Raw genomic sequence first — 144,179 nt, forward strand, 5'->3', positions numbered from 1 at the left:
GTCGCTCTTAAACAAACAGCTTTATGAAACACCCAACAAGGGGGGGGGGTCTTAAAGCTGTTCGTAAGTTAAGAGTAACTTTAAGAACGACTGGTGATCCTTTCTTGTGGTAATTATCGGTGATTATTTAGCACGCAAGAAATGTTTCACCAGTCGCTCATAACTGACGAACAGCTTTATGAAACACCAACCAATACGGTATATTAAAACTCCTCCTTAACCATTGCAAATGGCAACGTATAGATTTTAAAGAATCCATTACTCTGTTATTTTTCATTGATTGATTTTCACCTCCATGGATAAACATAATTATGCTTCATTATGCTTTCATCCAAATCAACATAACAGCAGGGTGGAGGAACTAGACATAGTAAAAATAAATACCTGCATGCCAATATACAATTTTATCTTGTTACGAACAGATAGAATAATTAATTATATATGTAATTAATAATTTCAGAATTATAATCATACAATGAAAGATGAGGGGCCTTCTATTTAAGCTTTTGATTAACTATTAAACTTTACGTAAATAAACAATAATAAATTGTCATAATTATAATATGGTCGGTCAACAACTTATTTAAACCTTGCATGAGCATCTGGAAACAGGATTTCTTTCTTGTATCTTGATAATATTTCACATTGAATGATGTATGATGTCGATATCAACAACTTGAATACTGCCCTCTTTTGATCACAAAACAACAGGCGATAAATTCGACAAGTTTGGCCTTTTTCAAGCCAAAGAGAATTGAGCACCAAAGTGATAAACGTCACATAACAAAGCATGAAAATAGAAATGAAATAACAATAATAATAATTACATTAATAATTACAATAATGATGATAATAATAATCATAACAGTTACTATTATAATTATTCTCCTCCTCCTCCTTCTTCTTTTTCTTCTTCTTCTTCTCCTTCCTGGCTTCCTCTTCTCCTTCTTCTCCTTCTTCTTCTTCCTCTCCTCCTTCTTCTTCTTCTTATTATTATTGTCGTGTTTGCATTTCCACTTTTTTTGTGTAGAGGCATTTCATCGTGCTTGACCGAAATATACATGTAGCCATGAAAATAAAAATAAAAAAACTTATGTGATGAAGGAGACCGCTGGTAGAGCACTTTCTTAACTGAAGTGGTTATCTGGGTAAATAAAGCGGTATCACTAACAAAATGTTGAAATAACAATAAAAAAAGAATTTTGATGATTGTATCGTGACTGGGAGAGAGAGAGGGGGAGAGCGAGAGAGAGAGAGAGAGAGAGGGAGAAAGAGGGGGGGGGGGGGGGAGGGGAGGGAGTGAGGAAGAAATCCATTTTCATTTCTGATCAGATGAAATAATAAAATGATAGTCGAGTATTTTCGCTTTTGAACAGGAGATTGTACTTTAGAACACACACATAGGGAAAATCCGTAAAAGAATTACGAATTTGAAAATATAATTTCTGTCCTTTTCTGTATTCACGCTGACTGGTTAATGGAGTCTCTGTCAAAAACCTAAAGAGTGCCCTCTGTTGGTTACAAGAAGCAGACAGTGTAAAACACTGTAAAAATTCTTTGTTGCTGCAACTGCTTATATACCCTATATGAATAAAAGAAAGTAGAGATCAAAGGCCAATATACGCGCGCTCGTGTGTGTGTGTGAGACGGGGTGTGTGACAAAGTGTTTTGGAAAAAAGGTATGTGTGTGTGAGAAGGGGGGGGGGGTAGAGATGGATAGGGATCTAACTTCTTTAAATAAAATATAGCCTCTCCCATGGTAAGCCTACGATTTATTTACATTGTTTTTTATTTAAAAAAAATGATATCACAGTGTAGGCATAAACCACTTGTGTACCTATAGGAGAGGGGGGGGGGGGGGGACACGATATGACGAGGCTTCGGGCAAGGGCCCTGGATTTTTCTTGTGTTGGGGGGGGGGGTGCAAAAGCACGAACTGTGAAACCAATTTGTATTTGATTGGAGTCTGCTCAAACTCATATTAGATCGCTTCCGCAAACGGCATTTATGTTTTGAAATGGCACAACTTCCCTGTTTTACGTCCCCTTTGATGACTTCAGTGGCATGTTTCATGGCCCATTGGCCGGAGAACCAGGGGTGCTAGGGGCGCTGATACACCCCCGAGATTTTTCAGGGGTTGCTACGCATTATATTTACCATACGGAGCAACCCTGCATGGAAACCAAGTTGACAAGCAAAAAAAAATGCTTCCCAAAAATGACGGGGAGTTTGTAGCAATCACTTTTTTTTGGTAGTTAATATTTTTCTTTACGAAAATTACATTTATGGAATATAATCAATTTTATTGCTTGTTATTCTTTTTCTGAACGAAATAATTGGCACTCCCTATTAAAGAAAAATCGTTCCCAGGGCCCCATTAGTCCAATCATGGACTGAGCTTTTAGACTTTATTTTAAGTGGAAATGTGCATTTTCTCTTCTGAACATGCTAAGGACAACACTATGATTACATTTCTAGTATTTTTTAAAGGCTTCTTATTTTCAAGTGTAATTTTTATTGTTGCCCTCCTTTTCCTGTAATGATATTCCTATACGATTGTGCAATCTGATGATGTTTTGTTTATTATCAAGAATAAATTTAATTTGAATTTAATCAGTATGAAAGATATGATTAAGTGAGGAGTGTCATTAAGATGGTTTCACAACCGTGCGCATATTTTTTTTTCAAGGAGGGAAAAATATTCAAGACAAATTTTAGTGAAGGGTGTGTAACTAAACACCTACTTTGATGAGAACTGAATAATAATCAGATCAAAACAACATCATAGCTCAACAGCAAACATAACATCTAAACTAAACGAGGAGTCTGGATCAGATCCATCTGTATCGTGTCTGTGTCTTTATTGAAGTATCTCTTTATTTATACCTGTGGTCTTCTCGGCCTGCATCAAGATTTGATTCTACAGGAACATAACATTATTTTAATTAACTCAAAGCTAACCAATGAAATTGAATAAAATGAACCCAACTGTAATGTAGTAATCCAATTTATAATATAAACCGATGAGGAATTAGGAGATGAAGATGATAAAGATGTCTTGGTGATTATGTAATAATGGCAATAGAAACGATTTAGGAGTCGGCTGGCGAATGGAAAGAGTGGAACACCTGAATAGAATAGGTATGAAGATGACAAAAGAGAATCAGAGGGAAGGAATTCACAGTGGAAAGAATGAATTGCAACTGAATATCATTAAACTCAAATAACCTAAGTGCACACTGCAAGGGCAGTGCTGAAAAGAAATGTAAATGAACTCAAGTCTAGACGGAACAGAAATGTTTAACAGCTGGCAAAGAAAGCATAATACAAGAAATAAACAAATAAGAAAATGACAAAATAACTATCCGACATTAGCGTCAGAGCGAAGCAATCGAGCTTGTTATGTGGAGGGGGGGGGGCATCCCTGCGCACTTACATTTTCAATATAATAAAGCACATTTTGTCAATCTTTTGTTGGGTGGGTTGGTAGAGAAACGTGATGCGGTTAGTATTGATGACAGTAAAATAGGTCAAACATTTAAGCCGGGGGGGGGGGGCTGCCTATGCTCTTTCCCCGGCCTCTCCTGGGCCGCAACAAGCCACGAACGGCCATGATACAATCCAAGTGTAGCCATGAATAAGAGTGACCAAGTTCCTAACTATTTCATAAGCCCTACGAAATATATAGGCCCTTAAGCTCCTCATTTTTTTGAAAGGTGGAATAGACATTCTAAAGGTTTCTTGAATAGAATTGATTGTCATCCTTATTGGTTGAGCGATCTTGTAGAGCACGTGAAGAGCAAATATTCCCTTTGTCCCATGTATATGTCCTTCGTCAGTTGTTCTCAAGATAAGAACGAGTTAGGTGCACTTTCAGTCATCATCCTTGGGACATGTCGGAGGCGCTCGGATTAAAATCTATACGGGAGGAAGAAGCTGTGGACTATTATCAAATGTCACCGTACGCCGAGCCTTTAAGAAGAAACCACAAGTTTGTTACCAAAGTTTGGTAACAAATAAACTTCAAAAATCCCATGCTCACTCCTATACTATAAAAGCTATACCACACAAGTCCATGATCTACCACTGTGGATGGAAATAACACTTGTTTGGAGGAAATACATGGAATAGCAACATTATCATTGGTGAAATTCAATAGAGGTATGTATAATTAATTCTTTTAACGCGTTTCTCTATGTATAGCTTGGATTACAGGCGCACGCCAATAACATCATAAAATCATTCATGCGATATAAGTATGATTAGAGCGAGCAATATATATATATATATATATATATATATATATATATACATTAAGCTTAATATACATATATATATTCTCCCATACGTGTACTGTATCGAAGCAATAGCTTTGATCCAGCTGAGGCATGGCGGCTTGTCATTGTTCTAAACCCACCTTCACCCGACAAAGGAAATTATAATTGGTATAGTGTCGAAAATCTGTCTATCTGACGGTCAATCGGATTGGGTTCGCCCTAGTCACTATCCCGTCTCTGTGGTCTAGTGGTTAAGGCACCGGCGTTCAAAGCTGGGGCCCGGGTTCGATTCCCGGCGGAGACATTTTTTCGGCATCACCAATTTTTCCTAAGGGTAGATAGCTCTGGGGAACCTTGATTTAAGCTACGCCTACCATTGTTCTCTTCATTCATATATATAAATATATATATATATATATATATATATATATATATATATATATATATATATATATATATATATATATATATACATATAGGCCTATACAGTGGGAGAGAAGGAGAGAGAGGGGGGGGGGGTTAATAATAATAATAATAATAATAATAAGAATATGTGTGTGTATATATATATAAATATGCCTATAGAGTGGGAAAGGAGGGGGCGGGGTTAAAAATAACGCGTTTTCGAATATTGATTTATTTTACACCCATGTTGCCAGGGACAACGGTTATATAATTTAATTTTACCCTCATTCCCGTTCACAACGGTGTGAGATTCGTCTCTCCCTTGCCTCTTTTATCACCAACCCGAGCGTGTTTTGCCTTCATCCCTTCTCAATTAGCCTTAAAACCCAACTACTTGGGACCCACTCTGCTCTAAAGGTCACCTACATCTCTGCCGAGATTCATTTTGCAAATTGAAATGAAATGGAAAAGTCGAAATTCGGGTAAAAGGATGATGTCAAAGTAAGCAATAACCCAGACCACCACCACACGCTTCGCATCTCGTTGAAAGAGTATATCTGTGGAGAAAAGCAGATCATTAATAGAGACCCGCAATCTGTCAGATCCTTTGGATTACTTTTTTAATCGGATATGCATGGAAATTGGAAATTTATTTGGGGATCAAAAGTCGAACTAAGTGGCCGCACACGAGCATAACGTGGAGGATGTAATTCCCTCATTAAAACTTAGTGCAACGGAGCCTTGTAAAAGTCTTCCGCCGTTCCTAGATATCGTAAAACGGTTCGGGGGGGGGGGTGGTTGGAATGGATGAGTGCTCCTCTCCATAATTTTCATGATTTATTTTTTTATTAAGTTGTCAGAAATTTTATTATCAACACGACAAACTGCACATGGGCTGAATTGTTATTATTAAGATGTAAGTTGTATTACTGTTGTAAGATTTACAACCTTATATTCGAATCATTTACTTTGAGATGGTAGCGTCTTTGACTCATATCATGTTAAGCGATTCGTTGCGATCCGTTTTTCAAAGAAATTTTAATAACATTTGATAGAACATTCTAGCCAATAAATCTTAGCGATCAGAGTTCAGAATAGTGGTATAGGACTACTGAATCCGAAATTCGGTCTAGTTCGTGTAGGAATCAAAGCAAATTCAAATCCAATTCGTGATGACGTCATCATCGGCTGCAACCTCAATCCGATTTCCTCCGACCACAGGGCTCGCCGCAAAGCAACATTATGGTTTTATTATTCCTAACATTATGCCGAACTTAGAAATGAAATAATCTTACTTATTGGAAATCCGATATTAAATGCAACGTAGTTTGCTGGGCATCAAAAATGATCATGTACGGTATCTATGGTATTCTGCTAGGGGCGCCAGGATATTGCAATTGGGGTGAGGCGGGGCGGGGAGGGGTTCTATGACAATGCTACATATTATGACGTCATAAATTTTTTTCTATTTTATTGTAAGGGTATATTAAGAGTTACACGGCTAGAGCTCTATAATTATATTATTCTTTATTTCCTTTTTCCCCTAATCTGTTTTGATTGTTTTCATTACTTGACAAACAAACAAAAATCAAGGGGGGCGGGGCAGTTGCCCCTCTGCCTCCTCTGGCACCACCCCTGTCTTCTGCGAGGATTTTAAAGTTCAACAATTCCATTGAATCAGTCATCATAATTGGTTAGTTCATGTAATGATACAATAGATCATACTCAGAAGTCGAGGTAGTCATATTACCCCTACGGCGACCGTACGGCGAGTCGAAAACAGCCGGTTTTTTTGGTACCAGCGACATTATAGGTGATTACGGCTGTTTTCGACTCGCCGTACGGCAAGTCTGCAGGCACAGACCCTGATTGCAACTTTGATCATCAAGACTGTGTCTCCACGTTAAGACTAGCACAAATTGCTGTGAGAGGGCCTTCAGTACACAAGGCACAAGTAGGCTGCAATTCAGACCCTTAACTCGAGTGAAGGGTTTGCACAGCAGACTACCGTACGGCCGCCGAGCCGCGCCGTTGGGGAGATGGGACCGAGGTGTTCGGGATACTTGGTGAAAAAAATATTCTATTTTTATTTTCTGAAGATCAAGCAACCTTCCTTTTTAGTTTCTCGGGCGATGGCACAGGGATAAAGTGGGATATCCTATATGTTTTTATTGATGAAAGAAAATAGGAGAGAAAGATTAATAGTGGGAGATTTGGTAGACAGATAGATAGATATATAGATGGATGGATGGATAAAGATCTGGGGATAGATAGATAGATGGATGGATGGATGGATGGAAGGAAGGAAGGAAGGATGCATGGATGGATGGATAAAGATCTGGGATAGATAGATGGATGGATGGATGGATGGATATAGATCCGGGATAGATAGATAAAGAGAGAGATCGATAGATTGTTTATTTATATAAAACAGGAAAAACATGGAAAAGAGATAACAAAAAGATACTGGGAGATACATGTAGATAGCGACAGAGTGATAGAGACAACATGACAACCACTTGCAATCGGGGAGGGAGGGGGGGGGGGTAGTATAGGAGATTTAGGTCCCGATACATTTTTCTAAACCTTTTATTTTCGAAGATCAACGTCCTGAATGGTTTAGTCCCTCATTAATCACCGTGATTGCGAAATAATATAGAGCAATCCCGCTTCCGATTCGTCGACCATTATTACCAACGCCTTGCTCCTAAATTGATTGATGCCATTCTTCTTAGGATGCAAGTTCATTGCTCCCCATCTACCGTCGGCTGTCCGGTTTCAGGAATCGAACAATAACTCGTGACCAGATCACATGTCTTCTTCAGTAAATCAAACCAGCCCAATTTGATTTGTAATTTGTTCCATCATCAAGACCGTTGATAATAGGGAGTGATTCACTTACAGCTGAAATTAGAATTTGAGAGCTGAAGAGTATTCATGCTAGTGAATTATAGGGGTGATGGTGGCGGTGATGGGGGAGTAGGGGGGTGGGGGGGTTGGGTGTCACGCAGGGGCGGATCAAAAAGAGAACACCCTTTTCACCCCTCCCCCAAAAAAAAATACATTAAAAAATGTATCACCGCTCAAAGGGACCATTTTCTCCATGAAAGATGTTGACAAGCCCCAAAACAACAAGAACACCCCCCAAAAAAAGAAATAACAAAACAGTAGGCCGATATACTGAATTATCGCATCTCATTCAATTAAGTATTAAACTAAACATGTCAATCTATGAAAGAATGAAATGTTTATTTCGCTTCGCTTCGCGAATTTCGATCCTTGAGTCGACACAAAACTCGGTTCCTCCAAGATAGGTACCCCATTATACGATACTGTGTGATCGAACCACTTTCTGGAAAAGAGCTATTCTCATGGAATTTATCACTGGTTTTAATTTGAATTGGTTCTGTGGTCTACAGCCCCACTGGCGTTACTAGAAACAATAGTCAAATTCAGGTCATTGGAAATAATCATCATATAATACCCAACATACCATATTAATGTAAAAAAACACACACACAAAGCAAAAAATACCGGCTAATGCCTGGGGACTATCAAAAGAAATCAAATTTCTTTTAAAGACTCTCCTCATTAGTTGGTGCTAAAAAACACTAACATTAAAATACAGTTCAACAAATAATAAATAAAAATGACATTTGAAGGCACAATTCGCATTGAAGACATAATTCAACTAACATCCGGTATCTATGTTGGTGGAAGGGGGGGGGGGCGATTGCAGAGCTTGTCCCCGACGTGCATGACGTCACTTATTTGAAGGAATTTCAAGCTACTCCTCTGAATGAGGGGCAAATATTATGTGGAATGGATTTCTTTGATGTCTTTATCAATAAGAATGAGCACCAAGCTTACGTTAATTACAATTCAAAATCGGCTCGTATCAAGTACAAAAGTCTGTAAACAGCAAAAATGTGGTGTTAGCTGTTTATACCGTGAAGACCATACCAGTCATGTTACCCGGTGTTCATTTACAGTGTTAATTCAACACTTTAATACTTTAGCACTCTTTGGTGTTATGTTCAACTCTAGGGTGTAATTTTAACTCCCCAGGGTGTGGTTTTCTAGGCGGGACACCAACTGGGGAGCGTTTCATGAAAGGACTTGTCGGTGTGTCGGACGGTCCATCCGACAAGTCCCATTTTTTTCCCGACCGTTACAATAGTAACAGTGACTCTCAGTCATTCAGAATCAAGGAAAGATGTCAGATCTGACAACTTGTCAGACAAAAATATTGATGAAACGGTCCCCAGGGGAGTGTTTCACTTATCATAAATAAGTCACTGGAAACAGGCATTTTTCCCGATTCGTTCAAGGAAGCTGTTGTTCGTCCTATTCTGAAGAAGCCAAGACTGGACCCGGAAAACCTGAAGAACTACCGACCTGTGTCCAATCTCAAGTTTATTTCAAAAGTCTTGGAAAGAGTTGTAGCCCAGCGTCTTCAAGATTATATGGAACAGAATGATCTTTGTGAACCGCTCCAGTCAGCTTATAAGAAGCATCATAGCACTGAATCTGCCCTTGTCAAAGTTCACAATGATATCATTCAAGCACTTGACCAGAAGCAGGCTGTCTTCTTGGTCCTTCTCGACATGTCGGCAGCCTTCGACACTATCGACAAAGATATTCTAATCAGAAGGTTCTGTTCGATAGGCTTGACTGGATCTGCACTCGCATGGATTTCTTCGTATCTAAGCAACCGCTCGCAGATTGTTAGCATCGGCGATTGTGCGTCATCTGAAGCTGAACTTCCGTACGGAGTGCCGCAAGGATCCGTCCTGGGCCCATCATTCTTCAGTATTTATGCAAGCCCTCTTGCCAAGATTGCAAGATTACACGGCATCAGCATACATCTTTACGCAGATGACACCCAGCTCTACACACCGTTCGATCCATCGGATCCTTTAAGTGAGGCCTCTTCTAGACGTAAACTTGAAGCTTGTATTGATGATATGAGGGCATGGATGACAAAGAATAAACTGAAACTGAATGATGATAAGAGTGAATTTATGATTTTTGCCTCTAAAAGCCTGTGTGCTAAGGTCCGTAGTAAGTCAATACGCATTGGGTGTGTTGAAGTACAATCTGTGTCCAGTTGTAGGAATCTCGGTGTTCATTTTGACTCTGAGCTGTCAATGTCATCACACATCACAGCTACTTGCCGATCAGTATACTTACAATTACGTAATATTCATAGCATAAGGAAATCTCTGTCATCTAAAGTTGCAGCATCTGTGATTCACTCATATGTAATATCTCGTATTGATTATGGAAATGCTTTATTGTTTAAGATCACATCGTATCAACTTGCCAAGCTGCAACGTGCTCAAAATTCTGCTGCTCGGGTCCTCAGTGGAACATCTCGTTTCACCCATATCACTCCAATTCTCAAAAATCTTCACTGGTTACCGGTATCTAAAAGAATAGAATTCAAAATCCTACTCCACACGTGGAAAACATTGCATGGTCAGTCTCCTTTATACCTTCAAAATCTAATCTCTGAATACATTCCCGTAAGAAATCTCCGATCCTCTACTAATAAACAGCTAAATGTACAAAGAACGAATTTAACTCTGGGAGAAAAGGCATTCGCCTCATCAGCTCCATCTCTCTGGAATGCTCTTCCACTGACGATCCGATCAGCAGAATCACTTGAAGCATTTAAAAAATACCTAAAATCTTATCTGTTTTCTTCTTATTTTTGTTAAATATTGTTAGCTAATTTCATTTATTCATGCACCCATACATATGCAAATTATTTTATCTGTAATTCCCAATCCCTCTGCGCCTCGGAATAGTTCACTAGATAGATGGCGCATAATAAATGCTGTGTTTATTATTATTATTATTTCATGAAAGGAAATGTCAGATGTTTTATCCGACAAGCCCTTATCCGACCGTTACCAAACTAACAGTGCCTCTCGGCCAATCAGAATCAAGGAAAGATGACAATTTATCAGACAAAAAATATTGATGAAGCGGTCCAGGTGTCGATTTTTAACACCCCATACTTTTTTACAGTGTAGGTTCTAACATGATTGCCCTCTCTTATCTGCAAATTTAATAATGATCCGAATAAGATATGGTTTAACACGTCACAGAACGTGAATAGATTGGAAAGGTGAGGCCCACGGATCCAATAAAGTTCAATTTAGGTGAGTTTAGGTCGGGTAAATCAAATGCGATTGATGTTCAAGGATTATTATATTCAACGAGGGAACCGTTTTTCACTCGACCCATCAATTGGGGTATATAAGCATACCATTCACAATACTGTCCAGCTCTTCCACAGGCACTGCCCATAGCCCCGTATACATGATTGTGCACTTCCATTTTATAACGATGTTTATATTTAGAACAAATGAAATGATTCTTTGTTCATTAATGATACGAGAACATTTCCGAGGCTTCAAAATTATCTAGAACTTTAAAGCCCAAAGAGATTGGTTGTACAGCTCTCAAAATCACAGTCTGAGAAAAAAGAGGACTGATGATTTGACTCTTACTCAAAAGAACAGCATCAACAACCTTGTATAGCCATTAAAAATGACTTAGATTTTCTTTCATTTCTTACAACAAAGCAATGTAAACGCCATTTTAGATACTTATGACCCCCAGGGCGTCAAATTATTTTTTCTTCCTCAGGAGCAAGTTTTGAAGCTCAAAGTTTCCTCAATCAGCTGGTAAAAAACAACCACTTGTGGTTGATTTTTCATAATCAACATTATTCTGAAATGTCTACATTTTTGCGCATTGTGAAGAAAGATACAACATGAGTTACATATTCACATGGCTGTACTGTTACAAAGTCACCCCAATAATACTTGATAACTTATGTATAGACTTTCATTACTCACTTTGGCTTTGTACTGTTACAGGTAGTGCATATAATTGAGCATCTAAATGGATGAAAGATCCATTCCCAATCAGAAACTATTAGTTTAATGATGGAGTTGGGTCGTTTAGACCTAGAGGTACAATACACCTTTCCAGCCTGGACGTTAGGACTTCTTACTGATACAAACTTACAGTATTTATTCTGTACTGCTTTATGCTTAAATAGACCTTGCAATTTTGTACAGTTGTAATCGTATATATTGTGTACTGCTTGCTAATGCTTATCTCTAACATCATACAACTTCTGTGTTGTTACAACTTACAGACTAAGAATACTTATTTTGCACTGGTAGAGTTTACATGGTCCTTAGGAACTTACAGTGCGTGTTATATCATGTAGGCGGTAACTAGCACATCAAAATGAACTATATCACGACAAACGTTTATCGTAGTAAAACTATTCTTATTCTCCTTGTGTACACTCTCAATACAACAATCTTAAGTAAGGGATATAATATCGGATATATATATCAGAATCTCAAGTATCAATTAATAGATAAATAACATTGTTTTGCGCCTATACTCAATTTCCTCACTCAGACCTGTCCTCACCTCACTGGCACTGTGCAAGTGCAAGGTAAAATATGTATAAAAAAATCCAGAATAAGTGTGCTCAGTATTACTGAATTACTCTGCTACGTTTTGCAAGCTAGTCTAGACGTAACTAAATGAATGAAAATATGGCACTTTTTCTAAGTCTCACTGGCACTGTGCAAGTGCAAGGTAAAATATGTATAAAAACATCCAGATTAAGTGTGCTCAGTATTACTGAATTACTCTGCTACGTTTTGCAAGCTAGTCTAGATGTAACTAAATGAATGAAAATTTTTTTTTTCTAAGTTTTCTCTTTTCTTCTTTTTTCATCCTCCTCCTCTTTCCCTTTCTTGCCTTCCTCTTTTCTTTCTTTTCTTCTTCCTCTCCTTTTTCCTCTTCTTGTTTTCTTCTCCTTTTTCCCACTTTTATTTTTTCTCATGAAGGCTCAATTTCTTCTGTTGCTTCCTGGGAGCGGTGCTCCCTGCTCCCGCACAATTTGACATCCTGATGACCCCCCCAAAAAAAGACTTTCGTTATTTATTCATTCCAGCCATTCAAGTTGAATAACGAATTCAAGTTTAGTATTCAACCCCGAGATTTAGAAACGATTTAAAGAAAATTTCATTAAAAGAAATAAAAAGGAATCAATGAATCAACGCAAACTTGACATGCATTTGAAGATTTACAAAATGGGGGAAAAACAAGACATATTTCCCATTTTCGAACTTCAAAATAATATATTTCTGGCGTCAAAAATGCTCATGATGAAGCAGTAAATCAATATTTGAACGAGGTACTAAAATAGATTAAAAGAGAGATTTCATAAGGTCCCCTTGCTCGAAAGATGCACTCCAAATTCCTCTGATGCGAGGCCTGCCATGTCTTACCAAGCGCAACATCTTGTTGCCATGGCAACAAGAACGATAATGTTTTTACCTCCTTGTTTCATATCTCAGAAATGTAGTTAAATGACGTCTTCTTTCACTTTTTAAAGCGGATTATATCTCTGTCTTTCATTTTGCCGGGTCTTAACCGGATATCCAATAACAGCAAGGATAACATGTTTATTTTTTTGTGAGGGATTACGATAATGCAGCGTGTAAATGATTTTTTAAAATCATATTGCTGATTGTATTTTTAAAAATGATGTACTGCAATCCGATTTGCATCGAAGTGAGATAGGTATAATGAATATTTAAACAGGTTATTATTTCATTACAAAAGGCATTCAAACAAAGATGATTCGACATGCGATTCTTGTTATAACTTTACCAAGGTCATTTAAAGGAAAATGAAAACTTTGGAACAAGATAGCTTGTGTGAAAATAGAGAAATCAAAGAAGCAGATCAACAAAAGTTTGAGAAGATTGGGACAAATAATGAGAAAGTTATGATGAGCATTTGAATTTTGCGATCACTAATGCTATGGAGATCCTCAAATTGGCGATGCGACAGAGATGTGTGATGTCACTTGTGAACAACTCTCCCCATTAATTTAGTATATATTTCACTTAAATTGCCTCTTTTATCACATCTATCAGTAGATCATGTGTTCTTTCTACAGGAGGGCATGTAATACAGATTTTTGAAGAATACATCAAGGATAAAGAGTTTGTATCACCATAAGAAAAAGCAAAAAGAGACATTTTGATGGTATTTCAATATCCATCAAAGGGAAAGTTGTTCACATGTGACATCACACATCCTTGTCGCATTGCCAATTGGAGGATCTCCATAGCATTAGTGATTGCAATATTCAAATGCTCATAACTTTCTCATTATTTGTCCGATTTTTCTCAAACTTTCTTTGTTCTTATTCTTTGATTTTTCTGTTCCGGCACAAGCATATTTGTTCCAAAGGTTTCATTCCCCTTTAAACTACTGCTCAGATTTACTTCATATTTCGACAGAGTTTGGAATATTTTGAGTTTTAACCGAGAAGCAATATACATTCATCAATTACCATACGATTGAAATGGCTTCTTTATTTTTGTTGGTTTATTTACCTATTAAATATCCATCATTCCACTGAACTGAAGTACACACACGTTGCAAGATCTAGGAAAAAAGATCCTTTTCGGTGATATCAGGGTTGGATCCAGGATTTTCCAGAGGGGGGGGCAATGTTTAAGAGCTTGGCTGTAAGCAGTATTGGAAGGGAGAGGGGGGGGGGGGGGACTCTTTCCCACATACATTTTCGAAACCTTTTACCTATACCTTTTTAGAATCTCACTATGAGAACACACATACACCCACCCACACAGAACAAAAAAAAAATCCTCGTAAAAGGCTCGGTCAGCTCCCTCGCTTGCGTATGTTATTGAAAATGTACGTGCATGTAACGACCCCTGCCTCCACGAGGTAGCATTTTATTTACGTATAGTGATAAGTGTTGGGGATGGGTTGGTAAAAATGGATTCCGATCAAAGTGAAATATCTTGTATTCAGTGGCGTAATGAGCAAAAAAAAAAAAAAATTGAGGGTGTGAGATATGACGTATCGGGCCAAAATTTATAAAAAGTTGTGAGTGAGCGAGCCAAAATTTTTGACATTTTCATTACGAAAACCCTCAATTTTGTGATACATTTTTACATAGAATTCAGAAAATAATATATTTCAACCTTGTCTCTTTCCTTTTTTTTATTCTTTGTGTTTTTTTTTTTTTGGGGGGGGGGGCAAGCGCCCCAAGCCCCCATCCTCTGTACGCCCCTGCTTTGTATTCATATCGCTCACCTGCAAAGTCCCACTTCGGCTGGTTATTTTAATATCCAAACTGATAATTTAAGCGATCAATTGCCAACGTACCATTGTCATGATCCCTGTATATCCCCTCCAGCCAACCTGAATCCCGCAAACATAATTTAACCGTACTCTCTTCTGTAATGAGTTAATCGTTTTTGTGCATCCACTTCCACCATAGCTTAGCGAATTTTATACGAATCGATCAGTTTTTGATCGCTGGTATAACCCATTAGGTTGGATCAGAAGGATTAATATTAACGAAATAACACAAATCACCTAAATGTATGAAGTAATTCCGGATGTATAGGGTTCGCCGATTTGTCAGGGGGTATTACAATCGTTGATGTGTATATGGTTAATCATTTTAATTGATAAACGTTTATTCATTTGTTTTCAATTTACTGTCGCGCCCCCTACGAAAAAAAACACGAGAACGAAGTAGGGCCTTTATACATGACTTAAGACTTAAAATGCTCTATTGCAAGTATATCATTATATTATTGTTTGAATTGATGGCATATATCAGTTTTCACAAGCAATAATTTGTATGTTACATGTAGGAAGAAAACCAGAAACCTCAATTCGTTCTTAATTGCGATTTGCGATCCCCCCCCAAAAAAATGCGGTGGGGGGGGGGGGTCAAGACAACATAAGCTTGATATTTTCTTTTCAATTAAATAATAAAGGGGTATCATCGACATGGACGACTCAAAACTTTTAAACTCTCAAGGCATGGTCACACCGGCCGAGCGTTGTTGGAGCGGTAGTGGAGCGGAGAGAAAAAAAACCATCACCGCTCGCTACCGTTTACCATTTTCGATTTCTATTGTTTTTTTTTTGTTTTCGATTTTTTCCCCCAATTTTGAGAGCGAAATTCGACCCTCTTTCCCTACCGCTCCACGACCGCTCCAACAACGCTCGGGCAGTGTGACCAGGCCTTAACTCCTTATTTCTTTCTTTCTCTCGCTCTCTTTTTTTACTTCTTGAAAACAAATTTATATATGGAGGAGAAGTCACCTCATACCCTTCCTCTGGAGCCGCTCCTTGATGCAACCTATGATAATTTGATTTATTTACACAGCAAAAACTTAGGTGTTAACCGGTGTACATAGAGGACCACACCAGTTATTTTACACCGGTGTTAAATTGGTGGTGTTAGTCTTACACCTATAAGTGTTATTACAACACCTTTTGTTATTACATTTGCACTCTTTGGTGTTAAGTTTAATCTCTAGGGTGTAATTTTAACACCTCAGGGTGTGGTCCTCTATTAACACCAATTGGTGTCAGTTTTATACACCACAGTTTTTACAGTGTATTTCCACATTCCCATAACAAAATCGAGTCAAGTGCAATTCTTTTTTTTCTCGGCATAACAATAAGCAAATGACATAATAATAACATATAATATATACATTCATTCTAACATTCTAATTGAAATGTAATTATACCTGATAGATTTCTGATTCTTATTATTGAAATATATAGCAGAAAAAATATATATACTATATATTATATCGACATAATACATTTTGAAATGTGGGAGACCTCCGTCTTAAGCTTAGAGCTTGAAATTGATGGATGAGCCTGAAAGAAAAGGGGAAAGAAAACCAGACAAACAGTGCAATGATCATTTCAATCTTAAATTTATTTACAATCAACTGAAAATCAAGTGCTCAGCTTCCCATATAGGAGCAGATTTCCTTCCCGTGTTCAATGCAAGAAAAGAGGGTCGTAAAGTTGATACGAAATCGATATTAGAAGTTTTGTTTGGGGGAAATTACTATTACGTCCGAGACAAGACAATATAAAATAAAATCCAGAGACAATATCCTCTTACCTTTCTAATAAAATTGCCGAAATAAAAAAGCAGACATGCTACTCTTTTGATTCATGATATTGAATTTTCATTACTTTTACACGGCCATCAAACATAGGAAGATCGTTACAAAGTGTTGATTTTTTTTGTAGGATAGAATATCATCAGATTTGTCCGTAAGATAAGAATAAGGCAAGTAATGTGCTTGGTCATGCAACAGGGAGACAGGGGGGGGGGGCAGTTGCTCCCAGACATTTTGAAAGTATATTTTTTATTGAAAATTGTCACAAAAATTCATCAAACTTACGCACAAAATCTTTCAATATCGGTTATTAAAATTCAAAAGCACTCGAATGACAAGCTCGGTTGCTCCCTTGTATTCTTATATATCTTTATGCGTCATGCCCCCACAGAAAAAAATCTGCTTACTTCCCTGAGAAAGTGATATGATCATTTAAGAAATGCTTTGGTATAAGATATTATATTGATCATAAAATACACTATAGCGAACTTTCTTGTTAAACATGACGCGTGAAAAGTTGGAACCAGAGATAAAACATTGAAGATTAATGAGATTTTTTTTGTGTGTTAATCGATGTCGAATTTACAATGCTCTGAATCACTTTGATTGCCTTCTCCTTTGACGTGATTTTGGGGGGTTAAATTTTAGCATCTGACATGTATTATAACGATCTACTTAAACTTAAAGTGAATGTCGAAAGTTACACAATTGCAGTGACTATTCCTCGGTGATTGTAATGAGTTAGCCTCGATAAGTGATAAAAATCCGACCTTTCGAAAACCTATGTAACACTGTAATAATCCTCATTGTTATGTTTCAAATGCGACTCAACGAACTAAAGGTGTTTTTTTTTTTTATTGTGATGAGTCAGAAGTTCAGAATGTTGCAGGATTTCGCTGAGGTGACACGACTTTTGCTCATGCGACAAACGCTCCGGGCTGAAGCGTTATGGTGATGTGGTTCTGACTCTCGCCTTGTAATCAGAGGGCTGTGTGTTCGAATCCCGCCGCAGCATATAGCGTTCTTTGGCAAAGCGTTATTCCACACTTTACCACTCTCGACCCAGGTGTTAATTGGGTACCTGGTATAGGATGCGAACGTCAATGGGATTAGATTGGCACGTGTGCACCGATAAACGGTTGCCTGGCCAGGATATTCCTCAGGGAGTGGCTATGGTGCACTTTATGTGTGGAACAGGGATGGATCCTATGACCGGGGTAATAATAATTACAATGTAAAGCACTTAGAAACCAACGTATGAAGCGCTACAATGTAATAATAATATGTTCATTTTATATAGCGCTCTTACAATATATAATCGTTTCACAGCGCTTTACACAGTTAAGGAATAAAAAAATTATCATAACTAATACATGTATTAACACAAATATTATTGATTAGGATATAATCAATCAATAATATAATGTAATTATTATCATTATCATTATTATTAATATCAATTTCATCTAAGAATGTAGGGTTAGGGTTGCAATGGGATTTTATGTTAGGTATTAATACTAATGAATATGATAATAACAATAATAAAACTAATAATGTAGTTTTTCTATTGCGCATTTCAGGGTTGTAAGGATTCTCAATGCGTTTTCCAGAAATGAAATTATACAAATATAAATTAATACGGTGGAAATTACTTTATAAGCAACATAAAAAAATAACCGATTACATATGGCTTAAGTATAATGAATAAGCTAATTTGATGCTTCATTCAAATATACGTCTTAAGTTCTGAATTGAAAAGTCCAGGATTATTTTGTGATCGGAGAGTACTGAGTGAGGGAATTCCAAAGGATCGGGCACTGATGTGAAGGGCCTTTTGCCATGCGTTTAGGGAAAGGTTTAGGTTAGGGTAGGGTATAGTGTTAAACCCAGGGTTGAAGTTGGCAATTCGAGTGTGAAATCAACAGCGGAGAAATTGTCGCCGCAGCAAATGTCATGGAACCTCCGTTGCAGTGGAGGAGCCGTGGTGTAGTGGTTTTGACTCTCTCCTTGTAAACAGAGGGTCGTGTGTTCGAATCCCACCGCGGTCTGGCGTTAATACACACTTTGCCGCTCTCGACCCAGGTGCTAAATGGGTACCGGTAGGATGTGAAAGTCAGTGTAGCTTGTCCAGGACTGTGTGCGCCTCACCGGCGACTGACTGGAATCATCCCCAGGGAGTGGAGGATGTGCACACATTGTGTGCGGGAATGACTGATTGAATACGTCGTTCCGATGTATTACGCGCTATATAAAAAGGGATTATTATTATTAGTAGTAGTAGTATCTGATAAAACGTTATAGAGAATTTTTTTTCGCACATCGCGTTCTAAAAATTCAAGAATAGACAAAACATACACAGCAAAACCTGTGGTGTTAACCGGTGTACATAGTGGACCACACCAGTTATTTTACACCGGTGTTAAATTGGTGGTGTTAGTTTTACACCTATAGGTGTTATTACAACACCTATGGTTGTTACATTTACACTCTTTGGTGTTATATTCAATCTCTAGGGTGTTATTTTAACACCTCAGGGTGTGGTCCTCTAACACCAATTGGTGTCAGTTTTAACACCACAGTTTTTACAGTGTATTGTCAAATGCCCTTCATGGCAAAGAACAACCAAGAAGTCTTTGTCGAAAAGTGATGAATCAAAACAGCAGTTTAACCCTTGACTCTGGACGAACCACAAAATAATTTATTTACACTTTTTCGTTAACACCGAAACTTAGGACGAAACTCCTGTCCCGGTTCAAAAGTATTCGACAAAGACCTCCAAGCTGCTAGTCATTATTTTGGCGGGCATTTGTTCTTGATTCCTCATTATATGTTGTGGTGCAAAAAAGCTCCCTATATTATTTTACCTAAGCTTTCGATGAATCACTCAACTTCTATTTTTTTTAGGAGGGGGGGGTCGAAAAATTACTAGTGCTCTCTAATATTTTTTTGTATTGTGATTTGCCGATTTTTTTGATATTCATTATATTTACTGTTTAATTACTCTACATCGCTCTTCATACTCCAAATCATGATCAGTAAGATAGAATGATCTATTTCTTAATTGTTGATTTATTTTACTCATTGACTCTTCACTCTTCGCTCGCTTGTATTTTTTTCCAAAGAGCAAACACAAAAACTTAGTCTTGATAATAGTATTTATTATTTATTTATTACCTAACTTCCATCGATTGCAGCCACCCTAGCATCAATGCTCAACAGTAAATTTCTGCCTATAATAAAGTGCGAAAAATATATTAAAACTGGTACTTATTTTGACATACTGAAAAATTAATAATTTTCGCCAAATAACATTTACTAGCTGTAAACCTGATTCGTTCATTAAACATTCCACCCGACTGTGGGGGGGGGGGATTCGATGGAAAAATAAAACGTAAAAAGGGTATCATTTTACTTCGGCAGCGCTGTTTCCAAGCATCCCTCAGCAACCCCAGACAATTTATATCCAATTTCCATTCTATGGCTTTACCTCTTCGTCTGATTTTGTCTTTTATCAGAAACACGCGAACATGTTATTATAATCTTGTTTAATTGAAAAAAGAATCCCAGTTGAGTCAAAACTGATTTATGATGCTCTATTACAAAATAGAACTGCGATGCACAATAAAAGGGCAATTACGATTAACAAGGAAATTGCCCCTTATAATTGCTGCATGCACGCGTTTATACCAAGGTCTGGTGAATATCAATTTATGTCGATAAGGTGAATCATTAAAGGGATGGTCCTGGCTGAAAGTATTTATAGCTTTATAAATAGAGTAGAATTCACTGAGCAAAAGGCCTTAAATTTCATCAAAATCAGATAACAAATAATAAAGTTATTGAATTATAAAGTTAAGCAGTATTTTGTGAAAATAGTCATCATGAATATTCATTAGGTGGGCTGATGATGTCACATCTCCACTTGTTCTTTTGTGTTTTATTATATGAGATTTGGTTTAATCAAATTTTTTCCTCCAAGAACAAGAAAAATTGGATTGACAACTGATTTAGCGCATTAGATATTCATTGCTGCAACTTATATCATTATAAGGATACATATTATTCACACAAGTATGAAATATGAAAGTGGAGATGTGACATCATCAGCCCACCTAATGAATATTCATGACGACTGTTTTCACAAATTATTGCTAAACTTCAAACTTCAATAACTTGAAATTGATGAAATTTTTGGCATTTTGCTCAGAGAATTCTACTCTATATGTATTAAACTATAAATATTTTCAGCCCGGACCATCCCTTTAATAACAGTATCGCACACGAATGATTGGTGTAGAGTTTGGAAAGAAAGTGAATCTGTGGGTAAACCTTGTCTTTTGTCATGTTTAATGAGGTTAACATTTCTATCGTCATGAAAGCAATTTTCCTTTTTTCGATTTTATTCTGAATAATTAGTGGTTGGCCATCAAGGAAGTATCAGTCATAATGTACTTTTATTAAAACAAAAAGAAATCACTAACAATGTTTTTTTGTTAATGCATTTTATACAAGTCGTTGCCGAAAGATGAAGGGAGTGAGAAGAAGTCGAGAGAGAGAGGGAGAGAGAGAGAGGAGGGGGGGGGGTACTTCACCCCCCTTGGAAATGACGTCAATGATCACTAAAAATGGAGTGAATTCAGAGTGAACAACATTACAAAAACGAAATTTTTAAACAATTTCACTCGTTAATCGTGTGAAATTTAACTCAAAACAAGTCTCATTCACTCTGCGAGGAATGGAATATTCACTCGACTTTTATTCAGAGACTCGCATACATTTGTAATTCCGAAGCTTCGTTATTCCGAAGGTTCGGATATTCCGAAGGTTCGTTATTTCGAAGGTTCGTATTTCCGAAGGTTCGTAATTCCGAAGGTTCGTAAGTCCGAAAACGAAATGAGGTTCGTAATTCCGAAGGTTCGTTAGTCCGAAAACAAAGTGAGGTTCGTAATTCCGAAGCTTCGTTATTCCGAAGGTTCGGATATTCCGAAGGTTCCTTATTCCGAAGGTTCGTATTTCCGAAGGTTCGTAATTCCGAAGGTTCGTAAGTCCGAAAACGAAATGAGGTTCGTAATTCCGCAGGTTCGTTGATCCAAAAACGAAATGAGGTTCGTAATTCCGAAGGTTCGTTAGTCCGAAAACGTAATGAAAAACGAACCTTCGGAAGAACGAACCTTATTTCGTTTTCGGACTAACGAACCTTCGGAACATCGAACCTTATTTCGTTTTCGGATTATCGAACCTTCGGAATAACGCCACAAATGTTCGGATTAACGAACCCTTTTACGTTTTCGGATTAACGAACATCGAGGTATAGGCAATTAACGTGTTTCGGAATTACGAGCCTTCGGAATAAAGAACCTTCGGAATTACGAAGTGTAACCCAGAGACTTATAGGGGAGAAAAATTCCTACTGGTGATTTACCAACCCTGTCCCTCAATCAATCTCTATAGGAAACCAATGGTGTTGTCTTAATTGGATAATTAAAGTTCTCACATTTATTTTCGGATTCGTGAAACAACCCCGCCCGAATTCACAAAGGTGGTTTTTAAAACCCACGGTTGATCGAGTCCATGGTTTATGCAGATGTCCTGTATAAATTACGTTTAATTTAGCACGTATCGGGCGCATGTATGAAAAATGTCCAATCCTGATGCGCGCTTTTGTCACAGTGCGCCAAATTGAGGCCTGTTACCATGGTTAGGTACACTATTTTATTCATGAGTCCACTGTCTGAAGAGTGGACTCATGAATAAAGTAGTGTTGATAACCACGGCAACAGGCGTCAATTTGGCGCGCTGTGACAGAATCGCGCATCAGGATTGGACATTTTTCATACATGCGCCCGATACGCGCTAAATTAAGCGTAATTTTTACAGGAAATCTGCATAAACCATGGACTCAACCGTTTGTTTTCAAAATCACCTTTGTGAATTTCGGCCCCCATGTTTCAATTAATTCGAGAAGATTGATGGAATACATGTTTTGGCATTAATGGTAATCCATTTTTTTTATTTTTTAGGGGATAATTCATCAACTAAAACCGATGTTAGATAGATGAAATGCCCCTAATTTACTCCTAGAAATCGGGGCTAAGTATACCATTACCATGATAATATTGACAATATTACGGTTAGCCGATCCGCTTGTGTGTCTGTTAGTATAAGTAGCTCTTCACGTAAAAATGCAAAATTTATGTAAATATTGGTTCAGATTCAACACATAATTATACATGTTTTCCGTATCGCTGTTTACTTACATCTTGTTAGCATTTTAATCTGAAGGTCAGTTGAGGTGAGCTCTAGAAAACCACATATTCTTGATCGGCATTCCATCAGATCTGTCCAGCTTTAGAGTATACTCGTTTAAAACATGGATAATATAATAATTATTGTCAGTTCTTGTATAGCGCAAAACACATTATGAATAACGTCTCTATGCGCTTCCAAAGGACTTGGATATTATTACCCCGGCTGCAGCTCAAGCAGCCTTTCTAGCGCTTGGCATTTCAAGGAATAAATTCCTACCAGGTACCCATTCACCTCACCTGGGTTAAGTGCAGCACAATGTGGATAAATTACTTGCTTAAAGAAACTACGTCATGGCTGGGATTTGAACCCACGACTCTCTGTTCAAATTACGGAGACTTATCCACTGGGCCACGACGCTCCACAACGCTCCATTATGTGCAAGCTGAATGTATAAAAGATTGACGCTTCTTGTTATTGGGATTGAGACAGAGGCGGATCCAGGGAGGGGCAGATCCGGCCTTTTTTAAAAACAATAAAATATACTGGAAAACGACGTGCATAGTTAGTGGGGACCCCTTTCCCCTTCTTCTTTGGTTTGTCAGATTTTTCCGACATAAACCACCATTAATAATTGGGTGTGAGCGAGTTACTTTTTTTCTGTACAAAAATGCCCCTTGGAAAATCCTGGGTCCGCCCCTGGATTGAGATGATTATTTCGAAAAAAAACCCAACAACATACAATGTATAGTTAAAAAATAATCCCACTGTAAAGGGACATTTCAGAGTGAAGTCGTATTTTCTTTGAATAAACATGGCAAAAAAAAAGCAAAGTAGTGATGAGGGAAAGCGAGTGGGACGGGGGGGGGGGTACCACCTATAGCCCTGCCCCATTTACCCATTTCCTTACCTTTGTATCACTGCAAAATGTGGTTTCGAATTTCAATGTACATGTATGTTGTCCTACCTGATGCGATAATTGGCATGATGATATTTGTCTATTGTAACAACAGTGTCATATTACACGTCCGAGTGTTCATGCAATATCAATTCATAACGCCTCGATATCCGGGTTATGTCCGAACTATCGAACGGCGTGTACAAGGCAGGGTGTGTGGTGCAAACTAATCACATACATGTTCGTTATACTTGACTCTTTTACCGGTATAATTGAGATTTTAGTATGACGTACAATTTCTGAAATCTTATAGTCTCTCGGTTTGTGTAGAGTGTGTTAATTAAGAAGATCTGTTCCAAATGCATACTACGTCCTCTTGTTATATTGCTATAATTGGAACTATCTAATTGGGTGCTATTAGCGCCTTTCCAAAAGATGCATAGGGATTGGGAATGAAACATGGTAAGTACATTTCTTTCATCTTATTTTGCCTTTCATGATCGGGAAGGTGTCGACAGTATTATGACCCATATTGCAAAATAGATTAATAGCACTGTTGGTGTTTGTTTCTATGTACAGAGTATACGATACCGACTTATACGATAGCCATAATCAACTGGTTTTAAAGTGTCAGGACCAAAAGTTACATACTTGTGGATTTAACTTGAAAAAATGAAGCCTTCTCCCATAAATGCGCTTCGCGCTTGATTTTTGTTGAATCTCTTAACCACACTAATTATGAGTAAAACAAAAGTTGCATGCATCTATGTGATCTACTTTCATTTGATCTACATTATTTACTTTTACTTTAGTTATGATTATTATCATGTCCCAAGTTTTTGTTTATTGTAAATATCATTATGTATATCACCTAGAGTGACGAATCGTCGAAAAGTGCACATTAGAAGCACCTATTATTATTATAAATAAATTATATAGCTTTATTCATATTCTTTCCAGACTAGGGGCCCGTAACATGAAGCTCAGTAATGATCGTAGAACATTTTTCTCGATTGATTGCATTGAAACAATGTACAATCAATTGTAAAAATCAAGCGTATACTCAGCAAAAACTGTGGTGTTAACCAGTTATTTTACACCGGTGTTAAATTGGTAGTATTAGTTTTACACCTATAGGTGTTATTACAACATCTTTGGTGTTATGTTCAATCTCTAGGTAGGCATGCAACCCTCCACTCTCCTGCGTCAAATTCAAATATAATGACTCGCCTGTAAATATTGGTGGTATATACACATTTCACTCTTTACGAGGCTTAGTTTAAAGGTCAAGTCCACCCCAGAAAAAAAATGCTGATTTAGATCAATAGAGAAAAAATCAAACAAGCATAACGCTGAATTTTTCAAAATAAAAATTGGGTGTAAAATAAGAAAGTTATGACGTTTTAAAGTTTCGCTTATTTTTTTTTCACAGTACAAATTATGTACAACTCAGTGATATGCTAATGAGAGACTCGATGATATCCCTTAATACTATTTCTTTTGTTTTTTGTTGTTTGAATTGTACAATATTTACATATGAAAATGTCTTATGCTTACTCTTGATTTAATTTTGTTATATGTTGTATCAGTCATTTGTGCCTTTTTAATTAATTTAAACTAGTTTGTAATTCTGACAATATATACATGTATACATGCATGTAAATATTTGTTTATTACGCTGTAATGCGCATAGAGAGAGGAATCTATTATGCACTTAATAAATCAATCTTTAATATATATGAATTTTTACATATTTGACAATAATATCCACCTTGACTGGACCACAAATGTTAAAACAATAGTAATGTTATTAAACGAAATTATGGAAAAAAACTTTATCTCACATGACAATGTGGAAAATATAAATATTTTCATATTTCGTATCAAATACAAATAAATAGTGGGGGGGGGGTGTGCCATCGATCCTCTCATGTAAAATTAAGCGAATTTGAAATGTTCTAACTTTCTTATTTCATATCTGATTTTGATGGAATATTCGGCATTATGCTTGTTGGATTTTTCTCTTTTTATACAAATCAACTTTTGTTGGGATGGATTTGTCCTTTAAAAGAAAGAATACATTCTATTCGAAACGATCAAAATAATTATTCTTTTCTCTTGTAGAACATTGCAATTACATGGTATCTATTCAAATTTGATTATGCTATATACTTTCAATGTGTGTATGACCAGTTGACGGTGTATTACGACGCCCTTTTGACGCGGAACGCACATTATTACAGATAATTAACAGTCACACATTAGCAAACAACGACGTGTGTATATATATAAATTTAGTTGCATTCCATAACGGTCTGTATTGATGTTAATTCTCACTGATACGCTACTTGGGGAAATCTCCGGGCGAGCTCGCGTGACGTCATTGATAATTGAAAAAGGATATCGGGGTATTCATAGACCTTTTTAGTAGAATTAAGCATGGCTTAGAATACAACCGGAATGTAATAAGCCAAATGGATGTCTCAATCAATTTTTAATAAGCTAAAATTTGGTACATGCAGAAAAATAATAAAAGGTCATGAAATTTCTTAGTTCGATAGATACTGCACACTATGCGAATCGTTGCGATCCGATTTTCAAACAAAATACAATGTTATTTAATGTGAACATTCCAACCAACTCAATCTTAGCGATCAGTGATAAGAATAGTGGAAGGACTATTGAGAAGAAAATCAGTCTACTTCGAGCATCCCTGTAGGAATGAAAGCAAATTCAATTCCAAATCGCAATGACGTCATCATCGGTTGCGACTTGAAGCCCATTTGGACTTTACTCCGACAACGGGGCTTGTCACAAAGCAAAAATTATGATTTTATTATTCCTAACATTATGCCGAACTTGAAACAAAGTAATCCTCTTCTTGGAACTTTCATATTCAACGCAGAATGCGATTTATTAAAAAAATCGTGTCGTTTCGGATCGCATAGTGCGCGTTGGGTTTCAGGGGTTTGGAGGGAGCGAACGGAAGAGTTCCCCCAAAACAAAATTCTTATCCCGTAAAAGTGCTAAAATGCGTTCATGTGGATTAGATGACCTTGTCAAGAGATAGGTTAGACAAAATGGCCTTTTTTTCTGGACCGGCTTTCTCTTTGCTTGCCAATTTTCTCGGGGGACAAATAATTCTTAATTTTTGAGTGAGCACCCTCCTAAAAAATTTCCGGGACTTATAGTTTGTTGTAAAAACTGGGGTGTTAAAACGAAAACCAGGACCCTGTCTTACAAAGAGTTGCGATTGATCGGATCAACAACAACTTTGGAAAGCCAGCAATGTCAACATCTAAATTGCAAGTCTATTTGAAATATTCTGTAGATATGATATATATTCATGTACTGCAAAAACTCCGGTGTTGATTGAACACCAGACCGGAATCTATATATGTCCACACCAGAGAAGTATTGAAACAACACCAGTTTGGAATCAAACCGATGTTGTTTCAATACTAATTGGTGTTGTATAAACACCTTTCTGGTGTTAGTCCAAAACCAAACTGGTGTTGTTAAACTCTTCTCTAGCCATATAATTATAGATTCCAGGCTGGTGTTAAATCAACACCGGAGTTTTTGCAATGTGCATTAATTGGTTTTCTATAACACCTCAACTGCATGCTCCTTTTTGTTTACATGAGGACACTGCAAATTTCCTGTATGAAAAATTATGACATTGATGGATTTTCATTCATTGAGTTAAGGTTTATGGGATCAATCATAACTCTTTGTAAGACAAAACCCAGTTTGTGTCCCCAGAGGACCGCATTCTGAGGTGTTAAAATTACACCCTAGAGATTGAATATAACACCATAGCATCAAAAAGTCACGGAACAATTTTGAAAGTGGGGAAAGGAGAGGGGGTTGATCATGCAAAATATCACAATCAGATGGTAATATACACGTTTTTGTACAGTCACGGTCTTGGAAAAAAAGACGTGGGGCTGACACCCCCACCCCTGGTTCTTGGTGTTGATCTAATAACACCAGAGTAAAATGGCTGGTGTAGTCCTTTATGCGTGTTATGTACACCTATATACACACACACACCATAGTTTTTGTTGTGTTGTTTCTCAACAATAATTATAAAGAGAAAATTTTGAAAGTCGTTCTTTGGGTAAGTGCCGGATAAAAGTGTTCGAAGGATACACTGCAAAAACTCCGGTGTTGATTTAACACCAGCCCGGAATTTATATATGTCCACACCAGAGAAGTATTGAAACAACACCAGTTTGGAAATAAATTGATACTGTTTTGATACTAAATGGTGTTGTATAAACACCTATCTGGTGTTAGACTTATACCAAAACCGGTGTTGTTTAATACTTCTATGGTGTGGTGATATATTGATTCCGGGCTGGTGTTAAATCAACACCGGAGTTTTTTCAGAGTAACACCAGATACATGTAGGCATTTGAATAACAGGAATCAGTATTTAACCAATATCGGTTTGACTTTATTAACTGGTGTAGTTTTAACACTTCCCTGGTGTTTACGTTATACATATATCGGACTGGTGTTAAATTAACATTGGTGTTTTTGCAGTGTATGATATTGTTGATTTGGTGCGCTAGTGCCCTTTGGTAAGACATTAATCCTCATTACCAGGTCCTTCGGGGAGGACCTTAAGCCGTTGGTTCTCTGGTTGCTTGCTTACAAGCATTCGTGCTTTCTTAGCAATCAGGTAAAAAATCCCAATCAATTCAAATCAAATCAAATCAAATCATGTATTCATTTGCATTAAACATGTTAATGTCAGTCAACTCTGTTGTGAAGAACGTCGATAAATCTAATCAAAATAATGTAATTGTAATGTAATGTAATTTGCATATAGTTGTAATACCTGCTAAGAGACTTTTCGTTCTTCTTTTCAATTGTTAAATCTGGCAATAACCTAAGAAAAAAAAATATTTGAAGATTTTATGCAGATAGAGTAGGGGGACTAATCATTTTCCTGTGATTAGTAGCCCCTCTTTATTCAACATTATCCGACACTACCCCTTATTCCTCATCTCACTAAGCTATTTTTGCATGTAAAAATGAACAAAATAATACAGTCTTATGGCCAGCATAGGATTTATTCAAAATGAAACCACACATCCCAATTTAGTAATTAGCCACCATTACCGATCCTTTATTTAATCTGAAATTGCGCGAGGTTAATGTTCTTTTTAATGTCTCAATCATTTCCCGTTCCCGTTTCTGTAAGATTAATGCATATTTGTTTTCTGTAATGTTATATTTTGTTGGGAATGCCCACCCTTGAGGCTGTGTAGTTTACCAGTCCCCATGCACGCTTAGGGTTTATTATATATTTTCATGTTCCATTTTTCCTCATAGAGCTATTATGAAGAAGATAATAAACCTTACTCTAAAGCCTATAAGTATGTGGTCTGGTAACAAGGTGGTCGCGCCTTCCGCTGGAGTAACTAACCACGGTTACAGAGAGTTTCTAAAAATTCAATCAAGTAATGTGACACAATTTTTTGAGGGGGTGGCTACATGGCGTATGGAGAAAAAGTTTTTAAAAGCTGCGAACGAGCTCAGTGAGCGAGCAAATATTTTAACCTTTGATAGATTTTTGACGTAATAATAATAAAAAAAATAATCACATGTCCTTGACTGTTCTAATTCCCTTTTCTTCTTTATAGTCTTCAAAATATAGGGGGCCCACTGCAGCCCCAAGCTGCCCCATCTTTACGCCAATGAATCGAGTACTCGGGAGTAATGATTTATTATAACCTTTCGTCTGTGCTTGTTATTTCTATAGGATTTTGAAGTAATATTCAGCCATACTAATAAAAACACAGCAAAAACTGTGGCGTTAAGCGGGGTACATAGAGGACCTCACCAGTTATTTTACACCGGTGTTAAATTGGTGGTGTTGGTTTACACCTATAGGTGTTATTACAACACCTTTGGTTGTTACATTTACACTCTTTGGTGTTATGTTCAATCTTTAGTGTGTAATTTTAACTCCTCAGGGTGTGGTCCTCTATCAACACCAATTGGTGTCAGTTTTAACACCACAGTTTTTCCAGTGAACGTATTCCAAATCGATCGATGATATGCCATTCGATATACTGTAATAGCTGTGATCGCTTTGGGGTCGCTGTCGTCGGGTGTGACTGTTACATGATATAATGCTACAATCATGACAATCACACCGGCGAACAAATCGAACAAAAGCTACTACGTTTTTTTTTGCAAACGGTTTCGTCGGTGTGAATGTATGATTGGAGTATGAGCTTGTATTCTATGTATTTCATTTTTCTATGATATCCATAATAAATTAATGACATTTTTTTTGGTAATGTTACCTGAACGAATCGAAACGCGGATTCAGAATGGGACTTTACACTGCAAAAACTCCGGTGTTGATTTAACACCAGCCCGGAATCTATATATGTCCACACCAGAGAAGTATTGAAACAACACCAGTTTGGAAACAAACTGATACTGTTTTGATACTAAATGGTGTTGTATAAACACCTATCTGGTGTTAGACCAAAACGAAACTGGTGTTTTTTAACACTTCTCTGGTGTGCACATATATAGATTCCGGGCTGGTGTTAAATCAACACCAGAGTTTTTGCAGTGTATGAGGTGTTGTCTTTAGCGTTCCCAGGATAGAGCATTTGTCCCAAGAAGAACATGATTACCCCCCCCCTGATAATGAAATAAATCAATACAAGATAAAAACAATAATTATGATTAAACTCTTCCCTCCCGAATGAATGCATTTTAGCACTTTTATGGGGTGTGCCTTTTCTTTTCTTTTTTGAAAGGGTGTAATCGCACCCCCCTCCCCCGATCTGTACCTGGAGTCACTTTCCTTCATCCCTATATCTTTTTTCTTATTCTTTAATCAATTTGAATGGAAATTAATACATCTAAATCTTCATTTGCGGTATACCTGTTGTCAAAAGACTATTACAAATTGATACATTTCAAATGAGTCGAAATTAATATATCTGAACGAAACTAAAACATAAATGCTATGGCAAGAAAATCATTGTCGAAGTTATGCTTCTTAATTTATTACAAGTTTCATGTCTATAGCTTCAAGCTAATGGTTTGCAAAAGGGGAAAGTCATTAAAGACCATTTTGAAATCATGCCCACAATTATCGGGAGTCCATCAAAATTATCATAGCCTTGTAGTGATTATTCCCAAGGCAAACTGTGTTTTGGTTGATGGAGGGAGCCCCCCACCCCTCGATCCCCTCACTCCATTAGCTGAAGATAGTGTTTAATACATGTCAGAACCCCAGCACGGGGTGGGGGTTGTTGGTGTTGCGCCACATTATATTTAAAGTGGCGTACACAGCAAAAACTGAGGTGTTAACTGGTGTACATAGAGGACCAAACCAGTTATTTCACACCGTCGTTAAATTGGTGGTGTTAGTTTTACACCTATAGGTGTTATTACAACACTTATGGCTGTTACATTTACACTCTTTGGTTTTATGTTTAATCTTATAGGGTGTTATTTTCACACCTCAGGGTGTGGTCCTATATTAACACCAATAGGTGTCATTTTGAACACCATAGTTTTTACAGTGTAGTACTAGTATCTTACAAGCGACACCGTGAATGCGAAGTGGTAATGGGGGGGGGGCATCATTTATCAACTTTTAAACGACTACTGCAGTAACTGTAAAGTTCACAACAGCGTTTCGACTGTCCCACCGATGAAAGCTTGTATCCACGACTGTTATTCTATTATTTCAGGATTTCTTAATGATGTTGACATTTTTTGGGGAAAATTCTATACCCACTTGAAAGTATCCGATATCTTATCCGCCAGCGTATTGAATGTCGCTTACTATAATAGATTATCACATCCTCTAATTTCTTCTTCCATGAGATACGATAAAAAAACCCTTTAATTTATTCGATCAATGTAAAACCATGAAAACAGCTGGTGTCAAGTAGCTATCAAGTTAAGCAAATTTCGCACGAAATGACGACCCGAAAAAATAAATAAAATCTTGAAAAAAAAAATCCAATAGGGAAATATTTTGTAGATACACGGGTGTGTAACTTGCTGCCGAAATTTTGCATGAGAGATGCTTTGCCCCGTCTTTGCGATTGCCTGTTTCTTTTAATGATCACAAAATGAACAATATAGATCATAGTGCGTGCTCTTCGTCAAACAAATTGCACTTTCATTGCTTGCTCAACCTAAATTCTCATAATTTTATTTCATTATCCACCAAAACATCATTTGCTTTTGGCGCCGAGTAATGCCTGTGTAAAAAGGTTCCCTTGTATTAAGTGTGTTTTAGTAATTCAGCCTGTTTTAATGATATTTCACAAACATGTGCTGTATTATGTATTTTTTAAAATATGTTTGATAACTGGCATTTCCGTGTCACTATGGAAATATATTAAAGAATTGAATTGAATAAAGTGAACGGGTTCTGTGAATAGCTTGCATAACTCCTCTTATAATTATATCACACAGTCCATAACGGCATCATCATGATGACATGCCTGTTTCATGTGATAAGTATTCCTCTGTTGCCATCTTTACTTTACAGAAAATCGAATCTGAATAACAGATAAAATATTTGAAACTTGCTCAAGAGCTGAGACGGGGAGATCACGAGCAAGGATTTCACACGAAACACAAATATTGTGATTTTAATTCAGCGCAAACTTGAACACGGTCACCTGTGATATGGTCCGAGGGTTGCTTTATGTAAGATGTCCGTTGAATTACTTTAAGAACCCTCATGTGAAGAATGATTTGTAAAGGTTATGATTTTTTTTGGTTGAAATACCATCCCTTTAAAGATCAAAGCATAGGCGAATCAAGAGTTACATAATTTGATAAAGACAAATCCGATCTTCTCGAAAAATTTCTTTTGAGAACGAATTGGAAAAAAAAAACACAGAACGAAAATGAAAACCCGGTACTCACCGCCAAGTACGACGTATAACGATCGCGACGAAGAAAATGACAAGCCCCCTGCTCTCCCGGGAAAAGAAAGAAAGAATGAAGGGGGGAAAAAGGGGAAAATTATTACTTCCAAAAAGTTTCCCCTTATTTCATGACAAATCTGACAAGCAAAAGGGCACGAACGAATGGTCATTGTTAAAAAAATAAACAAAAACGTACATACTTTTTTCACTTTTTCTCAGGGGACAAAGAGCCCTCTCCTATGTCTCCTTGATCTGAACCTGTATTAAGCGGAGTACACTCTTACAGTGGCGTGGACAGGTCCTTAGACCTGGAGGGATGACCCTAGCTAGGTCATACTTTATATATATATATATATATATATATATATATATATATATATATATATATATATATATATATATATATATATATATAATTAATATATATATAATTAATATATAAATATAAAGAATGAAGGAGATGACGTACTCGATAAAAAAATATCATGGGCCAAAGCAGACGAGTTAAGGATAACAAAATAACACGATCTGCCTCATGGATTATCTCGTGTGTCTTTTAATCACTTTGCTTTCAGCAATAAACAGGGCATCCAGTAATAAACAAACTTCCTTGCACATTTTTCATGGCAGTAATCTTTTGTTTGATTAATGACAATGAGTAAAGATGATCATAAGAGAAATGTCATTTGTCGGATGTCTAGTTATCATCTTAGTCCTGCTAAACATGATCTAGAATAACTAGTATTCCTTATTTTACTAGTATAGTAGTATACTCTTTTTAAAGTAGCGATATTGTTAATGATCAAACGAATGAATCAACAACTAAAGGAATAAACAAATAAACAGCCAAATAACTAAAAAAATATCAATTACAATTATAGTAATAGGGGTAAAATAAAAAAAGCTCAACATTATATTTCTTATCCACGTGCAGATATGCGGACACTAAAATGATAAGCACACTCTGTTTAAAATTACCATGATTACAAAGGCTTGATTGAATTAAGTATGGAAATGAAATAAACCTCACCGGGTTGTCGGGAGTAAACTGTATAGATAGTAACTTGTTATAATTTCGATTCATTTCTTATTATGTACCTTGTTATGATGATTATGATAAAAACATAGGTAAGGAAATGTAACAGTTTATAACCTTCAAACCTAGAAGACTGCGCACGTACAGAAATCACTGGTATAAGTAATTCCAAAATACATTGCGCCTCGACTTACTTCTTCTTGAAACTGGAAGACGTTTATTTTCACCCAATATAGTTATGCAAAACAGTCCTTAACAGTCCTTAACAGTAAAGGATTATAATGCCCAACATGAAGGAAAAACAGGCATACTAATGCTTCATATGGCAGTATCAGGTAACACGCTCGAAAGGAACATACTTGCTAAGTTCCTATTCTCTTGAACGATTTAATAATCAGTACATGTATAAGTACAAAAGTATGAACGCTTAAGTGCTTAATGACTAGGAAATGTACTTGGTGAAACTCTGAATAACGATCCTTAAATGTATATGACGACGCAAGACAGTTGTTATTACTTAAAACTTGCAAGTTGTAAATGCATATAAGATGATTGACTCTGAATAAAAGTCCAATTTTGATCATGTTTGTCATTGCTGTACGTTATGATTATTACTGCTATTATTATTGATTGATTTTAACTAGCATTCATTGCTTTATTACTGTATAGTTTTGCTTCTTCCCCACAGAAACCTGGGGGGGGGGGATGATTGTACACACCATCCCCCCACCTAAAATTCTGGGGGGGATGCATCCCCCCGCTATCTACGCCCCTGCACTCTTAGGACATTTATCCTTAAAATAAAATAAGTTCCTGCAGCAGAGTCGAGAACACCTGTAATCTTTCCAGATTGCGTATACCTGTATATAGGAAATTGGTATTTGGTGAACGGAACCTTACGAATTTCCTCTGAATAAAACACCATTTTCCCCTTTTCAAACAGACCTGAACTGCAGAAAAATTCCTGTTTTATGAATTTACAGAATGATTCTGTTATTGCTTTCTGCGAAATCTTCTTCCTTTTTCTGTAAAATCAGGGTTTTTTTTTAACAGTGTAGACTTATTGGCAAATGTTACGGTTTTACTGGATACGATGCCTTGCCATTACATAGAAAGGTATATTGACGAGATATCAGCTTCTGTATACCTGGCCACATTAATTTTGAATGTATTGTATGCGCAGTTTCCGGAGCGTGTCAAATGAAATTCAAACATTTGATAAATTGATCAGAACAATACATACAATATAATACAATATCCTAGAAAGTCATTCAAAACCGACTCATTACGTGGAGATGAATAGCGAAAAGGTCGGAACTCATTCACAATAAATGAAGCGAAATCCTGTGATTAATCGCCGCGGCGGTGCGAAAAAATGAGCGCGCGCACATTTTGGGTAGATGCAGCTAGTATACGACGAAAGGAAAATGATTAAACTAATTACTACTTCATCTAAATGTCAAGAAACTTTGCTACCTACTGACATTGAATGATTAATGTGAGGGCAATAGGAAATCAGTACGCACAGATGAGAAATTATTCATATCAAAAATATAAAAACCATGACAACTTTTTTTTGGAGGGGCGGAAGACTCCCCTCCAACTTTGACGAAAATGATATTCTAGGGGTAAATCATTAGGATTATTGCAGTGTATTTTCAAGCTTCATGATATTCATCGAAATGTGTTAAATACCTGTTTGATTTTACATGTAGCGAGGACGAGTGCTGAAATCGCGTCGCTCGTAAGAATATATAAGTGCCTTTTCTGTTTTAATTTTTTTCCGTCTGAACAAAGTTGGCAGAGAACTAGTAGCCACTTTTCCTGTTAGTCTATTTGGGCTGTTACAAAAATGTTAAAGTTTTTTTTTTTATAATTTGCTCTCATTGTCTTTATTTCTGCATCAATTGTCTTCACACTCATACAATATCGTCCAAAATGATAAAATCATATTCTTTAAAATAACCAATATAGCTATTGATATAATATTTCGAAAATGTCATACTTTTCCCTTTTCCTGCCCTCCCCCTCTTTCATTTTCTTGCTCCTGTGAAATTGTTTGGGTCAAGTGCCAAGCCCCTTTTGTATACACTGTAAAAACTGTGGTGTTAAAACTGACACCAATTGGTGATAATAGAGGACCACATCCTGAGGTGTTAAAATTACACCCTAGAGATTGAACATCACCAAAATAGTGTAAATGTAACAACCAAAGGTGTTGTAATAACACCTATAGGTGTAAAACTAACACCACCGATTTAACACCAGTGTAAAATAACTGGTGTGGTCCTCTATGTACACCGGTTAACACCACAGTTTTTGCTGTGTACCAATGCTAATATATTTTTACTCCTTTCTCTAAAGTATTCTCCATTTCTCTGGCTTTCCTTTCATCATGTCCATCCTCTAAATCGGTATATGTACCACACTATAAGCAACATTATCGAAGAGCTTAATTGTATCTCAAAATACACAAAATGAAAAACTGCACATGACAAAATGTGACAAAGAAAAAGGGGTGGTTTTGACAATACAAACAATACAAGAGAAAGTCTCATCGAAAGCGTGCCATATTAACTGCAATGAGCTGATCCATCAACATGATACGTCATTTTAATGTGATAGTCAACGTTCCCTCGGTAATTGTGTTGACTTTGTTCGCCCGCCTGCCTCAAAGGCGACTGTCCCATCAGCGAGTTATAATTCCATATTCATATTCCCATTAGAATGTGATAGCACTGCTGCCGTTCCATCTCGTGTGACACCGTGTATCACCATCAAAGATCAAAAGCGTTCAGCCGTTTCATGTTCCTCAGCTTACACACGCACTTGTAAGGGAGCTGTCAGACCCGAACCACGATTTAGTCAGCGTATCTTTGATCCGATTCTTGATACCAAGCATTCCGTTCTTGATACAAAGAACTGCAATTTGGCAATAAAGTAGAGGGAATTTTCATTCTTTTTGTTGAAAATAATTTATTTTAGCTACCAAAGATATTTTCTTACGTTAAGAAATGGGGTTAAGGAAACGGCTTGCCTTATCCGTCGGCGTACGTTTGCTAAAAAGTTCAGGTGTGACAGTTCTTAACCCACGCTTACTCACCCAATCGACATTTTTGACAAAGTGGAATTAGGGGAGCGATGTAAAATCCACAAGAGTGAACAACATAACCAAAAGAAGGAGAAGAAAGTCTTACCAGATATTTCCATCAGAGAAAAAAGGCCCAGAGAGCACGTAGTAACTTTGAAAATAAAAACTCATGAACTATTCTGACTCAAACGCCATTATTCCTGAGTGAGACGAGAGTGAGACAGATAGAGAGGGAGTGAGGAAGAGAGGGGGTGAGAGAGTGGGAGAGAGAGTGGATGAATGAAAGAGAGATGACAAGTCATTTGACATGAGATGACGAAATGGCGTTGTGAGAAGTAAAGCATTTGAAATTGACAGCCAAATCTATACTACGGGTGAGGCAGAGGGGGGGGGGGGGGGGGGTCATTTGGTACCCACTATAATTGGCATTCGTAGTGCCAAATGTGAACTCCTAATATATCTAAAACGTCTCGTTCAGTGAAAGTTCTCTTTCTTTTTGTTCAATTTGTCATTTCTCTACAAAGAGAACAAGATTTTCGCCTTAGAATCATTAATGATAATTGCTCGACGAAATTAACAAATTGGATTTCCATTCATTTCCCGATTCGATCTTTGTCATGTGATTTCGAGATTTTGCAACCTGTTAATTATGTTGAGAAATTGAATGAATAAAACCCAAATTGAACCATCGAAAGGTATTAACCACGCATGCATCAGTTTCAAATAAAAGATAAGGACGTGAGGAAAATTCCTGGGTTTGATTTGCATACAACTAAACTGCGATTTTAACAAAAAGAGAAACGTTTACGTGAACCACGCAATGGAAAAGCCATGTCTGAAGTAATAACAAAACCCACGAACAAAGAAGACGAATCACCGTAAAATTGGCATTATCATGATGAAAAAAAAAACATTTTCTACTGCGTGCTTTGCGAATGGCTAAAAAACTTTCAGATGAAATGATTTGAATATCAAAAAAATCCTCAAAGAACTTTCATTCCAAAATGAAGGTTGCATTCCAAATAAAAAATATATAAGGGTCTATTGAAGAGAGCATGACTGACTCGTCTGTGTTGAAATTATCATAGTCTAAATCACATCAGTTATTCCCGAGGCGTTAATGACTATTGAAAACGGCACTAACTTTTTTTTTCTGGAGAGAGAAATGTGAGTTTGTATCGATACTTTTTGCACGGATGTAAAAGTACACGTACGTGTCTAATGTAGTAATTCGGCGATATAGCTTGGTGATTTTTTTCGGATGTTTGTAAAGGATTTCCCTTTCAAATAAGCCAATTGAATTATAAGACTGCAAAATAGATTGATAATTATATTAGGCGGAAGTAGATTTGAAGCGATATAGACAGTGGAGTGCTCATATCACGGAACTGTGTTGTACTCTTTCCGTTGTTGATCACGGCCATGTGGTTGTAACAAAATGTTGCAAGGTACATGTATTGAAATCCACACGGAGCATAAATAAGAGATGGATGAAGAAAAATAAAAGAATTTACGAACAGATAATTATCTAAAGCATTTAAATCGATGGCAATATTAGCTTTTAACATGCCAGGTACCTGCTGCAGGAAGAGTTGCGTTTAAACGCAAGTAAAAAAATCAATCGCAAGTCCAAAATGCGCGGTGTTGATTGGTTGAAAATCAAGTTAGTATGATTTTTAGAGTTGCGTTTGATTGCAACTCTTTCTGCAACGGGCCCCAGGTACCTGTTGCAGGAAGAGTTGAATTTGAACGCAACTCGAAAATGAAACGCGGTTCTGATTAGCTAAAAATCAAGTTGCGTTTGAGCTTTGAAGTGGCAAATTGGTCATTAATAATTGTAAACCGACCCTTGGTAAAATGGGATTCAAATATTTGGAGCTAGCTGTTGAATAGGATCATATCAATAAAATTTCACTTTCTCTTGTTTCATAAAAAATATTCAAACTTTTATTTTGTTTTCATTCATCTTCTATTTTTTTTTAATTATCTTTTTTCCTTTTTGGCTGAAAATGTTTTCCTTTTGGTATTTCGTAATCTCATCACGGTTTCGCAGCAATTGGATATTTTGGGAACACAGTATTGGGACGTTTTCTTGCGTGCATTTTTCTGAAACTTCATAGCTCATATACGGAGGAAGGTCCCATGAGCCTAATTACATCAGGAGGGCTAAAGATATTCGTTCGACCCAACCCATTCGAATTTTTTTCAATTTGATGTTGCTGATTGACAAAAATGTATGAATATGATTCAAAATCTAACACTGATTCTAGAAATGGTAACTACTGAACTTCCTTCGCCCGAATTGGGAAGATAAGTAAGTGACTTGGAACTATTTTTTTTTTTGACTGGCCAGCGGACTAATTAGGGCTATTTTACTGTTTCAGTTGATGAATTTGATCCATTCATAGTTATCTTCATAAATGGCGACTTATTTTCAAAATGAGCTGGCTACGGTACCCTTACCTGGTCAAATATGGAATGTCAGATATATATCCTATCCAATTGTAGCAAACATTCCACCCTCTAATTTCACATTTATTTTTTATGAATTTTTCGAAGGCCATTTTAACACACAAGTCTATGGGGAATGTTTTACGCGCGTGACACCGGAAGATGAAGATAGAAAAGAGAGAGAGGGAGACAGAGTTCGGGAACTACTGTCAGGAATATGTCCTTTTGTCAACTAGTATAGTTCAACCATGGATCTACCACTGATAATTTTCTGGTTTCTAAACATGCCGGTACCACTCCATCGTTTATAAATCGTAATTGGGAAAACGATTTGATATCCAATTGAAAATTATTCTGTATCCACCGGTCATAACTAGATTGCGGTGGAAAGCATTCATTAGACCGAAATTGGCTCACTTACCGTCATTCGTTGGCAAATATTAAAACGGTGCTATGTCGGAGCGGAGTCGCTCCGTTTGATTTTTTTTTTTTTTCTAAAATAAAATCCACTTTGTCATGTTTGTAATCCCATGAATTCACTGCACAAATACTGAAATGAAATCAATGATTGAATGAAGGTCCGGATCGCATTATACTTTTTAAAAGCCAGCGATCAAAACGTGCAAAACAACGGAGACACCGTTCATCAAATTACTGATAGTCAAAATGGATATTGTTATAAAATTGCAACGTGACCCCCCCATGATCATTGGTACCAACATTCGAACGATTCATTAAAATTAAAAAAGAATTACAATGTATTTAAGTATTTGTTTTACGGAAAACATTACACAACGCAGAATTGTATGCTAATAATTATACGGACATTTTATTTTGTCATTTACACTTGTGTGTAGTTTGTCAAGTTTTGTTTTAGCTATAAGCTCCGAGAATATTGAGCATGCGTGCTTTGATCTTATTAATCAACCAAGCTGATGTTTTGTATAACTGATTCCTAAGCACGACTGCATTGTCGGTTATACGTAATTATGAACTTTGAAATCAACAATGTTGATATATAAAGCAAACATTCCAATCTTTGACAAATCAAACGGAAGGACGGAACGTTTATTCAACAAGCAATTGTTTAAACCAAAATCATGATCTCTTAAACAACTAATATCACCCTGGATGTTACTCTTTTTTTATCTTAATCCTGTCATTCTAATGCGCATGCGCGATGATTACCTGTCAAGCAGCGAACCGATAGCTAATACGATTTCATTTTGTTTGTCATCCTCAGGAGATGCGGTCGTGACTACTGCGACGGGACGTGTGGGCTATATTGCCATTATCATCGACTGCGAGCTGTGTGCATGGAAGCGCACTAAATATACGACCACTTGTTCGAGCCCTTTAAATATGGAATTATTCCCTCGGATCATAATCAATCCCACCTTCGAAGTGGAAAGCCACATTCACCGTCTACGAGGGGTAATGTGAAATTGCCATGTATTTTTGATGGCCTGGTATTCGTGCGATCGCGTGCCTTTTTAACTTTTTATTTGGACGGTGTGACGGAATTGTCGGACTCCGCCGAGCGTCGTCGCCGCGCCATGTAGCGATGGCGGGTCCGGGGCGTCACAAATTTCGACATCGTCTGCTCCAGCAGCCCCCGGCGTCGCTTCTCCTTCTCCTCATCATGGGATTTTCTCACTATTTCCCTGCGGGAGGAGAGCCTTTGCCTACCCGCACCACCGACATGCCTTTCGACTCGACGATCGTCCAGACAACATTGATGACGGGAACGGCTAACGGGACCGCGGTGTCGGCGGCGGCTCTACCCCAGAGTTACCGGCGGGAAGGCGACTACATCCTCGGTGGGCTTTTTGATATTCATGATTCCGAGGATGGCGAGTGTGGAAACTTCAACTCCCGCGGTTTTAAGTGGATGCATGCTATGGTATTCGCAATCGATCAAATTAACGCCAGGGATGACATCCTTCCTAACGTCACGCTCGGTGAGTAGGCCAACCCATTTTACATTTACTCGTTCACCACCGAGTTTCAATTTTATGTGCACTATATATTTAGAACTCTTTCCAATCCAATCCCATCTTGTCAGCTTCTATAGCGCCGTTCCTTTCGGTTACAAAGCACTCCCCCTCATGCACCCTGTTTTGGCCACCTCGGAATGATGAGCTTAGTCCATGCAATTTTTGTATTAAAATCCGTATTTTGGAGTTGAATTAATGACTCATGTATGTATGTATATTTATACAATTCCCCGTCGTGACCCCATTTTATATTTCTTGGTAATTCATATGTATTATTTTTTTCTAAACAAATACTGCATTTCTTTTGAATAGCAAGTCTTAGGGTTCTGACACCAGTTGGTGCCATTTGAGGACCACACCCTGCGTTAAGTACACCCAGTTAGGAACAAAAACCAAAGTGTAAAAGAAGCAGCATTATGTAGCCTACATTTAATAACACCACCTTTAGGTGCTGAACTGACACCAAAAACTAAAACCAGACTGACGACTGGTGTGGTGCGATATACAAATCATTACCAGAGTATTTTTGTGTGCTTTGTAAGGCTACCATTCATGGTAGGTTGTCGTTAATGGAATAATCATCGAGTTTCATTGGCTGTTAAGGTGTATTGACATTGTTGTTGCCATTTGCAATAACACATTCACTCATGTTAAAAACTAATTGGTAAAAAAAAACCACCCTGTTGCTGAATATCTGAAAATGTTTCTCAGAAAAAAAAAATGTCAGAGGTAACAAAATTGCTGGTTAGAATTTACCAAACTTTTGCTTGATTTTTATATTTGTTTTTGCTAGGCCCTAATCCCATGGATGGATATTGATCCAGTTGAGACATTTCGGGCTATGCTGATCGGTGAAATAAACACTTTGTTTGCTAAATACGTCTAACCAAAATTGTCCAAATTATCAAATTTACTGGTTAGAATCACACTATTTTGCTTGATTTTAAATGATCAACTTTTAAGTGGACACCAATCGCATTTAAAAGTGTTTTGATATCGATCTGGTTAGGTGATATATCGGGAAATGCGCCATGATTTTTAATTGTCACCAGTCATGTCAGTGCACATTATATTTCAATTTTACTCATGAACAACGCTAACCTTCGATTTCAGTTATCATGGTTATTAAATAGCAAAATTCTGTTCATGTTTGTTTTTATTTGAACTATTAGTCTGACCTGCTTTTGCTAAGACTGTCCAGTGATATCAGAATAAGTAAATAATGGTGGGATGCGGTACTTTGTCACATTGAATTAGTCTATATTTTGTTATAGTGTCGTATTAAGTAACCAAAGAGGTTTTTATTGGACGGATACGGTGTCCTGATTAACCTGGACAATACTTTTTATTCTATACGGGTATTTTATCATAACAAAATAAACTGATAAACACGCGTTTAATTGCCTCTCAGCATTTACTTTTCTGGATGACAGCAATAGAATAGAGATGATGATCATGGTTCGCATGCCTTTAATGGGGAATGACTGGTTCAAACTTTGTTTCATTTTTGCCCCAGCAGTCATGAAGCATGCACTAATGAATATCAATGCAAAGTCGGTTTTCGCGGTCAATATAATACACCTTACGCCAGTCATCATTATTTTATTAAAATGATTCAGTTGTTTGGAGTTATTTGTATTGGAGTGGCAAGGACGATTCATATTCATTCATACTGAATTACGCGGCCAGTATAACTGAATGCCAACCAAGATCAAGAACATTTTGTTTATAAGAAGCTTATATCTAAACGAAATAAGATACTGTGTATTTATAACGTATAAGTAAGACCCCCTATTGAGATAGTGTTCCAAAGTGGGATACACAACGGACTGTCGATTGCCCTTATCTACATTTATGTTTTATACCTTCATTTCATTTTATAAAAATTGCTGAGGTAAAATAATTAGAAAAGGAATAAACCAGTAAATGATTACCTAAATAATTGGCCTGGAAAAAGTAGAAACGGTCAAAGGAGTTATTTATCAGGATAAATCTCTCCCTAAATTTGTAATGCCCTCAAATTCTGTTTAAATGGGATGGGGGTAACCGTCTATTCGAAATTCGAGGGGCGACAAGACCCCCCCCCATCGGGATCGTCGCCCGGGCTGACATGCATTAATGATACGTGAAATGCATAAAATTATAAAAGATATTAAAAGAAACCCACACAAATAGAATAATGAAATAGAGTGGAGTAAAACCAACTTTGTTTGGTAGAGACTGTGCTGTATGACACCTGTTCATGAAATATTCCATTATTAGCACACTGGATTTAAAATGCCTCAAATTCAATGTGTTTCCTACAATCGAAATCAATTTGAAGGTGTCATTACTCAATGCATTTCAATCACAGTCATGTTCAAGTCTCTGAATGGAGAAATATATCGCTCGAGGTGAAAAGAAACATTTAGGCCTTTCATAAAATGTTTTGTTTGATATGCATTGTATTTTAGCGTCATTTTAGCGATAGCTGCCACATTTGTCGTCTGTTATTGTTTTTTTTTTATCCCCAATGAATTATTTTCAAGGATGGTGAACTTATCGAAAATGAAACTTTAATAATGTGTCCATTAGGTAAAGCGTCCGCGCCTTAAAGGTATTGTTTAACTTTGTGAGCAGCCGATTTAAAAAATTCTCAAACCAAGATAAAACATGTGTACAAGTGCATGTATTAGAACTAATAAACCCTGAAAACAACCATTATTGAGAATGAAAAGCTAAAACTACAAGGCAAACGCCGATTATGTAAATAGGCGTCTTATATACACCTAAATATTACACATAAGTGTATGGGATGAAATTAAGATGGTGTTTCTGGTCACTTTATATTTCAATTTTTGAAGCACTAAATAATTATTTTCGAACGCAATTTTTTCTGGGCTTTATTTTTGTAACATTTCGCAGACACACGTGGCAAGTGTGACCTTCTAGCTCAGATTTTTTTTAAATTCAAACCAATGTTAACCAATCACTTTAATGCTATTCGTACCAAAATATTGATTTGTTGGGGAATGTATCAATAACTCTATGCGTCATAATGTTTTATAAGAAGAATGATATAAAGTGATATAAAGGAAGAAAGACATTACATTTTGGAGAAAATGAATGACTGATCGTCGGAAGAACATCACCGAATAAATTTGGGATTCACTCAAATATGACGTGGCGGGGTGGGGGGGGGGGGGGCACTCCCGTGATAAAGGGCAAGTCCCGTAGCACACAGGTAAAGGTTCATTTTGGCACATAGAGCTATTAATAGAGAGAAATGTTTCCCCCTGAATGGCAATGTCCTCTGGTGGATTGGAAACTCTGCACGCCACCGCTTTCCAAACTAGCCTGACAAAGAGACGAAACTCACATTAAATTCTCGCAAACCTTTCAGTTTTGAATGACAGGAATCGTCAATGTAACTTTAAAAAAAATGTGAAACGAGAACATTCTTTTTTACCTTTATCACCCTTGTCAACGTCAGCATGATACCTTTGTTAAACTCATTGTTATTGTAGAGGACCGTGAGAACGACAGGTATACTTATGGGGCTGGTTTTGAATAGTATGACTAATGTTGACTTTGTAGGACAAATTGCAAGGGAAGGGGAGGGGGAGGGGTTTACATATATGTACATTTCATGCATACTAAATTCTGCAAACATAGACTCGTATTTGACATTTTCATCATGTCTTGAGTGAGACGAGATGTCGAGCTCTCTGCCTGTCATGCAGAGCCAGCCAAACTACATATTGAATCTGCTGAGTCTTAACTACTTCAGACGAGTAGTGCGAGAGAGTTGGAGATAGTGTGAAGTTTCCACAACATTTGCTCCGGCGACAATTGCTCCTCAGTGAATTACACACGCTAATGGAATGACCAAGTTCAACTTCAATTTAATGCCCTACGGCCTACGCTATAATCCTAATCTCATAAACTTAAAGGTCAAGTCCACCTCAGAAAAATGTTGATTCGAATCAATAGAGAAAAATCAGATAAGTACAATGCTGAAGATTTCATCAAAATCGGATGTAAAATAAGAAAGTTATGACATTTCAAAGTTTCGCTTATTTTTAACAAAATAGTTATATGAACGAGCCAGTTACATCCAAATGAGAGAGTCGATGATGTCACTCACTATTTCTTTTGTTTTTATTGTTTGAATACAATATTTCAATTTTTACGAATTTGGCGATTAGGACCTCCTTGCCTGAAGCACAAAATGTTAAAACAATGGAATTCCACGCGTTCTGGGAGGAATGAAACTTCATTTCACATGACAATGACGAGAAAATCAAAATATTTCATATTTCAAACAATAAAAAACAAAAGAAATAGTGAGTGCATGACATCATCGACTCTCTCATTTGGATGTAGCTGGCTCGTTCATATAACTGTTTTTTGTGAAATGAAGCGAAACTTTGCAATGTCATATCTGATTTTACATCCGATTTTGATAAAATTTTCCGTGCTATGCTTGTTGAATTTTTCTCTTTCTATTCAAATCAAGTTTTTGTTAGGGTGGACTTGTCCTTTAACAAAAACCCTATTGCAACCGCAACCCTAACCTTATATCTTAGACGAAATTAAAGAGAAATGCCAGTAGTTGCAATAAACACTGATTTCATGAGAAAGTCTGTAAACCAGGCTTAATTGTCAGTATATCATCGAGGATCTAGATCTGGTACAGTTACATAAACTGAACTTTGTGAAATCTTGAAATCTACGCTGAAAAATGTTCACACTGAAGATAACCAAGACAGAAAGGCACACGTGGGACAGTGTATTATTATTGCTGGAATAAAGACCCGACGGAAGTGACCGAATCCGCGCTTATTTTGCTTATTTCTCAGCAATTACACAATTTCTTCCAAAATCCTTTGGCACATATTTTTTATTCATACAAATAGACACTTGGGTGGTCATATAAGATTCTGTTAAAAGTCATTTTGAGATCGTTACCAATACTGGAATTTATCTTTAAGCCCGGAACAAATGTTGCAGGAGCAAATGTCATGTCACCAGTGTGGTTGCATGGAAGGAAATTGGAGCATTCTGGCCCAGTGGATTAGTCTTCTGACTTTGAAACAGGGGGTCGTGGGTTCGAATCCCAGCCATGGCGTAATTTCCTTAAGCCAGAAAATTATCCACATTGTGCTGGGGAGGCACTAGGAAAAAGGGGCACTTTTCTTTCGAAAAGAAAAAAAACAAGACTTATCTACACAACGGCGTAATGGGCCCAAATTTTTGAGGGGGCTGGGTATGTCGCATCAGGTAAAATTTATAAAAAGTTGCGAGCAAGCCAAGCGAGCGAGCAAAATTTTGACACTTTTTTAACGAAATTCCAATTTTGTGATAGACTACGATTACTCTTACAATTCTTTTCCATCATAAGTAGTAAGATATAAAAATGGAATATTTTTTCTTGTTTCAAAGGGGCACTCGTTTAACACATAAAACGGGTCCTTCTCGGGTGATAAGGTCACAGAGCACGTTTATGAGGGGCACTTTTTTTAGGTAAAAAAGGTCACTGATACGAAAAAGTGCACCTATATTAAAAAAAAGGCGAAGGAGCACTTGTTGACGGCATAAAACGGGTCCTTCTTAGGTGAAAGAGGCACAGAACAAGTCCGTTGGAGGCACTTTTCTTGGGTAAAAGGGGCAATGATTCGAAAAAGGTCACTTACTGTGACTGTAAGGCAAGGGGGCACTTGCTCACTCATAAACGAGTCCTTTTCAGATGAAAGGGGCACTGAACACGTTTGAGAGAGGGCATCTTTTTTTTTTTTTGGGGGGGGATATTGCCACTGATATACGAGAAATGGTATTTGCTATGTCATAAAACAGATCCTTCTCATGCGAAAGGGGTATAGAACACATTTCGGGAGGGGGCATTTTTGGGGTAAAAATTGCCACTTTACGAGAAAGGGCACTCGGTAACACCTATACGGGTCCTCCTCATACGAGAAAGGGCACTTTGTAACACCTAAAGCGGGTCCTCAGGTGAAATGGGCACATTAAACGTTCGTAAGGGGCATTTTTCTTGCGTAAAAAGGGCACTTTTTAGGGCTTACAAAAGTGTGGGGGGGGGGGCATTGTACAGCCCCTGCCGTCAAAGATTAACACAGTTATAGATTTTAAACTTTTGATTTTGTGACGTCACATGCGAGCAGCTTCCCCATTGGCCCTGTGATATAGATTTATATAATTTTCTTAAAAAATAAGAATATATCGTCATTTGCACCCTGTTATTTATATACCTTTCAAAATACGAAAAATTTGAATTTATGTACTCTCTTATTCACTCTAAAAAAATCCCAATATTGGGTAAAATGAGAAAATGCAAAACATGTTTGGTGGGTAAAAATATATTTTGTACATTTTACTCAATGTGGCGTTGAAATTTACACTTAACACTAGCATTTTACCAAATATTTGGGTAAAAATACCCAGCAAACATGCATGTTACTTTTTACCCAATATTGAGTAATTATTTACTCGATGATTCAGAGTGTTCTTTGATGGATTTTATTCAAAACTTCGTCACTATTTTCTTTATTTTTCCCCTTTTAAATAATACATTTATCGTCAGGGTTAACTTTCTATGTAAAAATTCCGTTTCGACAACCATAAGTAGACTGAATTTTTGGTGTGTGTGTGTGTGGGGGGGGGGGGGGTGAAGTACAAAATGCAACGTGTGAAATAGAAAAGAAATAAAAAAAGTTAATTGCGTTTGTAAAAGCTCCTTTTTCTTCCGATGAGATTGTAAGCCCGGTTTTTGTAGTTAAAATGAAAAGATCCTCTTTTGTTAAAATCCGTCTTCAATACCGTCTCATCTGATTGTTCATAGTCGTTTCATATTTTCGAACTCATAAAAGTCAGTTGGTATTCAAACCCGTCCCCAAGTATTTTGAACCAGTTTTGACCATACTAGTCAGGGGCCTTAGCAAAATTTTGGGGACAGGATTTACAAAAGCGCCATTTTTTGCATATGGGTCCCTGGTTTCAAAAGCATTAATTCTAGATAGGGTGCCCCGAAATCGGTGAAGGGCACCCTATTTTAAAATGCTAATTTATGCAAATTTTATGCAAAAAAAACTCATAATTCACCATATCTCACTAAAAATAATTTTCAAATGCCCAATTTTTGTGTATTTGGGTCTTCTTTTGCTAAACATTCAACTGCAGGTCGATTTTTATAAAAATGGTAAGTATGAATCAATTTTTAAGGTTAATTTATGCAAATTATATGCAAATCACATGTAAAAACACATGTATTATCATATATCGACATATAGAATTGTCAAAATCACAATTTTTTTTCTCCACATGTGTCCCTGGTACCAAAAGCATTAATTCTTGATAGGATGCCTCGATATCAATGACTGGAATCCTTTTTCATAGGGCTAATTTATGCAAAATTATGCAAAATCACACTATTCACCGTGAATTACTGTATATGTATAGTACAGACCGAAACTTTTCTATAGAAGCCTATTTCTTTTCTTTTTTTACGGGGGGGGTATTTGGGATTTATTTTGACGGGGCATCAAATCTAGATTGATTTCTGTACAGTTCCTGAATAAGAATCAACTTTCAATGTTAATTAATGCAAATTTATGCAAAATTTATGCAAATATGTATGAAACTCATCAACTATCCTATTTTGAGGTTTTAAACCGAGGGACAAGCACAACACCATGCATAGGAGACACTGTTACACAATTCATTCATTATGATGACTTTCCATGCGACCAGAGGAGAGCATCATGTTTAAAATGCAAATTTATGCAAATTATAAATCCTGTGCATACCTGTGCATACCCCTTTCACAATAAAAAAAAACCCAAAATCATATGAAAAAGATAAACAGTAATTCATCTTTCTTTTCAAAGCAATTAAAAAAACTCATAATTCACCATATCTCACTAAAAATAATTTTTAAATGCCCAAAAGAGTTTGGCCCCTTTTCCACTGTTAATACCCACTGGAATGGGACTAATTTATGAATTTATGAATGAATTGTGTAACAGTGTCTCCTATGCATAGGCGGCGGAGCAGAGGATTATCTTTTGTGTTTGGGGGGGGGGGGGGACGCAACAATAGCCGTCCCCCCCAAACACAAAAGATAATCTTCTGCTCCGCCGCCAATGCTCCTATGCATAGTGTTGTGCTTGTCCCTCGGTTTAAAACCTCAAAATAGGATGGTCGATGAGTTTTACATATATTTGCATAAATTTTGCACAAATTTGCAAAAAAATCAGGTCAGATATCTTTCCCAAGTAGAGTTTTCCCCTGTCAGAAAGAGGAGGGTATATGGATGGTTCTCATGGCAGAAAAAGCTGTCCAAGTCTGTCCCTCTGACAACTATGTACATTTGTGTTTTTAGAACAGGGACACATAAGATTTGAGCAAAGAGACCTGATCCTTCTTCTTTTTTCTGTCGTCCCTTGATTGAAGGTGACATGAATAATTTCAGTGATTTTTCTTTATTGGCTAATGAAACTGATCTCTATCTCTAAAACAATTTTAGGCCGAATCAGAGTCGAATCTGTCTGGAATAGGTCCCGAATCAGAGCTATCGACTTCCGAAAATAATTGTCCAAATGCCTCCCCAAAATTAATTCAACCGAATTCCATCCGAATTCATCCCAAATGTGGCTCGAAAAAATGTTTCTTGGCCACATTCTGGAGTATTTTGGAGGATATTCGGCTGGTTTTAAAATTTTCAAGACAAGCAGAATCTCTCCAAGAATGTTTCCGTTGGGAGGGAGAACAGAATAGTCCCGGATCCTTCCGAATCGATTCCGGGAGCTCCCCGAATCCGAGATGAATAAGTACCGAATCCAGGCCATTGCTTAAAGCTAGGGTTAGAACGGAACCGAATCAGCTGCGAATCCATCCATATACACGTATTCTGGTGGTTTCAGGAATATTCTGTTTTGCCTTCGTAAATGCAAGAAAATTCGGGAACATTCGCTGAAAAATTCAGCTCATTTTGAAATGTTCAAAATCAGCCGAATACCCTCCAGAATATTCCCGAATGTGACCACAAGAAATTCCATTCGGGCCACATTCGGGATGTATTCCGATGGAATTCGGTTGGATTTTTGGAGGCATTTTGTGAAGATTAAGACCTATTCGTATCAGTAGTAGAGTAATTAAATGTCCGACTCTTGCCCCCCCCCCATGCATATCATACGAATCATTACTCGAATACAAAGAATAATATAGACGTGTGAGACGAATTGGCCAGAAATTAGAAAAATGGCATCAAAAAGCTGACGAATATAGATCTTTTCGAAATAATCTGGCACATTTTCGGGAAATTCTGTGGCTACTTTGCAAATTCTTGCATAATCGTTCGATTCGGGTCGTTATTCAGATCCTCATTTGGCGATAATCGGAGGATTCCGGCTAAATTCGACTCGATTCTGGCCACTCTGGCTCGATTTTTGCCACTGTTCTGGTTGGCATACGGCTTTATGCTTTATGTAATGTATGATTAGTCAATGGAATACAGCTTCATACATAAATTATTGTTAATTTACATAATATAACACGCTTTTGCATGGAAGCGGGATTTTCAATAGCATACAATTGAAGATTTTGAACTGAGTGATAGAGGTACTTCAAAAGTTTGGCCCCTTTTCCACTGTTAATACCCACTGGAATGGGACTAATTTATACATATAAAATATTTGCTAATTTATATAAATTAGAATATTTTGCATGAAGACGGGATTTTCAATAGCACGTTTGATAGGGAAAATTAAATCTATGGATCTGACAGAGATTTTCTTTAAGTTTGGTTTGGTTTCTTTTTATTCCTTTTACTAATTTTCATTATTCATGCATAAATTAACTGCTAATTTACATAAATTAACATATTTTTGCATAAAGACATGATTTTCAATATCATGTTTGACAAGGAAATTTAAAGCTATTGACCTAAAAGAGACTTTCTTAAAGTTTGGTATCTCTTTATTTACTTTTATTAATTAATTCCCATTGGCATATGGCTTCATGCATAAATTACTGCTAATTTACATAAATTAGCATATTTTTGCATGAAGATGCAATTTTCAACACCATGTCCTGTGGGAAAAATTAAAGCTATTGACCTGATAAAGACTTTCCTAAAGTTTGGTATCTTTTTATTAACTTTTATTAATTAATTCCCATTGGCATATGGCTTCATGCATAAATTACTAATTTACATAAATTAGCATATTTTTGCATGAAGATGCAATTTTCAACACCATGTCCTGTGGGAAAAATTAAAGCTATTGACCTGATAGAGACTTTCCTAAAGTTTGGTATCTTTTTTTAAAAAACTTTTATTAAGCATATGGATTCATGCATAAATAATGCTAATTTGCATAAATTAGCATATATTTGCATGAAGATGCAATTTTCAACACCATGTTCTGTGGGAAAAAATGAAGCTGTTGACCTCATAGTGACGTAGGGAAAGTTTGGTGCTTTTGTAAACTCTGTCCCCAAAACTTCAAATTTAAGGCCTAAGGCCCCTGACTATACGGTAGTTATGCCCCATTGTCACACCGTCTGAATTTAGGTCTTGGGGTAGGTAAGAGCATCTTTCCCATTCTGCCTTGTCGGACCCTTTACAAGCAGTTTTCAAACCACTTGGAAACAGTTGATCATTTTAGAAAGTGCGGCAACACTCTCAATAGCGCTGTCAGAAAATATAAAGAAAACGGATTTAGTGTTAATGTAAAATATGTAGTTTTAACTCTCACGTTCGAGTCCGTCGTGAAACCGATCATAATAACGTGAATAAGTTGCTACTACGTTCTCGCACCGTTTATATCCGTTGTATCCGTTGGCGCTACTTAAAAACTGATTATAGTATAATTTTCATATGTAACCTATATAGAAGTAATAATCGTTTACTCAACAATTATTTTAATCATATTTTGTTAACTGCTTTTTCATGGCAAACTTATTTGTTTTTGTCTTTTTATATATAAAGTTTTACAATTCATCGTGTTAATTTAGTGGTCTGCTTTGTAGATTTCTATAGGTGATTTTTCATAGATGTACATTGTTGTCAATTACTGATGTAAGGACCCCATTGGAAATAAGCCATCTCGGCTTTCATGGGCAATCCTGTCAAGGTATACACTACTGTTCATATTTTCTTGTACTTGTTCATAGTTACCTGACAAATAAAATGAATCAATCATGGGCAGTGAGACCGGGCGTATATACATGTAGCTTTCATCTCCAAGGCAATTATGAGCCCGTTCATGAGAACGGACAATGGGCCGTTTTCGCTGCGTTTATTTTCGTTCGTACACTGTTTTGAACGGTCCGTTTTCCCAATATTCCAGACTTTTCGCATTTTCTACGGGAAAACTCTCTACAACGCACCAGTTCCTTTGAAAATGCAAGTCAAATCACATTGGAGAGTTGAGAGGCTTTTGTCCAAAATTAGTCGACTGGGACAGCATCGGAATCTCTTGACTCTGGACAACGAATTGTTCGTCCGGTGCAAATCTTCGGATGATCTGCTGGCCAAGTCCACCAACTTTCGACAAAAGCCTCCTAGCTCTCAATCGTGATTTTGATAGCATTTTCAAAGAAATCAATGCCTTTTCAACAGATTCCACGTAGTAAATGCAAAAACTACCAATTTACGAAATAAGTGAAAACAAACTTGACGTGATACGGCGAAAATAACAACTAGGCTCACGAAAAACCTGGTCCCTTGTACGTCATTAGGTTATTCAGCCCATGTAGCTGACATTTAGTGGGTGTCAGCGGAGTGAGAGTGCTGATAAATAACGAAATGTCGTTGAATGTTTGTGGAGAAAACAAAACATGACCAAGGGACCTGTCATGATTTCTGCAAGGCTCCTTGGGGCATTGCGACGCTTTCCCGCCACACCAACACAGTTCATACAAGGTAACGTGCGAGGAATGATTGATCCTTGTAGCCACGATTCGATCGTTTCGAGATCGCACTTCAGTCGGGCTGTTGGTCAGACCGGGAATGGTATAAATGTTCTTTTCTGGAAAACAGTGCGTTATTTTCAGGCGGTAACTATCATGACTATATACAGCTAGAAAAATACGTTTGGGGAACAAATCGCATTAGTGATAATTTGTAGCCCTGCAAGCACTCTATCAATTACGGGACTGCCATGGCATGTCAACATTATCCCCGCTAACCCAAGAATAGTTTGATCCGCCAGGTTGCATGCATTTCAGCCCACTGGCGGATCCAGGGAAGCACAGCCGGCTCGTGCCCCCCCCCCCTGATAGTCACAATTAAAATTTGCATTGTAAAAAATGCCGTTAAAACAGAAATGTGCCCCTCTCCCTTTGAAAGCGAGGACCCCCCCTCTTTTTTGCTTGTCAAATTTTCCTCGGGGAAAATGTGCCCCTCCCCAATTTGGAAAATCCTGGACCCGCCTCTGTTTCAGCCGTATATCTCCATGGTTTCAACTTTGTTTGAAATATTGTCTATAGGTTTAGTGTCGGAATGAATAGTTTTAGTTTATTTTAATTTCTTACATTTTGTGACTTGGTGCGAGGGAGGGGGGGGGGGGGTAATCCAAAAGAATTGTCTCTAGCAACCATGAAGATACAAATAAAAAGAGACTTTCGGTTTTTTCTTTGGTACATCATAATTTTTCAAAATACATAAAACGATTTAACAATACACGTTTGTTATTTTTTCTTTTTGTAAATGTCTAGTTTCCTGATGTTCAGCAAGAGTTTGTTTAATCCTTTATAATAATATGCCACTCCTTTTAAAGGTGAAAAAACTGACGAGATTGATTATAGACGATTGATACAATTGACTTTCCTGAGTAAATGAATTAATATATCTAATATAATAATTTATGTCGGATCTTTGTTGCTTTTAATTTGTTACTTTTAATTTGTTGCTAAATCTTTGTTGCTTTTTTTAATTTCCCTTCTTCTTTGCACCACTGGTATATACAATACCGGAAATTTTTGCCTTGTGGAATTTTCAGGGTCAGGGGGTACAGTATTTAATGTTGCGTTACATCTTATATATCGTTATGTGAAATGAGCACACTAGAGAGTGGGATGATGCAATTTCAAACGATGTCCCTCCGTGTCGTTTGAGTTCACTTTATGGGGAAAAGCTTTTACGCAGGAGACCAAATGACCAGTAAAGTACTCATTTAAGGGCATTGTGAAAAGGAGTTGAAGGACATTGTTTCACTCTTGATATTATTCCTTATCTTGAATCTTTGAGGGGAGAGTCGTAAATGGTTGATACATCATTGACCAGTGATGCGTCCTCAAAACGGCAACACCAAGACATGATCCATTCAATTATCGGCACTCTCAGTTTATTAAGAGGTGATTTTATCGCAATCATTACCCCCTTCCCAAGACGGATGGCGCGGCCAATTACTTGACGCCTCCGACGGTTATTGAGCCATAGAGCTATTGAGCTATCGAAGTTCTTAGTGATGTATCCCTGATTGCGCTTTCGGATACAACTCCTTAAAACCGATACAAGAAAGAGGATTTATTTCTCTTCGGCATTCGATGGTCAGTTTAGAACCCTGGAGCAAAATGATGGAATTGCGATAGTTCGGGATAAGATAGATAAGTGTATACCCACTCGTAAAGTTAAGGTCATTTCAATGGGGATCAACTTTCATTAAGTCAACCATTCCTCGCTTTGATTTTACAACTTGTTGCCGATTTAAGCAGAGTTCAGGAGCATTTCGTGTTGTCTTTGGGGGATGATTGGTAGCACCCATGGGCGAGCAGGGAATCGAGCGCTTATGGTCAATCTTATATCCTTGTATGAAAGCGGCTTCTTTGAAGTATTTCCCATTTTAAATAAGGTTTTGTAAAGAGTTTTTTTTCATCAAAAAAATGTTGTGAAAACAATATAAATTTTGTAACTCGCATTAATTCATTGGCTGCATAGAATTCTTTGGGTAAGTCCTGGCAATCATAGGCCTACAGTGGCTTTACAGTTATTTTTATTTTTATTTATAAATGGGGGGGGGGGGCTTGATTATTTTTCTTCTCAATTAAAATGAAAATTATATATAGTAACACGAAGTAGTGCACTCTTTTAAAAATATTTTTCACCCTTCTCTTGGATGTATTGTCACTGACCCATTTTTTTTTCATTCTTATTTATTCATCTTTGATATCACATGAAAAATCACGGGGGGGGGGGGGCTATCGTCTCCTGCCCCCTCACAGGGACGCCACTTCAATTCGCAAGTTTCTGAACGCACCTTGTGATAGTTGAAAATAAGTTTGTTCTTTTTAGTCAAACTGACGCTAATCTCGTGCCATGGAAACCATGACAGTCTGATAATAATTCACAATCGCATCGCATGATTCGATGATTGCATTATTAAAAGTTACATGTACATCATTAATCCCGTTGGCATGGCGAACATGGAATCGTGAATTTCCTGAATGCCTCCTATTCCACCGTTACCACACAAGGTTCTCGAACTGGATATCTAATCCTCAGAAAATTGATGGTGATTTGTTTAGAAATCTAATTTGGTGAACCAATTTCTCCTCTGATTGTTTTCCAAGTATGTGGCATGCGACTTGAAAGTCTGAAAAAAATATTTATAAAAATGAACGACCTGTGAAATCTAATAGAATCTGGGTTTACTATACACAGTATCCATGGACCAAGAAAAATTTTAAGCAGGGAATATCAGAAATTGAAGATTACTTATTAAATGTCAAAACTTTGGATTTAAAGAAGATATTGTCAGTTCACATATTAAAACATGTTGTATAAACATTTCAAGTGTGTAATGGATGTCGTAGATATCAATACTATAACAGGCGAAAAAGGCAATTTGGAATATTTCTTACTGATACCTTCTAATTCATTTTCATTTTCATCTTCGTCGTAATCCGCCCGCGGAACTCGCTCCCTGTGACATCTGCCTCAATTTCCGAAATTATTGCCTTTTTCCCCTTGATTATCACCGAGGCTTTGACACGACAAATTTTTTTCAGTCGATGTGTTCGTATACCTTGGATCTGTTGCAGAAACACTTACAATCAAACACAACTCCAACAGTCATTCGTAACTTTATTTTCAACCAATCAAAAATGCGCATTTGTGACTTGCGCTTGAAATTTTGACTTGCGTTCAAACGCATCTATTTCTGCAACGGGTCTGGGTGTAATCACGGAACGGGGCCAACTGTCTAAGGGAAGAAGGTCGCCAATTAACTCTGAAGAAGTCGATATCGCAGTTGAGGGATTGTTGGAGCGGTGATTTCGTGCGAGGATTGCACCGGTCGAGATATTCATTATGCGATCTGCTAGAAATGCAAGATAAAAAGAAAACATAATATACAATCGTGATGCGACACTCAAAGCTGCATTCCAATAAAATTATTACGCTTAAGTTATATATTTTGTTTAGCTTACACTACGATCACAAATACCTTGCCGTGCGAACGAATTCATACAATTTTTTGCTACCTACCCACCTATATATATATATATATATATATATATATATATATATATATATATATATATATATATATATATAATATATATATATATATATATATATATATATATATATAAAATAAATAAAGTTACACAGATAACGTGTGGTTCATCAGTACTTTATTGATTTGCTACTCGGAGTTTCACGCAGATGCGATCTTCAGGCAACAATAAAGGCTAGTGGCAATACCATTTGAACATTAACAATTCACTGAAAAAGCGCGCAGAGCGCGCAACCCCATTTCACGCATATGGAGCGCAAGCTACCATGGTAATTTAGCGCGCTGGGATGGTTCCACTGAGAAGAAAGAGAGAGAGAGAGAGAGAAAGAAAGAGAATTAAAGAGAGAAAGAAAAAGAAAGAGAGAGAGGGGGAGAGAAGAGAGGAAGAGGTAGAGCGCGGGGGGGGGGGCATGAAGCGACAATGCACCAGTAATACCGTGAAATTGGGTTTGTCAAGAAGATGCAAAGCGATTACGAAAATTCTTTCTTGAAGTTGCACAAGTAGAACTTATTCTGATGACGGCATTTAGAAATGAGTTCCGGTCTCTTATTTAAGAGTGATTGCTTGTCAGCGTTCATTATGAGCAGCTTCTCAGATAAGCACAGGTCACACCTCTTAGACTCGTTGGTGTAAGGATGCGCACGGCGGGCAATTGACCACTTGATGGTGTAGGGTGTATCATGCCGTTTTAGATCCCAGATGAATTTTGATAGCTCCGTGCTGTGTTGATACCTCTCATGTCGGAAGGATAGGAGATGGTTGCTGTACCTCAACTTGAAGGGGGGCTCCGTAAGGCCGATGTAGACCATCTTTTTGCTTGGGCTAGTAACTTCGGCGTTGTAGATGATGTTAGTAGCCAAGCAGTTCCCTTGAAGGGGGCAGAGGTTCTTGTTCCGGCAGTTGCATGTTTTGCTGCTACTGGTTTTCTTGCCTTCTTCCATGTATAGCTTGTTATGGGCCTTGATGATGCTGGCAACGTTCGGCATGCAGCTGTAACTGACCTTGAGGGTATTCCTGTTGAATATGCGATTCAGTTTTGATTTCTTGGGGAAGTGCTTGTCCACAAGCTTCAAGAAGGTGCCACCACTATATATATATATATATATATATAATATATATATATATATATATATATATATATATATATATATATATATATATATATATATATATATACATATACATATACATATACATATATATATACATATATATATATATATGTATATATATAATATATATACATTGTATATATATATATATATATATATAAATGTGTGAAGTTATACATGTACAACAGCTTTGGCAATATTTAAACAAAAGAGTTGCCAAAGCTGTTGTACATGTATAACTTCACACATTTATATATATAAGCCTATATATATATATATATATATATATTTATTTAAAATCATTCTTACGGCGTTCGTAAATGTATTTGTGACCTTATAGCATTAGTTGTCCCTTTTTCTTACTATTACTTTGGACCCATCGTGTAGGAATAATAATTATGTTCGATGAAAGTAGGCTAACATCTTTAAATAATGGAAATCATCAACTATTATTATGGATTGTTAAAGCCTGTGTATAGCTTTGGTAAACGGTCAATAATGTGATTGATAATCGAATATCATCTAATATGACAGTCTTACTGAAGCGTAGAGACCGTTAGATATTTTTCCAACTGCACTTCTCTGAGAAAATTTCAAATATTCAAATCGTGGATATATAGCGCCCTCTCTCGGCGATGCTTGTTTTAAATTAAAAAAATGGGCATTCAAGCACTTATCTTATAAATTTAGTGATTAGATATCGAAAAGTTACAAAGAACATATTTTGAAAGTTTCAGCCCATTCCATGATTTGGAATAGGATTTAATTGAAAGACAAAAACACACAGATATTTTAATTTGATCGGGTGACCCGATCAAGTTAAATTTCCATGTAAACTCGCAAAATTTATCCTGTGAAACACATTTTCATTTCATATCCTCCACATCATAACTGTTTTAGGGCATATCCATTCATATTAGCTAGCAATGAATTGGAATAGTGATAGGTGCATTCTGGTGGATTTACCAAAACTATACACAAGCTTTAAATTAACCCCTTTGATTAATGATAGCATGATTAAATTCATCATCAGAATAATATCATAGAAATCAAATCTGAACTATATTTCTGACCTTTTTTTGTATGATTTCAAGTATAAAACAGTTTTTATTACCTACTGAAATCTCACTTGACTCAATCAACCAACTGTTTTTAATTTATATATGAATAATTTTTTTTTAGTGTATATACAATCTTCAAATGTAAATGATATTCAATGTAAACTTTGCACAATTAGTCTTCGGACTACAGCATTGTATTCTGTTTTATATCTAATAAACCGAATTGAATTGAAAAAAGTGTATATTCGAACTACGATTTTGCTTTGAAAAATAGGATTTGCGTGAAAAATACATTTTTTGTCGTGGTGCATGAGGACAAGGTTGAGATAAAATGTTTAGGGAACAATGCAATCGAGAGAGTGAAGCGACCGAGTAAATCACGTGGATGGTTCCCGCATGTTTTATATGAAAATGTAGACTTTGGTGAAAATTTCAAGTGGATTTTTTAACGCAGAAGTATAGAGTTTGACAATTTCTATGAAGGAGCGCAAATGCCTTTTGCCGTCATCATCTTTGATCATGATGAGCAAACTGATGCCGTTTTCTTGGTGATGTGTTTGGCGCTGACAACCGGCCTTGTCCCCCGTCTGCCCCTACCCATAATGACACTACACTACCTTGACTTTGAACCCTATCCATCATCAAATGATCAGGGGAAAATTACACATGATGCGTTAATAAATGAAATGAAAATAAAAGTTAGGCAAATTGGACACGGTAAGGCAATTAAACTTTTGTTTACTCATTTATTTTTCATTCGGCTACATGCTTTCGCCGAATCCAAATTCGTGTTCTGTCAGGCACGAGTAAGTGTCCATTTCCACGCAATGCTCTTGTAAGCGATGCCATTGCTAAATAACTAATTGAGATTGTAACGAGTGTCAATTGATATGTTAAATGCGCTTAAATTTGCATTAGGGTTGACTATGACTAAATAGCTACGCCCGCCTTCTCCACCGACGGGGCAGGAAGTGAATTCCAACGATTCTATCCTCGGAGGAATTTTGAAAGCTTAATCATTATCTTTGTCAGTGCCATTGTTTTGTAACCCTCGTTCTTGTATATCATGGACATATAACTTTGTATATGGTCTACTGTTGTAGTCATTTCCCGAATGGATCGACCTTTGATAGTACATCGTGCTCAGTTACACCACGAACATCGATTCCAAACCGACCATAGTATTTCATTGAAAATGACGTAATAGTTTGGATCAGTGTGACTGGGCTGTAAGGAGCATTGCACTCCATAACCCTGTATGGATTGGTCCAAAGGCTCCATGGCATCTTGCTCCGGCGAAAATTTCCCCGATGGAAAATCTATAGGCCTACGTTAAGCCAAACCTAAACATAACCTCCAAAACTAAGCCGTAATCATTCTCTTTACATTATTCTAAACCAAAAACTTCGTTATAATCCTAACTCTAATCTTATGCCCTCTTACATATTGAGACCGGAGCAACTGTGTCGTGTTGGCGAATATTGTGCCCGACCGCCGAAACCAGTCATATAACTCACCAATTTACTTATAGTATTATAATAGTATAGAGATTATATGCATGGGAGTTAATTACAAAAAGAAGGAATTTGGTATATATATATATATATATATATATATATATATATATATATATATATATATATATATATATATATATATATATATATATATATATATATATATGGGGTGCACAGTGCGTGAATGAAATGATTGCATTGACTTTCCTGAAGTGAAATTAGTTTTGTGAATTTGGGAAATGTTTCATCGGTTGTCAAGCTATTACTTCGGCCTCTGTAGGTTTTGTATTGAAAAACTACATGTTAGACACGAGGACACTTCAGTATGTATTGAATTAGTCGATTTAACTGTTTTACGTCACATTAGTTATGAAATTGGGGGATTTCCCTTTTATTGTACGCCACTTAGGGTATCAGAATTCCTACACTCTCAGAACAAAGAAAAATAGGTTGTTTAAAATGAACCTAAGAACGGTTGGTTAAAAAAAAAGAAAAATGGCTGTTAGATTTTTCTTACTCAACGGTTGATATGTTCATTATTATGTTGTGGGGGCGTCGTGGTCTAGTGGTTAAGACTGAAGTTTTTGGTTTAGAATAATGTAAATGTCTTCAATCTGAGGTACGTGCGTTCGATTCCCAGCCATGGCGCGTTTTCCTTCAGCAAGAAATTTACCCACAATGTGCTGCACTCAACCCAGGTGAGGTAAATTGGTACCGGCAGAACATAATTCCTCAAAAATTTTTGAGCACCGAATCATCTAATCACCAGTTCGTCCATGACAATTCCGTCTCATTACCAGTTGGTCTAATATCCATTTTATTTTCATTCATTTCGCCAAATCAACAATTAGACCAAATGGTATATGGAATAAAAGGCTATTGGACCAACTGGTTATTAGACGAAATGGCAATGAGACCATGTGGATAGTGGATGAACTGATGATAGACCACATGATAGTCGACGATTTGGCAATTGGACGAATTGGCATTAGACCAAACGAACACAACCACTTAACTGAAATCAAGTTAATCAACTAGTGTTTTGTCAGTCGTCATGGCTTGTTGTGACCTAGTATGTCATGCATGTCATCTGGAGGAATGGAACCTTGTTTCGCTGTGATAATTATGCAATTATCCGCCATGTTTATGGCATTGGTAAACAAATCGTTACCAAGTGATTGGGATAATTAGTCTGTTTGCAACTTAATTCGTCTCGCTCTGTTGATCTTTTCCTTGTTTGTAAGGCAGAACAAAAATCCGATTAGAATCAATTTGTTGATTGCTATAAATCGAATGGATTGGTATCGCATGAACTTTATTGATCTAATGCCCTCCAAAAGAAGGAATGGTTTGGTATGGTGTGGTTTTATTCACGATTAGAAAAATACATAAAAAATGAACCAAATATACATTGCATGATCAATGTCATACGTAACAATGAATGTAGTACAAAAATAAACCATATCGTAGAGATTACCCATTTCAGATCGGTTTGAAAGAGCCATTTTTTTCTCCCCCCCCCTCTTGAAAGCTTTTAGATAATTATAATCTTATATCTTTCTCTTTTTAATTGTAACGTTTCATGATTTTATGCTTTTGCATCATGCTTATCAATGTAAATATTGTGATTTTTATGATTTATTTCAATAAAAACTTAAATATTAAAAAATTGTTCTTCCCCGGGGTCCCTATTGATATGAAAGTCAAGATAGTTAACCCGGAATAAACAATTAAAAATGATATCAAATCTTAAAAAGGGAAATAAGAATAGATTTTTTGTAAGGGAGTATTAGAGTCTATCAGTTTATTTCTGTTTAAATGCATGTGCATTTAAGTCATCAGGCGCCCGCTGTCATGGTTGTCAAGTTGTAGACCAAACTGCAACCAAAATGCACCACCAAGGCACCAACAATCAATGGCAATTTAAAATTTCATTCAATCAGAAGGGCGTATTTTAGACCTGGGCCCCTTCTTTAGAAAGAGTTGCGATTGATCCGATCAATCGCAACTATGGACGGCCAGTAACGTCAACATCTATTATGCATGTTTGTTCAAGATATTTTCTAGCTGTGATATATATTCATGCATTCATTGTTTTCTAAAAAATCGACTGGGCTTCTCTTTGCATACAAAGGACATACAAGGACAATTTTTCGTAGAAAAAAATTATGACACTGATGGATTTACATATAGTTACGATTGATTGGATCAATCATAACTCTTTGGAAGACGGGGCCCTGGTGTGACTAATGAGTTCCGCTTGAACGCGTTTAAATGCAACTCGTCCTGAAACTGGCACCTGTAATGGTAATTATGGATTTGGGTATTGAGGACACGAAAAAATATTGGCCTTTCATTCACATTTTAGTAAAGCATCATCATAAAAAATAAAGATGTTCTATACTGTAGAGGAGTGTTCTATGTAAAGAATAAATGATGAATAATTTCACGAAATGTTAAATAAATCTTGTATGAAATGGAGTACATTATCAGTTTGTGTTTTGTTTGGACTCATGCAGTTTGAGAGACATAGCTCCCTCGATAACCATTCCACTTAAGCAAGGGAGGTTTTATTAACATGATTAAAGAAAAATAATGTTATCAATGATTGTTTGGGTATCATTATAAAAGAAGGGAAGAGAAGATGGTTATTAACTAAAGTGCAGTGAAGTAGAGTAAATAATTAGAGGGAGTTATACCCCTGGAGCGCTGTATACGGATAAATTGTGAAAAAACAACAACACAATTTAATTTTTTGTTAACGGGTTGGGTTTGGGAAAATACGGGAAAGGGGACTGCATGGACATTCAAATTCAGAAAAGATAATGATATCTATATTTTGGTTTCGTGTGTTTCGAAAATGCTTGTATTTTATGCGAGGAAACAAGTTTTGAAGAGAAAAGGAGGGAGAACCTGACACGTAAAGACATTAAGGTAAGAGACTGGGGGCACTTGACTTCCCAAAAAAGTCCACGCCCAAGACAAAACACAAACAGAATCAAAAAGAGGATGTAAAGAAAGAATAATGGAAAAATGATAAAATATGAAATTAATCTTTTAATTATCATGTCGAATTCTATCACAAACCTAAAATTTTCAATTTTCAAAAGGGTCGAAAATTTCGATTTCCCCTTTGCATTTTTGTGCCCCCAACGCCACTGGTTATATCTCAGTTTTCGGGTACGAGGCATTCCCACGATTACAGGAAGAACGGACGTAGTTAATCTGATTTGGTAAAAAAAATCATTCCCTTGTGATCTGTAGCGTGCCATGACAAGCAAACAAAATTAGTTGGCCATGCTGTCTATTTTCAGCGTTACCTTTTTATGTACAGAGCTCTCTATTCGCACCCAACACGTGTTAAGTTGATGTACACATAGGGTCCCGAGCAGACGATGGCAAAGAGGGAAATGCAATCGATAGTTCGAGGGGGGAAATCGATGTCTACAAGCCGATCACGTGTTTGATGCACTGGAGCTATGCCGGGAGGTTGACACCTCGATATTTCGATGGTCCCAGAATTCCGAGGGGCCGGTAGGGACTTGTTTAGTATCAAGCTAGGCGAATTTTGATGAAAGCAGCAGTGGATTCACGAATCCTTTTTTTGTTAATTCCGGAACGGAAGCAAAAATAAGAAAAACAGGGTTTACACTCCAAACACACCAATCTTGACGTCTGGGAGGGGTGGGGGCATTTTTAAAAATTTAAAACATTCACATCTTTCCTCTTGGATGAGCCCCGGCCCTAAATTATCCGCCACTGGATGAAATGGACTCAGTGAATTATCTGAATATCAAGGAAATATTTTGGTCGATGTTGCGGCGTAGCATGTTTCATGTAAAGATCTTGTCTTCTTTATCATAAACAGGCCTACTTGGCAGACCTGCAATTAAAAGAACACAATTTCCGGTAAAAAAATAGTAAACGAATTGACAAAATTAACTCTCGTATCGGTATTATAATGTTCTCAAAATCAGTACTAATGAAATATTGCTTTTTTAACACGTATTTCTCCTCAATATCAGTGATTTTTGCCCGTTATTTTTTTATTAATCAAAACATATACTTATCTTGTTAATGTAATATTGCTTGTTTAAACGTATATTTTTCACAGTATCATTTAATTTTCACTGAATTAAAACATCAAATGGATTTTTTTTCGAGGAAAATCATCAGCATTACATATATCGGTAAAATTCTAAATGAGTCAGACACAAATATTAGCTATGCCGAATAATGTTTGACGTATTGATTAGATTATACTTTTGCTTGGAGTTTAGCTCATTAGAAAACATTCTGTGTATAACCATGATAACCTTTCCGGGACTGGCGCCGTTGAAGAAAGTATGGGGGACATGCGATCTTATCATGAGAAAAATAAATGAAAGAAGAAATTAAGAAAAGATAAGCTTTTTTAAAGTTCAGGAAATACTTGATTTCATTACATTTTGAAAGATTTGAACACTGGCCATTTTTTTTCTTCAAGACATGTACCGATTCAGTGACAATTATAATTATAAAAGTAATAATGTCGTAACTTTTGCCCATATTAAATTGTGATCTTAATCATTTTCCAAACTCCACTCCCTTGATAAATACGTTCTTAATCTATCAACCGTTCCAATGTCTACACCGCGGTACTAAAGCACGCAATAAAATGAAGAACATCAAAATGGCTAAAGAAAAGGTTTGACAAAAAGCAGTTAATATGATTATGACAATCACGGGCGGCAGCACGGGGAAGGCATTGGTGAGGGGGGGGGGGGTTGGAGGGCAGTCCATGTGATTCTTTCATTGATCAGAATCAATATGAGGACCAGAATATGTACTGTTAGAAAATTTATCCTTAAAATAAAGAAGTTCCTGCAGCAGAGTCTCGAGAACACCTGTAATCATACCATCTTGCATAATCTCACAGGAAATTGGTATTTGGTGTATGGAACCTTACACATTTCCTTTAATAAAACACCCTTTTCCCCTTTTTAAACAGACCTGTTCTGTTAAATTGCAGAAAAATTCTTGTTTCATCAATTTACTGAATGATTCTGTTATTGCTTTTTGCAAAATCTTCTTTCTTTTTTTTCTGTAAAATCAGTTTTTTTTTTTTCTCACAGTGTGGGATATAGGGGACAAATTAATATTAAACGGCAGCGATACTATCTCTATATGAGGACTGGACACCACTATTTTTCAACAAAAAAAATCGCCACCCTGTTGATACTGTTTTAATTTTTTACGACCCCACCCCTATCGAAAAATGGGAGGGGGGTCAAGGTAGGGGAAGGGTATTGGGGAAAAGGAATCAATTTTCTAGATGAAATCATGATAATTTTTTTTAGAATGAGTTTCAATTCATCAACTCGTCCATTAGTTCAGCTTATTATTCACTCATTTCTTTAAGCATTCATCGCTCCATTCACTTGTTCATTTATCAATTATTTCATTCATTAGCTCATTCATCGATTTACTCAATATGGATTCTCTTTCACGTTAACGAGAATCCTATGTACAAAGATCCATTAAGTCATTCAATCAGGAAATGAGACTTGATATTATTAGTGACGTCATTAAATAATGAGGGTTATATTCCACCTTATAGTATCTCCCATATTACTTGTGCAAACAACATCTATCAAATCGTATGTTGGGTGAAGCGAAAAAAATTGTGTCATTCGAAAACTAGACATGAATGTAAAAAGTAATTTTCCGCTTACCTTCTTCCAGATACACGCTTTTCATTACCATGGTAATGTACTGATGAATAGCTTCCATTTCAGAAGTAATGAGTATACTTTTTTTATAACGCATTTGCTGTATAATCCCGTAATCGCTAGTGAATAACACTCGAATATTCGGTTACAGATATCGAATGATTAAAAAACTCAGATCGTAAAGTTTACTTTTGAAGTATGTTCTTTTTCAATCCAACCGATTCGAGCAAATTTAGTATAAAAGATATGAAAAGACACATTTTGTCTTGTTATTTCCATTCGTTTTGGACTCATTTTCATAATTATAATCTTATGCTTAGGGACAATATCATGCGCGAAAGTATCTTAAAATGACCGGCCTACTTTTGTAGTTTTGCGCTCTTGGTTTATCCACAGCGAGGATTATTCAAATCATACCTTAGATTTAAATTCTTTGCTAATTTCAATTATTGCATTACCGATGAAACTCATAGAATACAGAATGGATTCTGAAAAAAAACAAGCTCTCAATGTTCATTCTTTCAAAATCTTTAGAGTGTATAATCTGATGAGAGGGATTGTTCTAATTTATAAAAAGAGTTCAATTTCAATAAATCTAGCATACAAAAATACGATCTTTTTTGACGATCTTATCTTTTCTTTTGTTTCTGGTATAAAGAGCTTATAAACCTCTCTTAAATTTGCGCATGAGATGGAAAAAAAAAACATCAACAGATTTCCGTCAAATCAATTTATTCATACGTTTTTCTATTATCATGTTGATTACGAAGAATATAAATCAACAAAGCTGATATGAGGGACTTGAGCGTACTCTTTCAGTCCTTTGATTGTATTGTGGCATTAGCTGATCTAATTTGTAGTTGAAGTCATCTTCTTATAGTATGCCTCGAATAATAATGGGAGAATTTTCTATTCATTCTCCATCTAATCCTTTTCAAAGATTTTCGAGGCTTCTTGACAGTCTTGTTTGCATCTTTCGATTCGCGATGACCTTTCAAATTTTAACATTTCTGCAATGATATGCCTAGAGCTTTTCCAGGATTTATCTCGTAAATTGGAGTTTTTATTGAATTTAATTTCCGTCGTTCTCTCACATTCAGATATGAACAAAAGCAATTTTCTCGACATTCGCGCCGAGTAGACATGTTGAAAGTGAAGTGCATATGTATTTATATTGACTGATTAGATGTGTAATATTGCCGTATAATAACCCCACCTCGAGAGACACCCAGTTACGAGATAAGTGAATATACGACCATTCAAACGCAACGGTGAATACAATACATGACAAAAGAAAGGACGTATGATATAAAAATAGACGCGATGAATTTCTTTTCTTTATTCATCGTACGCCAATTCAATATCACTACGAAACTTGAAAGTGCCATCGACTTGACGAGATTTAAGTTTGAATCTTCAGCGTGCGCATATACACGTGGATGTTGGTCTATATCCAGCCATCCCGCGGCCTGTATTCCTTTCCACTGTATGTGGTGCGTTTAAGCTTTCCATATAAAATTCTATTTCTAATTTTCTTTTTTTAATTATGTCAACATGACGAGATAACGTATATAGCCGTATCTAGCCACGTTGACATACTACTTTTCATAATTCGACTTGGAGAGATAACGTGTCTCGCCTTGTAGAGGAGTCAATGGCAGTTTAAAACTTTCCGTACGTTTGGATGAGTCCTATTATACTCGTGTATAATATCGGTTTGCATCAAATGCTCCTCCTGCCTTGATTTTTCTGATGACATATCGGGTAAGGGTTATACGAGGTTTCTGGTTCACAGTCATTGGGATTGAGGGGGAGTGCAAGGCTTCGGATCATACCCATCTTATGTCATCATCTACATCATCATCACCATCATCACTATCATCATCAACATCATCATTATTATCACCACCATCATCATCACCATTATCATCATCATCATCATCATCATGACAACCACCACTGCCATTATCATCTTCATCATCATCATCATCATCATCAACATCATCATCATCACCATTATCATCATCATTATCATCATCATGACCACCACCACCATCATCATCATCATCAACACCATCATCACCACCATCATCATCACCATTATCATCATCATCATCATCATGACCACCGCCATTATCATCTTCTTCTTCATCATCATCATCATCATCATCATCACCACCATCATCATCACCATTATCATCATCATCATAATCATGACCACCGCCATTATCATCTTCATCTTCATCATCATCATCATCATCATCACCACCATCATCATCACCATTATCATCATCATCATAATCATGACCACCGCCATTATCATCATCATCATCATCATCATCATCATTGTCACCGTCACCACTACCAATCATCATCACCAATCATCATTGTAATCATCATCACCACCACTCATCATCATCATCATCATGACCACCACCACCCCATTATCGTCATCATCATCATCATCATCACCACCACTATCATCATTATCATTATCATCATCATCATCATCATCACTCCCATCATCATTATCATCCCCATCGTCACCATCATCATCATCACCATTTACACCAATGCCATCACCGCCACCACCACCACTACCCACTAAAACACCTCAATCTACACAAACTAAATGTACCATAATGAAAATAAACAAAAATAACCCAACAGCTCTTTGCTCTATCTGTTACTTTTTCATTAGACATCTTCGGTAGATGTCAACATAGCGATGTATTTCAAATGGATGTGAAATTAAGCTAGTAAACAATGCCAATATTTTGTTTCTTTTTCTGTTTATAAAGATAATGATGCTACAACTACCTCACTTGCCTTTATGTAGAAGGAAACAGAAGTGCATAAGAATCAAGTTAGATATTGTAATAGTAATCTTTGTTAGATGCTAACCTATTAATTTGTTATTTGCGAGTATTCTTCGAAACAGTGGCCGATCCAGGATTTCAGCCATAATCAAAATTTGTAATGTAAATAAAATGACTTTCAATTTTAGGTGAACCCCCCTTTTTGTCCTTGTCAAATATTCAACGGGAAAATGTGCCCCCCCCCTTTGGAAAATCCTGGATTCGCCCCTGCTTCGAATGACGTGTCACAGGAATGGCAAAGATTTCAACCTTTAAGATGAACCTCGATCTATTTTTTTCTTTTCCTTCAACATCATTTAGACATTAAAACAGCTTACTCGTGTTAATTTTAAAGGCGTACATACCGCGACGGACTAGATATCCTAGTAAAAATGAAAGAACTCTTTTTAGATTCATCACAACCACATTCGAGAAAAATGTCTTTTCTTATTGCTAGCCTTCAGCCAGTTGATTTTTTTTGTAGATCAGGTATAACTTTTTTTATTGGTTAGATTCGTTTTATTTAATTAAGATAAAGGGTCACTCCATCCAGTCTACTCGTAATTCCTATCGTAATTTCCGTTGTTGGTATAAAAAGAAATAATTGAAAAGTATCGTCTTTTTGAAGTGATAACCATTTTGATCTTTCCTTTTTTGGCTTGTCATATTTTTTTGAGAAAATTGATTTATGTGTGGAAGACGGATTTTGTTTTAAAGCTATGTAAATTTCTTTATCAGAGACTCCAACCAGTCAGTATTGTGATCCAAACATGTTTATTTATATTTTTGCAATGCAATTCTTTTTTGTATACCGGTTATTTGTGTTCTTAATCTATGGAGAGTGGGAGTTGATAAATTATTTGACGTGGAAGGCTTGTCGTTTCGTACCAATGGAAAGAAAAGGTGTGATGTTTTTTCAGGAAATATTCACGAACTGTGGACATTACTTGTCTTTTTCCTTTTCTATATTACGTAAGATATGGGTTTACACTATATGACCGCACGAGGAAAGAAAAAGTAGCCTGTGTATAGTTGAATTTTCTGAATTCAGTCAACCGCTTATAAAACGGCTTTGTAACAACAAGGAAAACGTATTCGGAGATACCATATTATACCTTAAACCGAACAATTACAAAAAAAAATCGAAACATAGAGACACGAAAGTACCACACCTTATGAAAGTCTCTCTTTAGCTTGACAGAGGCTTAAATATTTGAATGATACTGAAGTACAGTCCAACATTTCAATCTGTTAGGGCGTACGTATTCATATGAATTTGAATGGTGATATTAACTTTAGAGAAACTTCCCAAAAAGTAAAAAAGACTTTGAAAATTTTTGTGGCATGCTGTCAATACATGTCTCTCACACGACCGTGACGCACAGTTGTTCACATATATAATGAACGCAAGTTATTTTTGATAAAGATGAATAATTGACTCTCCGATTACCCCATCCCAGCTGCGACAATTTATAATACGATGAATACGGTGCAGTTGTACTTCAGTCACATTTGCTCTTCGGCGGTCGCATGGCGAGTCGAAAAAATTATTTTCCAGCGTTACGGAGTATAGCTGGTAAATTTTGTTTAGACGGCAACGTATGAATGCTAAGTCAGGCAAGCGTAGCGGTCTTGACGACGTTGGATAATTTGAATGTGACGTATAGGGTAATTTGTATATGAAAAGAAGTAGATTCTTGAGTTGGGCGTAGAGAACGCCGAGGATCATTCTAGCCTTCTACAGCATAGTACTAGCACGTCTTTTAAAAAAAAAGACCAATTAGTTACCCGAGTTAATATTTCAAGAATCCATTATTCATTTCGTTTTATGTCTGGTAACAACGTTTGTAATAGCCTAGGGTTCTTCAGAGTTTTTGCGCTTATTAGTTTTTATCTCTGTTTTTTTCTGTCCAGGCTAATAGGATAGGGAAATGTTAGAGTCAAATTTCCCGTGTTAGGATTAAAAAGGATAAAACCTACGAAGTTGATGTACCTTAAAACACATACTGAAGAAGCAATTGGTTTGTTTTCCTGTTAGTGACATATCTTATTTTTATGACAACTGTGTTGTCAAATGCATTGATTATTTGATATTACTGAATAAAGACCTCGCCGGCTCGATCGTGCAAGTAGCTTGGCAGGCTAATCCCAAAATAACGTGTATTTTGTTTTTTTGGTGCGTACTCAATAGTTGTTATGGTTTGCAATGCGAGATTTGTAAGACTTATGCTGTGAACGTTGGAGGATGAACCAGCCGTTTTATTCATTTTTATTCAAACCATGTAGCTGGTATACCCCCAAAAAATGTTAGAACGGCTGTTTGCGACTCGCCCTAGACTGATGTATTAGTTATGACTACACATCCACCCATCTCCAATTGTTCTTATATCGTCTTTATCTACAAAGGGTAAAATGGGGAAGGATTGAATTTGTCGAAAGTGAAAAAAAGAGTTTGATGGAATTATTATTAAGATTATTTTTACTACTTATCCCGCGCTTTTCTCATCAGGTTTAAGAACGTTTACTTTGAAATTAAAAACTGAACAAACTACTGATTTGAATTCCGAAAAGAGTAACTAACTGCCAGATATTGGCTACATGTAAATTCGTGATTGGATGAATAAATCACTTTTAAAAAAATTGTGCAGTTTGTTATTTCGTCACAGAGATGGAGATATTGGCAGGCATCCTATAATCTATAGCCCGATCATATTAGCCTAAAACCCCGGATTCTTTAATTATCTAATCATTCTTCAATAACGAATATTATCCATCCCGGAAAGTATGTCTTCATTTGGTATTCATTAAAGTCATTTCTGAATGCAACAATCAGCTTCGCTTGAAGTGAAATCTAAGCTCGGCACATTCTGAAAATATTAATGAGTTTTTTTTATAGAATGGTACCCAGTCAGCTAACACACCAGCTTAATAAATTGTGTAAATATCATGTAGCAACGAAGTCTAATGTATATACGTTACATTAATTTGATGTGTATATATAGAGTATGGCGGATAGTGCATGCAAATAACGAGTGCTATGACATCATCAGTCATTCTTAATGTCACTTTTCGACCTAAATGTTGATAATGAATCCATCATACAATAATAATGGATTTAAGTTTGTTTCAGATATGTTATAAAGCCCAACTCTCTTTCCTATTCATAATGCAATACTATTTTTGTCTCTTCTATCTTATAACTTGAACGTCGATATGTAATATGTATATTGATAGGCAATAAAATTTGATGTATTGCACTTGATATTTATGACCGACGGATGTATATACCAGACGAAATGTTAATAAAGTTTGACGACTGAAGAAGAACAGAAAATTTCATTTATTTATCGAGAGATCTTCAATCACGTGTGGTGCGGGTTTCCCCTTTTCAAAGTTAAAATTCTGCGTTACGTCGAAAGTCAAATTATCCATTCCATTGATATTTGTCTTGATGGGTAACATCAATAAAGACAACTTTTACGATAGGGATGCATAATAAAGAGAGATCACGAATGACTTTTTGACAGACGGTCGAAATCGCTTATGATAGCAGTCAATTTGCATTGACAATCAGTAGGCTTATTTAGTGAGCCCCCCCAAAAAAAATTGAGGTTGTACGCGATGGCGCGGGGATTTTATTTTCAAGTCACGGGCGAGCGAACTTTTTTTCTTAAACGTGTTAAATGAGAACGGTTTTTTTTCATAGATTATTAAATAAATTATATAATATTTCATTCCCTTTTCTTATATTTTTTTGTTTGTTTGTTTATTTTCTTGGCCGTGGAACTTTTTTTAGGGAGAGAGAGAGAGAGAGGGGGGGGGGGGGGCAAGCAAGGAGGCAGAAAGACAGCTATTCAGAGAAAGGGATCAGCAGATACAAATTAAAAAAAGAGAGATAGTGGTATCCTTGAAACGATGAGAGTAGTAATGGATTAATAAAGGAGAGAGAGAGAGAGGGGGGGGGGCAGACATACAGACATATAGCGGGGTATATATAGAGAGGGTATATACATCAGAGAAAAGGAAGGGGTGAAGAAGAAAAAAAGATGATAGAGAAAAGGACACGGAATATTAAGGCATCCAAAACGGAGAACCTATACCTTTGAAGGAAGCCTGGGTCCCTTAAGACCATTAATAAATAATGATTAAGTGCGAAGAATCGTGACGTAATAATCGCAATTCCGGTCACGTGTCACCACCTGACCTTAAATAAATGGTAACGCGGTCAGGGCATGTACAACGGCGGTCAGTGCAAATAAAACATGAGAAGTCCTTGTCCAACACCGGGTTCCTCAAAGGTGCAATGCGATTGGATTGATTCCAGTCTTGATTAATGTCACCTTCTCACCAAGGGAACCGACGTGAGACCGATCAAAGGTATTGCATCATTTTTCAATGGCGTTTGATCGATCGGTTTGAAATCGGTTTCTTTGACGCGACTGTATAGCATCTTGTTAAATACTGCGGGGGGGGGGGGTTAAATTGTTTTCCTTGACTTGTCGTGTCTGATTGAATGTGATGTCATGGCAACTGATCGAAGAGTTATTTTCTTAAACAATTCGATTTCTCTTGGATTATGATAATTGGTTAGTTTTGAAAGATCGGCCGATTCCTGTAAAAAGTCCGGGCATTTTGTATAGGAGCTAAGAAAGATGTTTGAAAAGATAACCGCAGCGGAATTATTATTAGTTTTTTTATATATATCAATCAGAATCGACATTGTGCTACGTTCACATCTACCGCAGATTAATTATTGATAATTAGAATTCGTAATTTGTATTTTCCCTCAATAGTCTAACGGAAGCCCGTCTGTCCATAGTACCTTACAAACATCTGTATGACCCAATCGTATCAGGACGTAAATAAATCAAATTTTATTCAGAATGATTTATTGGTGATGAGATTCTGTTCTTATTCAGAGCCTATAGTATAGTCCATTGGGACATCACCTCTAATAGCGGTTCACAGATATACGCAAACACAATGCACGAACTTTTTCCATTACATTCGGAGTTTTTCAATTAGAGCAAGGGTTGTACATCCTCATGTTCATAATACACTACTCTCTGAATGCCAAAAAATATATTAATCCCTACTCACATTCCTCTCGGAGTGATAGTGTGGACCAATCCCTTTAGAGTGGATTGTACTTCCTTATAGAGTGATTAATAACTCATCCTGGGGGTGAACTGTGCATCTTTTTAGACTCTTGCACTCAAGAAAGAGTTAAAATCTACTCTAGAAAGATGCAAATACCACGCGAAAATGATTGTGTTCGTGTTACTCCGAGGACAAAGTGTGATTAGGTACATATTAGCTTTTTTTGCATTTAGAGAGTAAAAAATTAAAGGCGAAAGGATGGAAAGAATGAAATGGACCGAAGAGTGACAGTTGTTTCCACCTTAAAAAAGAAACAGAAACCACTGTCATTCCCGTGCCCTTTCAATGGGGCGATGTGGCCCTTTCAACTTTTTTTGTTAGAATGTTGGCATCTTTCGACTGTCAGACGCGATCTTGCCCATCCCTTTTGATATCGAACAGATTTAAACCGTTCTTTTCACGGTGACACGATGCTCCTGTAACATTTGCTCCGCTCTTAAAATGGCGTATTGTTACAGTTAAGATTGTAATGTACTTTTTGTTTAGAATAATGTAAACATACGGATTGTCGCCAGAGCAAATGTCCTGGAACCCATACCAATACGTTTACATTCCATGTACCTGTATTGTATCCTGCATGCTTTCTTATCAATTTGCGTTATTCGACGTTCCGGCTTATGCATTTTATTTATTTTTTGTGGGTGAAATTAATGAAAATCGGCATAGTTCTTTCAGCATGGTGTACCATCCATATCCTCCCCGTGGAGTGTAAGGGGCAATTTCTCTGAAGGAGCGTCTGGATCAAAGCCTTCATGGAGCGCAGAGCCCTTTTTGATTTTCGGTCTATTTCTTTATTATTGAGTTTATTATGTATTGAATTGGCTTACTTCTGTATCTGTGAATATAAATGATTTCAACCGATAAGATGGCTCCATTTTCATTAGTGGTGATAGTGATTATCATCGTCACCACAACCACCATCGTCATCATCATTATCATCACCATCATCATCGATATCATCACCATCATCATCATCATCGTCATTACTATCATCACCATCATCATTACCATCACAATTATTACTACCACCGGCCATCATCATCATCATAACCATCATTACCATGATCACACCATCGTCGTCATCATCATCATCATCATCAACATCGTCATTATCATCATCATCATCATCATCATCAACATCATCATCATCATCATCATATTCGTCATCACCCCCACCTCACCATCATCATTATCATCATCATGATCACATATACTCCATCTCTTCCATTTATGTCTGCCTCGTCGTGCTGCTGCCCATCGCCGCCGTTAGTGCCGTCAATAGCGAGTTTTCTTACTGGCGACAGGATGCATTCTACAACGTAAAAATCTATTGAAAATGCTCGTCAAATAACAATGAACAGCTGAGAAGTCTTTGTCAAAAATTGGTGAATCGTCGTATAAGAATCTAAACTGACTACTAATTGCATTATGCAGATTGCTCAGAGTCAACACCGATGTGTTGGCTCAGTAATTGGTAGAGCGTCCGTCTCACAACCGGTAGGTCGGGGGTTCAAACCCCGGCCGCGTCAGACCAAAAGACGTTAAAAGATGGGAGTTGCTGCTACCCTGTTTGGCGTTCAACAATAATTAAAAAGATAGAGCCTCGTCGATCTGGCGCTGCACGGTGGCTGCCGGGCCCACGATCAATTGGGCAAAGCAAATTTTCAGAGTATTTCATTTCATGTCTATTTCGAACAATAAATTATGGATTTTAATTTTTCATTTTTCAAGGACAGAACTGCTGTTTTGATTTACCGATTTTCGACAAAGACTGCTCTGTCGTGAACGGCTTTTGACAATAGATTTTCTATGATGAAGAAACCGCCTCGGTGCGACTTAAAAAGCTCCCTACTGTCATGGCTGTCACAATAAATCTTCATCTTTTTAATGTATAAATTTATATCTACATCCCATCGCTACTCGTTAGTCTGATCTAATGTACTTCGCTTATCATCTCGGTCTTTTCCAGGAAATAAGTTCTTGTGTCTTTCTGTCACGATAAATTGGTAGATATTGGAAGTAATGTGAAGTTCAGTGCAAGAAATGCTATGATTATGAGCGAAATATATTTATGAGCGAACTATTTTGTTATCATGCCGTGTCCTTGGCTTTTAATAAATCATTTTGGCTCTTGTCCTTTATTTTTTTTACTGCATGTAATTGTGAGGTTATATTGTAAACCAGCTAAACTGAACTTGTGTCATTTATATTCATTAATTTGATAACAAGCTCTTGTTTCTTGGACATCATCGTGCTTTTGTATAATTATATTTCATGAATGTCATCGACTCTATTGGTTTCCCTTCGAATATAAAACTGATTGCACAATGGTCATTGCAGCGTGATAATCTTAGAGATACCTGAACATGATGATTGAATTTTAGAATGTCAACGATCTAAATTAGAATAATCATAGTGATGTATCAGCACACCTGCATTAAGGATTTCGTTGACAAAGGCCAAGACCTTGAATTACAAACATGCTGTTTTTTGATTGATTTGTATCCCCCACCATTTTGGGGGAGATACCCAGCTGCATCATTATGTCATCACCAGGCGCAAACCCGTAAATGTTAGCTACTAATGCGACTGAAATAATCGAATTGTTTTTATTCGCCTTGTTATTGGATGGAATTCCGGCATGTAGCTTAACGAATAAGGCGATTTCTAAAAACTTTCTGTCTTTTTATCATAAAACCAGTAGCTATAAACTTATCAATAATGGTAGCATGTGTTGATATTTGCCTCCTGAATGTCTGATATGTTTTCATTATCAGTTCCCTCAAAACGGTAATTTTTGTTCAGTTTTATATTCTTCCAAGTGAGAAGGGGTGAAGGGGAAGAGGTCGCACGAACCATCTGATAGCCCCGGTTTAATATCGGTGCAATTCCATTGGCCAAAATGGCAAAACTGCCTATATACTCATGAAACGAAATTGTTTTTTTTTTCTGTAATAGAAAATGGGAGCCAACCCATAAGCGACCAGCGTTAGATCGCCGTAATGATCTTTTGATTGGGGCAATTTGGGCTTTTACGATATCGACGATGATGCGAGCGAAGTATGGTATGCGTTTATAATTCGATTACAAGGCAATCGCTTCACAATGCGAGGGGGATTTAGAGCGACGTTTTTGCATTGGAAGCAATTTATGTCTGGATGCCTAGACGATATGCATTAGCGGAACGTGCCATGAAGATTAATATTGCGTGCGTTTCTTTTTTTTTGAGGGGAGGGAGGGGGGAGACGAAAGGATTGTAAAATGTTATTGTTTTCTGTTCTGCGAAGGGTGTGAAATAGAATGATTTTTTCCCGTTCTTTTCTTTCGGCAGTTTAAACAAAACTTGCACTTTTTTCGTGGTTAATTTCTTGCTTTCAGTGTAGATAAAAATAAGTTAGCTTGTGATAGGTTGGATATGAAGCTCCGAAACTCGTTGTCTTTTTACACATTATTATTTTTATTATTATTATGAACATGTTGAAACTACGACTGAAACTTTAAGCTTTGGTTATGATGATGTGTGATTTGATATTTTTTTTAAAAGCTCAACACAACGAAGATGAAATTGATAATAAATTTTCTAAATCAAAGCCAAGCTCACCCAAATTAAGAATGGAACGAGTTCATATCTACTGCAGATAGCGGAATCGTGTTTAAGTACGAATTCTTTTAAAAAGATATAATTAGGTACATTATTACGGAATATTCTGTAAAAGGGTTGCCAACCAGAAATACAGGAACCATTAAACGTCTTCTGTAAAGTCCTCTGGTCCGTTGCAGAAAGAGTTGAGCTTTAACGCAAAATCAATAGCAAGTCACAAATGCGCGATGTTGATTGGTTGAAAATCAAGTTACGCATGATTCTTAGAGTTGTGATTGACTGCAACTCTTTCTGCAACGGGCCCCTGGAAGGACTTAGATAAAAGTGGGTAGAGATAGAAGTGAAATTGAAAGGCGAGAAAGTCCATGGAGGTTGGGAAGTAGAGTATTCTTGTCGGAATGAATGAGGTCCTTGGAAGGACTGTAAACCACAAGGAGTGTAAAGACAAGTAGTAGGCAGGGTATGAGAGGCCTGTGTACGCATACATTCGTAATTCCGCAGCTTCGTTACTCCGAAGGTTCGTAATTCCGAAGGTTCGTTAGTCCGAAAACGAAATGAGGTTGGTAATTCCGAAGGTTCGTTAGTCCGAAAACGAAGTGAGGTTCGTAATTCCGAATTTTCGTTAATCCGAAAACGAAATAAGGTTCGTAATTCCGAAGGTTCGTTAGTCCGAAAACGAAATGATTAACGAACCTTATTTCGTTTTCGGACTAACGAACCATTGGAACAACGAACCTTATTTCGTTTTCGGACTAAAGAACCTTCGGAACATCGAACCTTATTTCGTTTTCGTATTATTGAACCTTTCGGAATAACGCCACAAATGTTCGGATTAACAAACCCTTTTACGTTTTCGGATTAACGAACATCGAGGTATAGGAAATTTACATGTTTCGGAATTACGAACCTTCGGAATAAAGAACCTTCGGAATTACGAAGTGTAACCCCTGTGTAGAAGGCTGCGTGACGGACACATACAAAACTAATTATCAAGTGATGCTGATGGAGTGGACTTTCTGCTGGTGCTTTATCTGCATGTACGTTTTTACATTTCAGATAATAAGTCATTCATGTTGACCTAAAAACGGCTTGAAAATAACTCTACAACATGATCGTGTAATACACTTTTAATATTTCTTGCTTGCATTGTTGCATTGCATTGCTCTAATTGACCTAACACGACCCACACATCTCCATATATAACTGAGGTTTCAAGTTATATCCCATCCAGCACATGAACTCTGTGTAGCATTGAGGAACTCTGATAATTAGTCTAGACTATTGATTTTAATATTATCCGCCGTGTCACCACGTGGTGTATTTTCTCATATCTGTCAATACAATTCATATTGAATATCTTTCGTGGTATTTGTTTATGGAATTGAAAGAAACGTGCACTTGGATGTGCTCTCCCGAATTACTCTGCCTGAAGCGACAGTCACACTCGGCGGACGTTTCTTAAAGCTGTTCATACGACGCACGGCTGCACTGCAAAAAATGTGGTGTTAACCGGTGTACATAAAGGACCACACCAGTTATTTTACACCGGTGTTAAATTGGTGGTGTTAGTTTTACACCTGTAGGTGTTATTACAACACATTTTGTTGTTACATTTACCCGCTTCGGTGTTATGTATACTCTCTAGGGTGTAATTTTAACACCTCAGGATGTGGTCCTCTATTAGCACCAATTGGTGTCAGTTTTAACACCGCAGATTTTACAGTGTGGTGACCCTTTCTTTTGTTAAATGATATATCCCTATGTAGCTGACTTAGCATCTAAGAACGTGTTTCAGTCATGACTGGTGACCCTGTCTTGTGTTAAATGATACATCCCCATTTTGCTGACTTTGCACCTGAGAACATGTTCCAGTCTTGCCTAAATTCGTGGGTAAGTTTACGAACAACTTTGTGAAACGCCCACCAGGGGGCAGTTTCATAAACTGTTCGTAACTAAGTTAAAAGTGACTTTAAGAACGACTGGTGATCCTTTCTTGTGGTGAATGGTATTCAACATCAAATTTTCATTGGTGATTATTTAGGGCGTAAGAAAGTTGAGTCACTCTTAACAATGTTAAGCAACGAACAGTTTTATGAAACACACACCAGGTGGGTGTTTCATAAAAGCTGTTCGTAAGTTAAGAGCGACTTTAAGAACGACTGGTGATCCCTTCTTGCGGTAAGATATATATTTAATTGGCGATGGTTTAGTGCGTAAGAAAGGATCACCAGTCGTTCTTAAGGTCGCTCTTAACTTACGAACACCTTTATGAAACGGCACCCTGGTGCCCGTAACACGAAGCTTAGCAATGATCGTAACACCAAGCTTAGCAATGATCGTAACACGAAGCTTAGCAATGATCGTAACACGAAGCTTAGCAATGATCGTAGGACATTTTTCTACGATTGATTGCATTGACCACAATGTACAATCTTATCTTGTAATCGAGCATGTCGAAATTGAAATATTGGAGATCAATAGATGGGAAAAACAGCAGGTATATAACAGGTACAAATTGTTTTAAAATGGTATAACAGCTTGGTATACCATTATACCATTATGGTACGACCGATGCACTGGCTAACACGTCTTTGTGTGACCGCCCCTTTACAAATATTACGAGAAAGGGATTTTCGAGAAAACATAATTTAGTCGCGTGCAATGTATATTTACTTTCACCTTTCGCAGCAGAGATGGGGCCCGTAACACAAAACTTAGCAATGATTGTAGAACGTTTTTCTGCGATTGATTCCATTGACTACAATGTACAATGAATCGTCAAAATCGAGAGTACGATTAATCGCTTGCCTTTGTGTTACAGTACCCCGGTTTAGAGCTCCGGGTGCTTGTTGGAAATGTTGGAAATTGATTTTGCTTCATTGTATTATTTATTTCTTAACCATGTTAACACTTGCACACCTCGGTACCAATAATTGAGATGGCATATATCTGTGCCCGAGGGCTTAAATATCCGTGCCGGGAATCGAATCCTTGACTTTCACGTGTGTAATCAGACGCATCAGACCACTTGGTCAGGGCACATTCTATATTCTATACAAAAATAATGAATTCAGCTCCCATTATGATTGAAATAGGCTCATCTTGTTCGACTTGTTTGGCATGAACAGCAATGTCGACATTTCTCGAAAGCAAGTCGATTTCATACGTTGCGCGACCAAATTTGCCATGTCGGACAACATAACCATACGACGTTCTCAAAAGAGTTCTTCAGAACTGAATTATCACTCTCCCCAGTTTGTCTATGATAAAACATCATGCTGTGCGAAATGAAATATTAAAGCGTGGCCACGAGGGGAAATGTGTGTGCGCGGATGCGTGTAGGAGGCGGTAGGAGGGTGGGGCGCTTGTATGTGTGCGTGAGTAGAGGGGTCTTAAAATACATTGGCAGTTGACGCACTCGACACCCAAACACACACACACGCCCACCCTTAAACACTCTTCTCTTTCATAGCAAATAGGGAGCATGCAATAACAAACCAGTCAGAATTGCAACTGCATCCCGCCAAAGGTTTTTTTTCCATGCATTATCCCGACAAAGTAGCAAGACAATACGGTGCTGTATAGAACCCAAGTGTACACATATTTTCACCCACACTATCCCCGAAGTTGAAGTCTGTTTATATTTGTTTTTTAAGGGAGGGGTCATAACTATTGGCTCAAATTTTGAATACATCTTTAGTTTATTCTTACAAAACAAAGAAGAGGTATCTCATATCCCCTTGATAAGTAATGCGTATCTTCTTTTTGAGCCAACAGGAGGGAGGGAGGGGGAGGGGGCTACACCCCCATCCACCTACGCCTATCGGAACTGTGCAGGCGGACTAACTAGGGGGTTGCAAGAAAGTATTTGCAATCAATTGCAAATAACTTGCACATTTGCTAATTGGTTGATCAGTTTTAGCTGTATAGCGAATCGCACTATGGAACTAGTTTCAAGGAGGAGATTAGCAATTGATCCCAAATTTGTAATTGATTGTTAGACAAAGGATTAATGTTGGGAGCAAACATTGTTTGGTCCAAACTTGCAATTGTTCGCCATTTCTTGCATCAGCGCCATTGGAGTGACGAAAGAATTATTTCATATCTACCAAAGATAGCGGCGTTGCCTTTGAATTGCAATTATATTGCCAAAGAAAAATAATTCAAAACTTGTCACTGACTATAAGTTTTGTGACACAGGGCCAAGGACAAACGAGAAAATCTAAAGGTGAAGTCCATTACCGATCTGGAACAACTCTAGCCCGAAAGTGTTTTGTTTCTATACGTACCTGTGCCGACACTCAGCATTAATAACATTGAAATAATGGATGTTACTATCTCCTTGAGAATTCCATTTAGATATCACTTTGCTAATTGCATTGGCCTCTTGTTATATATTATTTCTCTTAGATGATACATTACTTTCGGTGTGCTATAAGGGCACCGTCCAACTTGGTGAGGGCAGACTGAGCATCCAAGGGTGCCCAAAAATGAGCATGCGTGTATGTTCTATCTTTGTTAAAATCGATCTGTTCCGTCTTCGCCTTATCCGTTGTCAAGTCAATTAGCCCGAAAATCTTTTATTACATCCTTCAGAATGATAATGTTTGTTTGTGTCTCAGTAATATGACCATTTTCCCCATCATTCAGGCTGAAAGCCAAATCAACGAAATACCATTCCAAAATATTTCCCCAGTATATGCCCTGTACATACACGGGCTTGAAAAAGTGCAATTATACGGGATCACTTACGTCTTCCAAAGTGCTTTTAATGATTATCTGTCGGGAAATTGATTTTTCAGGAGACAAGGTGAATTAGAGTAGTATCATAATCAGTAAAATTATGAGAGTTGATTTGGCTCAGGGTACGTGGAATGATGGATAGGTAGAAAGATAAATGGTTTATCAATAAAAATCAACAACACATCATTGCGGCTAAGGCCGAATTACGATGTATTTACAAGGTAATACCAGTAATAACGCAAATATGTTCAAACAATAATACAACCATTTACAAAATAAATAATACGGATATGATATGGCCTTTGAATTACTTATATTGTGGAATTTTGGAATGGAAAACTAACTGGAAAGTAAATTGTGTGTGTGTCTGGGAAATGACTAGTGGGTATGTCATTGTACTATATCATATTAAAACGAAAATATTCAATTCAATATTTAAACAATTTGGTAAAAGGTATTTTTAAATGACGAAAACATAAAAAGATTTTAGAAAATATATGATTCATGGATCTGCATAAATATGTGTTTGTGAAAACGTGGGTGATGACCGAAGAGGCTGAAAATAAATAGAACGCTCAGTAGGTCTACATGTGACGTGGAATTCAACAGTTTCCGCTCAGACTGCTAATTATCTAGTTTTTACGATAATCGGTGGCGTAATTAGCCATTTTATGGGGCATAATTTAGCACACGAGACAAAATCTATTTTCAAAAAATCCCGAGCGAGCGAAACAATCGAGCGAAAAATGTTAGAGATTTTAGATTTTTTTTTCATATATTTTTTTTCTGTGTCATGAAACTTCTTATGGGCTGGGGGTGCCCCAAGTCACCCCTAATCAATTATAATACATTTTCCTTATATAAGCAGAGTCCGACATTTGATAAAAATATGATGAGGAAAGTATACAGAAAACATTACATGTAATTACAGTAATAATGTAGCACATATAACAGACTCGGAAGAATATCAGCATTGCGAACTCTTATGTTATCAAATATTTTTTTATCGTCATGCTATATATTACTTGCGATCGTTCAAGGCCCCTTTGTATAACCACTGTCAAATTCCATCAAAAGCCAATTTAACATCCACTAAACATGAATGACTCCAAACTCATAAAAGCTTGTAGGAGGAGCAATATTGCTCTCACGGGCAAAACATGTCGACTTGCATTTGGGATGGAGGGGTCAAAATAATAAATTGAAAAGAAAAAAAAATGTCCGATCGACTATTGGTGGACGGGCTGTGTTAGGATGTATTTTGTGAAAAGACAATGCACTTTGTAACATGCCTTGCTTTTCTGAAATCATTTAGTCCGATCGACCCTCACAGGAAAAGTATTCATTAATATTGTAATTGAGAAATATATGTTTATGATCAAAAGCATGTTTATGCTCAACACGTATAACGGTTAGTATATAACGATTGAAAGCCCCAAACCAATAAATGAGTGAAATAAATTGATACATAAATAAAAAAAGTGAATGGAAACAGAAAGGATAATACTCAAAAGATTATCATGTTTTATCAAATAAAAATAGAAATAAAGGAAAATCAAATCAATTATTACGATTATATTCAACCGATTATTCAAGAAAATAAATCAAATGAATGAATAAACTGAGGAATGAAAGCATGGATTAGAAATAAAACGGTAAATTCAAAGCAGGGTTGGATCCCCATTTCACAATACTTCAGGAATATCGTAACTTTGGCATTGTAGCTTTATGGAATTCTTGATTTTGATTGGCTGTTTAGTGTCAATTAACGTTACCATGGTAGCTGTCCTCGATTGCTGCGTATGTAAAACCAATAAATTAAGAAACGGGGCCACGACTCTAAAAATAATAACAGATCTCGGTTAACATGTCATGACCCAATTTCTTTATAAAATTAAAACTTTGAACATCGGACAGTAATCGAGAGAAAGACAAAACGTACACAAAACACGGAAAATAAACAGAAAACGTTGCATTATGCCATCAAATCAAACTATTTAGGGCACGTAACACGCCTACAGCGGTTTCCCTGGACTCGTACATTACACGCTGATTAAAATGGCGTATAGGGAAGGGGCGTCTACGTTTTGCTAATGGAAATACGGTAATTAGGCGGGATCTTGTCTCCTAATAAAGGTGAAAGCTAGATTCGATGTATCATTTGGCTAATGGTGACTACTTCTTCAATGTATGGTGTCACAACATATTTGATCTTATCGAGTTGTGAAGATGCGACACAATGAATCGTGTTCAGGCATTATAGAAGGTAATTATTACTTCTTGATTAGGACATTAAAATGTGGGCAGGAACAAACTAAGACGCAATCTTGTCAACAGCTCCTTGAAACCACAAAAGGCAGTCCTCTCAACCGTTTGCATCATAATCATCCACGTCTTCCTCTATATCCACTCTTGATTGTGATTCACTCCGCATCCTTTGTCAAATTTCTCCTTAGAATAATGATAATGAAATATAAATGTTATAAATAATAATAATGATTATACTAATGATAATAGTAATAATAATAATGATAATAATCATAATGGTTGAGATGATGATGCTAATATGGTTATGGTGATTATGATGAAAATGAGAAAAAGGATGGCAACATGAACCGTAAACTGAGAATTATGATAGAGAAGATAATAATAACGATGATGATGAAAATGATAATGATGTTGACGATAATAATGATAATAACAATAATTATTGACTTTGTTTTCATTTATATTTGTAGTTGTAGTTTGTATTTATGTATATCCAACGGAACTGTTGCTGTGCTAGCACCATACGCCTTTCTGGACGGTGTGTGCGCTGCGATGAAAACACATCATTTTTTTAATCATTATTATTATTAAAATTGATACTGCTTATTCTACTACTACTACTACTACTACTTCTTCTTCTTCTACCTCAACTACTATTACTACTACTACTACTACTACTACTACTACTACTATTTCTACTAATAATAATATCGATAACTTTCATGATGATCTTGGTAAGCAGCATTTATATACTACGGCAGCCAGGAAGCATAATCCTTATTCAGTTACACATCATGTCACTCTATCTTTTTTTATTTAATGCTAGGAGTAGGAGAGGAAATGAGAAAATAGCAGTACATCTCGATACTTAATAAGATAATGTATGTTTGCCACCCCCTCTTACCCTCTCTCTTGTCACTTACTGGCTTAGCTTACTGCGAAAAATATATATCTTTCGAAGCTTGAGGTGCGATACTACTACATGAAGCGACGCGTCGGTGTGATATCTTATCCTGAGAAAGTTGATTTTTTGATGATATGCCTGTTATATGTTCTGACGATGGTAATACGATGATTATGGCAATATCTTGCCAACATGACTTAAAAAACTTTCGTGCCTAGTATACATAAATACAATATCACCATATCAGAAGTGACTTTTTTTTTAATATCATTTTGATTTTTTTTCTATTTATTAATCTAATCTCATTTTGATTTTTTTCTTTTTATTAATTTTTATATAGGCCGATTATGATTGCTTCATATTTTGCGTCAAAGTTTTCATGCATGCATGCAGAGAGGGTATCAAACGTTTTCTTTTGATATCAATTCTGATACTTCATGATGTAATAGAATCCAATTATCAGTTTCAATTTGGTTGATTCATTTTGATGATTTTGCAGAGTCAAATATGACTGAAACGAGTCCCTTTGATCCAAGCTGGCGCAATACTGAGTCAAATTTGACTCCACATATTACGCATCGACATGTATGTTCTCACGAGAAGGAAAAAATTCATATAATCAGCTTTTAAAGCTAGAAAATCATCAAACATTGCCCGTCCAATAAACTGACATTTATACAGTGCGTATATAAAACAATACACTTTGATAAAGCCCTGGGAATTAAAAAAATGAACAACATATGGGTATTTTTTCACATATAATCTTGGGGTTGGGTCTCATCTATCCAATGAAAGTAAAAGTTTTGCCAGAATGTTACACTTGAGTGAGCACTGTCCATTTTTGTAAATGCTTGTTTTTCACACTGTGTCAAGGGGAAAGGGCGAAATCAAACTGACCCTGCGAAACATTTCTCATACATTTCCCTTGCACTTTTAGTCAATTGAAATAAAACGGATACATTCAAGCTTTTTGTAACAATTTTGCCACCCAAATTGAAATTTCAACACATAGATATAAGCACAACCTTTACCCTTTTTGTGCCAGCTGGATCTGAGGACATAACTTAATCTGAACAAAGGTTTATATCAGACATCTCCATTTTTTCACTAAGTTTGTATCATTTAAAGTGGGTTTACATTTCATTTTTTATTTAATACTTCTTTTTCCACAAATTTCCTAAGCTTGAAAATGATTAAAAAATGAAAATTAAGCCTCAGCCATTTCATGTAAATCACAGCTCAGTGTAAAGCAAATATCGTCACGATGGCCTCTTTGTGTAGGTGAGTAGGGTGGGGCGCAATGCACTCTTCAAAGTGTTTTGGGCAAGGAAACAAGTTAAATAAGGTTTAAAAAGATATCTTCAATTTTACTAGCTGCTTTTCATGTGTTCTTTATGATTAAGGTCTACTTTTATTCCCATAACTATTTCAAAGGTCTGCGCAAATCATTTTTCACTAACTTTTCTGCTCACTCGAGGGGAAATACTTTTCGCAGTTATATCGTCATTTGCTTAAATTTACAGGCTTTTTTTTCCAAGTGTAATTTTTTATTTGATACGCACTGTATAGTACTAATATTTTGTTCTATCCATGATGTATTTAAATCATCGGACCAGGGGAAAATGATCGGTGGGAAATATTAATGACATTCTACATGTTCTAGTTTGTTCTTCTCATTTTATTCAATCACAAACTTTTATATTTAGCTGTTATATGAGATTTTAAAATAATATATGACCATTCATCTCTAGTATTTCATTACCAACCGACCAATGAATGAATATACCAGCGAGACCAGATATAACGTTGAATTATGGGTAACATAATGATCTACAACATTTTTAAGGCAGCTCTTGACACTTAAATTACCTAGAAATAAGTGTCAATTTCTGATTTTGTTTTTCATTTAAGAAAGTAGCGGCGTTTTCACCCGATCATCCAATCGACTTGGAAGGTTTATTGAACTACGGATGATATGAAATTACGAGAGCTCCTCTCTACATCGTCCTCAAATTCTCTTGACAGGAGATTACTTAATAAAAATGCTAAAAATGACAGTTTCTTTTTAACTGTAACGCGAGGATATCAACCTCCCCGGCATAATTAAAAAAATATATTAAAATATGTCAAGTATCATTTGTTTTATATATACACACAGCATGCACAGTATACATACAAATACCAACATACACGCATCCACTCCCACACACACATGCGCGCACACCGACCCAAGTGGTAATCATTTTGGTAGGTTTAGTACATGCCTAATACGATTTATTTTCTACCATGTGTTTCAATTATGTTTCACTGACTTAAAAACATTTTGCATCATTAAACCATTGTTTAATTCAATTTGTTGATTTCAGTTTGTTTAATTTTAAACAAGTATAGTTTGGCTACAATTCAGCTATATATGCATGATAGGGGAAACGCATCCAATGTTCTAAGGAAAATGAATGAAACATTTATGCATTGGTGATCATTGTCTCAATTTTGTAAAAAAATGATCATGCTCGTATTCACCTCTTCCCCTTTCAACTTGAAAAACGCGGTTTCTCCATCATGTTCATGGGCTAAAATGGTCAGAGTCCTACAAAATAAATCCGTTCAATTTCTATCGGTCAAATTAACGGACATAACGAACCCCTTCCTATAAGGAGGAAAGGTTGGAAATACATTATAATGCATCGAAATATCAATATTTCAAATGTCATGAGTGTACATATATATATTCTTAGGATACACCAGTACATACAATATTAAGCGACTTCATACCTATCTTATAAAATATGGACCCCTTTTCGCCACGTCCTCAGGCGTATCGGGGGAGTTCCACCGCCTGTTCGTTCCTCGGGCCATATCTTGTGGTTTGGACCTGACCCCATATCCATTAAACCTAGCTTCTGCATCCAATACTCAAGTCCATATCCCTGGGATTCCCCCTTCGGTGTTTGTAATGATTTTATGATGGGACTGGCTCAAATCAAGAGATAGTGGCATAATAGCAGTACAGTTATAGCATGTTTACAGTTATGCTCCCCTGTTTTAGAATTAATATCGACAAAATGAGGATAACACATGCTGGTTTTGAACGGCGGAAGGCTGGGATGGGGTCGATGGGAGTGGGGGAAAGTGTGTAAGAGAAGAAAAGGGGAGAGGGCAGAGATTTGTCAAGGTGTGTAGGGGGTGTGTGTATCTGTGGGGGGGGGGGGGGGTGAACTGTGAAATGTGAATGTGTGTATTCTTATCTGTGATTGAAACAGAAATTTGCAGAGAACAAGATAAATAGAATGAGAAAATGGAAATAGAGAGGGAGAAAGAGAGAGGGGGGGGGGGGGGGGGGGGGGAAAGGAAGAAAGATTTGCAGAGAAGATAAATAGAAGGAGAAAATGGAAATAGAGAAAGAGAATGAGAAAGAGAGAGAGGGAGGGGGGGGGGGAGAAGAAGAAAGGAAGAAAGATTTGCAGAGAACAAGATAAATAGAAGGAGAAAATGGAAGTAGAGAGAGAGAGAGAGAGAGAGGGGGGGGGGGAGATGAAGAACGGAAGAAAGAGGAGGAAGAAAAGGGGAGAGCAATATAGATGGATAGTGAGAAATCTAGAGAGTTAGAAAAAGAGAAAGGGAGGGGGTAGAATTCGAAGGGATGAATTTGTACATCTCAAATGGTAAGGACATTTACCACAAGGACACTAAAAGGATCGACCACGACAGAAATAATGATACAACCAAAGAAACGAAATGCCACTTTCCAAGTTAAGGCTTCCATGCAGTTCAACGCACTTTCTGAAATATTTTTGCACTTTGCAATCAGGATGTTGTCGTGCGTTTTTCACTTCTAAATGCGCGAAATTGAAAGTGAGACACCGATTATTAGGCTCCCGACAAAACAAAGTACAGCGTCCCGGAAACACGAAGCCTAGCGATTGATCATACGCTTGACTTTTTACGATTGAATGTACATTTTGATCAATGCAATCAATCTTAAAGATTTATCATACGCTCATCGCTAAGCCTTGTGATAAACCCCATGTCTTCCCGTTGCCTTTTTCTTATTCATATGTTGCGATTTATTTTGTTTGCGCTTAGATTACTACAGATTTCAAAAGGCACAAGTAATGATTCGAGGTTATTATATGTGTAAGTTTAATACTTCAAGGCGTGCAATTCATATGATAAAGCGATGTTCAAACAACCATGCATGTATCCGAAAAATGCAATTAATCACCAACATGATCACATAAATATTGTACCCGTACAGCTTTTCAGTTTCAACATGAATTTCCATTCGTGCGTTAAGGGAAAGTGGGGTAATACAATTTTTCATTCATGTAGACAGGAAATGAAATACAAACTCAATTTGGTGCGTCTCGGTGACTCCAATTCTGATGGAGCTTTTAAGAATTGTTTGAATAAATCATTTTTTTTCTATTGATATTGATATTGTTGAAATAGTACTTAAGTCACCCGCATGTTTATTCTTGTTTCTAACATTAATGTAGCCACTGAAAGCATATTGCTTTTATGCGCATAATGTTATATCCAAGATGAAATGTCGGTGTAGATGTTTAATGTAAAAATAAAAGAACATCTCACCTTATTATGACTCTGATTTCGTTGATTTAGGATTTTGTGTTAGTTGTTGCATAATGTTTTTTTAGCTGAAAAGGAAGGTATATAAACATGCTTGAATATACATAATGTTTTCATTAAAATGATTTACAAATAAATGCAAAATTTTATCACGTCATTGTAAGTTTAATTCACTGAATTCATGAATTCTATACTAATTTTAATATGTATATTTTTGTTTCGTAAATGAGTATTAAATATCTATTTTATTTTGGTTATAAAAATTTATGGAATTCTAGTAAAGCAAAGTACGATTTGAAATACGAATTAAATTCATTTTCAATATAGGAAGGAAGGCTATTTAGTCTGAAGCAATCTAACCCGCCACTCTGCAAGGGTTTATTTTCGACACCCACGATTACTTTTTTTAGAAACTCTATCAATATTATATCAGTTAGCAAATACACTTATTTCATATCTCAAGTTCATATCATTAGGTTAACCGAAATAACTAATTTGACTCAATTTCATTTTCATGATCTTTCTATACATATTTTCGTTTCACACATTCATCGTAAACGAAATGAAAATTAATGCCCGCGCACTAAAACAATTAGCAAATTACAACCAAATACACCATTCGAGAGCAGTAATAGTTTTCTCAAACGAGAAGCTGGTTTTGACGTATATTTCATATGATTCCGGAAATCAATGTTTGTTTTCCGACACAGGAGCTTCATGTTGTCACTCACCCTTTATAATTATTTAATCAACCCTTTTTTTTCAATGAAGCTAATTTGCAACAGAGATCGAAGTCAATTACGAAAAAAGTGAATTTACAATGCCAAGGATTATCGGTAACAAAATAAGCGAATTGGCAATTACATGAGCAATTGAAATGACGCAGAATGGATGACAGAAAAATAAAAGATAATGACAAATCTATATAGAGACAATTTTCGAGCCCTAATTTCTTAAGTGTATACAGTCGTGTTTGTCTGGAGGCAAAACAGTTTGTTTTATTTTTCTTTCTTCTAGATCATGATTCCGATGATAGTACATTTCACTCATCGTGTATCACATTCACAGGTGATAAAGGGCGGTAAAAGATGTTTTAATGTTGGGAAGGAGGTGGGGGCTAATAGTGACGTCGTATTCCCAACTGATAATATACGTAACACAGAGTTAAAATTGCCCTTATATTTGTTTTGTATATATTATGGAGTTAGAAAAAAAACTCAGGGGAAGGGTTGAAGAGGGCAAGGTACAGAGGCGATAGCCCCTATGATAGCGTCGCCCGAAGCAGTTTGATAAGTGAGAAACAGCTTGATCTCGTATATCGCGCTTGATATATAAATAGTACAATATAATAGTGCTTTAGAGCGATGAATCTTGCAGCTAGTATGCAACACCGTGATTCCTTTATATAAAGACACCCCCCTCCAAAAAAAAACAAAAAAAAAAAAAAATGAAATCGATGTGTAGTAGAAGATACTTCGTGTGGACATTTCTCAAGATGGAAATCACATTATATTAACAACATTAAACAAATAAGTTCATTCTCCCGTGTTATGCCTTCAGTTGCTTCTATAGCTTGCATAGTAATACCTGAATTTAAACAAAGCTTTCAAGGGGGACAGTATAAATCCCCCAAATAAAATCAGATATATAAGAATGAATAGAGAAAATATGTTTAATTAACAATTTAAAAAAAAGTATGATGCCCAAATGAACAACGAAAACAGAAAATTCGTCATAATCATTGTATGTGTCTCCCTTCTTATTTTCTCCAAGAGTTGACCGTCTGTCGTATATACAGTACATTTGCTAATATAACGGTAATTCATTAAATGCTTAGGTTAACAAAGTTATTTTGATAATGACACAACGCCAAGGTATTATCTCAAGAACCCTGTTTAATTAGACTGTATATAGACAAACACGCTGCTGTCAATGTCCAGTAAGCCGATTAGGTTCTTAAGAGGGTGCGAAGGTTAAGGGCCGAACTCTACGACGGACGACTTGCTTAATTAATAGCACTAATCAGCGATGTTAATTAGGAAATACACTACCATGTATAATATCTGCGGTTTACATTGGTGCAGGGGGCATGAGGCACTTTGCAAATCCACCCACTTATGAACTTGTGCCTTTTTGTTTTATCTATAACGTCGTCATGGTCAATGCTTTCATTTTTCTTTTCTTATACTCTTCGATACTACACTGTATCCCACTATGTTGTAGTCCTGTGCACTACACATTTTCATTACATCCTGTCGATATATTAATAAATTGGATATCGACTCTTTTATTTCGAATTGCCAAATCACTTAAGAAACGCTCTGTTAGTAATCATACTTGAAATGTGAATTTACATAAGCATGATAAGGGATAGTTTATCGGAAATATCAATTTGACATCGGGCCAAACATATAGGCCGAGATATTTCGACATGGTCGATTGCAATAGCAGTGTATTTTTGTAAACATCATCAAACCAAGTTATCAGAGCCATATCAGATTTCAATCATGTCATATCAATAAATATGTATTCTATCAAAATAACGAGGAATTATTTTATTTTTTTAACTGTTGAAAGCGTTAATTACAGTGAATGATAAATTCATTAGCTTAGAATGAAATATATTTGTATATAAAATCAAAATTTTACTATCTGTAAAATTCAGATCTTTTTGCCTAATGTAACGTGTATGACCCTTCATGCTTTTCTTATGGACGTTTATTGGCCATTATAGAAACAAATCCTTGATAAGTAATATAGTACAGCATCTCGAGAAAGCAAAGCTGGCGTGATCATTCTAATTGGTCTTGAAATTATGTAGTATTGGAAAACCGTTTATGGCAGACATTTAATATTTTGTAATTCGGAATTTTTAGATTACTGTATTGTTTAGCGGAATTAGCACGATCTCGAAATTCTGAAATCGGACTACATTCATCCCTTTGTTCGCTTGTAATAATGAACGTTATATGTATACAGATCTATTTTCAAATAGTGCATTTATTGGAAAATGAGAGGGTATTTCAAAATTATAAGCAGACTGCAAATGTATAACGATTGATCCTTATTTTATGTCGTTTCAGGATAATTAACAGCTCTATGGGATTTATGTGCTTTATTTTATACCTATGGGAAACATCGACATGTTAAGAGTTATATTTTAAAAGAGAAATATTCGTGATTTACTTTCATGAACGTATTTTTTTAATGCATATCTGTAAGTTGGCGAATGATATATTAATCTATTCAACTAAGAAATATTTGTTGGTCACAATCTCGGTGATTTGTGAACTATATTAATCTCAAATAGAAGATTTTTATGTTGAATATATCACTCTGAAGTCTTGATGTTTTAAAGCAAAGTAGGCCTACTATTAAACAAACTCCGATATACATGCTTAAAAAATATAATATATTTAGCCTTGCAGGTTGTGATAAACATGAAAATATGGTATAACTATTTCTAAAATTTGGTAGATTCTGTAAACAATTTCTGGTAGTTGGAAACCAACACATTGCTTATTTTGACATATCAATTTTACAAGTGTAAGAATATCAGGAACAATGCTTTTATGTGCTTAAAGCCCCGGGCTTGAATTAATTGCGCCAAAATCAAGTCTTGCAAGCATTGTGCAATCTAGCAGATGGGCAATTCAACATAGAAGCCTTCACTTGGAACTATTAATCCACTATCCAAACATTTTTGTTGCAAATATTGCAGACGAAAATGATGTCAGGTGATTTTAATCCGTTGATATTTGGTCAAGAGAGTAAATAAAGCGAGTCGCTATCTGTAGTATTGACGTTAATTAATAACCTGAGTAAGAATGGCGGAAAGGCAAGGAGGAATGTCAGGGATGAGAAGGGGGGGGGGGGGGAGCCCTTTGAGTATCGTAAGTATCATAAATTTGAGCCTGGGTAACCTTTATTGTGATTATCATAATTATATAGGCGTGGGAGCAGAAGCAATACTACACACGGGGTAGGGGGATTACCCTTACGATTTTGTATTTTTTGTCTTATTTTTTGTTTTTTATTCTAAATGTATATATGAACAATTTTGTAAACAGGAGTTTGGAAAATATAGTGAAAAATCGAGAGCAAAAAAGGAGAAAGAATTGTGTGTTAAACGGATTTTCTTTTAATCGATGTGGCTTTTCATATAGCACGTTCAGTTTTTCATAACCATGAGTTATTTTTTTTCTCATTTCACTTTTCTTATTTTAGTTAAAAAGTGCCGCTCGAAATATCAGAATTCGAGCTCTCAAAAACGTTTGCCTCATTATGGTACTGATAATCATTTTTGGTTAATGGATTTACATATAACCAATTAACATCCGTTCATAATGTCTTCCATTCGTTTATTCGATAGTTGTATAAGTTAAAATGAAACAATTATTAAGTAGCCCTGCCAAATAAATCACTGCTATTGACTTCTCCCGTTTATCTGGAAATATTCACAATCTCCTAAACGCGACTTGTGTCAGTAAATAGTACTATTTACTTTCGGTCAGTTTTGTGAGGTTTTTTTCAAACTGTTCAAGGGTGAGAAAATGTGTGTTTTGATAACTGATTAATGGGGCACTGATTCACCGCGGTATTTCATCATAATTCTGCGCATGCGCGATATTTGCGTCACCAAATGCAACCATCTATAAAAACCGTGAAATGTGAATCTAGCTATTGCTTAAAAGTTTTCAAGTTTGCCGTCCAATGATAACTGCAATGGCAATAATGCTGGATAGATAAACAGATAGATTGGGTACGGTGTCTTCTTGAGGGGAAAAAAATTCAGTTCTTAATATTGCAACAATCACACATGGAACATTGTGAAATCTGATTTGAAAGAGAAATATGTACTGAATATGTTGATATCACTTTCAATGTAGCAAGTGGTGCCGTTCCTGAATAAAAGCAGTTTGATAACTAAATAACTACACACTTTCAATATCGCTCGATAAAAACACGTAATTCACTGTTTAATAATTGAAATTGGCAATTCTTTCAGTAAATTTAATCTATAATCATTGATTTTTGACTCTTGTTTACATCAATATTTCATTTTCCATAATATGCTGATGGATATTAATGATTGTTGGAGTCGAATATATTCATAAATTACTGTTTACTAGTCAAGTGCGATAAGAGGATATTTTTGTTAAAAAATATGATAGTTTCCATTTACTTATCTAAGACGAGTTTGTTTTTAAGGGTTGTATAGTTGTGGGGAGGGGGGTATGCCCCCTTGATTTTTTTATTTATACATTAGTCTTTTGTGGAGAGGATCGTCTCGCCTCCACGCCCTCATGGACCCCAAATTTCAGGAAATCGCTGCCTATGACTACAGTTTTATGCATGATTATATGGTCTGCATGAGATTCTTAACTCGTTTGGAAAAAAATGTGTGTTGTTAAGATTGTAGTCTACATGTTTCTTTTAATTTCTTCTTACTAGATTATTGGGGCAAAAGAGTGATGTTTTACATTAAGGTTTCATACACCAATGCGCATGTAAAGCTTGGTTTCAATTCCCATGTTCAAATTTTCCTTTTCTGTTCCTGCTGAACTAAAAAATTCTCAATCCCCGCGTACATTATTATATCCTGAGCAATAATCCCCAAACGCATCAATCAGAAATTTCCATTTTTAGAAATGAATAGCTGTGATGGAACGCCGCGGTATGGATAACGTACACGTGTTCATCTTTGCCATGTAACAAAAAGATCGAAAGAAAATTGAAAACATATTCCCCAAGTGGCCAGTAAATGGTCTTCGTATAAACACATATTTCTCCTTTCAAGGGGGGACACAAGCATACTTGTATTTTTATAGGGGAGATTACTTAAATTTGCCATTTTTTTCATGTTTGATTTTCTTTTGTATATAGTTAAATAACGACGTAGAAGTCTCTTCTTATTTCATTTTAGTTCTCTCTCTCTACACCTTTCCTTCAATCTTCTTTTAATTTTACAACTTGAAATAAATTTTCTTTAATTATATTTTTCATTCTTTCTCTCTTTGTTTTTTTTTCTTTCTTTCTTTCTTTCCTTAATTTCTTTCTTGTTTCTTCATTTCTGGTTTCTTTTTCTTAATTTTTGATATTCTTTGTGATCAACCACCCAAAACCCACCAATAAGTCGCCAGGGAAGGTTCTCTGTTAATAGCCAAAATAGTGAATTGGTCTTCAAAAAGCCGGAATTTAAAACTTAGCTTGTCTGAAGGAGTATTTTTTCACTTTTATTCTGTAAAAAAATAGATGTAAAGTTGAATAGAAAACAATATACAAGAGTTTCTTTGACACACACACAAAAAAACTGTTGCATAAAGCTCTTTACCTCAGAAAACTCTGGTAAAAACCGAAAACTAAGGTTAGTCTGATTTCTGCCATTGACTTTAACACAGGGCAAACACTCCGGTAAAAACAACCTGAGTTTTCTCAGGTGAAAAGTTTTATGCAACGGGCCCATGTTTTTGCAGACTGCTTGCAATTGAAAAAGCACAGTGTGCACATGTCATGTTTGACTGACCACAAACTTCAAATGGTGTTTTCCCCTTAGCTCTCGCTTTGTGTACTCATCACCCCCTCCTACTTCTTATCCCACTGCCCTTCCCATTTCAACACCGATTCTATATATTGAGGATATGGATCCGAAGAGCTGGGGTCTGTAACACAAACCTGAGCGACTGATTTTAGTGGTTTATTTTACGATCGATCTCACACAATATCCAGTGCAATCAATCAAATGAAATAAGCCTAGGATCATTCTTTAGGCTTTATGTTACGGGGTTCTGGACATGCAAATTGATGAAGACATTGAAACCTATACCCGGATGGGGAAACAAATGAACGAATGCAAGGTTGAATGATAGAAATCGACGATTTCGAGTGGCTAGATGGATGCACTCGTCGCACTAAATCGTTTCCTCAAAGGGCACTTGTCTAGGACGGAAACATGATTTGATCGGAGCCCTTTCCGATATTCCTTAAAAAAATCACTTAGATATTGCTTGTGGTACATGCCACTTCTGCTTACTCTTCCTTGCTCTTAAAGTTGTTATTACTATTTCAATATGGGATTAAAAGGGAACTTGCACGTTTGGTAAAAATATAAGATAAAGCCACATTTCTTGGGTATTCTCATAAATCTACGTAATATATGAACACAATATTAGTGAAACATTTGATACATGTACGTTTTTTTTTATTTCACATTTGCAGTGTATTTGAATAACGCATCATCCGTTTGTTTCTTTAAAATTATAACCAAAAACCATGTGCCAAATTTGTGGAAGAAAGTTCAAAGAATTGTCACTGGTCGGTCGATTAATTGAAAATTAATCAAAAAATTATTTTGATGTTTTACCTACAAAAACATGACAAACTACATACATTATTGCAACCAGACTTTTTTTAGGCCTCGTTGACAAAATAGGCATAGCTCTCAGTCATGTCAGTTAGTCATCCTGTGCCGGCCAGTCTCTTCTCGATTGGGGCTTTCTCTAGTTACAGCATCTAGTTACACTCCACGAGCGGTATATTCTGAATTAGAGAAGTTTCGCAATCACTACGCTGACGTTTTCTGCAACGCGGCACCAATTCCTTTGAAAATGCAAGTCAAATCACATTGGACAGCTGAGAGGTTTATGTGGAAGGTTGGTGGATCGGAACAGCAGATCGTCCGAAGATTCGGACCGGAGGAAAAAAAAATTGCAAATAATATGTCCCGATATGAGTCCAGAGTTCAGGACGACACTGCTGTTTTGATTTTCCGGCTTTCGACAAAGGCTGTTTTGTCATTGAAGTGCTTTTGATGAAAAAAAGTTATACGCATTATAGAAAGCGGCTGCAGAGTGGTTATGAAAATACCCTGGTGGTGGATTAGAGTCCTTGATTAAATGTCTCCGTTGGTATGGTGAAAGGAAAGGATGCATCCATAATACAGAGACTTCCGAACGCCACTTTGTTTCTATATTTCTGTCTGTCAGTTTAATGAGCACCTGCTCATCAATGTGAACATAAATTTGAGTATAAAAGAAATCTACCTGTCTTCCTTTTTTTCCCCTATATATTCTTTTTAAAATTATCATTGTGGACCTAACCCCTTTTGCAACTAAACTCAAATAAATCCAATGTATTTTCATGTAAAAGTTGATTTTTCTTTGCCACTTTTTTCACGTTTTCATGTGAATTTCAAATTTTCGTTGTTTTCTTCAGAACGACTAAAAATTTGGAGGTTTTGAGACAGAAAACAATGAAAATTTATTAACAGTGGACCTAACCCCTTTTGACAAATGAGCTCTGTAGAATATTTTTTTGCAAAAGGGTTAGGTCCACTAAAAGATAATCAATTTTTTTATTCTCCCATATTGCAATATTCTTATGCGAAACTAAATTTTCGTGATACCCTACCATGAGAACATAAAATTGGGTATAAAAGAAATCCACCTGTCTTCATATTTTTTTAAATATTCTTTTCCAAAAAAATTATGTGTGGACCTAACCCCTTTTGAAAAAAAGCGATTTTTCTTTGCCATTTCAGATAACTTTTTAATGGGAATTTTAACTTTCTTTGGTATCATCTCATAGAGCTACTAAAAATCTATACATTGAAACAAAAAAAAATCAAATTTGTTGAAAAAATAGACCTAACCCCTTTTGCAAGTGAGCTCTTCATATATATACACATACATTTTTAGATCTGATAGATAAAATGGACTCAAGGATCATCGTAGGTTACAGGCTCTGTCAGAGTAAATCATGTATGTAGAGATCATTTTTTATCTACGAGGGAAGTGTGAGTGATAGGGGATGTAGGTCGTAGAACAGTGTAAATGCCATCAATTTCTTCACACGCGGGAATACTTTGCCTCATCCTGACTTCCCGATTTCAATGCCATTTCATTATTCACGAAAAAAAATGTTGTCTTTGGCTCTGTGAACAGGATGAGCCCTTTGTTTTGTAAGATGCTGAATTTCATTCGTTCATCCATTTAGTAAACTAACATTACCTGAAATACTGTAATAAACAAAATTATACAGCCCTCAATGGTACTATGTTGCTGATTCGGAATTGTGCGCGCGACTCTTGAAGCACACTTTGCAAATCGTGCTCGGAAAAAAATATTGAGTGAATTATTCACTACTCGGAGGGAGTGAATATATTTCACTCGATTAGAAGTGACTTTCACCCCCGTTGATTGAATTTCACCCTTTTAATGCGAAATTAGACGAAACATGCATATTATGTTCATTCAAATTTCACCCCAAATTTCAAGCCGAGCGATCATTTACATCACTTCCAAGGGGAGTGAAATGCGAATGAAAATTCCATGACTCTTTACATTCATATGTTTATATGTTCCCTATTCTCCCTCATATCCTAGTGATTTCATAATCATATTCTTGATATCTATATATTTTCACGATATTTCTTTCCTTTTATCTTTCAGGGTTTGATATATACGACACCTGTACGGATCCTAACATCGCTGTGAGGAACTCGGTCTATTTCATCGCAACACAAGATTCCAAAAACTGTGAGAGGTGAGTGGACCTTGAGAAGAGACGGGAATACTGCCCCGCTTCCATTTCAAAGGGGCATGATAAGTTTAATTATGAGTGATATTATACGAGACCCACCCGAAAGCTTACAAACCATTTTTGTTTTCTTCAGAAAGTCAGATCAAATAAAGAAGTGCAGTTTTTGTTAAAACCATCCAGAATACAAGAGAGGGAAAGGGAGAGTGAGAGGTTGATTGAGAAAGAGGGGGGGGGGGGGAGACTCAATTAAAAAAAATCAGTGACACTGAATGATTTGAATTAAACTCCGTCAGACTGGTAATGACTTGTCGTAGATGGGGTATTCCTACAGAGCGGAAATGGACACGAAGCCTTGTAAAGATGAAATGGACCAGCCAATTATACCCGAACATAAAATTCAGATCACACGACGACGAAATTGACTTTAAGATAGGAGAGGCCTATGGTGCACCTTGTGATCATTTCTGAAAAAAGGACTATTGTGTCCTTGAGCGATAGAGCTGATAATGAAAGGCAAGCAAGAAATAGATGGGATTGAACAGTATCTTTCGTAGTGTAAAAGGTGCAGTCCTTAAAAGGGCCGTAAACCAGATGAGCTTGATGAATTTGATAAGACGAGATGAAAAAGTAGCGTTGAGTTCAAGATGAGAAGATACGTTGAGTTGAGAAGTCCATGCAGCGGTGATGGATGGATGAGCGGCGACGAGCTAGATGATCGTAGGATTGATGAAGCGATGAGTCGTCTTGACGCTCTGAGCAGCTTGACCTTCCGTCATCGGAGCGTTTCATGAACGGACCTTTAAGTCTAACGGTTTGTCCGGCGACAAGTCATGTTTTATCCGACGATTACCATAGCAACAGTAATTCTCAGTCACTCAAAGTCAAGGAAACTCTTCAGATCCGGCAGCTTATCAGAAAACAAATGAAATGTTGCCCAGGAGTTCTGACGTAATCCTTTCCCACGCTTCACCGCCATTTAAACCTTCAAAGATCGCTTGGAAAAGTAAAATCGTTGTTTACATTCATGATTTATAACCCCTTACAATAAAATTGTTACCAGTTTCTCATGTTCTTCTCATTCCCAAATCTAGTGAGACCAGCCCCCAATCCATCGCTGCTGTGGTAGGACCGACAACAAGCAGCGCAGCCGTCTCAGTGGCAAGTCTCTTTAACCTCTTCACCTTACCGGAAGTTAGCTACGCTGCCACGAGTGAAATACTCAGCGAGTCAAGATTCAAGTAAGAGCATCATGGGGAGTCTAATCGCAGAGTTGGTATCGATCTAATCAATATCAAGTATGGAAAGCCAGCAAAATGATTATTTAGAATGGAGAACATGCCCATTGTGGCCAAGGCCTCGTCTTATGAAAAATTGTAACCAGTTCAATCAATTTTAAGTTGGGAAAAACAACAACGCTGTTTAAACTTAATTTTATTTTATGTACAATCAAATGTTCCCAAAGAATGATGACATGTACAGTTTTATATAGTTATTTAAAATTCAAAAGTTTGAATTAATAATAATAAAAATAATCATATTACACTCTTTAAATAAACAATTTTGTTATAACAAGACATAGAAATGTGAAATCATTTTCAGGGAAGGGATTGTCTGTAGGATAGTTTTACCCGACACACTTACATTACTTCCACCCATTCTTAGGCTGAAGTCAAGCGCACTTTTACGAACAGTTCTACCAACATCTGCTAATATGTCATACTTATGTGAAAAATTACAGCTTCGTACGCCCCCTCTACCATGTCTACTTTAACAGCTAAACAACAATCATGATTATTGTATCTTTGCAGATATTTCACGCGGACAGTCCCAACTGACACGTTCCAAGCCCGAGCCATGGCCCATCTCGTCCACCACTTCGATTTCCACACCGTAGCCCTCATCGGCAACGACGAAGGAGCTTACGGTGTGAGCGGCGTCTATATGTTCGAAGATGAGGCCTCCAAGTTCAACATCTGCATCGCCTACCAAAATATCTTCGGCGTCAGCGATGACCAGTCAGACTTTGAGGAAATCGTCAACGATCTCAGGTTTGTGGTCGTTGACAGTGGCATGTAGCGATCGTGGGTGAAAGAACGCAAATATCTCCAACCCTCGCAAACCTTTTGCAAAAATGTGAGAAGGGAGTGTTGAACAGAGAATGCTTAACAAGAACCTAAATCCATTGGACCTATTCCTCCTACCTTCTCACTCTGTTCGATCCACTCGGAGTATAGCATTACTTGGTAGTCATTTGTTGATTTTCTTATATAATTGGTTGAATAACACGGAAACTTGAAAAGACATTATATATTAACAAAATGTTGTGAAACGATTCATCTGAGCATGTTATCCTGTATAAAGATATTTTTAATTTTAATAACAAAATTTAGACATTCAAATGTGGGTTTATGTTCTTGTTGCGTCGTATGAAAATAATGATGTCGTTATTGTTGATGCTGTTTGACATATGCCATTACTTATATTTCTTTGAATTACTGCAGCAACCTCAGTGATAACGGTTTTTGGCTTTTCTTTTGCAGGAAAATCCCAGATGTTCGAGTGATTGTTGCCTTTGCGAACGAAGCCCCAATGAGTCGGCTTCTCAACTATTTCGCAGACCACAATGTCACTGGATACATGTGGATAGGCAGTGATGGTTGGGGAGCATCGAAAACCATACTTGACCCTCGGATATCCCGTATCACCAACGGAATGATCGGAGTCTTCCCGCACACCGAGACCATCAATGGCTTCGAGGATTACATCTTAAATCTAACCCCAGAAGCCTTGGACTACCAGGATCCATTCTTGAACGAGTACTGGCAAGAGTTCTTCCAGTGTTACCTTCCAGGTGTTTCCGAGATGGATGTTCACGAATACGGTAGGAAATGCACCGGGGAAGAGTCGTTTTACAGTACCCGTCCCTTTTCCAACACGTCCTTAGTTTCTTCCGTTGTGGATTCAGTCGAGGTCGTAGCTCGCGCCATGCACACAACACTCAATTGCGATGATGGACAGTGTGATTCGCGCGAAGATGTCGGTATCCCAGGCGAAGTTTTGATCGAGTGCATGAAGAATGTAGATTTCATGGGCCACTCGGGCTACAGGTTGTCTCCAAACGAGCGCGGAAATCTAGCAGGAGATGCCTGGTATGACTTCTATAACTTGCAACCAAAGTACCCCTGCTCGGAGGAGTTTCATCTCAAAGTCGTCGGGTTCTGGAAGGAAGCTGATGTTTCGATCTCAAACTTGGAAGAGATCTACTGGCCGATGACAAACACTTGTACTTTGGCATCTTCCAGACCCAGATCGATATGCGGAGAGACGTGTTATCCAGGTACCCGACGCATTTCTCTTGACATCAGCAGTTGCTGTTGGATATGTGTGCCTTGCTCCAATAACCACTTCAGCAATGAGAGCAATGCCTTATCTTGCTTTCCGTGTAGCGATGAACAAATATCAAACGAGGATCGAACGGAATGCCTAGACTTACCTTATGCCTTTACAGAACTCACATCCAAGATCGGTTTGGCTGCTTTAGCTATTGCCATCATTGGCTGGCTGATATGTGTCGCCATCGTCATCATCTTCATGCTCAAAGAAAACACAACTATTATTTTCCATGCCTTTGCGCGCTCCTGGACCTTTGTGCTACTAGGAATCGCCATGACGTTTTTCACTGCAACACTCTCTGTCATCCCCGCCTCGGAGCTGACTTGCCTTATCGTAGCAGGTACCCAGCTATTGCCAGTCTCTATCACAGAAGGAAGCCTTATTCTCGCTGCCTACTGCACCTTCAATAAGAAACATGTCCAGCTTAATAACTGGGCGCTCTTCATGATCGCCATCCTCTTCGTTCACGGGCAATGCATCTTGGTCTGGATGTTGACCAGCCGTCCCGTAGTCACTAAGACAGTCGATCGCGACCACCGCCTCGTATACGTTGACTGCGTCAGCTCTGGTAGCTACGACGGCATCGTGGTGGTCATCACCTACTGTATCCTGCTCGACATCATCGGGATATTCGTCTCTTTCAACATCCGAAACCGCGACAAAAACTTTCAAGAAGGAAAGTTCATCTTCTTTTCATTCATCATTCAAGTCATGGTGTGGGTGACCATAATGGTCATTTATTTAGTGCTACCAAGTGGTCGGCTTTATCGAACCTTTGTGCTATCTTTTGGTCTCATGGTTTCGAGTGTTGCCAATCTGGGCTGTCTCTTTGTGCCAAAACTTTACGTGTTAAAGTGCAAACCTGACATTAATCCACCGATCAAGAAGAGGTATAGAGATAAACTTTGGCAGTGGAAGTTTAAGAGGAGAGACGGAGAAGATGAAGTTACGGCAGAGGCGAGATTCGGCGAATCAATACGGGTAACTTATTATACAGAAAACGGTGTTCTTCATTTTAATAAGTAGCTTTCGAAAGCAAGACGAGATGAATGGATGGTGTATGCATGCATTTCAAAGTTAGTACTTGCGTCCTCATACTTACTGTCCGTAAGAGCTAGAGGGTTTCATGAAGAGTTTTGCCACTGATCTTTACCGACTTGCCAATTAGCTGCAAGTATCTTCTAAAGCATTTAACAATTGTCACTGAGGATAAAGGACAAAACTTTTTTTTCATGAAGCGATCTACGGATTTCGAAGGCTTACTTATCCTGCTAATACGTAGAAAAACCCCAACATATTCGTAAAATAATTTGTCACTGCATTTGCCCCTTCTCGCAAAATTTTGAGAAATATTCGCTAAAGAAAAAAGACGGTTGATTCAGAGATGATCTTGTTAATATATTGCGTGCCAATTGCTTATTATGTTTATGAAACAAAAGTTTGGGGTGTAAATTATGTTTAGAAAGAAAGTGCCCTTGTGCTCTCGTAAAAAAAAGTATTGACTGACACAACTCATATAGACCCTTTCCGAATGCCTTTCCGTAAAATGATTTTGTTATATATATTTTTTTTATTCTTGAACAGAGCCATGCTGCACGCAGTGCAATACTTAATAATTACAGAAAAGCGTTAGCTGCCATACGCGATGAGACGGCCCAGGCTATACGAATGTATGGTATCTGCAACGATAGAATAGATGATATGAAATTAAGGTGAGTAGAGAGAGAAAAGGTGGACAAATCAATTAATTGTAAGCTTAAAGAAAAGGTAGTCGGTCAATAAGAAAATGAATCAGTTTTTAAGACAAGTCCACGGTCTACCTCAACCAAAATTTGATTAGCGTGAAAAGCGAAAAATCAAAGGAGCAGAACACAAAGTTATGACATTTTCTAATTTTGCCTATTTTGTCGACAGAGTTATACCACATTCTGGCCGGTATGTAAATGAGGCTACCGATGGTGGCCCTCACTCGCTATTCTATTCATGTTATATTATATTATATGAGGAACAAATTGTGTTTCCCTGATTTTTCACTGAAACAAGGTTTGATTCCTCTCTGGTATTGCCATCGTTGAAAATATTTTTATTGGATGATAATTATGTCTTCTTAATATATGATCTCATTCATTATAAAAAAACTGAAATGATGTAGAATTTTGTCTTCATGTGTACCCAGCTGAATTTCTCAGTTCGAACATGACTTAATATTATTCATCTCCAAAGTCATCATACCACTCTGCTCTCATTCTTGTTCTTTCAGACACAGACGAAAGATGGAGGAAGTTTCCATGACAACCAACAGCATTAAGAGTAGCAGGGTGCAACTTGTCCTTTCATCGCCTTCAATCGAAGTGACGTATTGCTGACGTCACGAAATTACAATATTAAAATACATCTTAAGCTTGAAATAATACAGTAAATTGTATTGTTCATTTTTACTACATAATTGTTTATTGATGGTGCTAGGTTGGCAGTTGAGCGTACACGATAGTCACCTAAAAATACGATTTTTTGTAATACGTTGAGTCGGTGTAAAGTTGCTAACTAATTCTGTTTATGTGTATTGTGAGATTTCTAAAGATTCACTAAGTCCTGTTAAAACGACGTGCACATTTCTCAGCTTTTGTTCATCTTGTACTCACTGAATAAATAAATGTCAATTCTAATTCATCTAACAGCAAATAGAAATGTAGAAAATAATAAATTTTCAAACTAGCCTTCTGATCATGGACGCTTCTGGAGATCATCATGTGACAGTTTTCCACCACAGACTTGGACATACTGGACGAACTGATAACGAGGTTTTCTGAGTGCGACGCAAAACTGTTCTCCAATGTTTCAGTTGACCCCCTCCCCTTTCGAATTATAAGGCAAATGATCGTACAGAAAAATGTGAAATTCGGTATTAGGTTAATTAATCTAACAAGCAAACAAACAACCATAAAACACTACGACATGAATATGCTAATACGTCCTAACCTGAATATTTGCAGGAAATTCCCGCGCTCAAGACCCGGGCTCAAGATCGGCGGTTAATCCATGCCCGTGAATTTATGGTATGCTGCCACCATCGTTCCAAAATATATAACCAAATACCCATATACTTCAAGTAAACAAGAGAATAAACGATTTATTGAACCTGGTTATCTATACACTGAAAAAACTCTGGTGTTGATTTAAGACCAACCCGGAATCTATATAGGTCCCCATCAGAGAAGTGTTAAACAACACCAGTTTCGTTTTGGTCTAACACCAGATAGATGCTTGTACAACACCAAGTAGTATTAAAACAGCATAGGTTTCATTCCAAACTGGTGTTGTTTCAATACTTCTCTGGTGTGGACATACATAGATTCCGGGCTGGTGTTAAATCAACACCGAAGTTTTTGCAGTGTATGGCCCTGAAAACACTTTACACATTCCTTTGTACTGACGATCGGATTTTGTTCAACAGTTGTGACAAAAATATTAAAGAAGTTAAACAGCAGTGCTAAATGTTAAAGAAGTTAAACAGCAGTGCTAAATGTTACTCTCCTGGTTTAAAAATCAAAACTTGCAAAGGTCCCAGTCATGTTATAACCCACGATGTACAAACTTTGCACAGGTTGCTTGATATGAACTTTTAAAAAGTAATACCATTTAATACATTGTTTAAAAGTTCAAACAAGGACAATTAAACAGTGATGTTAAACATTTGATTGTATTTACCAAATAACTATTTCAGTTTAGAATAATCATGGAAACTTTTTAAACGATACATCGGTTCGAGCAGCTATAAAATATTCACATTGGTTAACAAGTACAATGGGAGTTAGCATTACATTTGTACTCAATCTTATGACTGGTACCTTAACGATACATTCATTTTCAAATAATGACCTCTTTGACCCTTGACTTTCGACCTTGTGACCCTGAAATCTTACATGGTCTTCGTCACTCATAATGTAAAACGTGAGCCGAGTCAAATCTCTTAAACGTCACATAAAAAAATTGTTCATGTGATATCGTAATGTATTAGGTGACCTATGTAACATTTAACCTCGTGCCACTGAAATCTAATTAGATAAATGTCTTTCTCAAAAGAATTACCCAGATTGGAAGTAGATCTTTCAAGCAATTCTTGAGTTCAAGTGAATGAGATATTTCAAAGTATATAATGTAATCCCGACCTCTGAAAAAAAAATCAGGGCTCCGTAACACAAACATTAGCAATCCATCGCTAAAATGGACTGACCAATCAAGATCAATGGTACACGCGCATTTACTTCAAAATACTTACTAGGAACCAATCAGAAGTTTTCTTTCATGTTTCCTATTCATTGCGAAGCTATATGTGTTACGGGGTCCTGATCATTGTAACCTTGAGATGCAAACATGAGCCAGGCTTGGATTGATCTCTCAAACATATATTCTATTTCTCGCCAATTCAAGATATTTCAATGTAAATAAAATGACCTCTGCTACCTTTGACCCTTCCAACACAGGACCCCTAATCTGATCAGACCATTTTCGGTACAATCTCCCCTTAAATCTGTAGACATGACACAAGTTAGACGTTAGTAAGCTAAACGTACTTCCGTTATAATGAATATAAATAATAATTAAATATAAAAAGGTTTTATTTACCCAGCGTAGCCACTTCAGTTAAAGGTCAAGTCCACTCACAAAAAAATAGTGATCAGTCCCCTCATTTATATGCGGACCAGAATGTTGTGTGAAATTAAGCGAAAGTTATTTTTAAATGTTAGAACTTTTTTATTATACATCCGATTTTTATGAAATTTTAACTGTTATGCTTGTAGGATTTTTCTGTTTTTATTCAAATCAACTTTTGTTGGGGTGGACTTGTCCTTTAAGAAACTGCTCTACCAGCGGGCTCTGCATAACACAATATGTTATTATTACCCTTCTCCGATCTAAATGCTGAGGGCCTGCTAGCAAGAAGGTAGAAGTTCCCATTTTTATCATTCTTACACTGCGAAATCTCTGGTGTTGATTGAAAACCAGCCCGGAATCTTTTTATGTCCACAACAGAGATGTTTTAAACAACACCAGTTTAATTTGGGCCTGACACCAGAAAGGTGTTTATACAAGACCAATTAGTATTGAAACAGCATCGGTTTGATTCCAAACTGATGTTGTTTCAATACTTTTCTGGTGTGGACATATATATATAATAGATTCCGGGATGGTGTTAAATCAACACTGGAGTTTTTGCAGTGTAGATTTGACTCGGCCGAGGATCGAATCCACGACCTCCCGTTCATGGGGAGGACGCTCACCCACAGAGCCACCATGCCCGGGCATTCAGTGTGTTTTATCTTTGATGCTTTGACCTATGACATTACGATCCCCAGAATTAAGATGGGGTCTGTAACGTATTAAAGCTGACGATTGATCGAGGGGTCGATGTAAAAAGATTGGTTACATTGTAAATGTGCACGATCAATCGTATAGCTATCGCAAAGTTTCATGTTAAGTGTCTCAGATCTCTGCTATTATAGCATGTGCGTATATTGTTTAGACGGAGTTTAGAGTTGATCTAACGGTTCCATGTTTTTGCATGAAAACGAAAACTGGAAGGGTGGACGGACGGACAGACAAACGACAATGCTCCCGGCAACCACCTTCGGAAGGCGGAGGCTTAATTGAAACTTCATACGAATAGAATTATTATTTCTTGTGCAGAATATGATAAACAATGCTTGTATTACATGTAATTTCAAAATTTAAGTGTTCTTAGCCAGTCAGTGTTCCGGTGATACCGAACGTATTGAGATCTTGATAATTCCAAACGCGGGATTTTTCTCACGTGAGTTGATCCGATTTGTGCTGCCATTGCTTGCATTAAAGACTACCAATTTGTGTTTAAGATATATATCAACGGTTCATATAGCGTTTCTGTTGTCTTTTTGTTGCTATTAAAGATGTCTTGTGAAAAGAATATGCTTCCATTTTTACTGAACCATTTCTAATAGAAATGCTTTCAGTGTGATAAAAATCTTAAATATGTGGATATGTCGTAAGTTCAGGTTCGTTTAAAGGGGGAGTTTACCCTGCCGAAAACTTTGTTTGATTGTTTGATTTTTTTACCTGATTGCTAAGAAGGCATGAATGCTTGTAAGCAAGCAACCAGAGGACCGACGGCTTAAAGTCCTCTCCGAAGGACCTGGTACTGGGGATTAATGCCTTACCAAAGGGCACTAGCGCACCAAGTGCATGGGAATCGAACCCGGGTCACCGGAATACGAATCCCCCGCTCTACCGACTGAGCTATCGCGCCTGTTGTAAGATTAGTAGAAAATAATAAAATAAATATTGGTTAAGGTTTTAGGAAAACTCATTAAAGATTTAAAAAGTTATTAGAAATTCAATTTTTTGGATTTGTGAAGTCATCAACTAGCAGCTGCCCCGATATGTTATGTAATATAAAATGCATAAGTTACATTTTACTAATGGTTAGTGACGAATTTTATTTTCTTTTTGAGAGCGGGTGCGAAATCAATTGTGTATCAATATACTGAAGGTACAGTAGCGACCATTTTCAATATTCTGAGAAAATGACAATTAATTGATCTTTTACCATAATTATGATATTTAGGAATGCTGATCGTATTATGACGTCACAAATCAAATAACTTTTTTCATTCGATGGATTTTCCTCAAACCTTCGCTACTATTTTTGATTATTTTTTTTTCTGCTTTTTTTTACAATAAACTTTTTCTCAGGGTGAACTTCCCCTTTAATGAAGAAGGGGAAATGTGGCATATTGGTTTGGGTGTGGGTGTGTGTTTCAAAAAGACAATTTTTCACAGAATGTCAGATGCTGTCTGCACAAAAAAAGTTGTTTTCAAATTTATAATGGTAAAAACAATATCAGGAAAATGATTTCACCTCCCACCTCTTCTGATCGCTAGACTGACGATTAAGCCGGTTAAGCCGCTTTCACAATTGGTGATGCGACTGCGTACAATCGTTGCGATCGTGTGCAACATATGTTGTGACCAAAATGATCGCAAACGATCGCATGAGCGATTGTGAAAGTCCGTCTAGGGGCAAACGAACTATACACTTGACTTGATCCAACTCTCCAAACAAATGTATGTTTCCTGACAATAAACGTGATAAACCCCGTGCCATATGAATTACCGCGGACAATAAGTATTTTTCTCTTTATGCATACCATTTCTGATATCTGCATTGTTTGATGCTTCAGAAGTGTATTATATACTACGGAGGTGAAAGAAAAATGACTTCAATAGAATGGCGGGTTGCCATTTCCATTCACCATGCTAATGATAGATCAAATATTTGCAGATGGCAAAATTGCATTGCCCTACATACATGATTATCATATCTACATAGGTATTTATAATAAGGAAATATGAATGAACAACTTTTTTTTCTCCAAAACCATGCACAAGAACAGCAAAGTGACCATCTGATCGTGATTTTTGCATGGTCAGCCCCTCGCCCACATTCAGAACCGTTCTGCGGCCCCTGAAAGTCCACTGCAGGGGGGGGGGGGTTAAACAAGAAGTTAGTTTGGATTCTCCTTACAGAAGCCATAATTTTGTTCGTGGAAATCAGAGAATGAGGGGGAACTATGAAGGATCAATTGATAGATGATTCTTTCTTGTAAACTTGTAGTAACGAACTATAACTACATGCAATCCAGATCACGTACATGGCGTGTTTGTTTGTTGCTGTGACTGACAAGTTTGGTTACCTTATTATGTCGTAGCTTGCATAATACATGTATCTTCTGATAGAGATACCACCATGACCATGACTACTGTATATAACAGGATCGATTGATTACCGAACGTATCATGGGCAAATATTTTTGTATCTTATCTCTCTCACTCCATCCCTCCCCTCCCTCCCTCTCAAGACACACACACACACTTACCCAAACACGCACAATCACATCCAACTCTCACACCCTCTCTCTCACACATACACGGTCACACCAACCCTGGCCTACGCAAATGTGATCGGTTAACATTTTTTTGGGCATGAGGTCAGGGTGGGGATTTAAGTAGTGGAAGGCATCACAAATACTTATTGACCAGTCAAGCATAGATATGAAACTATAATCAAAACTTTTATTCATCATGTAGGAAAGCATTGTCACGATTATGTTTCGTTTAAATATCGTGTATTTGAAATATACATGTAGATAATCAACTCTTTTACAAAGATCTATGGATATTTATCTATCATTAAAAATAAAACATCAAACTTAAAGCAGGGCAAGACTGACACTATAAAACGTAATGTAATAATGAACGTCAATGCAATTGGCAAAATAAAAGGCAATCGCTTATGCCATGGTCACATTTCTTCTACGGCGGCCGTACGGCGAGTCGAAAACAGCCGTTTTAACATTTTTTTTCTCCAACTACATATAGGTGGTTTGAATCAAAATTGATAAAACGGCTGCTTTCGACTAGCCGTACGGCCGCCGTAGAACAAATGTGACCATGGCATTAGTGGTGTTTCCTTTGAATAATAATAATAACGGTATATTTACCCAGGGTAGCCACCTCAGTTCCGAAAACTATTCTCCCAGCGAGCCCTGCTATTATTATTACCCAGCTAAGCTAGACTACCTATTCGGTGCACACAGCTTTTTGAGGAATTAATTCCTGCTGGTACTCATTTACCTCACCTGGGTCGAGTGCAGCACACGGTGGATGAACTCCTTGCTGAAGGAAATTACGCCATGGCAGGGATTTGAACCCACGACAAAGTCTTATCAGAGACTAATCCACTTGACCATGACGCTCCGCGTCATGTATATCTTTAGTATATCTTGTGACAAATATGAAACAGAAAAGATGCAGCTTCTGCTTCTCTAAATGTACATGACTGAACATTGTCAGTCAAATGATGCATTTTCTTACAATTTTAAATGAAACAATCGCAGCCACAAACCGAAAAATAAGACCAGTGATGGGTTGCTAACAAGAATTATGTTTCTGTGGAGGTGAGATTGGTGAGGTTTCTGACACTTTTATGTCGGAGAGGACCCTACCTTCGATTTGTTCGCGTCGACATTGCTATGATTATTGAAACAAATTACAAGGTACACCGGATCAAGGCTTGAGAAGAAGTGCGTATCTATGCAAAATGAGATATTTGCTCTATTTTACTCTTGAACTAGCATTGGCACCTTTAATGTCAGTAGTAGAAGCTACGCCAATGCATGAGGGCAATTCCATGGAAAATGTTCACTTTAGAGAAAAAATGAAGTTTCAGATTTCACTCAAGCAGTAAAATTTTCTTAAAAAGTAATCTATAAAGTCTCAATTTCCAATAGAAAAATCGCAATATTGATATAATTTGGTAGTTTTTTCCATCATCAAAAAAATAGAATAGTATATTGCAAAATGTAAAAAATGTGGCTATTTTTGAACAATTCATCTTTTCTGTCTCTACTAAAAGCAAACAAGGTCCCAGAGGTCTCTTTTAACTTTTGAATAGTTGATTAATGTTTAAATCAACAGAAAATAATTGTTAAATTTTATGCCATTCATCAATTTTACAGAAATCTGTCTTCAGATTTGTGTGATTTCTTTACCATTATCAGTGTCATGTCCGTTACGTTTTTCACTTAAAGTTTTCACAGCTTACAGGAAATTTGTCTAAAGGTACTGCAGATTCAGATTCTATGTTAGAATTAAACCCCCTACCATGTGTAGCAATCATTTTCCCTTACCATTTCTCATTTTCATAAAAATGGCGTAACGGACATGACAATTCGCGTAACGGACATGACGCCTTATATATGGCAAATGGCAGCATTTACAAAAACAAAATATTAGGCTCAGTGTCACAGACTGAGGTTAGTCTCAATTGTTTGAGGATAGCTGAATGTAATATTTCATAGAATCTGCATGTCATTCAAGCTATTTTTAGAAGTTGGTGAATGATGAAAGTTCAGCTCTTGTTCTGGTAGATTTTTCTGAGAATTAACGGTATGTTACATAATATTAGGATAAGATGCAGCTAGATCTGGCAACATACTCAGATCACAATCTGCATCATTCGTGTTTGAACAAACATTTGATTATCTTAGGTTGCACTGACAGTTTGGAGCATGATAAAACTCCAACTTGTGAATTAATGATCATTGATGATATTACTTCAAAGTATCTGACTTACACCAACCTCAACATGTACTTCTTCAGTGATGGCATGGGATCACATTTAAAAGCAAGTTTGTATTCGGATATCTGTGTTTCATGATGTACATGTAGCTCTATGAATCCATGAATCTACAGTGGCACTTCTTTGCAGTATCACAAAGCAAAGGGGCCGTGGAAAGAATGTGGCGCGATCAATAAATTATGTCATAGTATTTTGGTCAGCCATAATAACGATTTGAATGATGTATCTTCAACTGTACACAAGCAGCGCGGACAATACAACAAAATTACATGTAGATACAGCCACGTTTGTCAGCAAGCAAGATTGTAAGATTTAGAACATCCAAGATTTGATGAAAGGATGATTATACTCAGGATGATAGTTATTTTGAATGAAAAAAAAATCTCAGAAGCTATTTACAAGCATTCCGATTACCTTTCAACTCGTACATAATCGATAATGAAAGACCGCTTTCCAGGTACTGCTATTAAATTTTAATACCATTTTTTGTAATCTTAAAACTGACATTAATACTAGTACATATTCTTTATCATACAATACATTCCATAATATGTTCTTCTTGGATTTATACAGGTCTGGTAAATTTTGTTTTCTTCTCACAAAAAAAGAGATTTGGTCTTCTCAGTGTGTCGTAGTGGTACGATAAATGTTGTATTCAATATAAAATTATCACTTAGGCTATAGCTATTAATTTAATGATACCTGCTAATAATATCTACATATTTTTCATTAGATTGTCAGTAAAGGTACTTTGCTGTTACATAATTACATTCATTATTGATATTTCTTCCATTTTCAAACTAAGAAGTGCTGATGAAGTTCACTTCGTAAGGGTGTCATGTCCGTTACGCTAGTATATTATCAAATATTAGGGCATGAATAAAAAATAATCTTTTCTATCAACTTTTTTTTCCTTTAATTAGGTGTGGCGGATGGTAGTAACTGGAAAATACTTATTAACTGTTGTTAACCGGTGTAAAATAAATTTTTCTAAATATTTTTTTGTTTTATAAATATTGTACAAAAAGACCCCCTCTCAAATTGCAAAATAATAGGAGATATTACAGATTACCAGTTATAATATGTGTCTCTAACCTCTAGCCTTAACATGTAAACAATTAGACTTGTACCATATCTTGTAATAAAATAATTATATTCGCTTACAAAAAGTGGACAAAACTGTCATGTCCGTTACGCTTCGTGTGTCATGTCCGTTACGCTACATTTTGAGCTCGGAATACAGAATGCACTGCAAAACTGTTGTTAAACACTATTTTATGGATAGAGCATGGTCTTAAGGTTAAATTAACACCAATGTCAGGTGCATGCAATCTAAGAATTCACAGGAATTTTGATAAGCAATAGGAGGTAAAAATGCTTCGTCCATTTCGTGTCATGTCCGTTACGCTCACAAAGAGTGCAATTTCTCCGCAACTGTTCAATGAAACGATTTGAAATTTTATGTGTATGTAACTGATACTTAAATGTGTCTGATAAGCTTAGTAACAATTATCAAAAGACTGCTAATTCTACTGTATAAACATTTGAATTACAAAAATTTGTCTGAACGTCATGTCCGTTACGCTGGAATTGACCATGATCATATTCCGACGGAAGGTAAACAAAAAGAAACTATATTTTTATGCACTCTTCTCTCTCTGACTGAAACAAAGCTGTCTTGAGAATTGTGCAGATTTTCTGAACATGAATAAATAAAAGTAAACGATTCATATTAATGTCAATCTGAAGATTTTAGTTATTCTTTTTGACAATTTGGCAACTAAATTCTGGCATTCCCATTGGTTTTGTACATGGCCTAACCAGCTTCAGCAGGCCTTGGAAAAGGGTTAAGCCAGACAGTATTTATACCAGACTGGAAAATTGTTTTTAATGATTCTTTTTAGTGTTGCCGGGTACGTCTCCGGACAACATCTACGCAAAGTCGTCTTGCCTCTTCGTTATTCACTAAATGAATAAATGGCTGCACCCAGGAGTTGGACGAAGCCAACTTATCGATTATATTTAGCCATAAACCTGAAGAACCTCCTGGGAAAAGGTGCAACATACATATTGGTGTCCAAGCAACAAGGAATGATCCTGACAGAAGAGCAATAGTCACAACTCCTTTGAATCTTCGACGGAATGCAGGCTGTATCCTTTGAGGGTCTCGCAGGTCAGGAGGATTGGCAGTATTCCTTGACGTACCGCCAAGGGGACGTGGTCCTGAGTCTTGAATGAGTTTCAGTTGCCGTCGAGCAATTATCAAAAGATTGGTGTAAGTTACAGCCGAAACTATAAAGGTGACAATGATCGGAACGAGAATACTCATTCCGTCAATAACCCCTGCCAAGTGTCTCTCCACGGCAATTTCCTTCTCTAGACACTCGTTGATTCTGTAACGAATAACAGGAGAGCCCGGCACCGGGAAGCTGCATGCACTGGTCAGCAATACGATGGCAAGAGCGACAGAAGATAAGAGTCGTACGCGCTTATTTGTAACAATCATATAATACCGCATCGGCTGCATGATTAGGAGATACATATTCATGTTGATGCCACAAAGACAAGCCATTTGCAACGTCATCATGACACGGCTTGGGAACAAAAATGTGAGGGTAGTAATGGCCCTTGACCGCGAACCAACAAATGGACCAGAGATTCCACAAGACGCCATTTGCCAGCGTGGTTGCAGCGAGGACTCGATGTATTCTTCTCATTATTTCCTGAAGCCCTCTCTGTTGGTTTATGATGATCAGAGCAATAATGTTAAACCATACGCTGAGAATTAAATTTACGAAGTATATGCTGCACTCTGGATAGATGGTAAAGGTTGTTCCACTGTAATTAAGAGTCACATTCATGATTATCTAAACACTTGAACCTTCTCTTGCAGAATATAGTTTGCATATGTAAGAATAATAGTGATCACGAACACTAGATGGTTGACAGAGAGCAAAGAGAGGTTTAATCTGCCTTTGCGTAGGAACCTCAGTTTACTCGATTGTAATTTTTCATAATCCTTTATCGGCGATGAAGTCAGCGAAAATTACGGAAAGTTGGTATTGAACGAGATAACCTTCCAATCGAAGCTTATTGCACGAACAGAGCGATCTGACTGAATGAAAATACAGGTTCCTCGGCCATAACTGTCAATATTTAAGTTAATAATATCCATCGTTTCATATTGTTGACAAGATAATGAATCCATCGAGCGGGGGGAAAATCACCTTTTCATGAGAATCTAACTTTGAGATAGATTTTGACACCTCATTCAGAAAATAACATCATATATTACTGTATATATCTTCCACTTTTCCTTTGCTTTTCTTTCTTTGATCCATTTTTCTTTCTTTTTTGTTGTTGGTTGTAGAACTATTGATGACCATGGCCTGAACCTTCCAATCTGCACACCTGTGCTATGCAGGTTCGAGTCCGGGGGCGTTGCCCCCGAAATATCTTTATATTAAAGCAATCTAAAACCGTACAGGCCTCAATGTTTTTTAAATAAAATCAGGGGTATATGTTTCATATAGCTGTAACAAAACAACATTATTTGAAAGCAGTTGGGTGATGAACCCAAAAATTGAAGGGGCACAACACAGCTAAACAAAAATTGACTTTTTGTAATTAAATCCTAATTATGTGATAGATATTCAGCAAATAACATATCATATTCGTTTCATTGCCTCATTTTACATTTCATTTTTGCCCCCTTGTCTGTGGAACCACCCCCGTACGCTAGTGCTTCAAAGTAAAGCTTAATGCAGGAAGGGCAGGGGCCCGTTGAAAATTAGATAAAGAGCCCCCTACTGCAGGGGGTCTTGGGCAGAGCCCCTGGTAGCTTTGAGATTTAGCCAAAGCAAACAGAGGTTTTTTACGGTAACTCTTGCCACAGTTAGGTAGGGACATGATAAAACGTATAATAGGGGGATGTGTATAGCCTAGCTTTGGCTATATAACGACTTCTTGTCCTGATTGCAACCGTTATTGCATAAAATTAAGCAAGCTTATGATACACTTCACACACAATGCTAAATGCCATCCAGCTTTAATTTCTTCCCGTTCTTTATTTGTAATTCGCGGCAGCTCGGTCGCGTTATTTTGATCTCTTTTTCTTTATTTCCCAAGTTATTAGCTTTTGGATCATTCCATTTCACCTCCATTTCCCGCTTTTGTTTGCCATTCTGTCCCCTCTCTTTATAAGGCTAATGTATAAGTATTTCGGGATGATTTCTTTTTCTCACATGTTCTTCATTCCTTCCTCTTCCCGCTTTCCTTCAGTTTTCCGTTTTTATGTCTTTTCACTTTCCCCTTTCCTTTTCACCCCTTTCCTCCTTTTCTTAATTTCTTTCCCTTTTCTCTTCCCCCCCTTTTGTTATTTTTCCCGGTAAAATCCTCCGGGGGGGGGGGGGCTGGAGCTTGCCGCCTGTTACGTCACTCTACGTGTCCCCCCTTTGAGTTTGGGGGGGACGATCCCCCCCTAAATATTTAGCTGATGACCTTTTTTTTTTGCTTGTCAATTTTTTTGCCTGTGTTCCCCTTCAATTGTGGTGATCCCCCTAAAATTTTTGGCTTCCGCCGCCAATGCATCCCCACCTTCATTAGTAATGGACAAAAAAATATTTTACATCATCACGTAATGCCTGTAACCAGTCGCGTATGCCTGTGGGATTACAGTGGTTTAACCCCCCCCCCTTAGATTGTTTTGAAAGCGTTTTGGGGTCAATTTTTTTAACAAAAAGACCTAATTTTTCAAATGTTTTGGGTGAAAATACTTTTTTTTTGCCTGTTAAATTTCCATTCAACTCGAACCCCCCTTAAAAACCCTGCGTACGCTACTGTCTGTGACAAGTTCTCAAACCCATTTAAATGTTTGAATTATTGATTTCTGTCAATGACAGGTATAGCGACGAATTTGCCCTCCAGCACGTTAAATTGATCATGTTGATTGAGCATCGAAACAAGCGAGAACTAAAAACACGTTCTTGACGATGAGAAGCACACTGAATAAAAAAAAGAAAACGATGGATGTACGAATATACATCACATCTAGAAAATATCATGAACAAACATTCATTTTAGATGTTAGCGCTGCTAGTTTCCAATAGTTGTGGTTAATCTGATCAATCGCAACTCTTTGAAAGATGGGGCCCAGGGGCGGTATTCTGAAAACGTTCTTATCTTAATTTTGTTCTTATCTACGTCACTTTCTTAAATTGGTATTCTGAAAACGTTCTTATCTTTTTCTTATCTTTTGTTCTTATCTTTGTTCTTATCTTGCTTTCCATCCAATGCTGAGCGCGTAAATTTACAACTCGCGCATATAATACCAAAGCGCGCTAAAAGATAAGAACAGAATGTAGATATAGTAGAGCGGATAAGCTCCAAAAATCACAAGAATTGTGCAAAATTTGACTAAAGCATGAAACTTTCACAAGTATTAGTATATGCCGTAAGATTTATTTTAAAGATGGGAGGTAAATTTAGAAATACCATTTTCGGCCGTTGCCATGGCAACGGAATAATTTCTCAAAAATGACATACATTCCCATGTAAATGGTAAATAAACATGATATAGATGAATAAAATGATAATTTTCAAGCTTCCAATTGAATATATATAAAATTTTGAAACATTCAAAATCAACAAGATAGTTCCAATTGGTCCGTTGCCATGGCAACGGCTTGTTTTTCCCCAGAAAAATAAAAATTTTGATTAAAAAAATGTTGTAGAATATGATTTATCTTTAATTTTCCCTAATTTTACAGTGTTAAACAAAGATATTTTGGTTGCTAGATGTATAAATCATATCTCAAGCCATTGCCATGGCAACCAAATAACAACTGATTTACAAAAATAACATGGTTGACAAGACAATGGGCAGGTGGAAAAATCAACTGGAATTGACTTAATATGTACATGCTTTAGTTTTGACCCCCTCATTTGAACCAAAAATACAGAAAGTGTTCTGCAGGAGTTCTTTATAAAGATAAAACTTTATGTTGCATTGGTAATGCTTGAATTAAATAAAAAGAAACAATGTTGCAAAGAACCCGTTGCCATGGCAACAGCTTATTTCCCTCTAGAAAGTTAAAAATATTGATAAAAATGTAGAATACAGGTATGATCATCAGTCCATTTTCAATAATTTTAAGGTACTAATCGAGGTATGTTTGTGACTAAATTTATATATATATATATATATAAAACATCTTAAGTCATTGCCATGGCAACCAGATAACATTCAATTTAAAAAACAATAAAACAGGGATGACAAGGTTATGGATAGATGAAAAATACAATGAAATTAACTTTTATGCATAAGGTTTGACCTACTCAATTAATTTAGGGGAAATAATTAAAGTGAATGTTTTGCATGCCATGAACTGATTAGAATGTCCAACATTGATGTTGCCTTAGCAATACTTGAATTCCACGATAAATATCAATGTTGCAAATGACCTGTTGCCATAGCAACGGCTCATTTACACAAGAAAAGTACCAGTTTTGATTAGAAAAATGACTATAGACTCTGATTTTTCTTTCATTTCTCCTAATTTTGTGATAAGAATTGATATGTTTGCTGTTAACATACAAATAATATTTGAAGCCATTGTCATGGCAACCAAATTACATCTAATTTGAAAAAAAAACATGGTTGACAACACAATGGACAGGTGGAAAATACAATTAGAATTAATCTGTATATGCTTAAGTTTTGAACCCCTCATTTGAACATAAAGTATAGAATGAGTTCTGCAGGAGTTCTTTAGAAAGATAAAAAATTATGTTGCCTTGGTTACGCTTGAATTACATTCTTTTTAAAATGTTGCAAAAGGCTCGTTGCCATGGCAACAGCTTATTTCCCTGTAGAAAGGTAAAAATATTGATAAGAATGCAGAATACAGACATGTATGATCATCTTTCGATTTTCAATTATTTTAAGGTACTGATCAAGATATGTTTGTGACTAGATTTATAAATATAACATCTTAAGCCATTGCCATGGCAACCCGATAACATCTATTTTTTTTCAAAAACAACATGGATGACAAGGGTATGGAGACTATGAACAGGTGAAAAATTCACTTAATGTGCATGCATAAGGTTTGACCTCAATCTAGGGGAAACAATACAATGAGTGTTCTGCAATGAACTAATTAGAATTATTATTATTATTATTATTTGTTTTGGCGTCACCTGTGCCTGGGAGGCGAAAAGCGAACTGAATCACTGTGACCCGCAGGTCTCTCCTCCCGATATAACTGATTGGGGGGAAAGCAGGTGGACCACTACACCGGGGTTACCCCCTACTCTTATACGAATAGTGCAGTGGGTTCTTAACGTGCAGAGGTGGTGACTCTCCTCTACACGGGGCCTCCATTTAACGTCCTATCCGAGGGACGGAGTGTTTTCCATTGTAACATAGCCTGCATCTATGAAACATGGGAGAGACGTTTACACACAACGCACTGGCTTCAGTCATCCGCCCGGGGTGGACTCGAACCCACGATCTTTGGTTCGACGGGCAGACGCGTTACCGACTGAGCCAACATCGCTCTCTTATAAGAGATAAACATTGATGATGCCTTGGTAATACTTGAATTCAATGATAAGTATCAACGTTGCAAATGATCTGTTGTCATAGCAACTGCTCATTTTCCCAAGAAAAGTACCAGTTTTGATTAGAAAAACTGTAGTGGTCTGATGTGTCCAAGACCTTGAGACGGCTTCCAAAAATGGAGTTTAAAATGGCTGTTGATAATAATGGATATAGCTCACTTCATATCCGTCTGGGATAATTATATGATTTCGTGTCTAGACCATGGTTTCAATGGTCAAGTAATACATTATGACAAGTTACACGGACAGTCAGTTGTCCCGTATATTAAAAGAAATCCAAGATGGCTTTGAAAATGGAGTCTAAAATTGCTGTTGCTGCATTAAAAAACGTAGTTTGTTTAATATCCTGGAATAGGTTTATGCCATAGTGAAATGTGTCAAACTATACATAAGGACAAGTTACAAGAACAGTTAGTGGTCAAGTATGTCCAAAAATCCAAGGTGGCTTCCAAAAATGGAATATAGAATAGCCCCTGCTACTAACAAATGGACATATTTCGTGTAATATCTGCCAAGTGCATATTATTTTGATATCTAAATCATGGTTTTAAAAGTCAGTAAATACATCATGTACATTGGAACAAGTTACAAGAACAGTCAGTAATCCAGTATGTTCCAACATCCAAGATGGCTTCAAACAATCGGAGTCTATTGAATTGGAGCCTGTTGCTTAAAAATTGACATAGTTCATTTAAATCCACGAAGGAAAACTGATTTTGGTGTTCACACTTTGGTTTCAAGTTTTAAAAGATACGTTTAGACTTGTTACAATGATATCCAGTTGTCCATTTTGCCTAAAAATCCAAGAGGGTTTTCCGAAATGGCATCCAAAATGACTACTATCACTCAAAAATCATCAGAGTTCATAAATCCTGTAAGAAACAATTTTGGTGTCTACACTGTGGTATGAAGGGTCCACTATTACATTAGGACAAGTAACCAGGATGGTTAGTTTTCAATTTTGTCCAAAATCCAAGGTAGATTCTCACAAGTGGATATCATATCCACTTCAAAGTAACAGTCGCCATTTTAGAATCTATTTATGGAAGCCATCTTGGATTTTCAGGCAAAATGGACAATTATACATCATTGTAACCAGTCCCAACGTATCATTTGATCCTTGAAATCCTAGTGTAGACACCAAAACAACATCCCAAGGTGTATTTTAATGTACTATGTCCACTTTTAAGTAACATTAAAACCCCCATTTTCAAACAATCTTTGAATTTTTGGACACAATATTGATGCCTGACTGTCTATTCAACTGGACACAATGTACAGTATTAGTTGACCCTTGAAACACTTGTGTAGACACCAAAATCATATACCCAATGTGTATTATTAATGAACTATATGTCCATTTTGAAGTAACAACAGTCAATTTATACCCCATTTTGGAGGCCATCTTGGATTTTTAACATATCATTCCATTGATTGTCCTTGTAACTTGTTCTAATGCATTAAAAAATGGTTTTATGATAATGGTTGAGACATCAAGATCATAGTCCCCAAACAGATATTGAACAAACTATGTCCTAATTTATTATTTGACTCTTGTAACTATGGTTTAGACACCAGAATCACAGCTCACAGGCGGATATAGAATGAGCTACGTCAAATTTTATTAAAAACAGTCAATTTTAGACCCCATTTTTGTAAGTCACCTTGCGTTTTTTTACATACAAGACCAATGACTGTCCTTGTAACTTGTCTTAATGCATTACATGACCCTTTAAACTATGGTTTAGACAGCAACATAATATTCCCCAGACAGATATTAAACAACCAATGTTTATTTGTAAGTAACATTAGATATGGTTTTACAAAACTTTCTTGTAAGCCATCTTGGAAATGTGGACATACTAGACCACTGACTGTCCGTGTATTGACCCTTGAAATAACAAATCATATTCCCCAGACAGATATTGAGCAAACTATATCCTAATTTATTATTTGACTCTTGAAGCTATGGTTTCAACACCAAAATCATATCTCACAAGTGAATATAAAAGGAGCTACTCCATTTTCAAGTATCAGCAACCGTTTTAGAATAGTTTTTGGAAGCCATATTGGATTTTCAAACACACCTGTCATTGTAACTTGTCCTAATATTGTTAGACTCTTGACACCAATGATTTAGACACCAATATATCATCCTCTAGGCCAATATGAAATGAGCTATGTACGCTTTAGGTATCAGCAACCATTCTAGATTCAATTTTTCGAAGCCATCTTGGATTTTTGGACATTCCAAACCACTGGCTGTCCCTGTATTTGGCCAAATGTACTACTTGATCCTTCAAACCAATAAATAGAAACCAAATTAAAGCCATTTTATCAAGTAATGGATAAATTGTGGATATTTAGCTCACGGCAGCCAGTGAGGGCACCATCTTGGAACATCCTTGAGTGCTTAAATTATTTTTAACCTTTCAACCAGTAAGGGTATTTTTTATCGTATTTGACCAGTCTACTTTTCATGTAAAATAACCAGTGAATAGATTAAACTTCGTGTTGAATAGATTCAAACGTTACTTTAAAAATTATCACAGTATTACAAAATTTTCTTCGTCAAAATCAGCAGTGTAATTTTGAGGGGGCCAGATATGACGCATCGAGCAAAATTTACTTTAAAATGTTTTCACCGAGCCAGCGACAGAGCAAAAAAAAAATCATTTTTTTTTCATTTTGGGTACATTATTCGTAAAATAATATTTCATCCATCTCTCTTTCACTTTCTCTTTATTTTTTTTAGTAATGATTTTTTTTTGGGGGGGAGAAGGGTTGCTAAATTACTGGGAATTTTCTTGATGGAAACTTTCCATGGGAATAAATTTGACTTTTGTGGGAATTTTTTAAATTTTTGGCAATTTTCAGGAATTAAAAAAAAAATGATGGGAATTTTCAAAAAGTAAAAATTTTCTGATATTTATATGCAGGAAATAGGCATATCCTGGCAGATGATGCTTAATAGTGCTTTGCTATCATATTTCAAGCCAAGTATGCTAAAACAGTCAGACAAGGCATGATTTTAATGATCTCCATGTAAAAGATGATTTACTGTATTTACCTTGATTTGGATATCAAGACCATGTCGACTCCTTACATAGACCTAAGATTTTGAGTTATCAACCCCTATAATCCCCTTATATATTGATATGTTGAACAGCTTTAAAACACATATCACCCAAGACGCTTTCTTCAAAATGGCCGCCTGCGAATACTTTGAACGAAATTGTCCAGCATCGAGTTTCGGGCATTTATTTGAGCCCACAAAACTCTGATACGAGTTTTGTTGGTCTTATTTCGATGCCATGTATAATGAAACAAGATTGTGCTTATCATTTAGCATTTTTATGTTCAGCACCCCCCTAAAAGGGGAAAAAGAAATAAATAAACATATTTTTATTAAAATTTGTACTTTTCTGGAGCCATTTGCAACATTGATATTCATCTTTATGTTCAAGCATTACCAAAACATAAGTATTTTGTCAACCAAATGAAACAATGCATAACACTTAATGTAACTCTTGTTAAAATTACATGTAAAAGAGCAGGTCCAATCTTGTGCATATTAAGTTAATTTTATTGCATTTTCCGTCTGTCCATTATTTTGTCAGCTATATATAGTTTTTTGGGGTAAATTTAATGTTTATGTTATTGCAATATTAATGCCTCAATATGTTATTTATACATTTAACAACAAAAATGTATGCGTATCTTTGGCACCCTAACTTTAGTAAAAATAAATGAAATATAAGATTCAATTAACTAGGTATTTTTTTAATCAAAGATGGTCTTTTCTGGAGGAAAAATGATCCGTTGCCATGGCAACCGAATACACATTTGCAAACATTGATATCATTAAGTTCAACCGTTACCAAGGCAGCATCAGTTTTATCATGCTATTGTACTCATGCAGAACACTCACTGTAATTTTTGTTCAAAACTTAATGACTGTTCAAACATTATGTAGATTAAGTAAAATTTTATTTTACATTCCACCTGACCATTATCATTTCAACAGTGTATTTTTTTTGTATTTATAAATTACATCTTAATCTCAATGGCTGAAGATGTTATCTACATATTAACAACAAGCATATACATGTACATGCTTAGCACCCTAAGATTAGGTGAAATGAAAGAAAAATCAAATTTTACCATGTTTTTGTTTATCAAAGTTGCTGATTCTTTTCTGGGAGGAGGGGAATATTTGAATTACTAACATTTGAATTATTAATATTTATCATTAAATTCAAGTATTACCAAGGCAACATCAATTTATTATTCTAATGAACTCATGCAGAATACTTAGTAAATTTTTTGTCCAAAATTAAATGACTGGCCAAACCTTTCACACATTGAGTTATATTGTATTTTCCACCTGTCCATGATATTGTCATCCAAATTAATATTTTTGTAAATTAGATATTATTTGGTTGTCATGTCAATAGCTTTAGATGTTATTTAAACATTTTGCAAAAAAACATATCGATGTTTAACACACTAAGATTAGGGGAAATGCAAGAAAAATAAGATTCTATAGTCCTTTTTTAATAAAAATTGGTACTAAATGATCCGTTGCTATGGCAACAGGCCATTTGCAACATTGATCCAAGTGATTGATCCATTGATTCAAGTATTACCAAGGCAACATCAATCTGTATCATTCCAATTAGTTCATGCAAAACACTCACTGTATCATTTTGCCCTAAATTAATTGATTAGGTCAAACCTTACGCATGTATATATATTAAAGTTGATTTTTATTGCACTTTTCACCTATCCATAACCTTTTAATCCCTGTTGTTTCTTTTTTTAAATTAGATGTTACCTGGTTGCCATGGCAATGACTTAAGATGTTATATTTATAAATTTAGTCACAAACATATCTTGATTAGTACTTAAAAAATTATTGAAAATGGAATGATGATCATACATGTATTCTACATTTTTATCATTTTTTTCCTTTCTAGAGGGAAATAAGCTGTTGCCATGGCAACGGGTTCTTTGCAATATTGTTTCTTTTTTTATTTGATTCAAGTATTACCAAGGCAACATTGATCTGTATCATTCCAATTAGTTCATGCAGAACACTTACTGTATTATTTCCCCTAAATTAATTGAGTAGGTCAAACCTTATGCATGTACATATAAGTTAATTTTCATTGTACTTTTCACCTTTCCATAACCTTGTAATCCCTGTTGTTGTTGTTTTTAATTAGATCTTATCTGGTTGCCATGGCAATGACTTAAGATGTTATATTTATAAATTTAGTCACAAGCATATCCCGATTAGTACCTAAAAAATGATTGAAAATGGACTGATGATCGTACATGTATTCTACATTTTTATCAATATTTTTACCTTTCTAGAGGGAAATAAGCTGTTGCCATGGCAACTGGTTCTTTGCAACATTGTTTCTTTTTTTTATTTGATTCAATTATTACCAAGGCAACATCAATCTGTATCATTCCAATTAGTTCATGCAGAACATGCACTCACTGTATTATTTCCCCTAAATTAATTGAGTAGGTCAAACCTTATATGCATGTACATATAAGTTAATTTTCATTGTAATTTTCACCTTTCCATAACCTTGTAATCCCTGTTGTTGTTGTTTTTAATTAGATCTTATCTGGTTGCCATGGCAATGACTTAAGATGTTATATTTATAAATTTAGTCACAAGCATATCCCGATTAGTACCTCAAAAATGATTGAAAATGGACTGATGATCATACATGTATTCTACATTTTTATCAATATCTTTATTTTTCTAGAGGGAAATAAGCTGTTGCCATGGCAACGGGATCTTTGCAACATTGTTTTTTAAATTTAATTCAAGCATTACCAATGCAACATAAAGTTTTATCTTTATAAAGAACTCCTGCAGAACACTTTCAGTGTTTTTGGTTCAAATGAGGGGGTCAAAACTAAAACATACAGATTAAGTCAATTCCAGTTGATTTTTCCACCTGCCCATTGTCTTGTCAACCATGTTATTTTTGTAAATCAGTTGTTATTTGGTTGCCATGGCAATGGCTTGAGATATAATTTATACATCTAGCAACCAAAATATCTTTGTTTAACACTGTAAAATCAGGGGAAATTAAAGATAAATCATATTCTACAACGTTTTTTTAATCAAAATTTCTATTTTTCTGGGGAAAAACAAGCCGTTGCCATGGCAACGGACCAATTGGAACTATCTTGTTGATTTTGAATGTTTCTAAATTTTATATATATTCAATTAGAAGCTTGAAAATTATCATTTTATTCATCTATATCATGTTTATTTACCATTTACATGGGAATGTATGTCATTTTTGAGAAATTATTCCGTTGCCATGGCAACGGCCGAAAATGGCATTTTTAAATTTACCTCCCATCTTTAAAATAAATCTTACGGCATATACTAATACTTGTGAAAGTTTCATGCTTTAGTCAAATTTTGCACAATTGTTCGGCTAATCCGCTCTACTAATAAGTGGTATTCTGAAAACGTTCTTATTTTTTTCGTTCTTATCTTTCACGATATTTAAGATAATACTTAAAATAGCTAGAAGGTTATCACATCTTACGAGGTCCGCCTTCTTTCTTGCTATAAATCGACCGGGCTTTCTTTCTTTCTTTATTTATTTCATTTATTTATTTTCGCTTTTTTTTCCTTTCTTTCTGTTTGTCTTTTTTCCTTTCTTTCACTCTTCATTTTGTTTTATTCTTTTGAATCTTTTAACTTCTTCCTTATTTTTCTTTTGCGTTATTCTATCTATTCTTTCTATTTCTTTTCTTTTTATTGAATATATTTCCGTTAAAACAGATACATGTGAATTGATAAATGAAAAACGGGAGGATGGGCCTACACAGCAGCATCAATCCCATGATTGGGAGGGGTCCTTCCTTTTTTATTTTTCCTTTTTTCTTTACTAAGTTTTTAGTTTCCCTTTTTTCCCTTTCTTTCTGTTTTTCTTTTCCTTTCATCCTTCACTTTATGTATTTTTTGGTATCTTTTTATTTCTTCATTCTTTTTCTATCTTTCATTCATTCTTTCCTCTTTATATGTTTTTTTTAATTTATTCATTTTATTTGTTCCTTTTTTCTTTCTTCCCTCCTTCCCTTGATTTCAATTTTTTCCCCTCATTGTTTTTTTCTGTTTTCTTTCTCTTATAATTTCTTTCATTTTATTTTTGGGGTTCTTTTTTGCGCTCGTTCATTTGCTCTTTCTTTCATTCTTTTTATTTCTGCTTTATGACACTAAATGTGTGCCTTCTTTCTGACTACTTTCTTCTTTATTCTAATTTATTTTTTTGCTCATTCTCATTTCGTTCGTTCTTTATTTACTCTTTCTTCTATTAATTTCTAAAAATCTTTTTCTTTACTCTTTCCATTAATCTTTCTTCGTTTCTTTTCATTCATTCTTCATTTTCCTGCCTTTTTATTTTCCCCTTCTGTTTCTTTCCTTCTTTGAATTTACCTTTCTTGTTATCTTTATTTAGTTTTCAATTTTGCTTTAATTTTCCATTCATCTTTTATCTTCTCTCTTTTATCTCTTTCTTTATTTCTTTGTTTCATTTTCCCCTTTTCTCTCTTCCTTCAATTTTTACATATTCTTGTTCCTTCTTTTTTAACTTTCTTTCATTCGTTTTTTCTAACTTTTTTTTGTTCTTTATTCCTTCATTTTATCCTTTTTAATCTTTTTAATTTGTCCTTTTTCGTTTTTTTTCCTTTAAGTTTCTTTCCTTTTCCTTCTTTATTTTTCCTTCAATTTTTTATTCCTCGTTTTATAATTGATTATCATTTTATTTTTTCCTCCTTTTTCTTTCTTGTATTCTTTCCTTTTTTATTTCTTTTGATTTTTTTTATTTTCTTTTAAGTTCTTTTTGCTTGCTTTCTTTCGTTTACCTTTTCTTTCTTTCATTGTTTTTTGCTTTGATCCTTTTATTTTTAAATTTCTGCTACCTACTTTCTTTCTTCCTGTTTTATTCTTATTCGTAACTGCTTTCTTTACCTTTTTTCTTTACTTTCTTTCTTTCTTTATTTATTTTGTGCACGTGTCTCGAAATAATAATCAGTCATTGCGTATAACATGCCTATTTCGCGCAATGCGCCAGAAACAGTGTACGCGCAGCGCCCATGATATTCTCTTCACAAATAAGGAACGCTTCTATTGGTTAAACTGCCAATATAAAGCGCATTTTGATTGGTAATATCTAAAAAATGGGCGTGTTGAAGATAAGAAGGAGGCAGTCCTTACAGAGATAAGAACGCGTTAAGAAGATTTTCAGAATACCGATTTGCAATGATTTTAGCGTCTTCTTATCTCATTGAGATAAGAACAAAGATAAGAACGTTTTCAGAATACCACCCCAGGTGATATAGGCCCGAATTCACAAAGGTGGTTTTGAAAACCCACTATTGAATCCATGGTTTATGCAGATTTCCTGTATGAATTACGCTTAATTTAGCGCGTATCTGGCGCGTGTATAAAAAATGTCCAATTCCGATGCGCGCTTTTGTCACAGTGCGCCAAATTGACGCCTGTTACCATGGTAAGATACGCTGTTTTATTCATGAGTCCACTCTTCAAACAGAGGACTCATGAATAAAACAGCGTATCTTACCATGGTAACAGGCGTCAATTTGGCGCACTGTGACAAAAGCGCGCATCGGAATTGGACATTTTTTATACACGCGCCAGATACGCCAAATAGACCCCTGTTACCATGGTAAGATACGCTGTTTTATTCATGAGTCCACTCTTCAAACAGAGGACTCATGAATAAAACAGCGTATCTTACCATGGTAACAGGCGTCAATTTGGCGCACTGTGACAAAAGCGCGCATCGGAATTGGACATTTTTTATACACGCGCCAGATACGCACTAAATTAAGCGTAATTACAGGAAATCTGCATAAACAGTGGATTCAGTCGTGGGTTTTAAAACCACCTTTGTGAATTCTTACCATAGTGTTTTCACCGAACTGACGTGGGGAGGGGGGGGGGGTGAAGATGGCTATTCATCAATCACTATAGTAAAGGTGAGACGTATGACATTTCTAATTATAGACCAAGTTCTGTTTTATGTCATATTGCTAAATTAGTGGAAAAGGAAGTTCAATCACAGGCAAACGATCTCATTTATATTGACCAATATGACTTCTTGCCAAATCACTCAACTAATAATTGTTTACATAGAATTAAGAATATTTAAGATATTTTAATAACGCCATAACATCCAAGCTTCAAGCAGATCTGAATTATATTAATGAATGGTATTACTAGAACAGATTAAGGATTAATGCAAAAAAGTAATGTTATGATTTTGACCAATAGCTAAAGGAATGATAATGATCTTAGATTAAAAGTGCATATTAATCATGTAAATAATAGTTGAACAAAACAGTAGGCCTACACGGCAAAAACACAGGTTTTAATTTAACACCAGTTTGGTATTTGTCTAGCACCAGATATACAGCACCAATTAGTATTAAAACAACATAAATTTGATTCCAATCTGGTGTTGTTTCAATACTTCTCTGATGTGGTCATATATAGATTCCGGGATGGTGCTAAATTAACACCGGTGTTTTTGCAGTGTAGGCATTACATAAAATTATAAAATTTCCTGGGATGATCACGCGATATTTACGCGAATGAAAATAAGTAAATTTTTGAGCACGGAACAGTTGAATAAAATATATAGGTGGACCATACAATCTTGTTTGGATTATTCTTGTTTCGTATGGGGAAACTGTTTTTACATCAAAGGATTAGACCGCAAAGTAACACACAATTTTGATTATAATTCAAATTGCATTAGTATAATCAGAAAATGAATTCTCTTCAATGGCAAACCCTTGATATCAGACGTGATTACCTTTTAGCTTGTATAATGTATAACTGTAAACCTGGAATGTGACACGTAATTTTCTCCTGCGACAATTGCTCCGGGCTTCATTTCGTCTGAGATATAGGGCAAGGTACGTGTTGCAATCGTTATATGTTAGGTTTAGGATAGGGTATGCTGGAGCGTTGTGGCCCAGTGGATCAGTCTTTGGACTTTGAAACAGAGGGTTGTCGGTTCAAATCCCAGCCATGGCGTAGTTTTCCTTCAGCAAGAAATTAAATTGTGCTGCGCTATACCTAGGGGAGGTGAATGTGTACCTGGCAGGAATTTATTCCTGAAATGCCGAGCGCGTGAAAGCTGCTTGAGCTACAGCCAGGGTAATAATTTCCAAGTCTTTTGGAAGCGCATAGAGACGTTATTCATAATGTGTTATGCGCTATACAAGAACTGATCATTATCATCAAATCCATTTTGCCAGTTCATTAGTGGGTAGAATTTACAACAGAGCAAAATGTCGCCGGAGCAAATGTCATGGAACCTCCATGGAAAGACTCCAGTCCGTAAGTGCAACGAAGTGGAAATTGTCTTTGAAAGGCACCCTTTTAATCCTAGACTTGCCAATACGCTGAATGTCGTTTTACCAAAGTATGGTTGCTTAAAATATGCTGGCGGCTTGGTTTGGAATAACCCTCCATCTGATATTCAGAATGCAAATTCTCTCGAAGTTTTTTAAGCGTAAATGTATAAATGCCATTTTTTTCTCAAACCTGCCGTTTAATGACATTACATGTATTGTTATAGAATTGACCGACCCCTATTTATTCTTTAGTATTGTATAGTATCTATTCAAACCAAATCAAACACAAACAGTTGTACAAAGCTTAACATCATATGAATGATAGGATTGGGACCCAAGTGAAGCAAAGCTTGTTGACAGCGCCCCTTTACATAGTGGTTCATCACAAAACGTAACATATTTGTTTTTCTCTTGTTTTTCCTTCTAGGTCAGACCATTAGATTAACTTTTTATATTGTGAGCCATAATCATCGTTACCGCTATTCGGTATTGTGCTTTGTATATATTTTGTTTTGAGTGTCAAGACCATGATGTTAAACAGTCTCGGCTGATCATGTTTTTTATCTTTTATCCTTGATAAATATGTCACTACAAAAATAAAATAAATAGATAAATACAAGCCAGAACAAAATCCTTGTTCACTTGGTCTGTACAAATTTTGGTTTACAATGAATGTGAAATGCATTATTATATCACTGCACTGCATCATGTGTGAAAATTGGTTGCAGAATGGGAGACGGACATGACCCGCCTTTTATTTCATGCAGGGTGTTGCAGTCACTCCGTGGGCATTCCTTTACGTCATATCCGGGAGAAGAAAGGTAATTACAAAATATATTCATAACACCCCTGCTTCCGGCAAGTAATATGTTCTATGATGAATTTATGAAAATCAACAAAGAATGGATGACTTTGTACTCATCGGCAGGGGAAGGGGGTGTTTATATGAAAATGATATAAACGCGTTTCTTCAATGCCGTCGTACACAACGTCGAAAGAAATTAAAACAAAGCCGTCTTGCCTCTCCGTTGGTCAGTAAATAGATAGATGGCTGCACCCAAGAGTTTGACGCGGCCACTTTGTCAAGGATGCTTAGCCACAGCCCCCAAGAAGTTTCTGGAAGAAAGTAGGAAACATATAAAGGTGCCCAGGCGAGGAGGAACGACCCAGACTGAAGAGCAATAGTGAAAACCCCTTTGAATCGTCCAGGTGATCCAGCTTGCGGTTTCTGATCATCTTGCTTATCGCATCCAGCGTTCTCCTGTGTTTGGGTTGTTTGATGGCCATGTGGTCCGAAGTCTCGGATCGTCGTCATCTGCCTTCTAGCAATCCCCAACAGCTTTACGTAGATCACCCCCGAAAGGACGAACGTAACACTGATAGGAATGAGTACACATATAGCGTCAAGAATCTCGGCCACATTACGTCGCGGAATATTTTTCTTCGTGACACACTGGTCGATTCTATACTGGACGATGGGAGACTCCGTCACTGGGAAGGTACACGCACTCGTCAACAGAACGATCAAGGTGACGACGACAAATGTGATCTGGATCCGTTTTCTTGTAACGATCATGTGGTAGCGCAAAGGGCGAGCGATTAAGATATACAAGTTCAAGTTGATACAACAGAGGCATGCCATTCGCAATATGATGGTGGCGCGAGTAGGAAATATGAACACGAGAGTAATTATTGAACAAGAATATTTATCATTTAATGCAAAGAAACAGAATGACCAAAGATTCCACAAAATGCCATTTGCTAGGGTGGTTGCAGTAAGAACTCGACGCAGCAGTAGCATCGTATCCTGAAGTTCTCTCTGAAGATTGGTCACATACAGAACCGCTATGTTTATAGATATACAAAGAACAGCATTAACCAGATATAAGCTGTGATCAGGGGCCATTGTGAAGGCGCCGCGATTTGTCGTACTATTCATTGTAGTGAGCGCTCAACTACCAAACTGGAGCGCAAAACAGCATGAACAGTTGCTCGAGTGAGAAACCCCATGAGAACAAGGGATGGGAATAACGTCCACTTTTCACGACATGTGTTTCTCTTGATCTTGCAAAGTCCTTTCATGTTGTCATGTTGAAAAACAAAACCTGAAAAACATGGATTTTTTTTTTTTTTATTGAATAACGAAAGGGTTCATCCGAATGGAATTATGATCTCTTATATTACAACTAGTCATGATTATGAACTTCTTTTCACGTCACTACAATTGTTTGATACATCCATTAGATGTTTACATAACTACTTGTTCCTGTATTTGTCAGAGTAGATATTAAAGCAATTTCATTTAACCATCACGTTTAAAATGCCTGTCACATTTTAAAGTTTAGCTTGTATATTTTATCAGACCGACCGTCATAACACAATTATCGAAAAGGTTTCCATTGATTCGAGGTTTACCACTATGGCTGCATAATCTCCGAATCAAGGCAGATGGATCGATCAAAGAAAACTGTCATCATGGCACGGAGTAATCATCAATCGATTGATTAAAAAAAGTAGTTTATGAAATTAAATTATTAAAGGCGGATGAACTGGATTATTTTTAATTTTTTTTTAGAATGATCTATTTTTACATGAGTGATAAATCACGGATTGTCTTCAAGGTGTAATAGTAGTCTACAGGCTCATACCCTTTTGTTTTCGCAATTTGCTACCCTGTGCATTATGCAGAGTCTAAAGTGACGAGACTAGATTTACTTTATCCTGTGGCTGGCTCTGACACAGACATATAGCTTGGCGTCTAGTCTTCACTCTAGACGTAGTATGATTGGTTAAAGTGTCCTTGATATGAGTCTGCACTTGCAGAGTAGCGTAATAGTGTTATACTTGATGAGCCACATCTAAATGTATTCATTCTGACATTAGTGGTGCATTGCCAGAAGCATTTCGTTTGACGCGAAAGTGTTCCGTACCACGTGATCTGTATTTTCAGTGGAGCATTAAAACCGATCAACGACCATACCTCTCTGATATCTGTGGCTCTATCACATTTCGATTCTTTCTTTATGTAAAAAAAGAAGGGCAGGGCACATACCTTTGTGACCTTGATAAACGGATATAACTTTTTAATTAAGAGGAGCAGCGTTTGTGGGAAGTGAAACGTTAACATGATTAAGAAGCATTTGAATCCTGGATCGAGTATTGCGGCGGCTTTTTAGATCTTTAGTATATTACGCTCTCCTTCCACACTGTTGAATCGACTTGTACTGGATGTCATTTTATCACCAGCAAAGTCTTCAGAAGTACATGCAACTGGTCGACTTCAGGAAGGTAAATGAGTCTATAAGCAATCGACAATCCATACTCTTCATCAACATAACAGGGAGATGGACTTTAGGTTCCGAGGGAAACCGAGGATGACAGGTAAAATCAGTATCGCCGAAGGCTAATCGGGGGCCGTTTCTTAAACATGTTAAAGCTATTCGTAAGATAAGGGCGACTTTAAGAACGACTGGTGATCTTGTCTTGTGGTAAATGATAGTCACCATTAAATGTTTATTGGTGATAGGATTTAGCGCGTTAGAAAACTAGGTTCACCAGTCGTTCTTAAAGTCGCTCCTAACTTGCAAACAGCTTTGTGAATCACATGCCGGGAAACCAATTTCTCATGACAAGGAAAAATGTAGGATATGGGCATGCCATAAGATCTTTAAATCCACTAGCACTCCCCTGTCAACTTTTCATTTCTTATGTCAGAACGTTATTAATATTCAACTCAAGCAATTACCCCTGTTCTCATTAACCATGCCGTTTCCAAGCTGTCTGTGTTCATTACTGTGGCACGTTTACTTAATTACTTTCCCGCCGTCTTTGAGTTTGATGAAGATGAATGTCATTCATATCATATGACTTTATGAGCTCCAATTAAGGCAGATAGACTGATAAAAGAACCTCTGTGAGAATGACACGTTATCACAATATTCTATCACATTATGATTACATACATATACCATGGATTCATACTATGACTTCATTATCTCTAATCAGAATGATCGGAGTCCCGTTTCATAAGTGCATAATTTCTATAACAAATTTACCGTCATCCAATCATGGTGAAGGATTTCAGTAGCTTTTAATTGCTATATTATAACAAGTTTTTATGAAAATGGTCCCACGCTAGATGGACTGATCCGTGAACCTTTAAGGGAATGTACGTTGTTGAACACTCCGAGAGCAGTACAACAATTGCATAGTTGCTCGACGCGTGGACAGTGTTGTTTCTAGTAAGGAATATTGTTAAGCTTTCTTTAACATTACATCTACTCATTCCAACTGCCCCGATGCAGAACAGACACTTGTTTAGCTCGTACTGTGAAAGTACTAACTTCATACCACATTAACACGATTAACTTTTATCTGCCACCGAATTTCTACATCGATCAACAAATACTCCTTCGTGATATATAAAAGACGGATGTAGGCCTTCATGGAAATTCCAACATTATTGCTCTGTGTACCTATCGACGCATACCAAGTGCATTTCGTCGTCTTGATTGTTTTGATTGTTTAATATTTTATGCTATTTGTTCTGGACCTGCAAAGTATCTGATAATTTATTGACTAATTTCATTAACTGATGAATCACAGAATGGATGTCAATTCAACTCAATATATGGAACGATTTGAATTCATGAGGAATGGAACGGCCGGAGAAACTGAAAACCTAGATCGTTTAATTGGAACATTCACTATATTGATTATTATTCTTTCCTATTTGTTAAATGGAACAATTCTGGTTATCATTTATCATCAGCGAAATCTGCAGGAATACATGCGAATACTTTATCAGATTATGACCATATCTTACCTAGTCATGTCAATCACGTGGGGTGTTTGGACAATGCTCATGTTCTCCTTTAGTGACTACAAGACATGTTTGATAATCAGTATGGTCTTTCCATTCTTGAATACCACGGCTCTGTGGTCCATAATGCTATGCCTTTGCGGTGTTAGTTTCAACCTCTATCTCCTTGTCACACGACCTCTCCGCTATCACACAATTGTAACTAGAAAACGATTCTTCTGTATTCTTTCAAGCGCTTACTTGTTGATAGTGGTGACGTGTGGAATATTGCTTCCGCTTCCGGATTCTCCCTTCATTACTTTAGTCATAAACCAATGTCAAACTCTTCAAGTCGTGCACAATACTCTAATATTCTGGATCAACCATGCTTTTCTTTCCTTTCCAATATTCGTGACGATGCTATGTGTAACCATAATTTATACCAGGCTTCTGATCATTGCCAGGAAGAAATCAAAGGAGGTGGGAAACCTAGAAAGACCGCGCGAAGAAATGGACTTACAGCATAGACAGCCACAGAATGGAGCTGACCTACAAGTGGGTGGCAACGTGAAACGTCGAAAGAGAAGATTGTTCAAAGGTTTGGTCACCACCCTCATCCTGACATGTTCTTTTTGTATCTGTTGGGTACCGTACCTTTTCTTCGCCATACCAATGGATAGCACATTGCAGACTATCGTTGTCTGTTTTCCTCTGAATAACACGTGGATACAGCCTATTGTGTACTTGTTGACGAATCCTGAAGCAAGAGGACTATTCTTGAAGTTTATAAGGTCTTGCTGCCTCTAGTGTAGACGGGAATAACCGTCGTTTCTGGGGATTTATTCAACAATTTCTGACATTTTACTGTAATCACCATTCACCGACGGTACTGTGTTAGTGCGAGCCTGCATGTGTAATCAGGTCTTCAATTCGGAGGACGGGTTTTGTCCAGATTTTTTTTTGTAGATTCTAAGTGACATTATAATATTTTGAACGAAGGCCCACTATTTTTGTTAGACTCTAATCTTTCTTTTGATGCTATTTCAATAAAAAAAAATCGAAAATATACGTTACCGATGAGTTATTCTCCCCTTATTCCTTATTTTTTTAATTTTCTGCCGGAGAAGAAAAAAAAATATGGCAGCCGTACGTTGTTGTCCTTTACGTTCAACGAATTGTGCTTTTATCAAAGCTTTCCGATTAGATTTTAGATATTCTGGCCAATCAATGCGAGCGACAAGTTCTGAACGCACGCACATCTAAAGGCGCAAAGCAGCGGCACAAATCGCGATATATAGCGACTGGTAAATACGTCTGTAAGGATGATGACGTCATCCAAGATGGCAACTTACGCTGACCAACGAAAGGATCGAAGATGACGATGTTTCGATCATCATTTGAAAGGAATTAACAGTAATTGCGGTCCAAGGTACGATATTTCTGAGTTTTAAACACTTTTTCGTAAATATGGATGTGATTTCTTTTTCATACTGTGACATTTTATGTACAAAAAACGATCGGAAAATCGTTAGAATGTTAGATCTAACCTTACTGCTAATACGCTGTCTGTACGTACGGGCCTCCAAGCTCTTCAGTCTATGTATTGGTGAGTGAGCCAACGCAGTTCAGCGGAACAACCAAAATACAGAGACTGAAGTTTTGGTCTACCTTTAGTGATCCTATACTGAAGCTGTAGAATATACATTATTGTGCTTGTTTGTAATACAGAGGAGAATATCAATCAGTGAAGAGTCACCATCAACCCTGTGATATTTTTGCGTTAATCTAGTCATATTAGCCTAATATTTGGGTATAAATCATATAACCCTAAATTAATGCAGTCCTCCCCAAGTCAATGCTATAAGCAGCCCTGATTGGAATCGCCGCCGGATATACTTTACAAGAGGCTAAATGAAATAGGGAAAGAAAGAGAGAGATAGAGGCTGGATTGAACTTACTCTTTCAACCTGATTTTAGATTGGTTTTGGAAACGAGTTTAGTCAATAACACGTCAAGGGAAATTAAATATTGACTGTAGATCTCTATACTCCTGTTTTGCTCTATCTCCTCTCGGTTAACTGTCACAGTATTTACAAGACTATTTCAATTATTATTCATATCCATTAGTATTTCCATTTCTCCAATAAACTGAAAGTCTGAATTGACAAATCGATTTTCTTCAGATCGAGCCTTGGTTCCTTTCATAAAACCTATCAATGACGTACAGTTTACGTACGGTCTAGAAAATATCCTTAATTCACGATCTTGATCTATATATACAAGTGGATGGATTGCAATCGTCGATAACAGCAACTAATACCAGAGCAAAATCTGCTCATTATCCATAGGGGAAAATCATACTTTGAACTATGGCCTCAAGAACTCCGTTGAACGGAATCGCCTCGGAGACTCTTGACACCCCAAGTGCCATATTCTACATGGTGGCAATTGCTCTTTCCGTAATTTCCAACGGACTTTTATTAATAATACTTCGCAACCAGAAAGAGCTTAACCCTAATATGCAAGTTCTCTATCGAATCCTGGCAATTTGTAATCTGATCTTGAGTGTTACATGGGACACTTGGAATATGATTTGGTTTTCGTTTGAAAGCGAGAAAATTTGCACGATCATAAGTCACACGTTTCCTTTCGTATTTGTCTCATCGCTTTGGTTAGTCATGCAAACACTGTTCGCAATCAGTTTCAATTTATACCTTCTGATTACCAAGCCCCTCCGGTATCCTACGATAGTGACGAAGGCCAGATTGATTGTAGCCCTTGTGCTTATCGGAGTAACTACGTTGGTGGTATGTGGAGTATACCTGCCGATTCCAGAATCGCCATTCATCCATGCCCAAATAAAACTATGTAGAACTTTAGACGTACATCCAGAGGGGGAGTGGACATCGATGGTGTTCACGTTTCACCTAATGTTTCCCGTCCTCACGACGATGTTCTTCACAACAATAATATACATTCGACTCTTACTCATCGCTTGTCACAATGACAAGACTGTCGCAAATCAGCAAGACAATGCGCTTTGCAGGAACGAACGTCCGGATATCGAGATGCAGAACGCCAGGAATCAACGGAATGGATTACCACAGGACAGACCGAACCCGAACGCAATGGGATACCGACAACGGCAACCCAAGAAGAGGTTTGTCAAAGGTCTCACGACTGTTCTCGTTTGGATTGGGTCATTCTACATTACGTGGATATCATTTGTTGTATTTTTCTCAAGAACATGGGAACCGAATGTTCTCGCCATTCTCGATAAGATTGCAGTCTGTAGTACTTGGGTCCAGCCGATAGTGTACCTGTTGACGAATCCCGAAGCAAGGAAGATATGCTTGAAGATATTCAGGATTAAACGCGGAGCCCATGCATTAGATGTCTAATATTGCCAATTATCTGTTCATTTTGTTAGATGTAGACCTCAGACCCCATCAAACTAAACCACGATAAAGGCGAAAACGGAACAAAGAAGCATTAGAGGGCAAGAAAAGGAAGAGAATGAAAAGCAATGAAAGAAATCTAAGGTGTTGAAGAAAAAAAATATCTGTTGTGATAAGACGGCATGAACCAAACTTAAAACCAGACTCGGCACGGTTAGGCTATATATCTTAGAAATAAGATGATGATACAAAGTTACCTTACATGTAAGTTGATCGACCCCACACTTGTCAAATTACAATTATTTTGATATCAATGCTCCCATTCGATTTTAATTACGGTTTACATGATGTATTATCACCCCTTCCGCACAAAATTTATAATAATTGATACCTTTCTCTCAAACAAATCGTTAAAGTATGAATATGTTGCAAATCCCAAAAATTGAGATGTATTTAAAAGGAGAAAATAGGAAGAAGACGACGGTGTAAATCATTTATAATGGAGACCGATGAAACTCAGTTAATTGATAGTTTAAAGTTCTTTCTCTGAATGTTTTAAACACAGAATTACGTCCGCAAAATTTGGGATTTTTGATGACGTGCATGATTGTACGAGAGACGTGATTGGCTCTCCCACGTCAAGCTCCACTTGCATGCAAAACCTGTTGCGAAGGTGCGTTTTCTCCACACTGTCACTGAATATTTCGATCACGAAATGAAAGAAAAACCCAAAAGTTTATCTAGATTTGGATTTTCAAATTGAGGATTTTGACTATGAAGAGAATGGTGATGAAGTTTCTACCTCTAGAACAACAAAGTGACCTGGATGGAGGTAAATTAGGGGAATTTACGCATCACGCCGATGACGATGAGTCGGAAAATTTAATTTGCATGCCGATTCGTTACCAACTCATGCAGCCTTTCTATATAAAAATATATAGTATCGCCTGGTACTACATGTATATTTTAAATTACGATACAACCTTTTTTTTAAAAAAGAGGTATATTGAAATTAGATATAAAAGATCATCTGCCTAGCTCGCGTGCGATGTGTTTGTGGAGATTTGTTTACTGTCGCATCCCACGTTTTCTTGGGATGCTCATATCAAATATTTAATGAAATCTTTAAGTTACACGATATTTAGACGAATGAAAATTAGTACATTTTTTAGCATGGACGTTTTGAATAGAATATGTAAATGGACCATACAACTTTGGATCATTTTTGTTCCGTATAGGGAAACTGTTTTTTTTTTTCTTTTTACATCAAAGGAATAGACAAAAAATGAGGCCAAAAGGCTGCACGCCTATAGTATCAGGCAATTTTGATTAAAATGTAAATGGCCTTATAGTTTTATCGGATAATGAATGTTCTTCAATAGCGAATCCTTGATATCAGACGTGATTACTCTTTAGCTTGTATAATGTATAACTGTAAACCTGGAAGGTGACACGACATTTTTCCCTGCGACAATTGCTCCGGGCTTCATTTCGTTTAAGATTATGTGTATAGTGTAATTGTTGCAATAGGGTTTTTATGTTAGGTTTAGGATAGGGTATGGGATCAAATTCATTTTGCCAGTCCGTTAGTGTGTAGACTTTACAACAGAGCAATTGTCGTCGGAGCGAATGTCATGGAACCTTCATGGAAAGCCCCAGTCCGCACGTGCAATGAAGTGGAAATTGTCTTTGAAAGGCACCCTTTTAACGCATACATTCGTAATTCCGAAGCTTCCGAAGGTACGGATATTCCGATGGTTCGTTATTCCGAAGGTTCTTAAGTCCGAAAACGAAATGAGGTTCGAAATTCCGAAGGTTCGTTAGTCCGAAAGCAAAGTGAGGTTCGTAATTCCGAAGGTTCGTTTGTCCGAAATTGAAATGATTAACAAACCTTATTTCGTTTTCGGACTATCAAACGAACCTTATTTCGTTTTCGGACAGTCGAAGCTTCGGAATAACGCCACAAATGTTCGGATTAACGAACCCTTTTACGTTTTCAGATTAACGAACATCGAGGTATAGGCAATTTACGTGTTTCGGAATTACGAACCTTCGGAATTACAAATTGTAACCCCCTTTTAATACTAGACTTGCAAATACGCTGCATGTCGTGTTAACAAAGCTAAGGCTAAGGTCACTACTCCAAGATTTAGCCTGGTCGTCGACCGGCCGGGCGGCAAGCTTTTAGCCAATTTTGCCCGGGCACCGACCGGCGGCCGTCCTGGCACCACTGGTTTTGGGGGCATCGCTCGTTCGCCGCTCAAGATTTAAATTCTGGCGGCGCCTGCTCATTTTTCACTTGCCGCCCGAAATACGCTCGGAACCCGGTTGGTCGTCGACCGGGCGCCGACGTAATCGAGCGGTCGCCGTCGAGCGCTTTAGGAGAAAAATTGAACTCGTTGGATCAACAGCTGTCGAGCGGTCAACGGCCGGTCAGAGATCGGTCGATGATCTCGCGGCGAATTCAAGATCGGACGGGCGATTACCTAGGATTAGGCTGGTGGCCGGTAGGGGACCGCCCGGGATTCGGTGGGTCGTCAGCCGATCACTGATCGAACGCCAAACCGATAAATTTCCCCGATTTGACCAAAAATTGGCATTGATCAATGGGTAATCGGGCACTGCTCGACCACCGCTAAGTATTTTTACAGCCTCTCGACTTCTACAAAAATCGTTCGGCGATGCCTAAATTCCACCGGCACCCGATCAGGCTATTAATCGGTCGGTCGCCGCTCTGAGTTGTGACTCAGCCTTACTCTCGAATGTTTTAGGGTTGTTGATAATATGCTGGCGGCTTGGTCTGAAATCACCTTCCATCTGATTTTCAAATGAAAGTCCTCTCGAAGTTTTTAAGCGTAAATGTATAAATGTGTGTGTAAAATTTATATTTTTCAAATCTGTCGTTTAATGACATTACATGCATTGTTATATAATTGACCTACCCCTACTTATTGTTTAGTATAGTAAAATATCTATCCAAACCAAATCAAACACAAACAGTGGTAAAAAGCAAAACATCATATCAGAACTGCCAACCTGAACAACAACATTTCAGTATTTTTAAAGCTGAAAATCAGTATTTAGGCGAGGAAATCAGTATTTTCAAAGAAATACCATAGGACAACACATAAAACTGAAACTTGAGAAATCAGTATTTTGCATGAAACCATCAGTATTCTTCTCATTTTTCAGTACTAAATACGGAAAATCTGTACTACTTGGCAGCTCTGTCATATGAATGATAGCTTTTGGACCCCCAGCGAAGCAAAGCTTGTTGACGGAGCCCCTTTACATAGTGGTATATCACAAAAAGTAACATATTTGCTTTTCTCTTGTTTTTCCTTCCAGGTCAGACCATTTGATTAACTCTATATATTGTGAGCCATTATAATCGATACCCCTTTTTTAATGTTGTTCTTTGTATATATCTAGTTTGAGTGTCCGGACCATGGAGTTAAACAGTCTAGGCTGATCACGTTTTATCTTTATCCTTGATAGATATGTTACAATAAGAATAAAATAAAATATATTGCATATATAAATAAATAAATAAATAAAAGCCATAAAAAATCCTTGTTTGCTTGTACAAATTTTGTTTTACTCTGAATGTGAAATGCATTATTATGTTACTGAACTACATTTACATCATGTGTGATAATTGGTTTCAGAATGGGAGACGGGCATGACCCTGCTTTTATTTTATATAGGGTGTTGCAGTTTTTCCGTGGGCATTCCTTTTTCGTCATATCCGAGAGGAGAAAGGTAATTACAAAATATATTCATCACACCCTTGCCTCCGGCAAGTAATATGTTCTATGATGAATTTATGAAAATAATAAAGAATGGATTAGTTTGAACTTAACACAGTTTATTGATGAATAATGAAAGATAATCAGCAGGGGAAGGGGGTGTTTATATGAAAATGATATAAATGCGTTTCTTCAATGGCGTCGTAGACAACGTCGAAAGAAAATAAAGCAAAGCCGTCATGCCTCTCCGATAGTCAGTAAATAGATACATGGTTGCACCCAAGAGTTTGAAGCGGCCAGTTTGAACTCGACGCAGCAGTGGCGTCGTATCCTGAAGATCTCTCTGAAGATTGATTACGTACAGAACCGCTATGTTTATAGATATACAAAGAACAACATTGAGCAGGTATAAGCTGTTATCAGGGGCCATGGTAAAGACGCCGCGATTTGTCGAATTATTTATTGTAGTGAGCACTCAACTACCAACCTGGACTGCAAGACAGTTGCTCGAATGAGAAACCCGGTGAGAACAAGGGATGAGAATAACGTCCACTTTCCGTGACATGTGTTTCTCTTGACCTTGCAAAGTCCTTTCATGTTGTCATGTTGAAAAACAAAACCTGAAAAACATGGAATTATTTTTTTTATTGAATAACGAAA

The 144,179-nt window shown here is 36.8% G+C and overlaps 1 protein-coding gene across 1 annotated transcript; it reads left to right on the forward strand.

Moving 5' to 3' along the window:
* The first annotated feature begins 40,933 nt into the window (after nt 1-40,933).
* LOC121413160 (metabotropic glutamate receptor 3-like) lies at nt 40,934-107,508 on the forward strand. The gene is made up of 7 exons (XM_041605922.1): nt 40,934-41,330; nt 99,857-99,950; nt 101,039-101,185; nt 101,756-101,995; nt 102,488-104,321; nt 104,925-105,052; nt 105,601-107,508. The coding sequence occupies exons 1-7, from the start codon at nt 40,934-40,936 to the stop codon at nt 105,704-105,706; spliced, it is 2,946 nt and encodes a 981-aa protein (XP_041461856.1). The 3' UTR covers nt 105,707-107,508.
* The last annotated feature ends 36,671 nt before the right edge of the window (nt 107,509-144,179 follow it).

This window comes from Lytechinus variegatus, chromosome 4, assembly GCF_018143015.1.
Source record: "Lytechinus variegatus isolate NC3 chromosome 4, Lvar_3.0, whole genome shotgun sequence".
NCBI lineage: Eukaryota > Metazoa > Echinodermata > Echinoidea > Temnopleuroida > Toxopneustidae > Lytechinus > Lytechinus variegatus.

Excerpts from the sequence above, each read along its gene's own strand:
- LOC121413160 (XM_041605922.1), top strand. The coding sequence starts at position 40,934 with ATGGCGGGTCCGGGGCGTCACAAATTTCGACATCGTCTGCTCCAGCAG. Across the intron at positions 101,996-102,487 it reads GAAATCGTCAACGATCTCAG|GAAAATCCCAGATGTTCGAG; the intron begins GTTTGTGGTCGT and ends TTTCTTTTGCAG. Across the intron at positions 105,053-105,600 it reads ATAGATGATATGAAATTAAG|ACACAGACGAAAGATGGAGG; the intron begins GTGAGTAGAGAG and ends TTGTTCTTTCAG.